At 41.3% G+C, this 144,179-nt stretch overlaps 2 protein-coding genes across 9 annotated transcripts; both read right to left on the bottom strand.

Annotated features, from left to right (window-relative positions):
* Nucleotides 1-32,164: 32,164 nt before the first annotated feature.
* On the bottom strand, nucleotides 32,165-81,025 carry CMYA5 (cardiomyopathy associated 5). Of its 2 annotated transcripts, XM_030005076.2 has the most exons (14): nucleotides 80,748-81,025; nucleotides 69,963-72,849; nucleotides 61,095-69,896; nucleotides 58,713-58,808; nucleotides 57,801-58,034; nucleotides 56,035-56,057; nucleotides 53,942-54,063; nucleotides 48,250-48,399; nucleotides 47,056-47,202; nucleotides 43,455-43,599; nucleotides 35,886-36,019; nucleotides 35,005-35,104; nucleotides 33,770-33,946; nucleotides 32,165-32,811 (listed from the first exon to the last, which is right to left on the bottom strand). In XM_030005076.2, the coding sequence occupies exons 1-14, from the start codon at nucleotides 80,936-80,938 to the stop codon at nucleotides 32,559-32,561; spliced, it is 13,461 nt and encodes a 4,486-aa protein (XP_029860936.1). In that variant the 5' UTR covers nucleotides 80,939-81,025; the 3' UTR covers nucleotides 32,165-32,558. The 2 variants fall into 2 exon arrangements, with proteins under 2 accessions (XP_029860936.1, XP_029860935.1); XM_030005075.2 differs by having other exon boundaries at nucleotides 61,095-72,849.
* A 3,981-nt stretch (nucleotides 81,026-85,006) lies between these two features.
* Nucleotides 85,007-130,141, bottom strand: TENT2 (terminal nucleotidyltransferase 2). 7 transcript variants are annotated; one of them, XM_030004811.2, is made up of 15 exons: nucleotides 129,964-130,141; nucleotides 128,660-128,863; nucleotides 127,906-128,022; nucleotides 125,411-125,660; nucleotides 124,187-124,301; nucleotides 123,975-124,066; nucleotides 123,121-123,187; nucleotides 116,853-116,922; nucleotides 113,026-113,102; nucleotides 110,725-110,853; nucleotides 106,629-106,672; nucleotides 100,238-100,374; nucleotides 92,488-92,579; nucleotides 87,925-88,004; nucleotides 85,007-86,154 (listed from the first exon to the last, which is right to left on the bottom strand). In XM_030004811.2, the coding sequence occupies exons 2-15, from the start codon at nucleotides 128,821-128,823 to the stop codon at nucleotides 86,080-86,082; spliced, it is 1,509 nt and encodes a 502-aa protein (XP_029860671.1). In that variant the 5' UTR covers nucleotides 128,824-128,863; nucleotides 129,964-130,141; the 3' UTR covers nucleotides 85,007-86,079. The 7 variants fall into 7 exon arrangements, with proteins under 7 accessions (XP_029860671.1, XP_029860673.1, XP_029860675.1 ...); XM_030004813.2 differs by having other exon boundaries at nucleotides 128,660-128,860; XM_030004815.2 differs by having other exon boundaries at nucleotides 130,012-130,141.
* Nucleotides 130,142-144,179: the final 14,038 nt, after the last annotated feature.

Genomic DNA, 144,179 nt, shown 5'->3' with positions numbered 1-144,179 from the left:
ATAGTAGTATGCATGTGAAAGCATGAGAAAAAACAACAGAGCAACGGTTAGACGAATTACCTCTGCTCATAGCCAAGGACATAACTGTAAGCAAGAAAGCTGGTAAACACCAAGGAATGTGTTGTTTACACAAAGGTAAGAGAGCTTGTGCTCTGATAAGGTCACGCTCTGGTGCCAGGAGGATGGCAACAGAAGTACAGTCTGGTGCACATGCCATTCTTCTTCCAGATCTCCCAACGGGGCAACATACCACAGAAGCACAGATACTGGGAAAGAAAACAGTCAGGAAACTTGCTTATATGTCTTGCTGCTTTGCAATATGTGTGTGTGAAAGTATCAGTGGGCACAAGCAACTTACAGAGAGATTTGTAAAATGAAATCCCACTTTCCTATCACAGGGTCTTGTGCTCACTCTTCTTTCACTAATTTCCTATACAGACAGTAAATAACACTTTAATTTATAATTGGGAACTTCACCTAAAGGAGGCCACCCATGAAGCTTTGTTAACAGGTACTTGCCTTTCTCAGTGTTAGATCTCAAAAAATAGTAATTGACAACCTATTGTACCCAGAGGCCATGGGAGCTAGCTCCCACCTGCAAGACATTTTGGTTGTCTGTTGCTTGAGAAGGATGACAGAAGGTAGGTTAAAAAAAAAAAAAGCATATTTGTACTTTCAAAATGTCATTAGTCAAATGGCTGTCTAGACCTGTAACTCCAAACATGTAAATCAATGCTGATTTGGGAGCTCAGAGCACACACTTCTCTTTTCACCTTGTAGGAGATTATGAGAAGCAGTCAGAAAGAAAACTCCCTGCTGTTCCTGACCTGGAAAAAATGCTGGGGCTGAAATGCTATTGCCTGAGGTGCCAACACAAATAGCTAGGGGGAAAAGTCAACCCCACAGCATGGAGAGGTAGAAGAGGGGACAGGATGGGATAGGTTACTGCGGTAGCAGAGAAAAGATTCAACATCGCAGAGTTCTGTTCCAGTAGTTAATGGAAATGGCTTCTGAATAAAGTGAGAATAAATAAACTGCCAGAAATCAAGCTTTGTGCTTGATATGCCTCGTTACTAGCTGGAAGGTAAAAAGACACAGAGAAAGTGCTTATAAAGAAATGGGAAGAGTGCCCATACTTCAGAAAAATAAACAGAAAGGTCTCTGCTAACTGTGAGGCAGGCAGTCTGAAGTAAGCAAGCAACAGTAAGGGGGGGAGCTCACCCTGGGATTTGACTCTCTTAGCACTGAGATGTATGCAGAGCAAGTGCTCTGAATCTAGGAGCAGGACATAGCAGCTATGATGAAAAGCCCATGGAAGATGAGGTCTGTCAGATTACCAGAAAAACAGGAGTAACCTCACTGAAAGATGGAGTAGATCAAAGCAGAGGAAATAGATCCCAAGCAAAGGTGATCAGTGTGTCATTCCTGAGATCACTGCTGAGTTGCAGAACTCCTCAGGAGAGGTGGCATCTATAGGTTGGTATCTGCAATATTCTTTTTATATTCAAAGCAAAGCTTATGCCAGTTGAATTATAACAGGAAACCTGGAAACTTTCCCAAAGATGAGCCTCAGCCTATGACTGGATGGCTCATGGTCACCTTCCTGTGTAGCTGGAGGGGCAGATAATTCACCTAAGATGATTCAAAACCCTTGACAAGCTGCAAAGGCAAGATGCCTGCTAGGTCTGTATAAAGTCTGTACAGTTTTAACCAGGACCAGTGAAACAGAAGAGAAGTTTTGTATTGCCCATTTGGCATAAATCTCACTTGTGTACAAGTTTATGGTTTATTTGCTGCCAGACTGCCACAGTGAAATTTCAGCTATATAAAGGCAATAAAATCTAGCCTTCTCATACATCCATTACCAGTAAGAAGGCAGAACCTGACCTCCTGAGGAATTCCTGCATCTTCTTGTCATAGCGTCTCTTGAACACTCTGGCCCTTTCTCAAGAGAGCTGCTTATAGAATATATTAAGTGCAAAAAAAGTTCCTTCTCCCTTATCTTTCTAATATCTCCGGCAGGTCAAACAAATCTGAATTGCTGAAAAATTTCCTCTTTCTCAGTCCTTCCATTTCTCCTGAACAATCAGTTCAAACTACCTCAATGAAAATTGAGATGAGTTCCTATTGAAGACAAAACCCGTTTACCTTTTAGGCCCAAAATAACTCCCTCCTTCTCTACTTGCCCAGACATATCTTTTCCTAATACTTTTTCATCTTCTTTCTCTGACTGCTTATAAATCCAGGTCATTGATTTCTCTTATGTTTATATCTTATGTGTGGTATAAAGATAGCTAGCACACTAGCACATTACATTTTTAAGGTGTATGACCAGATGGGATTCAATATTGTAAGAAGCAAATGGCAAAGGCAGGAAACGCAGCCAGCAACTTGTTGGTGGCTGAGGGAACATTCCTGCACGGAGCAAAGTAAGAGATCACACAGAGCTTTGCTGTAGCATTCCGAAAGAGAAAGGCTTGGTCAAAATGCCTTCAAAAAGTGGAATAAAAAAGGTTGAAATCTGGACACCAAATACATTTATGTCTGTCCTAAATGGACAACAAATACAAGATGCTGATCTTAACACTTTTAGGCATGGACAGCTCTAATGCAAATTCTAGATAATGTGAGTCTAGGCTGGTGCCCTTTCCATGGTACAAAGATTGGCAGGAACTTTTAGTTTTCAGGCTCAAGTTTTCCCTGCTTGTGCTCAGAGAACAGCTTCCCAGCAGACCACCCTACCTGCTGGCCATCACACAGAGAAGGAGATCAGCTGAAGAGCAGGTCATAGTTTTGAACATTTTGGCTCCATTAAGCCGGTGTCAGAAGCAACGGGTGATCCACATAGATGCTTGTTGCTGGTTGGTTGAAAAGGGGAACTGATATTCTTCTTTCCTCTTAACTGCAAATTATGTCTAGAATATTTTCCTGTCACGGATAGTGAAATGGAGTTTAAAACCCCACAACAACCCCTTAGATCAAGCGATGAGTAACAGCTAAAATCTGACTCATCAGAGAAAGTCTGCATGATCCCATTCCTCTGTTCCCGCTCTTGCTTGGCTTAGGCGGATGCGACAGAGTAAGGGCAAACCACAGCAGGATCCAAGGTAGAAGGGGGTTTGCAGCAGGAGAGCATCTTTCTTGGCACAAATCAGAGCCAAGAAAGACAGAAAAAATAACTAGAGCTCACAAAGGGGATGCATATTTGCAGCAGTAGAAAAGAGAAGTGAGGAAGCTCCCCCTCACTCCATGTGTGCAAGGAGACGGTCATTCTCAGGGGAGCCCTGTTGCTTGGAAACTTTTGTCAGACCACAGGGGCAAAAAGATAGGCAGTTCCAGTTTTTGGCAAGGACCCTGGGGCAGCCTAATCCAATACAACAGCAATACAAGGAATTAGGTATAACAGAGTATTCACAAGCTAATCAGACTAACCACTTTGGGCTAAGCATGCTTGCTATGACACTCTCCCACTTCCTCACCAACCCTTCATCAAGGCAGTTTCTCCTTGCTTGTTCCCTGCAGGGCCCTCCACTGTGTCTTTCTGGGTGACTACACTGGGAACTAGTAGTGTTCAAGCACATCTACCCCTCCATCCTTGCTCCTGTTCTGGGCTCAGCTGTTCACTGCTTGGTATGTGATACAGAAGCATTGATAATTGAAATTGCTTTCCAAAAGCAAGAGCTATCCACACATTGTGCTGCCATGCACATGCAAATGATTATCCAGTCATTTCAAGTATAGTTAGCCATCCAGGTTATTTATGTCTAGATTTCAAAGACTGCTCTACTGGGCAGGAGATATTCAGTGGTCTCTAGAACTAGTCATTTAAGCATTTTCCTTTGAATGCTCTCATTTGACTACTACAAACCCATGAATTATAATGAGGCTGCTATATCCCCATGCTGCTAGAGAGCATCTGCCTTTACTTCCCAGCATGAATTCCTAGCTCTCAGCAACCTGAACTATGTGTTATGAAGGTCAGTCATTTGGGAATACATGCAAAGAAAAAACACTTTGTAGCTTTCTGCAAACCCAGGAGTACTACCAGACTATGAACATCAGATTTCTTCACTGATGTACAGACCTCCAGACTGATGGCTCATAGGAAGTCTCAGGTGTTACTTTGGCAAGTAGTGGCTTCCAAGAAAAAAAAAATCAGAGCTCTTTTCTGCAATGGCTCAGTAATGAAGAGCACAAGAAAACACTTGGTAAACACATTATTCTTGTGAAGGACACAGCTCTTTTGCAGTTCTGGGAAAAGAAATTATTTAGTCTAATTCTGATGTTGTAGTCTGCAGACAATCACTCTAGCATAGTTCCTTTTACCATCATAATAATATGTTTTCCTTTCCTACTGCTTATTTTTCTCCCTGGTAGATATGACATGTTATGCTCTTGGGTTTCCTTAAGAGCTCCTTTTTGTCTCTCAGTGCTGGTTTCTAAAACCATTCATTTTTATCCTGTCCTCACTTTACTGCTTAAGCATTTGTAATGTTTTAACACTCCATCTATTTTAATTGAAAGCTTAGCCAATCCAATAAAGGCTGTTTTCTCCCTCTTTAGGCTGATGATGTGGCAGGATTAGAATCTGATCCAGGCTGCTATGGGGTAGCTGGCTTATCTTGGCAGGAGAGCTGGAACTCAATGTTAAATCACTGCAAGAAGAAACTGTTCCAAAGCCACACAGATTCCTCACAGCGCTTCCTACTCCAAACATCCTCCGTCCCACTGGAAAGAAAAAGGGCGCAGAAAGGTGGCAGTGCTCGCAAGCTGTGTGACTAGAGCAGGATCTTCTCAGAGTAACAGCCTCTGGCTCCACCGACTGGCGTATGATATCCTTAATAAAAGTGAAGCTATGAGTGGGCCCTGGCTGATATGGGATGAGGACTTATCCCCTTGATCATATGTAATTGGCATAAAATGTCTCGTTTAGTGGCCCAGCACTCATAGCTGGTGCTGAATGCACAAGTGAGAAGCTTTTCTGCCTCTCTTGCAGATGAGACAAGCTGGAGAGCTGGCATCTGAGAAGCAGAGAGCAGGAGCCTCCAAGAACCTGTGGCACTGTCAGGAATGGGAGACTAACAAAACCCGAAAGCAGCTGGTGTTCCCATTTAGCACTGCCCCATTAAGCACTATTCTTTGCTAGAAATAGCACCAACTTCAAGTATCTGCCATTGGGACGTATTCTAGTTCGAAACTTTTCTAAACAATTAAGTGAGGAAAGCAGGGTGTTAAAAAGTGCCAAGTCTGGCCAACACTCAAGTAAAAAAAGTGATGTTGGTGTGATTTAAGCTGGAGAACAACAAATAAATAAATAAGTACAACAGAGAGTGTTTACTTTTTTTTTTTTTTAAAACTGTTTCTCCAGAGTAGCAGCTTTGTGAAAGAGATTTTTTGTAGAAGGCCTGTTGTATACTGTACCAGTTCAAAGGGAGGAGCAGTTTGCTCCTTCACTGTGTTACCTCTTGAGTCAGTGTCTGGTTGGAACATGGTTACATCAGCAATTTAATTGATCTGCTGTGATTCATTAAGCAAAACTGTTTGGAGAGAGCTCAGAGTTTGGAAAAGGAAGGTTGTTCAAATGCTGATGCACTCTAGCTCCAGATGCAATCCCTGTCTAAGGGTGTTGTCTGAAGGTATCCAGACGAGGAGCTGTACTGAGGTTTTTCAAATGCCATGATGCTCCAGTCAGGATCTGATCCCCAGAGCACCCACTGTTCTTACTTGGAGGCTTATCTCAGCTCTCTTATTTTTTGGTTTGCTCTTCTGAGCTGCCCAATATCCTAAGACTTTAACCCAGTGAATAAAGTGAAGGAAAATATTTCTTCTTCAAGTATTCCCATAAAACTCTAGCTGACTTCTTAACTCTAGTGTGGCATTGTGTAACTGAAGTACCTAGCCTCAGGTATCCAGCGTACTGATGTAGTACGTTGTAGTAGGAATATCTCTCTTTTCTCCAATTGAGTTTCCAGACGATCAAACATCCTGCGCATAGCAGATTCAAATTCCTAGAAGTCAATCTTCTATTTTCCACAGGGATAGGAAGCATTACCTTAGGTCATAAGACACACTTCTTGCATAAGCAACTTCATCCCACAAAACAGAGTTAAAACATATCCCAAGCCAGATACTCATGGACAACAGGTTTGAACTTGGCCTCTTCCAAATGAAGACTGCTAATAGACAGTGGGTTATCTCAATACATTACTTTGTTAACTTGATTGTGCCTTAATTTCCTATGTCACTCTTTCATTTTTTTCCCCTGAGGAGTGCTTTTTTTCCTCTCAGTCTTTTTGGGATCTCCGCTTGTCTTCATGTTAAGGTGCACATTTCTTAAATTACTCATGGTACCTGCACTCCCCCAACTCTTAAGATGTCCCATTTTGAACAGAAAATTAATGCTTTAAGCAAACAAAATCTTTTTGCCTTCTGGGCAGAATATATATATATATATATATAAAATCTGCTTAATGTTATTCCTTAATATTTTTTCAAAAGAAAACTCCAGTAAAATTCTGCGTCCACATCTGTCAAGCATATACACAGATCAGGACCATGCCACCAAAGAGTGAGCTGTTGAGAAAGCTTGCTTTCAAAATTTTCTTAATGTGTTAAGGCATTAGCTGATATAAAAAACTTTCCACCTAACCTGGACACAATTAATTACACCATCAGTAAAAACAAACATCATTTTTCCAGTGAAACATAATGAGTTAGGGCAAGTCCACTCATTTAAGCTTAATAAGGATCCCAAATTGTTTTGCAAGTATACTGTTTTTGTCTTAAATCCTATCAGTGCAAATAGGCAGAAACCAATTAGCAGTTTATTAGTGTGTTAAGGTGTTAGTAATTCTTATTATATAATGAATCAATGTTTCTGCATTAGCCTTCAGTCAGTGATTAAGCAACACACTTAAACACAGACTTAACTCCAATTATGGGAACAGTCCTCTGAAGTTAGGCATGTATTCAAGCGTGTAAATTATAAAATGCATGTCATTTAGCTATAAAACCAAGGGCACTCTGAAGCAAGGAAAAATTCAAGCTGACGTGTCTCCTACTGTTGTAGCTTTTCAAAAGCTTCCATTTCTGTTCCTGTCCCCACCACCGTGTTGTTAGTTAATGGTTGGTCAATCCAGAATAGCCCTGTGGGGAGAGCAGCAAAGAAAATTGCTGCAGGTCCTAGAGCAGGGTGTTAGGTAGCAGTGCAAAGCATACACTGTAGCGGTGAGAGAGGAGAAGTGCCCAGGCCTCACATCTGCTTGGAGCCCCTTGCACTACCATTGTGGCTCTGAGCTATATGTTTATGAAAGTAAGCTGAGGAAGGAGTGCCCTAAGCCTGTAGCATGGTAAGGCATGAAAAGGGTACTCTACAATGAGCTCTGTCTGAATTTGGATATAAGCAGTACGTATTTCTCACTGAGGTTTCAGGCCTCTAGCCCAGAAGAAGACAAACAGAGCTGAGCAGTGCCTACAGAGCAGACGAGACTCTGGTCAATGCCGGGCTGAGCCAGGTGCTTTCAAGCTGACCCAGCAGAGTTCACCACCGACGGCAGGGTCTGCAGTCTGGCCAGTCCTGACACAGGCAGCATGATTGCCTATAGGGTTTCTGTGTTACCACACTGGCAGCCTGCCCATATCCATCCCCCCGAGGGGGCGATGCAGACAGCGACTCAAGAGTTGAGAACAACAGTATCACCTTGCATATGTCTTTTACTTGTAAAAAATGACTGAAGCAGGCAAATGTTCCTTTTTTTTTTTTCCTCCCCCAAAAAAGAAGAGCCAAAAGATTTCATCTTCTGCCTGAAGTGATTCATTCTGGCAAGTTTCATCCTAAATGCAATAGCAAACATTTAAAGATAGGTAATGTTTTCTGTATCAGAGAGTTTTATTGCCTGCCTTTATAGCACTGCCATTTCTTGGGGCTGTTCTTTATTGTACCAATCAGTGACCTCCTAAATCATACCAGATTAATGAAGTACAGTAAGTTCACTGCTTTAAAAGCCCTGAACTTGGCAGAAATCCTCATGTGAGCAGAATAACACATTTTGAACCAAATAACTCATTTTAAACATGCTTTTCTTATGTCAGTGAAAGGCAGTACCTATTAGAGAAAAAAAAAAAAAAAAAAAGGTACAACTCTTACCCACTACTTTCTTTTTGCCATGTCTGTGTTGGAGCTATTCCCTCACTCTGGTATTTTTGGGGTGGGAGAAGTTGACTCCACTACTGTATCCACTGGAGAATTTGTGACCTAGCTGATGTTCTTACCAAGAAGTAAAAATGGGATGACTAAGATCAAAACTGATTTCCTGTGTGTTACTGCTGAAGGCAGTCTTTATTGTCTCACTCATTTTCAGAAGAAGGAGAGAAAGAAAGTTTCCTTGTCCCCTTAAATCTGTGGACAGCAAAACATGATATAGAGCACCACTGAATTCATCATGTGTTACCCCCTCACTGGGCTGTGAAGCCCCTGAAGTTACTCAAGCACAATGCAGCTCCCCATGGAGACTAAGTGGTTGAAGCACGCAGATGCCTGTGTCCCTCAGACCCTCTGAGACTGGCCCCTTGCCCATGCTTCTGACATTTCTACACCTCTTCCACCATGAGTCCTGATTCTGCTGAAATGAGAGAAGGACATTTAACATACTCACTGCCTCCATCAGTTGGGTTATCAGTCTGTCTCTTAGTAACTCACAGGTGGATAAGCTTCATGGTAGCATAGTGCATCTCTGGCACCTTCAACCCCAGAAATGTCCTTCCAACCTCAAAGTGGTGGGAGGTGGTGTTGGATGGGGGAATCTCTTCACACAGTTCTTGGGAGCCTGCACAGCGTAGGAGTGGTTGAACTGTTGATGGTCACACCGGCTCTGGCAAGCAATGCAATTTCATCACTTTGCACCAATGCTTGCCCTCCAGAAATGCCACTGACAATGGCAATGTTTCAGTGGAAACACATCTCATCTCAGCCACATCAGTCTGGCTTTTATTCCTCTACCACCAGCCCCCTCTGGTTTTGCAGGACAACCAAACCCAAAAATTCTTGTCAAAGGCCCTTTTGTTTTCAGACTGTCCCATGATACGAGTACTCAAGTTGTAATCATAAGGGTCTCCTCACCAGATCCGTGGTTCTTTCTTGCTGCTACTAGCTCCCTGTGCTGAGCAGCATGCTGCAGAAACACAAGCGTATGCGAGAGCAAGTGCAGTGCCCACTGCCTGTATTGGTGGCACAGGAAAACTTGCCGCTTTCCTTTCTCATTACCAGATCAAGACTATCATAGGTATCTTGTATGTGCGGTTTTTTTTCCAGAAAATCGTTTGTCTTTCATAGGCTTAAATCAATTGCTTCTTTGACAATAAAATAAAAAATCAGTAAGGTGCTTATTAAATCTACAGGTGGTAAGAAGCTTTGCGAGGTTGATAGGCATTGACATTTTGGGGTCCTGCAACATAGTAATTTATTCTGTGGCTGTAGCCACCTCATGACAATCTTTCTAAGTCAGCAGTCAGAATATCCTCTCTGGAGGCCTACTTCAGTCCCTCAGAGATATAATAACTACCTCCATTTCACAAGATACAACTTTCTCAGGAGTAGGTCTGAGACCCTGGAAGTTGCTGTTCAGCCATGCCAGGAGCTAGGGAGCATCTCAAGGCTTAATGGTATTTAATCAAAGTATGAAGAGTGTTTTTTAGTTTGCCTTCTCTGATGTGAATACACAGCAAAACCAAAGCAAAACAACCTCCTCTAAACAAGCCTCAAGAGCTCACCAGACCATAAACCACGATCATACAAGTCTCTTCCTTTGGCAGAGGGGATGATATTATGAACAATATACCAGAACTGTTAATTTTATTTTTCATCAGTTCTGGAAAGTGTTTGGGTGTCAGAGCAGTACACAGCAGACTCAGATACAATGCTAAGTCTATCTCAGCTCCCTAGAGGAATGAGGTGGGATTAATTTTTATGCAAACATTCACATCACAGTTACTTGTTACTTGTTTTCACATACAAGTAACTAATGTACTCTTGGAGGAACTTGCACAGCTTCACTTGAACACCTGTCTTAGTGCCTAAATTGGGGTGTTTACTTGGGTTTATGTCCTCCTATCTTTAATCATCTGGCTGAGGTGATAAGGCTGGGAATACAAGTGCTCTTTGACTCACTGAAGGGACTGGAGGGAACCTGCAGAGGACAAGCTGGCCCAACTGAAAGCTGAATCGTCTTCTCAACTGCCACCTCTTTCCACTCACCCCACACACATCTTTGGGTAAACACATTTCTAACTTAGGGATCTCGGTCAAGTGGGCTTTGCATCATCCATATAGCTCTGTACGGACAGTAGTGATGTATCCAGGGATATGCCTTTAAGTGCTTGTCCTCAATACCACTAACTTGTGCCTAAATCTTAACCATTACTGTGCATTAAATCTGCCAAATGCAAGTCAATATATACTCTTGCTAACAATCTCCTTCTGTCTTATTGACAAGCCTTCCTTATGGCTTCCTTAAACTAGCACAGGTTAAATATATACAAGCTATTTTAAAAGCTTTAAGAATAAGGAAATTGGAGCCTATATTATGTGGCAAAACGTACATTCAGCAGTGCTGAATGCAAGCAGAGAGCTCATTGCTGTGGGACACATAGCAATGTAGCAGCTACTTGCCTTTAATATGAACAAAGTACAGGGAGGGAAGGCTTCTGCACCAGACATGACACAAGACACACTCTGGTGTGTCAGGTCTCTGTCCTGAGCCCAAGTATGCCCAGAGGCTGCAGCACTGAACTTGAGATTTAAAAGAACTGTAGTATGAGGACTGAGGTGGCTTAGGGCAATTTTTTAAGTGGTAGAGCAACCAAAGGTTGCAGAAATGTTCCACAGGTTGATTCAGAGCATCCAGGAACATCACCCTCTTCACTGAATTGACAGGCAACTCAAAGAGAGAAGCCTGGCTTTGATTTTGGTGAATGTGCTTCCTGATATGTTCACATATCTGTGGAGTGCACATTTCTCATATGAACCATTCTTTTTTTCTATCTCATGCCCTTTGATCTGCAAAGGATGGAAAGTCCTTGACTCGAGGGCCCCACTTTAGCTATTTCCTCCCCATGTATATGTATAGTATGACATTTATAGATCCAAACTTTTATGTGCATGCTTACATGGATGACAAATCAGTGGCTAGGCTGAGACACAAGTGGAAGTGTGTCCCTATGCTGAGCCCTTTTTCTGCCTATACTCCTTTTCATTTTTGGCTCTCCCGTCATGATTTCACTCCGATACTATTTTTGGTTTTTAATGTCTTTTCTCCTCTTCCAGCCACTGCTTTCCTTTCATTCACCTGTGTTTCTTCTCTAAGTTCCTTGAACACCTTTTTTTCCCACACAGAGGTGGCAGCATAGGGGTTGCTTGCCTATTTTTATTTCCCTTCTGATTTTTTTTCTTTTACCCTCCCTCATGTGTTTTTCTTCTTTTAGTTCCCCTTCCTGAATCACTTGTCTGTTTTGGTCTTTGCAGAACCATAATCCTCTGAATCGTCTTTGCTCTTGACTATACAACACCCTCTGGGCTGACTCAGCCCAGGCTGTGTGGGAACTGATTGGGAGTGAATCAGCAGCTCAGTGCTCAGAAGGGAATTAACAATCTATTTACTCTCAGAGATTCCTGTCTCTCCACCTCCATCTCCAGTGACCATTTTCCAAATAAAACTATTTATAATCCTCAGATATATGAACAGCCAGAGTGCTAGAGAAGGGCTGGAAAAGTTGCGTTACGGCAGTAGGTGGCTGAAACCATTAAAAGTTTCAAGTGGCAATAGCTAAAATTAGTCCAAGTGGAGAGAAGATTATTAGCTAGGAGACTTAAGGGTCCTACACAGCAGGTGGTCTGTTTCCAGAAATCAAAATGTTCTAAAACACAGCAAATATCTTTCACATTTCATTGTTACTCTTATTCAATTCTAATTACAAAAATGGTCTTTCCTCATGCAGAAGTATCACAAAGCAGTAACAGCAACAAGTATGTATACAGAGCGGGAATTTTATAGTATACAGAAACTTTTTGTGATAATGTTTTGAAGTACAGTTTCTCAATACTTCATTTCCAGCACAAAGGCCTGTTTCAGACATGTACTTGGAGCAGCCAAAGGATGAAAACCACAGAACATGCAGAAGCTATTCTTCAGCAGAGCCAGATTCCTCTACCTGTGCCCCTGGGGAAACGCTGTTGTTAATAGGATGCTTCCGAATTCTTTTTCATAGTTAAATATTATTGCACTGCCTGCTGTTCCCTCTACATTGCATGAGTATGAGGGAATATACTGTCAGCTGTTGACAAGGGGATAAACCAGGAGCTAGTCTATTAAACTCAAGGTCCTACAGTGGCAGAAAGGGAATATAAGCAATCAGAGGACTGATTCTGCAAAGGAGAGGGAACAGTTTGTGAATGGCTATTTCTGTAATGGCTGCAGTCTGAATTTGACAGATGCACCTCTAGATGAAACTGTGAGGTCTTTCACTTGTTTTTATTGTGATTGGAATGAACTTGTTCTCTTTTTGTTGTTTGTCACTTTAAAGTGACTGTGATCAGCCCAAGTGGCTCAGAAGCAATCAGAAAAAACAAAGCCTTGTCATTTCCCTGAGTTTTTAGGCTTAGAGAATAGGATTATCATCCATGAAAAATGCTTCTAAAAAATTCAACACGACTGCTGTGCTTCACTCTCTGTGCTTTGCCTGTTAAACACATGTCCATGGCTGGCCAGAAACTAAGTACAGCCAAATGAAACAAATTGAAAGGAGAGTACAAAACATAATACCAAAGCTGGAATAGAAAGCATTTGCTTTGAGGAAACATCCTTTGATTTGCGAGATGGAGGGTCCAAACCTTTATTTAGGAGGAAATGCCTCAAAATTTTTTCCCTGTGGCATCTGGCAAGCATTAAGTTTTTAACTGGTCCAGTCTCAAATGGGCTTGGGATGTTAGTTCTAGAAGCAACCCTTCTTGTAAATACACTGTCACAGGCCTACCACAGAAGAATGGCTAGAGAGCAAACCAGCATAAATTCCTAATAACCAAGTTATTTGAATTAAAATTGTACCACAGGAGAACCACTTGACTTCCACTTTCAAAATTATTCCCAGGAGATTAGAAAGCATTTTAAGAGAGCTATGAATGCAGAAGAGAAAGAAGACAAGATGGTTTGGGTTTTTGACAAATTTTGTGGTGCCCACCAAGGCAGGTAACACACTGACTTCAAGAAAAGTTTAGCAGAGAATTGAAATAACTACTGGTCCTTCAGTGACCACTTGTGCACCATTAGAGGGGAGGAAAGAGAGAAATATTAGTTTTTTGAAGCAAATAAGTTCTTATGGGTCAAACCCATTTCAACGGATTTTACATTTTGGAGGCTAAGGTTTTAGTTAACAACGACTGAGCTTTACAGAGCAATCTCTGGAGAAGAACAATTCAGCTGTTTAGAAGCACACTGACCTGCTAAGCAAATGTCTGGAGGGCTGGAAATAGACTGTATTTTAGGGTCAAGAAAATAAGACACCTTACTATTTGCCTTTTCTTCTTCACTACTTTACTTGAGAAACAATCCCATTACAAACATCATTACAGAGAAATTGTCTAGCTCTTGCACAAATACATTATTAATGAAAATGTGTCCTAAGAAGGTTTCCAAATGACAGTGTGTTTCAATGTCACATAACGTGATTTTGTTGCACACTGGCTACTGAGAAAAAATGAAAAGAAGGAACTTAGAATTAAAAAACAGAGCTGTTTTCTCTGCAGACAGAACCACTAAGGGATGGACATTTCCATTTAACAGAATAATTAATTGCATTAGCCTTTCAGCCCCTCATGGTCCCAGTGTAGTGGGAGCAGGATACAGACTGATTCTAGGCTCCTTTCTTCTGCCTGAACTTTTTCTTTGGAGGACCATATGTTCTGCATATCAAATTCATAACAGGAAAATCTCAGTTTTAGAATTTTAAATCATTTTACCTCCCTCTTCCCTTTTCTTAGTCTTTGTGTTAGTTCTAATTTTAAAGATATATTTGATAGAGAATATAGAATCATAGAACCATAGAATCATTTAGGTTGGAAAAGACCTTTAAGATCATTGAGTCCAACCATCAACAATGCCCACTAAACCATGTCCTGAAGTGCCTTGCCTATGCACTTTTTGAATACCTCCAGGGATGGTGACTCCACCACTTCCCTGGGCAGCCTGTTCCAATGCCTGACAACCCTTTCAGTAAAGAAATTTTTCCTAATATCCAATCTAAACCTCCCCTGCCACAGCTTGAGGCCATTTCCTCTAGTCCTATCTCCAGCCACCTGACAGAAGAGACCAGCACCACCTCACTACAGCCTCCATTCAGGCAGTTGTAGAGAGCGATAAGGTCTCCCCTCAGCCTCCTCTTCTCCAGGCTAAACAACCCCAGTTCCCTCAGCCGCTCCTCATAGGACTTGTGCTCCAGGCCCCTCACCAGCTTGGTTGCCCTTCTCTGGACATGCTCGAGCACCTCAATGTCTTTCCTGTAGTGAGGGGCCCAAAACTGAACACAGTCCTGGAGGTGCGGCCTCACCAGTGCCCAGTACAGGGGGACGATCACTTCCCTGCTCCTGCTGGCCACACTATTTCTGATACAGGCCAGGATTGATCCAGCCTGTCCAGATCCCTCTGTAGAGCCTTTCTGCCCTCAAGCAGATCAACCCTCCCTCCCAACTTGGTGTCATCTGCAAACTTACTGAGGGTGCACTCGATCCCCTCATCCAGATCACTGATAAAGATATTAAAGAGAACTTGCCCCAAAACTGAGCCCTGGGGAACACCACTTGTGACCCGCCGCCAGCTGGATTTATCTCCATTCACCACAACCCTTTGGGCTCGGCCATCCAGCCAGTCTTTCGCCCAGCCAAGAGTACACTTGTCCAAGCCACGAGCTGCCAGCTTCTCAAGGAGTGTGCCATGAGAGACAGTGTCAAAGGCCTTGCTGAAGTCCAGGTAGACAACATCCACAGCCTTCCCCTCATCCACTAGGCAGGTCACCTGGTCATAGGAGATCAGGTTGGTCAGGCAGGACCTGTCTTTCATGGACCCATCCTGGCTGGGCCTGATCCCCTGGTTGTCCTGCACACACCACGTGAGCGCACTCAAGATGAAATATGTTGAAGTGAGGAGTTGTGTGGCCAGTTAGGGACAGTGTATGCACTTAGAGTTTAATGATACACCTTTGGACCTGAGTCCTTTAGAGCTCATTCTGCCTTGGCTTGCTGCAGCCGTAGCAGAGGCAGTCTGATGGGGGTGGTTCACAAAACCCCACACAGACATCTCCTGAGGCCCACTGTCTCAGATGTCGGTGGCAGGCAGGGATATGTGTGTAGCCAAATGTGAAGCCAGCTAAGAAGCAGCAACTACCTGCATAATGTTTTTGTGGGGCTAAAGGTCCAGGCTAGTCAGTACAAATATGAATCTACCATTTGTTCCCAAGGGCTCAACTTCAGTCAGTACAGAGCCTGGCCTGGATTTTCTGAGGCATTTAACTACAACTGGCATCAGAGAAAAGTCAAATGGAGAAATAAATCAGAGCTCCACTGGTGGTGGCTGCTGCTGCCTAGAAAGGAAGAGGGCCACAAAAGAAAAAGAGGTTTAGGCTGTGCAGAAGGGAAAGGACAGCATCATGGAGACTAAAATATCTTTTTAAGCACCTGCAGCATTGGGGCATAAAGGAGTTGACTGCCAGATGGCCCATCCCAAGCTTCGCGAAGATGTGCTGTGCTCCACACCAAGATCCCCAATCCTGTGGAATGGCAGAGTTATTGTGAGATCACTCCTCTCATGCTATTTTTCAGCAAAGGAGTGAATTTTTTTTCCCAAAGAGATGATCAAGGCTGACTCAGACGGCCTGGTATTTGAATGATATTGGGAAGCTGGCCTCTGTAGAAGCTAACAACTTTAGTCATTAACATAGTGAAGGTATTTTTTGGTACTGTTCCTGGCATGCATTCAGAAACATTGCCATACCTTCAAAATACTTTGCAAATATGCAAATTTGCTCAGAGTGGACTTTCAGATGACAGCAGCTGGAACCAACCAAAACCTATTAGTCACTTGCTTAACAGGTGCAATTCCTGGCCTCCAGTTCACAGTCAGTGTCCTCAGCTAAGTGGATCTGGATACTCACTTATTCCTCAGATCTTTCAGTCTGTGTCTAACAGAAAAGGGGGTGAGACTGCCTGCATCTCCTCTGCATGATTTTCCTTCTGGAACTGTCATGCAAGGTCTTTTCTTGCATATCACATACTACATGCTTTTCAGGACAGGGTATGACCACTGCTCTCATCTGACAGAGAACAATGTAAAGTAATTGTACAAGTGCACATCACTGTGACACACACAGGACCACACTACCTCTTTTGCACCACAAAAAAAAAGACAATCCATGTCCTGCACAGGCAGATGCCTTGGGCGCTGTATATAGAACAGTGCTATTGGCAGTGCGCTGCTGTGTCCCACACCAAGACTGCAGCACAGGTAAAGGAAATAGGATATGGCTGGAACATCATCTTCTGGCTCATCCCAGCTGTTGGGTGTTGATGGCACCTGGCCACAAGGCTTCTTTATTTTATGTGAAGGATCAGGCTGGTCCAAGAATGGCAAAAAGTCACATATGAGCTGGAAAATCATCTTTCCTAGTTCTATACAGAGCACTGCTATGAGAGCATAAAGGTGGATGAACTGTCAGTAAGCTGATCTAGATTTCCCTTTCAATACCACTGAGAGGATGTTCCTACTGTAATCTCCTTCATTTCTGATAAAGTTTTTTTCCCAGAATTGTATAGCTCCATCTGAACAATATTTTTGTACTAGTTCGTCATATCGCATACAAGAAAGGAAAAAAATATTGCCCTGTTTTCTTACAAATAATGTTTTATCACACTCTGTAGGAAAGCAAAAGATAAATACAGCACAACTGTCCTAATTGAAGGCCATATTTGTGTGAAATTAAATGAGGTTCTCAACAGCTACCAGACATAATATCTGTATGGAAACATCAACATCGTAGATTTGGGAACCTTCAAATTCCTTCTCAGATGAAAAAAACAGAGACAGTCCCACGGGAAAAGCAAAGATAAACCTAATCTTTGGTCCTGACACTTTCTGTGCAGATCAACAGTTCTGTTCTTGCCACACATTGCCCCCGTACGGACTACAGGTGACCAGAAACATAAATAAAACAGACTCTTGAAAAAAACGTATTATTTATAAATTACGTATTGGAAAACACGTGTTTCTTATCTCCAGAATACACAGATAGAAGAAGGTTTACTCTGAGGAACTGGCATCCAGGATAGTTATAAGTCCACTGCTATTCCAGAGCAACTTCAGTGATCTGGGTGGTGGAACAGGAGCCTACACAGGACCCTGATGAGAGTTACAGTGACACAAGGAAGACAGATGCAGAGCTCCAAATTACCCTAACAACAGGAAGACAGTGGAATTCCTGAAGGACAAGGACGAATACCCCAAACTTAGGTAAGAATATATAATTACATTTACAGAGGGTGGGAAAAATTTGTTTTGCAGCAGTATTTCAGGAATGGCTCTGTAGGTTTCACTGGATCATAAGCTGAACAGCATTGTGCTATTGAACAAAAGGCAAACCTTTTATGGGAGTATGTAAACATAAGTAATACTTAAGGAAAAAAACTCTTCTTGACTCAGTACTAGATGGTCTCCTTCTCTTGTATTAGGCAGTAGATGTCAGGGAAAAAAAAAAAAAAAAAAAAGAGCAGACCAGTTGGAGAGTTTCCAGAGAAGGAAAAGTTGCTGTTCAGAGGTGTGGAAAATACAACTTCTGAGAAAATAGAATAAAAATTGGATGTAAGCAAAGTAAAGATTGAGCAGAGATACAATAATGTAAAAAAAGTTTCTGCAAACTGGAAGGAAATAGATCTCTCTGCATGTTGCTTGTGAGAAAGGCTACTGCTTATTTCATAGCAAGTAACATTTACATTTGGCACAAGGAGAAAATCTGGAGCCACAAGGAACATCAAGTACCAGATTGTTTGTGAGAGAGGTTACAGAACTTAAAATCTTATGGGACAAGAGAACCTCCCAGAGCAAAGTGACGATGAATACTGCACACCAGTCTTCAAGACTGTGGGTCTAAAAATAGCTCTGAAATGTTGCCAACCTTGTATAAGATGCTGGTTAAGACTGCCTTAATATTTATAGAAGGAATTCCAAGGCAACTTCTTAATATTTACAGAAAGGACACTAAGAAGTGGCAGAACAATGTAAATCACACATCAGAATAGACCTATTAAAGGATAATGAAAATAACAGAAAAACTGAGAAGTGTGAGATAAGTTAGCTAGGATGCTATCAGAGATTTAGAGTCAGTTTTTAACACAGAGAACATTTGAAACACAGCTGAGAAGCACATTTTTTCCTTTTGTCTCCTCTTCGTATACAGTGTCTTGTTTTCATGGCAGGGAAAGATGCAATAAAAGGGAAAGAGAAAGAGCACATATTCTTCCGCACCTTTTCTTAGGTGCAAAGTATCAATGAGAGTGAGTCCAACTTCAGGTACTATTGATAACCCAGGACAAGCATGTCTTTGCCAGTGATCCTGTAGCTGGAGCCTACTCTGAATGGACTGTGTCAGACATCTCTGGACATGCTTATTACTCACTGGAAAATAATCATTTCTCCCAGTCTGGCTCAGCAATTACTATTTTCCTTCATCTGTCTCTCTGCAAGGCCAGCTCTAGAGCTCTGGAAGAAGACCAATAGACACTGCACCTTATGGAGCAGGTCTCTTGTGGTAATTTTACAGGTGAGGGGACAAATCCCTGTTACACCAAACAAGTACTGACCCTCAGCTGGCCCCAGCTCCCCACTAGGTACATGGCCAGAGTTTCTCAAGGCTGGGCTAATGCTACGTGGGCATTATGAACACTGAAGTGTATGAAAGAGGACAGACTTTCAGAACAGCCTGGGTTCTGACAGAAGGACTCCTGCTGTAGACCTATAAGCAATAATCTTATTGAGGAAAGAAATGAGCCTTTTTCATGTCCCCAGAGCATCAGGGAAGTCTGCAAGGCAGTGGCTGGCCCTGAGCTGTGCTTCATTCAGATAGTGACACAGATCGTGATGTGAGGAACAAAGCCATTGGTATCTTCTTGGAGATGAATGTGCTGAAAGCCACTCCCTTCACAGTTTCAGCTCTCCTCTTCCTTACTGGATGGAAGTCACAGCAACCAAGTCCCAGGCTGCAAAGGATTTGCTTTCTTCTGAAGATGCTCTTGGTTGCTAAGCAGTAACTATGTGGGCATTAGACCTCCACAAAATCTTGGGGATCTGCCTCACCAGAATGTCATGTTGAAGCTCAAACATCCCACTGAGATGTGATTACATGCAAAGTTTCCATTATATAGTGCTAATTTTACTGAAGCACCTTAAAATAGTTTTTTTGAAGGGGTTAGACAGGAGACTTTTTTTGAGAGCTTAGGCAACTGGATTCAGCACGATAATCAATAGTATGAAGTCCAGTTGGAAGCTGGTAACTAGCAGTGTATCTCAGGGCTCAATTCTGGGTGCAATATTGTTCAAAATATTTATTAAAGAATTGGATGATGAGGCAGAGCGTAGTCTCAGCAAGTTTGCTGATAACACGAAACTGGGAGGAGTGGCTGATATGCTAGAGGTCAGGCTGACAGCCAGAGGGTCCTTGACAAGCTGGAGAGATGGGCTGAAAGGAACATCATCATGTTCAACAAGGGGAACTGCAAAGTCTTGCGTCAGGGGAGGAACAAGCACCAGTGTATGCTGGGCACTGACTGACTGGAAAGCAGCTATACAGAAAAGGACCTGGGGAGGCTGCCTTTGTGCTGAGCCTTGGCTGGCAGGGGTGCTGTGGGTCCTGCATGGCAGCTGTGCTGTGGCTGTGGGCACCACTGAAGACTGCCAGCCAGTTCCTCTGCCTTCCCTGACTGCATCCTTTATGTACCCTGTGCTACCTCAAGTCGTGCTGGCTGTCTGGGGGGGAGCAGAGAGGTGGGGGGTCTTGGACTGGGGGCAGTGTCCCATGGGGGGGAGCCGAGGGGGACAGGCAGGTGGGGAGGGCAGCCCTTGGTGCTGGCTGTCCCACAGGGCTGCTTCTGCTGCTGCTTTTCAGCCTGCAAGCAGACCCTTCAGCAAGTCCTTACCTCCCCTCTCCCACCATTTTCTGGGGCTTTCTTTGTTTTTCCGTTCCTAGTGCCAGGAATACTCAGGCAATTTGAACATCTCTCTTGGCAGGACATGGCATCGGGTGCTGAGGACGCCCTGGAGCAGAGCAGGTCTCCCACGAGGGCCACCACCAGGCAGCTGCCACGGGCAGGGTGGCAGGAGGCAGCAGCAGATCACTCATGCATCATCTGCCTGGGGGAGATCAACAACACCGCCTATGTAGATGGATGCTTCCACGCCTTCTGCTTCGACTGCATCCAGCAGTGGGCTGCCAGAAGACCTGCATGCCCACTCTGCAGGAGGCGCTTTGGCCGCATCCTGCACATGGTGAGGGGGGATGACAACTACCAGGAGTACGTGGTCGGCTCACGCCACAGGCAGGTGACCGCAGCCAGGGAGCAGGTGCGCAGCAGATCGCCGGAGCAGCACTACCACCTGCGCCCAAGGCCCAACAACAACGAGCGTGGCGCTGGGAGAAGGGGGCCTGCAGGGCGGGGCCAAGAGGAGCAGCGTAACGCAGCTCCAGGGCGCTCCAACGCCTCTGCCCGTCAGGCTGCAGCGGAGCGCCCGGCCAACCCGCCGGATAGACCCGTCCACCACTATGACCTGCGGGCGCTGAGAGCGCGGCTGTTAAGTTTCATGGATATTCAATAAAAATGCAGAAGCATTTCAGGTGTGTTTTTTTCAAAACCGAAAACACCAGCTACTGCGGGGAATGATTTCCAGCCTCCCCACCTCCCTCTTCCAACCCCCGGGGCAGAGCTGTCCAAGCCCCTTGACCATCAGCCGGGCCACCTGTCCTGAAGGCCTGCAAAGCTGGGTGCCATGGACAGAGGCCATGCTGACAGCCCTGTCCCTGGTGGGTCCTCCTGCCAGCACCTCCGCACCCAAACGGTCCCTGTCATCCTCCAGTCACAGCCCTCTCAGCCTTTCTCTAACACTTCTCTGTAACAGCAGCCCAACTCCACCAGCTGCAAACACTGTGGCTGTGAGGCAGGAATCATCAGGAAACACTTTTTTACCCTGAGGGTAATGGAGCAATGGTACAGGTTGCCCAGAGAACTGGTGGAGCCTCCATTCTCCAAGATCTTCACCTGGACATGGTCCTGGGCAGCTTGCTGTAGGCAGCCCTGCTTGAGCAGGGGGTTTGGACAAGGTGACCTCCAGAGGTCCCCTCTAATGTCAACCATTCTGTGATTTAGGCGATGGAGCTTTTAGATTGATAGACCTTTGGCATTCAAGAGGAAATAGCAATGTTTTCCAAAGCAGCATATATAACGAAAGATACAGAACCATCTCATTCGAGTTACTGAGTAACTTGGAATTATGTGGCTCAGAAACATTACCTTATATTCTGCTGTTCTTCCTGGAAGTTCCACACAGCCCATTTTTCTGAAAATGACATACTCTTCCTCTCCCCTCAATCTCAGTTACAAGAACTTGTGTGCTGCATAACTGCCCAAATACTCATCAGGGGCACCGCGGTCATTCCAGAGTGAAATCAGAGAAAAGAGTGTTTTAAAAATTTGTCAGTCCCTCTTGTGAAGCCATACTTGGATGATGTACTCCCACACATGCATACTTTGACGCTGTAGACTAAAGTAGGAGAAAGTGAGAGTGCTTCTCACACTGCTGCAGTCACTTTTCAATTTGTTTTGGGTTTGTGTAGTGGGGTTTTGGTAGTGGAGGAGGGGCTACAGGGATGGCTCTTGTGCGAAGCTGCTAGAAGCTTCCCAAGCTCCGTGTCAGACCTGCCTCTGGCCAAGGCCGAGCCCATCAGTGACAGCGGTAGCACGTCTGGGATAATAGATTTAAGAAGGGAAACCTGCAGTGGAGAGGGGAGTGGGCTGTGAGAGGAACCCCTCTGCAGACAGCGAGGTCAGTGAGGAAGGAGGGGAGGAGGAGCGGGGGAGGAGGGGATGCCCCTGCAGCCCGTGCTGAGACGGCAGGCTGTCCCCCCCACAGCCCATGGAGGGGAGCGGGGGAGCAGATGCCCACCTGCAGCCCAGGGAGGACCCCACGCCGGAGCTGGGGGATGCCCCCCAAGATGGCCATGGCTCCGTGGGAAAGCCCGCGCTGGAGTGGTCTGTGCCTGAAGGACTGCAGCCCGTGGAAAGGACCCACAATGGAGCAGTTTGTGGAGGACTGTCTCCCGTGGGAGGGACCCCACGCTGGAGCAGGGGAAGAGTGAGGAGTCCTCCCTCTGAGGAGGAAGGAGCAGCAGAGACAAGGTGTGATGAACTGACCATAACACCCATTCCCTGTCCCCTTGTGCTGCTGGGGGGAGGAAGTAGACAAAAATGGGAGTGCAGTTGAGCCTGGGAAGGAGGGCAGGGTGGGGGAAGGTGTTTTAAGATTTGGTTTTACTTCTCATTATCCTTGTTTTGCTTTCATTGGTAGTAAATTAAATTGATTTTGTTTTTTCCACCAAGTTGAGCCTGTCTTTTGCCTGTGACCATAATTGGTGTGTGATCCCTCCCTGTCCTTGCCTTGGCCCATGACCTTTTCTTTCTATTTTCTTCTGCCCATCCCAAGGGGTGGGGGAAGAGTGAGCAAGCAGCTTCATGGTGCTTTGTTGATGGCTGGGCTTAAACTACGACAGAATTAGACACTTGCAAAAACAGAAATCAGTGCTGTCACTACAGGCTGCAGGAGAAATGAGAGAGAAAATGTGATACTTGCTATGGCTTCTAGTTTGCTTACTTGTAGATGTTACTGGTTATATATGTTACTTTTGGTGGGTGCAAGGACACTGCAAGCAGAATATGAACATTTTAAAAGTAAAAAGCAATCATGTACTGGCTAATCCGTGAAAGGTATACAGGATTGAGGACAAACTTTTTAGTAGGGCCTGTTGCAATAGGAAGAGGGGTAATGGTTTTAAACAAAAAGAGGGTAGATTCAGCCTAGATATAAGGAAGAAATTTTTTACAGTGAGGGTGGTGAAACACTGGAACAGGTTGCCTGGAGAGGTGGTAGATGCCCCATCCCTGGAAACTTTCAAGGTCAGGTTAGACGGGTCTCTGAGCAAACTGATCTAGTTGAAGATGTCCCTGATCATTGCAGGGGGGTTGGACTAGACGACCTTTAAAGGTCCCTTCCAACCCAAACTATTCTATGATTCTATGATTGGACAAGCTATTGGGTGACTGTTAGTATGCTTATCACACTGGTGAGCCAACCAAATACTCTTTGCTAACCAAGCAGGCATCATTCAGGAGGGATGATATACTGCATCATAGAATCATTTAGGTTGGAAAAGACCTTTAAGATCATTGAGTCCAACCATCAACAATGCCCACTAAACCATGTCCTGAAGTGCCTTGCCTATGCATTTTTTGAATACCTCCAGGGATGGTGACTCCACCACTTCCCTGGGCAGCCTGTTCCAATGCCTGACAACCCTTTCAGTAAAGAAATTTTTCCTAATACCCAATCTAAACCTCCCCTGCCACAGCTTGAGGCCATTTCCTCTAGTCCTATCTCCAGCCACCTGACAGAAGAGACCAGCACCACCTCACTACAGCCTCCATTCAGGCAGTTGTAGAGAGCGATAAGGTCTCCCCTCAGCCTCCTCTTCTCCAGGCTAAACAACCCCAGTTCCCTCAGCCGCTCCTCATAGGACTTGTGCTCCAGGCCCCTCACCAGCTTGGTTGCCCTTCTCTGGACACGCTCCAGCACCTCAGTGTCTTTCCTGTAGTGAGGGGCCCAAAACTGAACACAGTCCTGGAGGTGCGGCCTCACCAGTGCCCAGTACAGGGTGACGATCACTTCCCTGCTCCTGCTGGCCACACTATTTCTGATAGTGGCCTTCTTGGCCGCCTGGGCACACTGCTGGCTCATATTCAGCCGGCTGTCAACCAGCACCCCCAGGTCTTTTTCTGCCAGGCAGCTTTCCAGCCATTCTTCCCGAAGCCTGTAGCGTTGCATGGGTTGTCAATTTGTTGTGACCAAAGTGCAGGACCTGGCACTTGGCCTTGTTGAACCTCATACGATTGGCCTCAGCCCATCGGTCCAGCCTGTCCAGATCCCTCTGTAGAGCCTTTCTGCCCTCAAGCAGATCAACCCTCCCTCCCAACTTGGTGTCATCTGCAAACTTACTGAGGGTGCACTCGATCCCCTCATCCAGATCACTGATAAAGATATTAAAGAGAACTTGCCCCAAAACTGAGCCCTGGGGAACACCACTTGTGACCCGCCGCCAGCTGGATTTATCTCCATTCACCACAACCCTCTGGGCTCGGCCATCCAGCCAGTCTTTCGCCCAGCCAAGAGTACACTTGTCCAAGCCACGAGCTGCCAGCTTCTCAAGGAGTGTGCCATGAGAGACAGTGTCAAAGGCCTTGCTGAAGTCCAGGTAGACAACATCCACAGCCTTCCCCTCATCCACTAGGCAGGTCACCTGGTCATAGGAGATCAGGTTGGTCAGGCAGGACCTGTCTTTCATGGACCCATCCTGGCTGGGCCTGATCCCCTGGTTGTCCTGCACACACCACGTGAGTGCACTCAAGATGAACTGCTCCATAGTCTTCCCCGGTACCGAGGTCAGGCTGACAGGCCTGTAGTTCCCTGGATCCTCCCTCCGACCTTCCTTGTAAATGGGCATCACACTGGCAAGCCTCCAGTCATCTGGGACCTGCCCTGTTGACCAGGACTGCTGACAAATGATGGAGGGTCGCTTGGCAAGCTCCTCTGCCAGCTCCCTCAGTATTCTTGGATGGATCCCATCTGGTCCCATAGAGTTGTGAGTGTCCAGGTGGCATAGCAGGTCATTAACTGCTTCCCCCTGGATTATGGGGGGTATATTCTGCTCTCTGTCCCTGTCTTCCAGCTCAGGGGGCTGAGTACCCTGAGGATAACTGGTCTCAATGTATACCCTGGTGCCATACCAGAGCTGGCCTGGATTCATGGTACAAGCACCTTCCCCTTCCTTGGAGAGAACACGGAAGCTCATGGAGGGGATTACAGAGTGCTAGTTGCACACGGCAAGACAAGAATTTCCTTGTGAAGCAGTTTTTCATTTAAAAAAATACCTGTTTGTCAAAACTGGAAGGTGCAAATTTCAGTGAGGCTTGCAGAACAATAATTGCACTCTTCCAGAATTACAGCAAGAGATGCATAGCTATGAAATTGCTGTAAGCCGAGTGCACATCACACTTAGCTATCACTTTCAGCTGTGATTAGGAGTTGTCGCTTTGTGGATACCAGCTGTTTCACGTGCCAGCACATTCTGTACTATTTCTGCCACCTGGTTTGAAACTTGCCATTCTGTCATTCCTAGTTTTTTTGTTCCCATAAATGTAGAAGCCAGGGGCTGAGAGGAGTGATTTAACGGTTTACTCCGCTGCATGTCTGCTAAGAAAGTACAACTACACTCCAGCATCATGGTCCTCTTCAGCATCTCCATTCGTGGCAGTCCTGAGAAAGCTGGCCCTGCTGGCAGCACCTGTCTTTCTTCTCACTGCTAACCTTGTTTCTGCAGTTTTATTCTCTTTTGTCTACAAAACAGACCAGAATTCTCAGCTGAAGCAGGCAGTGAATTAAGGACAGCTGTTCCACACCTCTGCTGTGCGGGGGTATCCAAGGAATTGGATTACATCTAGCCATACTGTGGGAACTGTCGCTCTGAAGCCATTTCAGTGCCACAACTCTGACATAACGTTTGCTTTTCCAATGTGTATGTATGTGTTCCATTGGGTTTATATACAGTATAATTAACTATACATTAAAAAGAGAAGTTAGACTTGCTGTTACATGTCTGTTACAGGTTTACAAAAATAAGCCCCTGGTCCTAACATCCAGCATATCTCTCTTGACTATTCACTCCTTTCTTTGTGCAGTAAAAGTCAGCATTCATATCTTCCTTGGGTTACAACTCTAACATCTCCAAGCTTTCACTTTCCGATGCTAACATCCTGCTGTCTACACATGGGTGGTGTCAGTCATGGATTTGCTGCTTTGTTAGCATCCTCTTGAGGGTTACAGCCACAATGCCTTTTCCTTTAACCCATTACTTTGTAATCGTTAAAGTCCTCCATAACCATTGCACTGCAGATAATAGAGCTGCCTTGCAGTTTCGAGACGGTATATGAGCAGAGCATGTGTACCACCTTAAAACACAGATACTTATCTATAAAGGGCAGATAATTATTTTAAGCTTGGAAAGTTAAAGCCAACCTGTTTAACTCAAGATCAAAACTATATTAATTAAGGGAAGAGTTTTACGACCTTAAATTATTTCTAGTACTGTTTGAAAAACAACAGCGTAAAAGTGTACACTCTCTATAATTGCTTAGGATTTCTTGTAACTCTTTTTGCTCTTAGCAGAGATACTGCTCTTTTAAAGATGAGGAATACACTACAAAGAGGTTGGAAAGTGAGCATTCAGTAGCAGAACAACAAATGCTTCCTTACAGTGGGCCACAACCCCATGGTACTTGGTGCAGTAACTGGGGAAGACGACTTTTTTTTTTTTTTTTTTCCTGGTAAATTGAAAGTGACCTACCTACCTTTGTCCTGTTAACTCAAGCAGAAGATGTGCCTCAGGCATGATTAAGGCCCAAAGTAAGCACTTCCAGCATGAACATTTCTTGCAGCAGAAATACTGTTCAGATGAACTCTAACTGCTGTGCTCCTTCTGCGAGGATTTCCAGGATCCAGCAGCTGTGGAAGAATAACTGGAACAAAAGCTGATGGCATTTTTCCACCATGGATATGCAGGTGTCCTGGGAATCCCACACTTCAAGGAATTGCCTGATTTATTGCTCTTTAATTGACCAAATGAGCGACATGAGATGAGCAAGCTCAACCCATTCAGGGTCCACTGAACATGTGCAAAAGTAACTGCAAAGGCATGCAGCAAAGCTGAGTCTTGCTGCATTGCAATGGCAGAACATAGCATCAGTTTCTGCTGGAGAAGCATGTAATAGAAGTATATGGTCCTGAGCTAAAAAATGCAGTTTTTAACTTGGGCTCAATGACACAATAGACTTTTTTTTTAAACCTCCAAGAAATGCCCCAGTTTAACTTCCAAAATCTGCTTTTATACTCTAGAGAGTAATGCCCTTCCTGTACCTGGGCACGCTATTAATATGTGTACCTGTGTAAATCTGCTGTGACTGAACCCCAGAAAACTCTTTACTTAACACATGTTTTTTGCTTTGAAAGGAAAGCCCTCACTTGGTACATTAAATACTGATACAGATTACTTCCTGAGCACTAGCATTCTTTTAATAGTTATTTACACTGCTAGTTGCACATCTTGCACATAATATTTCTATTAATATGTGTTCCAGAAAAAAACATTTGTGGGTAAAGAGCAGATGCTGTTGGAGTACCCTGCAAAGCTCCCTCCCTTGTTGCAAAGTATTCAGAGTTTATTTGTATTTGATACTTTTTTTTTTTCCTGAAGGCTGTGCTTCATTCTAGAAGTATCATTTTTCAGTAATTTTTTTTTAGATAGCAGGAAGCAGACAGGCAGGTATGTAACACACAATTACAGAACTAGGTAAAGTAATCTCTGTTAATTTTACTTCAAAATATGGTTCTCTTCTTCATGGTGAATGTGAAAATAAGAGTTGTGGCACTATGCATGCACCATGCCTTCTGAGCTGGGCTCATGAAGTGATGGGAGATAGATTTTACAGCCACAGAAGGCTGGGCTATCTAAAGTGATGCTCAGATAAAGGTCTCCTTTTGCCAGCCCAGCATTAAAAGCCACACTGGCTTCTTGCTTGCTCAGCAGAAGCCAATTCTTTCCTGTACCTATTGTGGCCAGGGTCCAGCTCTCCATTACTCACTACTCAGTAGTGTGGTAATGGTCTGGCAGGTTGAAATTCAGTTGACTACTGCATTAACAGTGCAATGGGTGAATTCCATCTCTGGTTGCAGCACTGTTTCTTCAGAGATGAGAAAAGCATGTATTAGAAATATGGTGTATTTGTAATGCAAGTCCTGAAAAGGAAGGAATATATGCACAGATATTTTCCAGAGTGGAAAGTGGAACTGCACTTGAAATTACGCATTTTTTAACTGTTGACAAAATCATTGCAGGGTCTGGGATGGACACCTGTTCCATTTCCTTCCAGGCTGTACTCCTGTAGGATCTGTGCTGTGGAGTGGTCTCTGGTCAGCAAATGCTACTTTCTACTATGGCAAAAAATTGGACAAACTCAACATGAAAAATGAAGGCACTGTTCTAGTTCAATCTCTCTTCCACAGCACGTGGCTGGAAGAGATGCTGTCACTTGCTTGCTGGTTGTGTGTCTATCTGAGCATACTGAGCTTCTTGATAGCTAGTAATGCATCAGCGAAATGACAGTAATGTTATCGTGATTCCACCACAGGATGTGATTTTTCAAATTCAGTTTAAACCTCAATATGGCAGAGGTCCTATTTATTATTCTGAAATGAGGATGATTCACAAGGACCATAATTTCTTATTATTCTTAAGTCCATCTTTACATACCTATTCAAAACCCTGCAGTGCTAGTAGAAATCATATTTCACAGGTACATCACCGACAATGTCACAGTACTGTGGATTTAGCAACAATTTATTGGTACTGTGCCTTATTGGGTCTATGTCTTACAACAGGCTTACTGATAACCTGTAATTAAGTCCCACAATGGGGGAGTGTGTGTGTTAATCTACCTATTTCTAAAATAAGGTGTCACTAGACCATCTTCAGCACAAACAGTTATATTTCAGTGACATTTCCCTTTTTAAAAAGAGCTAGTGCAAGGGCAAGGTTGTGCCTGCATGCACACACACCGCATGCATGCTGCAGTTTGCAGACATATTGCCAAGCTCCTCCACCTGACGTTGCATGGAAACATTAAACTCTCTCTGGAGCAGAAAGACCTAAGTGAGGCTTGTGGGTCAACACTACTGATATTAGCAATATTCCAGTTCAGCACTACTTTGACAGTAGAAATCATTGTTTTTCTTCTTACAGTCAGGCCTATAATCTCACGTGAGTGCATAAGGGTTTGCAAGACTAATCTAAAACCTGCTGAAGGGAAAAGAAATTGTTCCTTTTAATGCAATGTGTTTCAGATCAGTCCAAATATTTATTAACAATACTTACAGTGTTAGGCATCAGCTTTTGTACTTTCAGGATGAAAATAAATGCCTAATTACTGGTGAACTCTTTTACAGTTCTTTGTGTAACTGTTAAAATGTATTTCTATGTAATTCTAAGCATGGAATGATGACCAGAACGTGTATACATACCATACAACCTTGCCAGCATTTGCATGAAGTCTTAGTTACTGTCAGCTAAGCTAACTAACATCCTTTGCTGAAAAATAAGTCCTGCTGGTTTTGAGGTATTTCTAAATGCTAAATTCATCAAGCACAAGAAAAATAGCGACTGGAAGGTTTTTTGTCTTTCTTTTCTAGTATATGGTTACAAACTACGATGGTGAGAAGAAAATGGATGCAACAAGCCTCAAAATCTCAGTTCATCTGAATGTAAAGTCATATGGACTGCACTGTACATTCAAGTGTCTGTGGACAGTTACCTTCTGGAAAGTGAATTCCTGAACTTGGTGTCACTTCATAGCCATCAGGCAAGTAAAAGGTCACAGCAGAGGTACCTCTAGGCTTTCCAAGGGCAGGAGATTTTACACCATGTATTATAAGTCCTAGCAGCTTAATTGTGGCTTTTAGGACCTGCTTTCCTCACTAATATAAATCTTTTCCCTATACTGAATCTTAACTCTTGTATATTGTTTTTTTGTTTAGTGTGCATTTTGTTCCACCTCTCTGAACAGGATATTGTCTCTAGGCATTTTTTCGTCCAGCATAGCTTAATGCAGACCAGGTTTAGACATTCAAATTAGTGACCCTTTCAATTTAAAATAATTTATCCAGCTTTCATATAAACAGTAAATACACTTTTTGATACTGCCCAATCTAAAAGCTGAACCTTATACGAAAATTAGCAAGAAAACAGAGTCAGGCAGTTTTTCAAAATGAACGAAATATTTCTAAGAATGAGGTGCCTCCAAGAAAAACATTTTGCCAAGCTCAAATGTTGCGGTAGTATCTGACTAATAATGCATGGCAATAGACGAAGCTTTCACTTTTCATGTTAAAGCCACTATTTACTAATATTCAGTTGTCTTTGACAAGGCAATTGCCTCTTGACTTCATTGAAAAAGCCACCGAAATGATTTCATGCCATTTTGCTCTCCTCCTCACTGCCTGTCCCCTTGGCAATACATCATGTTGGTGTCCATGAAGCAATCCCACATTTGGGACAGCAGCCACCAGGGTGAGGAGAATGCAGGTAAAATCACCCCAGTGCTGGGATTTTTCAGGTTTAGTTCAAAGCACCACATTAAGCTCTGGAGATAGCCAAACCTCCGGTGACTTCACTGGCTGCGGGAGCATGAGGAACGCACCCTGCCGACACCACTGCCCTGCCTCTTAGTTTATCACCATCTGCTCTGTTGAGTTTTCAGCCTGCCTTCTGCCTCCTCCTCCTCAGCCTTCACGATAACGCTACCCTCAATACCCTTTCTGTCTGTCTTTCCCAGTTAGCCCTGGACCTTTTTCTCACCATCCTCCATATCTCTACAGAACACTCGCTTGAGCCAACGGGGCACTACCTTGCTTTTTCATTCCCCTTTCTCCCCGGCAGGCACTCAGGACTGGCACTTTTTAACTGAAATGCCAAAAAGAGCTCCACCTTAAAATAAATGGTCACAGGATCTTGTTTATCTTGCCTTAACCACCCCGAGCTATGACAGTGTGGAGCATGGGTCCTCTGGGACACCAAGCATACAGCAGGCTAAAGCAGCAAGCACATGCCTTGGTGGTATTAAATCATAAATAAAACAGCAGCAGCAGGCACGTCCTCTGAGCATAAAAAGCAGAAGCCTCCCTGTAACTCATTTAAGTCCTCTCTTCAGAAGCAAACCCTCTCCATTAGACTTCTGAAATCTGCTTTACTTCGGGGAGTATAGCTCTTCAGCTGAGCTCAGAAATGAGTCTGGCAGTGTAGTCCCCTGTGGCAGAAATCTCCAGAGCAGGCACAGCATGAAAAGCAATGCCCGCCTTCCTTAAGATTAATTTCCCCCCAACATTCACTGGAATTCAGCACCGCTGGCACCCATGCGTTCAGCCCTTGGGGCAGGCAGGAAGGCAGCCATACCACCAATGTGTGAAGTGCTTAGAAAAATGGTTTGAAAAAGCCAAGGGGGAAAATCTGCATCCTATTCCTTTGCTGGCACCAGCCATTTTTAGCCTGCCTGTTTCAATGCTCTTGAAACACCATGCCTCGCTGGTGTCATGCTGGTACTAGTGTAGATAACAGGAGGGAGCAGGGTGGATGCAGGAAAATGTCTGCAAGCCTGAAATTCAGAGTATCAAATCGGTAAGTGCAAAGGTAAAAAGCAGTGATGGAAAAGGGGTGATACACAAGAAGGTTGCTAGCAATTTAACTCTTCTCTGAGGTCCCAGGTGGTAACATTCCCTTCACCATTGAAACCACCTAGCCAACAAATTGAGGATGAAAAACATAGGGAAGACTTTTACCACTACTATCTAGTTTCCTCATACATGTGTTTCATGAGTACCTATTTACAGGCACAGATAGTTACTGACAACAGTCAGGTAGCTGTCTGTTAGTCTGCTGTGAGCAGGGTAGGTAAGTGTTGCATACTCAAACTTTACATGACTGATATGAAGACTAGTCCGGGACTCACTCATTTTGGAAACATGCAGATTTCTAAGTTTCCAAGTTTTCTTAATTTGTGCATTTAAATAAAAGAGTTGGCAAACAATAACACAAGATATATTAACCTGCAGAATGGTTCAGCTGTTGAAATTTTTTCACATTTTTCAAACATATCATCTTGGATTCGGGCTCCGACTGTCCTGGCAAATGATGAAATCATAGCTTTCATGTATTGCAGTGAGAGATGCATTTATTTTATACACAGGCTCACCATCAACTTTAAAAAGGCAGCTAGCACTGTCATTATTTTCACAGGGAAAGTACCTTTTCCCCCCCACTCTTAATGTTCTTAACTAACAAAACATTTTTTTTTCCCCTGAAAAGCACTTCTGTGTATATCACTAGGTGCACACTCTACCTGAAGGAGTAGATTTTCTCTCCAGGCTCAGGGTGATGACGTGGCTGAGCTACATTACAGTAGTACTACAGTTACTGATGATGTGGGGAAGAGCTGTGTGTGTGGCATTCATCGGTGAAAACTAGACATCCCTCCCTGACACCCCCCTTCCCCTCCCTGTCCCCTGACGTTGTAATTGTCAGTTTTCCTGAGGGTGTGAAGCAGGAGATTAGCTGCGCTTCACGAACTCCGGCAGCTCCATGCCTGTGCGCAGGGTAAGCACTCCAGCCTTCTCCAGGGCAAAGGCCGGGTGAGCAGCATCAGTGAATTTGTGCCTGATGGCGAACAGCACCAGTCCTCTCTCTGCATTGAAGAACAACAGTCTGCCGCCACTGTAATCCAAGAGGATGCCAATCCTGGCTGGATGTTCTGTCACACAGACATCGCTCATCACACCAGTGTGAAGAAATCTGTAAAGCAAGCTGTGGGAAAACGGAAACCAGAATACAGTGAGCCTCCTCATGGCAATTTACCAGAAATAACCTGCAGCTTAATTCCCACCTATTAACAGGTGGCCACATACAGCAGCATATCACGTGCCAACAGCATTTTGCTCGGTACATAAACAAAGTGATTGTGGCATCGCTTCAAAGCCCTGCCTGGCATGCTGATTAGCCCTTTCGTTTGGCACCTGTGGACTCTCAGGGTAAAAGCAGACTTGCTGTAAGCATATTCGTCTATATCTTTCTTATTACATGTCTTTGTGGGGATTTAAGCATGAGCTCTGCTTTGGCAAAAACCCTTTGCATCTCAGATGTTTCATTTAGCTAGTTATGTTCATGCATCTATATGATTTCACACTAAAAAAAGCACACTTATTTAGATCAAGAGCACCTTTACACCACCAACAGGGTTATGCCTTACAAACCTCCAAGCACCCTGGCACTGGCCTGCTGAAGACTACCCCAGCACCCTGCAGTCCTGCCACAGTGGCATGTGGGTGCCTATCACTGTGAAGGACAAGGCAGGAGAAGGCATTCCCTATGGAGGCTTGATATCTCCTGCGGATCGAAACAGATTCTAAAAAGACTGCATTTATGTAAATAAATACACTTGCTGAGATTTTGTGAAGCAGTTCAGGATATGAGCCTGGAATGACAAAGCAGTGGGAAATTAGTTTTTTAAGTTTTATTCACTGGCTGTGTGAAGGGCAGTAAACTGGTCTGTTTGAGATTAATTTTAGTTTTTAAGGTGCTTGATAAGATTTTTTTAATTAAGAGGAGGTCTAAAACTCCTTTGTAGTTGTCCCTTTCTTATTACTCAAATTTGCAGAAAGCAAGCAGGTGAACTCTTTCTGATCTCTTGATTCTTGAAGCTGGCCAGCTTTATTTACATGAAGGACAAGTGACTTCCCAAGCAACCAGACTGCCACAGCTTTACCTGGTTTGTGTAGGACAGCACCGCATGCACCAGGAAGTATCACTCAGCCCCAGAACACTGCTCTGTGATATTGCCTCATAGCAAACCCCAATCCTGTAGCTTCTGCAGGCAGAGACAATGATTTCCCAGTAATGACATCCCCGAGCAGGCAGCAGTTCACCCAGGACTGAAGGAAACCTGTTTGTGGGAGAGATATACAGTAAAGTGAGTGTAGTAGTAGATCAACCATATTGTGATATTTCTTACAGCCATGTCATGCAGCAGCACCTAAAATTACTAACGGATTGCACTTTGTTCTTCTAACTGCAGGGTTTTATCAAAGATTTGAATGTTGTCACTGAGAGTAATTTCGTCTTTGCACTAAGGTGGACTCATCTTAAGGAGTGAAAAACATGCAACTTTACCCAAAAATATATGAAGCTAGCAAAAGGTGGAAAAGGTGACTTTGGAGGCAAAAATGGACCTCAAATTTAGAAGGCTTGTTCAAACCTGAAAGTATGGCTGTTTTAAGTAGGCACAGTAACAAACATCTTGTGTGTTTTCAGCTGTAAGAGTAAAAAAAGCGCTTAAACCAGTAATACCACGTTACCTCTGAAGAAGCCATATCAGTGTGGCACAACTTATACAAGTGGACCTATGTTTATGATGGGACTGATATCAGTATGCCAAAAAAAAAATAATCACATTTGCAATGGATGGAGCTAGCCTGATAAAACTGTTTTAAACATATCCCAGGAGCATTTCCTAGTTCTCCAAAGCCACAGATGCTTTGGAAAACATTATCAATAATGCCATCAGTAGAGGAGCAAAGTATGGAAGATGGATTACTTCTAGCCACAATATATTAAAAAATAAGCCCACAAATCTAGCCTTCTTGGGGCAGCAACAAATTGCTTTGAGACTGAAGTGCTATGAAGGATTAAGCAGTGACCATGGACTGAGGCAAACCCACCAGTCCCACTAGGTACCGCTGCCTTCAACTTTCTGGTAGTTCCTCAGTGACACTGAAATTTTCCCAGCACCTGCATCAATGCTGCTACTGGCTTTATTGAGATATTGCAGTGCTTGAAAGGAGGGTCAATCACATGAAGTCCAGAGGCTGCATGGCTGAAACGACTCAGTTCTTCCACAAAAATTAGTTACCACCGTGTGAAAGCTACCTATAGGCAAAAATAAGAGTGAGGGACCCATCCTGAACCCCATAGGGTGGTCGTGCTCGTCATGCTGCTACTCACCCACTGAATTTGGTTTTCTCAGGAAGGTGAATCACTGTTGCATTGGAGGAGATATGCAAAGCGGGATGGGCTGTGTCACTCAGCAGTCGAAATCGAGTTCCTGGTACAATTCATGACAAAGAAACACCAGTTCTGAGAGGCTGGCAATGTTAACACAACATGCATCATAAAATGTTAAGCAACAATTACTGCCATCTTAGCTGAACAGAGTTGTGTCTGCTGGCAGGTAGGAATGACAAAAAACTGGGTGTGAATGCAAGGAGTCTTCCAAGCTGCCGATTGGGACGGCAGTCTAATATTCAGAAATGTAGCTAGGTGATAAAGAAGTCTTCCATATTTAAAAAGGTTGAATAATTTTCAATCAATTGCTTTTTCAAAATAGCAAATTTGAATTTTGAGGCTGGTTTGAAAGAACCATACATGATTTAACACTATTTATCTAGAAACCTTGAAGTTTAAATCATCCATTACATTTTAAAACCGCTCTGCGTGCTTCCTCATCCCTGAAACCAAAAGTCCATAAGGTTTTAATTGTGTGTGGGTTTTTTAAGGTCATGGCATCTTTTATCAGAACGTGCTCTGCCAAACTCAAACAAACTGGGATCCCTGAAGAATATTTAATCATTTCATATCTCTGACAGAATTCAACTTTTTTGCTTCTGAGGTTGCATCAGTTTTACGTTGATATAAATATACAAACTTCAAGTGAAGTAGTCCCCGATTGTGTTAATTTTAAGCAGATAAAGTATGGTCCCTTTTATCTCAATAACTTGCTTATTCTCATATTGGAAAGTTCAGGTATGATTTCCAGAGGAATATGCCATCTTTGGCTGCTTTGCCCCTCCATCCCATTGTTTTGATGTCAGAAAACAGTGATCTACCTTTTGTTGAGATGAGAGCTGCTTCACTTTGTTCACTTGTCCCAAATGTGTTGACAGCCCTCAAGTAGAAGAAATAGTTCACATTGGGCTCCAGGGATACTTTCAGTTCAGGTCTCCTTATACCAGCAAAAGATCTGCAAATTTTGAAGATGTTCATACATGAAAATGTATGCAGATATCCAAACCAGGAAAGCTGATTTATGTAAACAGCCAAGCCACCTAACAGTATTGTTGATTACTGAAACAACAGGCACCACAGAGAAACTCCAAATTGGGAACGTGAACACTGTTTTCACAAAAAAAAGTGGGTTATGTAGGAGCTTTGGCATTTTACTTGAGGGACCGACCCTCCTTAACTTTGACAAATTTTCAGGTTTTTGTTCCTGTACCACCTTCTCACTCAGTGCAGCCATTTGTTGTAATGCTCACTTTATGTTCATTTTGCAGCATAAGTCATCACAAAGAATGCAAGCAGCACAGAATCAAATTCTCATCTGCCTCCTGTGAAAAGTCTGCTTTACAAAACGAACAAGCTTCTGAAGAAGAAAAGCACTTTTAATTAATTCAGTTGCATGACAGTGAATGCACTTGCGTTTGTACTATCTGGGCACAGGCTCCAGATTCAAAACAATCGATACCCTTATCTGAGACTGCACAGAAACCAGACACTTCTTATTATGAACTCACAAACAGTTCCTCAACAAAGTCTTTGCTTTGTCTCCCTCATGGTGCCGTGCACTCTAACAGGCTGGTTTTGCAAGAGACAGCAGCAGATGAACTGCCTTTGGACCGTGCCCTGTTTTGACTAAGTCTCCCCTTTGTGGTGCCTCAAAAGGTCCAGCTCCCACATCCTCAACCACTGATGTCTTGACACCTACTGGAAAGCAAGAATCAGCACCCGCTCAATCTGCTTCACAGGCGCTTTGAAGTGCCAAAGTACTTTGGATGGCTAGAAAGATGCCAATGTTATTTTCTATATTGTCACGAGTATGAAAGATTGGCTTAACAAATTCTCATACACTGGATCCTGATTTTCCCCATTTTTGCCTTGTATGATAATGGTTAAGCCAGACAGTATATACCCACTGCATTGCATGCCTGCAGGTAAAGGCTGTTTATCTGTATAAAGTCAATAATTTCCTCCCAGAAATGCTTACAGGAATCTTCAAGGCAAGTATCTAAATTCATGAACAGAAGACGTGCCTTCTGAGAGCATGCAAGGCACTTTCTCTTCCACCTCAGGTTTGAGAGTGGAGCCCAGGATGGCCTCCCTCCTTCAGGTAATGTCTCTATGGGAAGCTAAATTAAACAAATTACCTATTCCAGCACTAATTACTGTGACCACAGAGGAGGTAAGGCAGGCAAGTCAGAAGTCAGATCAGATCGTTGCTATTCATTTGTAGTGACTGTTTTTCTGCATATCTCCCACCAGAGAGCAGTATAATCTGAAGAATAATCAGTGCTCATCCACCACGATTTTTGACGTGCCTGCCTCTGCTGCATTTATGACATAAAGGTAAAATTCCACAGTCCTACACACACCAAATTCCTGCTAACACCACATAGAGCTCTGTGTCTAGGTGGATGGCATCCTGGGGAAAGACTGATGCATCATCTTGAGTAGTCTGTAACAGGCATTTTGTACGGACAGTTGTCATTTAAAGTGATTGAAAGCATTGAGAAAAAGCACTGGGTGCTCCTGTGATCTGTTTTTTCAATTTGAGAGAATTTCAGAGAGTTTGGGGCTCTTGCGTGATCAGCGCAGGGCCATGCCGCCTTTGGGGAATGTGTTACATTAATGCTGGCACTGATGCAGTAAACAGAAGTGGGTTGCCCAAACACGGTAGCAATTGGACGGTTTGCTTCACCCCCATGAGTAACCAAAGCCTTGACCATGAGAGCACTTCAGCCAGGCCCAGGGAGTTTGGCGTGCTGGTCGGTTCTTACTGAAGGGTTCCAGGAAAAGGTGCAACCTGATGACTTTCCTGATGACAACCTGAGCTCTTTAGACTTGAAAGAGGAAAAAGGATCATCTGAGTATAGAGGACAAGAGAAAAAGGGAAGATAAGTCAAATAAACATACAAGATAGGAACTGGGCAAGGAAGCAAATATACAACAAGTGAGAGAAAGGAAAACCAGGATGGAAGAAGAGGCAGGGGAAAAGAAGTGGGCACTTAACTTTGAAGAAATTTGTCCATGCTTCCTAGAAAAGTCATACCCACTATGTTCCTTAAAAGCACCACCCTGACATCTTTGATGTGAATCTGAAGCACAGAACACCAGAAAGTTTTGAGCAAATAGTTCTAAGTGAGATGAAGGGAGGATATGCTAAGCTATTTATCAGAAGCAATTTGTGGCATCACGTAGGTCAACATGTCTTAAGCATAGTGATGCCCTCTATATGAGTCCTTCTTCTGTCTTCTGGAAAATGCCATGTAAGTCAGTACCCTTCCAAAGAAATTAGGAGATCTTCTTTTTCACTATGTGCTATTTAACTGATGATTAGTTGATAAAATGCAAAATTGTTACTAAATGCAAGTAGACAAGTACATTCTGGTGTAATGAGTAGACCTGGGGTATTCACATTCTGGAGTCTGGATCCCAGAGCATGGGTATTCAGAGAAGATTTGGGGTCCAGCTAACTGCAGAATAGGTCAGCCATCAGAGTTCAGACTTGCGTCTCTTTCAAATGTGAAATTCTCCAAATCAGAATTTGGTTGTATGTTTAAATCTGAGAGCAATAGCATGCCTCTTTTCAGTTGTAATTATGAGAGAGAAAAGTCTGGACTTTAAGCAGATCTGGTCAGTAAAACAGTGATCAGATTTTTGAACAGCATTCTCTGCTTGGTAATCTATTTTAGCCAGATTTAACCTGCCTAAGAATAAGAGCTCGTCAATTTTATCTACAATTAAGGCTTAAAAAACAGTCTTGCTGCTGCCAACTAATGAAACAGAATATGCCAACAAGAAGGAATTTCATTTGCACCACTCTGAGCCAGGTCTAAGCTCACAAGAGGCTGCGTGCAAAGAAGAAATAGGTCTTGTATTACCTCTCCTTCTGTCTAGAGGATAGGGTGAAGAGGGAAAGTGAATTCTGAGGGCTCCCTAGCAATCACTGTAGTTTGTCATGCTTCAGGCTGACCCTGCAAGGAGTGATAAAAAAGCAAGGATGAGGAGAAGGTATGATTACTGCTTGGCTTACAGCATACAGGTCAGGCATAGGAGAAGGGAAGGGAAAATGCATCCTGACTGTGTTGGGGGAAGCCTGTTTCATTTCCGAGTTCTTGTAACAAGCATTGCAGCTAGATCTTCCTCAAGATCACCTTAAGTATTGAACTGTGTAATTTTGGTCATGAAAGAGAGAGAAATCCACCTACAACATTCTGATGTCAGCTATTTTCTACTTCAAATACACCTGCCCACTTCATAGATGATTGGAAATGTAACAATGTTGTTATTAAAGCGTGAGGCATCCTCATCTTTAGCCTAAATGTTATCACGTTTGCACTGTCCCCACAATGTCTTGGTATCATGATACAAAATTCAGTGCATAGACGTTCAAGAAACATCTGAAGTTAAATATTTTAAGTATCTCCTCTTAATCCCTCTCTTTATAAGAGGAATCTTTAAGTCTCAAAATACAGTCTCCAAATTTCAGATATGCACTATTCAAAGCAGAACTGAAAGGAGTTATGTTTCCTCACCTTTAAATTGCCAAAGAATATTATAGTAGCATTTGTCTGTTAAATTTGTGATTTCCTTGGTTTTAGAGAAGTCTGATGCTGTGTTTTGATGCATGTTTCTCTCATCAGCATCCTCATTTATTTGAAGGAAGCAATGTCTGTATGGTATTTTTTAATATTGCATGAACCCAGCAAATGAAACGCCTTGCAGTGCTTCAGAACACCCTCTCTGCTGTATGTAATAGTAATTTCCACCCCCAATATCCCACTGAAACAGCACCTGTGCTGGTACCACCGATGTGAAGTTAGAGCTGAAAGTATGCAAGCTTTTCAAGATACATGTGGAAGCACACAAAAGGGGTGCACCATGAGCAGAAAAAAGTTCTTGAAGCTAAAAATAAAGAACAAATAGCTCTGAATTTGCTCCCAGCTGTGCATGTTTCCTTTCCTCTCCTCTGTCCCAGGTCTGGCTGTTTTGGGGTTAGATCACCAAAGCACCACCTGCAATGGTCCTCGCTGCTCTCTGAGACAGGAAGCCCAGCGCAGCCAGAGGGGAGGAAGAATTCCCTGTTTTCCACACCTTATATCCTGAGCTGGCAGGACAGTCATGCAGGCAACACAACAGGAGGGAGGCTTCCTCTCTTTTTTCCAGCATTAGACCTGCTCTATAAGTAGACAGAAAATTTTGGTCACTAGCAAGGCCAGTCCCGCATTGGTGGAGATGATGACACTCAGTCACTTCCACTTTTACAAACTCACTGCATACTGTACTAATTTCTGCCTCCCTGAGTCTTACAGATTTCTCATGACGTGATACATGGTTTCCATCTGAACAGCCCACACACCTAATCCCTGGACTACATTTCTCGCAGTTTTCCATCTTCCACCCACAGCTCCATTGACTTCTCAACACAGAGGCTGAACAGCAAGAAAATAGCAGAGCTCTGGAAACTGAAGGAAACATTTCAAAGCCTCATAAAGATTCTGAAAAAAGAATCAACCCAGGAAGGAGCTTTAAAACCACAGCAGCAGGTCAGGGACTCATTGTTGCAGAAGACTTAAGATGGTTTTGTATGAAACCATGTCCCTCAGGTGGCAAGCTGGCAAGGGGAGAGAACCCAGAGGGAAAACCAGATTTGGTTTATGGTATTTAGAAGGAAACTTTTAATGAGGATTTATTTCCAGATGTGCTTCAAATTCTCTCCTTGGGGAGCTGGGACTGCTCCAGACATGCTCCAAGGACCTCCTTGGAGATATTCAAAAGCCACCTGGGCAACTGGCTCTAGGTGGCCCTGCTTGAGCAGGGATGCTGGACCAGATGACCTCCAAAGGTCCCTTCCAACCTCAACCATCCTGTAGTTCTGTGACATGCCGAAGGCTACAGGGGGCCGGCCCAGACCAGGGGCTCCACACTCATCTCCGGTTGTTCTACGGGGGCATTTCTCCCTGCCTGCTCCCTTGGTGGTGTCCCTTGCTTTGGGTGGGTTCCCAGAATGACATCCGTGAAAGCAGCCTTGTGGGATGGGACAATGCTGCTTTCTCCAGGACTTCCCTGGGATGTCCTTCTCCAACCTCTGCTTTCACACTGTGACCCCAGCAGCAGCTGTATGAACTTTCCAGGGCTGCTGATAAATGTGTTTGAACTCCCACCCAGGGACTGGGAAATCGCTGAGCTACAGGGATGCCGCAAGCATGAGAGGCACAGGCTCTCTGTCAATGGGCTCTACATTTGGCTGGTCCCCAAGCTGAGTGTTGCTCAGGAAACTTGTGTAGGGCAAACTCCAAGCTTTCAAGGAAAGCAACCAGAAGAAACTACAGCATTTCCAGACCCAAATGCTAGGTGTGCACGAAGACACAGTTTTATTCCACCTGATACAGGTACTTGGCATAGAAAGTCAAAGCTCGCTACAGGTACTTCCAGCAGGCAGCTTCTCACTACATCAGCTACATAAGGAATTGATTTCTAGTCCTAACTTGCACCTTGGGGGCCTTGGATGGGAGCAATATAGGCAGCATGCTCCATCTACCAGCAGGCTCTTTCTTCCTTGGCTTTATGCAAAAAATTGTATAGAAATCTTAAAAAAAAAAAATAAAATTCTCTATCACTGAAACATCTTGTGCCATTACAGAAGCTTTCGAGGTTAATCTCAAGGGGTTGCTTTTGGAAAAGGAAAGAGGGACGTTGCTTTGAGGGAACATAAGTGGTAAAAGATGGCCTTTGACACTGTAAAAAGAGGTCAGAGCCCTTCTACAAATACAGAAATTTAAACTACAGCAATTCTGAGAAAATTCATGATTTTGTCCTATGGGAATTTTTCACAGTTGTCACAGTAAAAGGCCAGCTTCTGCCCAAAGGGAGGCCAAAAAGTCAAATGTGACTCAGTATAACTATAAACATGTTAGATTTTGCACAGGGTCACTTGAGAAAGGGAATAGGTCGGTTCTGGCAGCTTTTTGCCACAGTTACCACCACACAAGAAAACTGCTTAGTGCTATCGACACCTCACTCATGGATTACAGAAACTGGCACACTTTCTGGTTCAGTTTTGAGAAAAAGAAGCAATTCCAGTTAACAGGAAGGAGTTTTGGGAGCAGCTACATTATCCCTGACCAACAGTGACTTTGGCAGGTTGACAGGGACCTGATGGCCTCATGAAATATGTATGAAACAGAGCAGGTCATGGCTGCCCTCCAAGAGGCAGGAGAGCTGGACAAGACCTCTCCTTGATCGCATTAATGCAGCACATTGGTTTTATGTCAAGTTTTAGCCTACTTCTGTAAGGAGCAAAGCACGCACAATTTCACTGTCATACTTGCCTACTAGAAACCTGTGAACCCTTTAGTCCACTTAACTAATTTTGACTGCAGGGGGTGGATCTCTTCCCTCTCTGCCACATCTCCATGAAGTCCCTGTGAACTAGCCCCAGGGGTGAAGACCATAATCAGGGTCCTGGGGAGGTGAAGACGACAAACTCAGCTGGGCTGAGGCTCTTCTGCAGGGTCCCATATGGCAAGTTAACCATGCCCCCCCCCTCCCCCCCCGGCTTCTCAGACCTTTGCAACTGTATTTTGCTGGAATTTTGTTGTCATTGTTTTTAAAAAACAAATAAACAAAAAAACCCCAAGCCCCAAAGACATACAGAGCACCACATAATTTTCTCTGCATTTCAATGCAGTGCATGGTTTCATGACTCAGTGGTGCCTACATCCCTCCTTGCCCTCTCATCTACACAGCACAGACTTAGTGTAGGGGAAACCAGAGGGCCTGGCATAAGCAGACACCACCCCCAATTTCAAAGCTGCTCTTTGACCCCTGTGGCATGCCTGCACAGCTGGGCAGTGCTGAGCTCAGCTGTGCTTTGGGGAGCACCTGCCCACACATCCAGACAGCGCAGATGGGTCACCAGTATTCCTGGGTGTACACCTGCATCACCCTTGCTATGCCCCAAGCCAGCTCCTATCTTGTTCAACCCCAAGCAGAGAGCAAACTGGGCCAGGCTCCTCCATCCCACTCCTTCCCATGGAGCTCAGCTGCCCAGCCCTACCCTGCCTGGGGCCGTGGCAGCTGCAGGGCAGCAATTGCTTCCCCGGCCAGCACAGCCCTGAAACTTCTGGTTGATTGCAGGCAGTGCAGTGTCGCTGGGGTTTTGGCCCCAGATGAAAGGGATTGCCTGGTTAAGCAGAATAAAAAGGAAGTATTTTTATGTCTCAGACTAATCTCATAGATTAGTGTCCGTCCTGTAAGTTCCTCGGCACGCAGAAGCAGATTTCTTCCTTGAGCAGTTGAAGGCAGAATAATCTCTTGCTTAACGACCCGTGGTCTGGTGGACGCTTATTAGTGGCTGCCTAATCCGACTGAGTGGCACTTGCGACCGCGGCACTGACCTGAGACCCTCTCCTTCCAGCGAGTGCTGTCGGCAGTACTCCAGGGTGAAGGACTCCGCCGACGCCGAGCCGGCACACCAGCGGACAGTGGCTGTGTCCCAACACACCATGCAGTCCTCGGCCTTGATGGTGGGGACGGCGGGTGCTGGGGACACGGGGACAGAGGAACACGTTAGCTGTACTGCGAAGAGGGCGCCTGTGGCTGGAGGGGGATGCTCGGGAGGGAAAGGAAGAGTCACGTCCCTAAAACCCCATGGGATAGTTTTGCCCGTCCAGCAGTGATCTTTTGCTTGTTTGTGTTTCAATGGCGGAGGGCGACATTATAGGGAACCCCCCCACTCACGCTAGGACAGTCGCTGTGAGTATTTGTGCATTTCTGCACATCCTTAAAATGCCCGTGTAGATTTTTATGCCTTTCCTCTAGCACATTTTCCTCTTTCCTGCCAATCTTCAAGGAGCAGGGCACCAAGGCGTACTGCCTACAGCTCTCCCTACATCACTTCGATCCTGTCCTCAGCAGTCTCTGCATGAACTGCATCAGAAACAAATGTGCTGCTGCAGAACTGACAGGGAGATGCTGACTTTCTGCTTAATTATATCCTGTTTATTTTTGCAATGCTAAAATTTGGTACTGTAATTTCTCTTTTTTAGAGCCTCAGTTTAAGAACTGCAGACCCAACTGCAAGACATAAAATGGAATGTAGAATAGTGCACTGAATGCAAGTAATCAAAAGCTATTGTGCGAAATTGCACATCCAACTTCGTAGGCTGAAAATGGATTAGTTGTATTCACTTGCTCTTTCCCTTTCCAGGGAATAACAACATAAACGAACCTTACAACCTGTTGTTGAAACTCATATAAACAGTCTTAATACCAATCCTGAAAAGAAAGGTTATTAATTAAAAAAAGGTCATAGAAAGTTATTTTGCTTTTGAAGAGATTGGGTTCGGTTCCAAATAGGAGGCCTAAGACAAAAGTAGAAATTAGACAATTTTATGACAAGTTAATCTTATAGAGTTGCAACAAGCATTCCAGATACATTCTGTTTTTTAAAAAAATAATTTGTTATTAGTAGAAAAGGAACAAAAAACACCCACAAATACATATCGATTTCCTGGTTTAGTGAAAATCAGGAGGTTAGCAATTCAGGTTAAGATTGATGTTTTACTACAGGAACAGCTAATCTAGGTATTCAGCAGAACAATGAACCTGTGGGATAGATTCTTATCTGGTAATAGATCTGTGTAGCTCCCTTAGCAATAATCCCTTAATTCTCTTCTGACATATTTGATTATTGTCTGTTTTTAAATGCATCTGTTCCTAAAGAATGAAAAATTAATAGCTAAATCCCCTAATACCTGCATTCAAATACTGACACACATACCCACATTTATGTATGTGCAAACAGTATGTCACAAGACATCAAGCTTCTTTTTTTTATTGGAAATTATCTGTCTAAAGAGTAGATGGAGTGAGCATACCAGAAAAAGTTGTTACTGTGCTTCTGAGATTTTTTTAACAAATTAACTGCAGTTAGAATATATATCTGATGTTCTTGTAATATTCCAGCACTCGTATAAGTGATCTTATAAGAGGCAAAGAGCCAAAAAGCCAAAACCAGTAAGTTCTTACTCTGTCCCTCAGATACAGGGTGAGAATCACATAGGTTTTGAACAACAGAAGAAGGTGCATTCACTCCTATATCTTTAGGATTGCAAAAAGCCTTCATGTGGACATCAGTTTGAGATGGACAGGGAAGAGGCGGGATAGAGGGATACTTGCTGCCTTCAGCATCCGTCCCCCACAGAAAATACTGCTTGGAAATAGCATGGTCCCCAGGGGAGGGCAGGGTAGGACAAGCTGTAGTCTGGGAGGTGGAGGAGCAGGAGACAGGAGGTGCTGGAGGGATGCTGCAGCAGCACCCGCCTGCACTCCCCGCAGTTCCCCGGGCCCGCTGCCACCTCCATGGGTGCAATTCCAACAGAGAAACCTTGTGGGGGTTCCCAACACCTGGAAGAGGCACAGCTTTGATCTGCTATTAATGTGTATGTTCCCATAACTGCATATACCAGCAAATTATTTTTTTGTATGTGCCAATTTTTAATCTGAATTACTAAAAATAAACTCTAAATTCTTGCTTCTGAGTTCATTGGGCTACTTGAAGAATCAAAGTATTCTAGCTTTATATCAAAGTAGCTGGGCTCACACTGAAGAACTGGTTTCCATCACCAGTGCTCATCTTTCCACCTTTGGTGTTAATGGGATGCAGCGGTTTTGCACTAGTCAATGCTCAGCATTGTCCCCACAAGTCCACCTGGGGCTCAGTGCACTCCAGAGAAGGTTCACTTCAGCTTGAGGGAAGGTGTTTAATGGGCCCTGATTTGATCTAGTTTATTTGTTTTCTTAAAGAAACAGGCTAAAGGAAGGTATCAAAGACTCCAGGAAATCAATCTCTTTAGAATGTTTTGGTTTTGGGAAAAAGAATGGTGAGCCTGATGCCAAAAGGCAAAGACAGTTCTTAAAATAATGGCTTCAGAGAGCTGAGAACCCCTTTTTAAATTATGATTTATTAGCTAGTAATAACTCATTATTATTTGACCATTTTGCAGGAATTCTGCACCATGCTCATAATTACACTGTTGAAAAATCTGAATTTCTACTTTGAATTCTCTGGAAGGTAATCTTTGCTAAAAATATGAATAGCAAATTGAATATCAAGGAACTTACTAACAAATTTGAAGTCTAGTGGATTAAGCAAAAGGCTTGAAGCTGTGGTTGCTGCCAAGTGATTTCAACAAGATACTCAGTGTTGTACGGAGTTATTTCATTACAAAATTTTTAAATACTCTTTCTTGTCTGTATTTTGTGACTGCAAGAATAGAATGATTGTTTTTATCTTGTAGCACTAAAAAAATTGTCTGGCAAGAGGGCCTCAGACACAAGATGCTTCACCTTGCTCATAATTCAAGAAGCAATAGTTTTGTCAATACAAATTATTAAAGAAATTAAAGCTCAGAAAAATTAATCAGTCAAATGAAGCTCATAAACAATACTCATCTATTTATTCAATTTATACCACTTAAACAGCAGCAGAGCATCTCAGCCACACCTGAGATTTGTGTCCCACTGAGCTAGATGCAGCGTGTAACCTCGGTGAAGCAGGCCTTCCCTTGAAAAGTTAATAATTTAAATCAATGCAGCATAGATGTATTTGGGAGGATGGCAGAGGCAAAAAATGCAGCTGTTGCCTTCATTTTTCCACAGGAGAAGCAGCAGCAGCAAGGAGCAGCCGAGTGGCTTTCCCAGAGCTTACCCAGAGCATTGCAGTGCACTCACAAGAAAAATTCATAATGTGCTACCCCAATGCCTCAGTCGTGAGGCCCAAGACTGGAAACGTCTTCAAACCTGAATGCCTTCCAAGTTTCCTCCCAGAGCAATTATGCTGCTATATCTTAGCAAAAAGGGAAACAACTGTGAGTTGCGTGTTATCTGCTAGATGGGCTAAATGAAGCAGTTTCTTCTGTTTCAGTAACGCTATGGACTAGAATTGGTCTAAGGACCTGAAGCTTATATTAATCAAATGCCAAAATATGTACATACCGGTTTTAAAAATGGCTTTTTCACTGGGTAAGCTACAGCCTGTGCCATTCACAGCCATGACCCATACACTGTAGCAGTGATCTGGCTCCAGATCTTCCAAAATGCAGTGGCTCTCCTTCACCGTCACTCTGTACTCTTCCACCAAAGCTAGGAGGAACACACACATGCATTGGATGTCACACTCACATGTTGCACTGGTAGGGCCTACAATTGCACCTCTCAACTAACATGTAAAACCAGTCAATTAAAGAAATCCAGAAAGCGTTACTAGCCAAGATCTCCATATTTCACTCTGACTCAGTTTTAACAAAGTTTCTGATGTGCCCTTGAGTTGAGTGCACTCAAACCCCATTGATGGCAAGGGGAGATTATGGCTCTCAGTCCTGCTGAGAACTAGACTGTAAATTTGAGACATACAATCAGCAGTTATCAACCTTGGTTTCACTGCTCTATAACATAACAATTTCTCATAATGGACTTTATAGTCCTTAGTTATAAATTAGCTATTATAAAAAGCCCTTAGCATCCTTTAGCATGCACACACCTACACGCTTGTGCCTGCATACACACATGCACACATGTATTTGTGCAGAGCCCAGGAGCTTAAAGTGACTTTATGATCAGCCTGAGCTTTTTAATGAATAAGCATTTCAATCCTCTTTTCTCAATTTCATATTTAACATTTGAAATATTTTAATGTCATTTTGAAAAAAAAATCTTTGTCTACATGTGGAGAAACTGATTATCTTTTTCTGTCATTATTTTTATTAGAACACATTTCCAAAGTACATAGAGGGCCCTAAAAACCTGATGCAGCCCATCCCTTTGGGAGCTCTATCTGCAGTCCCCACGAGTACCCACGGGGCAGCATGGACATATCCTCTCTGAAGGTCAGGCCACTTAATAAAAGGGTAGCTCAACAGGGATGGTGCTGCTTCTCTGCAAACAACTGCCCTGCATTTTACAGACCATAATATTTATCTTGTTATTTGGGGGATGAAGGGGAGGAGAAGGAATGGTATCTACCTCACGCTGTCCTCCACCGTTACCCATCCTTAATCCTATGCATGATGTCTTAACAGCCTCTCTTCTCTCTGCATTATGTGCCCTCCCCTGTAGCTTGGCCTCCCCTCTACTGACCCCAGACCAGAGCAGAAAGGACTACTGCCATGATGAAGGCAAGACCTTACACACCCTCTGCATCTTTGCTGGCTTGCAGCTCCTCCATACAGTAGACCTGGAAGCAGTCGATGGCGTCCCCGTCATTCACAGCCCAGTAGATGGCAATGGAGGTGCTGGTGGCTGAGTTTGGTTCCTGAGGTACGACAGTCGGTGTCTGTGGGACTGAGAGGAAAGTCTCCCATTGTTATTCACACTCCTTTATTTTCAGCCAAATTACCTACACGCTCATGAGGCAACCCAGTTGCTTATTTTCACTCAGGTTGCTTATTTCCACAGAACAAGTACAGCAAGTACATGAAACATGGAATACTGGTGCAGTTTTAGAGCAATAAGTCCTCCTAAACTAGGAACAGACTAATGTAATTGCTCAGTGTTTGAATCTGCCCATTTCCCTCACAGTCTGGACAAAATAAGATCCAGTCCTAGCACTGGGACCACCTGAACCCAGCGCAAAGTGTGTGCCCACACCCTGCCCAGCTCTTGGGGTCCTTCCCCATGGGGCAGGACCACCATGCAGATGAGTCACGGCATGGCTGGTCATTTTCCGTCTCCAGCAGGGAGGCTCCCAGGGCTATGGCAATCCTGGACACATAGAGCTGTCATACAGCTCCAGCAACCCCTCTCCCTTCCCCAAGTGAACTGCTCCCTTCAGTCACAGGGAGAGCTCTCCAGCTCTGCATTCCACTTTGAGGCACACGTGCTGCTGAAACCCCAAGAGACTCCTCATAACTTCAGGCCACCTCCTCAGAAAGGCCAGAAGACCCTGGAGCCTAACACAGGCTCCTTTGGGTGACTGTCTTCTCCATTACCTGACCTTGCCTTGCAGCACAGGCACCAGAGGAGAGGACACCCTATGAAGAGGATGCCCGTGAAAGCAGAGACTGAAAGCACTTGTTTGTAGCAAACAGCATGGGATAGCTCACTGACGGGGAGTGGGAGCTTGCAGAGGAAGAAGGCCTTCTCCAGAGACAGACATATATGGCCGATCCCAGAAAGGCAGGCAGGGGAAAGGACCTGCCACACTAGGAAGGGATTCATGCAGTGTGTGAAATCCACTGACATTGACAGCAGCAGGGATGTGCTTTAGGCAAAGGAAGGCTCTAACAACACTGGGGCGCAGGAGGCTACCTGCAGCCTTGGGTCCACCCTTCCCCAGAGGTGGACTCCTGCTGCAGCTGCACAGCTAGATGCTCCTGCCTCGCATGGTCATTTTCCCCGCACACCCAGTGGCCAGTGAATCCTTGGTGCACAGGTGAATCCAAGCTCTGCCAAAGCACCTGAACCCCATGGGACAACCAGGAGCATCCCTCACAATGAGTGCTTCAAAGACCTCCAAGGCTCCCCACATTTCATATAAACTTTGTCTCCTGATTGGCACAGATCCATCCCTGATGAGATATTGTTCCCCTCTACGATTATGGCTTAAAAAAGAGGGAGGAGAGAGAAAGAAGCAAAAAGCCCCCAAAGATGTTCATTGTTAAAGTGATTGCAGGGAATGAAAAGACATGGTTCTATTTCTTCACCCAGTAAATTTCCATATTGCATGAATTCTCCTAGAATCTCAGCAAAAAGCTTTTGCTTTTTTTCATTTATCTTCACAGTAATGATGATGATCCCCTGTGGCATGAACAAGGCAAATGCAGATGCTGGCTCTTTCCTTATGATTTATACAGAGAGCTACCAGTACAGTTGGATTACATCTGCTTCCCATCAAAAAAAATTATCCTTCTCATTGCTAAAAACAATCCACATTTTGTTTTTTGACTGCTTCTAGAGTTGGTCGATTTAAAAATTGATCGTCTTTAGGAAAAGACTTCCTTTCAGTGGACTCAGTGGGGAAACCAGCTTTTTTTTTTTTTTTTTTCCCCTGTGAAGTTGCCTAGAAACCGCTATTTATGATCACAGAAATCCCACAACTGCAAGATTTATTATTATGCCAAATTTGAACAGAAGCTAGCTTAATGAATGAAACTTCTGAAAAAAAAAGATATATCAAAATTCAGTTCAGTAACATTGCAAAACATTTGATTTCTAATTTCCTTTTGCATAATATGAAACAAACTTTTGAAAGGAAGTAATTTCAAAGCAAGAGGTTGAACTATTCTCTTCAGAAAGAGAACATTTATATGTTATCAAAGTGATGATCCCTTTTTAAATGAATTTTAGTCAAAGAAATGAGATATTTGCACCACAAGTTTGACTAAATCATATTTTGCAACAGGAAAGTGTGACATTTTCTCATCAGTTCAGTTTTTCACTGAAGTGCTGTAGTGTAAGGAATTTTTTCCTTCACGCTACCTAATCTCCACAGCCCCCAGGAGAAAAAATAATAATCCCAAATGTTTTATGGACATTTACCCCTTTCCAATGTAATGAGAAATGACATTTCCTTGGCTTTGTGGACTTGAAAGAGAGTAGTTACACACCTCTGTGACTCTAATGGAAGATTGTTACAATAAGCAAAGGTCCTCACCTTCTGGTATAAAAGGGCAGGATGCATGGCAGGCTTTGGAAATAATAATTTTTCCATTTTTAAATTATTCCCACTCTTGTGGCGGAGCCTGGGTTCCAATATGCTCAGTGGCATGCTGCAAGTGTTTTTTATGCTTATGAATTTGTTAACGAGGGTGGCTGACATGAAAGGAGGAAGAATTTGAGGGAAAAGCACTTTTCACTAGTGGATATGGAAAATTTGGAAATGGGGGGCATTTTGAAGGAAAGACGTTTCTGAAGTGGTGAAAATAAAGTTCTATGAAATTGTTCTGTAAAAGACTATACTTTCTGAAGGGAAAATAAGTGGATTGGAGAAACATGGCAAATTCACATGTATTTCGTCAAATGGCTTCAGTCAAAAAAAATTCTGACAGTGTCTGACATTTGCCTCCAGTATGTGACAAATGATGTACTCAAGGCATTCAATTCCAAATAAAGTTTCGTGTAGGCATTTACCTCTATTTTCCTTCAGGAAGGGCGTACTCTTGAAAAAAAAATTATATATATTTTGTCTACTGCTCACCAAAGTAAAAAACACAATAGCAATTGAAATACTTGGTAGTGGAAGTGAAGAAAGAAAACCACGTATTTTAGAAAGAGAAAGAGAAGAAAGTATAAAGGATGAGGAGCTTTGAAGGTCACTTGCTAGTGGACAGTCATTCATTTCCAGTTAGTCAAAGCAAACTGGTCTGGAGCCATTTGGTGTTCAGCAAACACAGTAGTTAATGTAATTGAAACTGAAAAGCGGATCTCAGCAGTTTAGGGAAAAACGTGTTGGAGTGTGTTTTGGGTTTGTGTGGTGTGGGGTTTTTTTGGTAGCGGGGGAGGGGGCCACAGGGGTGGCTCCTGTGAGAAGCTGCTAGAAGCTTCCCCAGCTCCAAGTCGGACCTGCCTCTGGCCCAGGCCGAGCCCATCAGCGATGGCGGTAGCGCCTCTGGGAGAACCTATTTAGGAAGGGGAACCTGCAGTGAGTAGTGGGATTGGAATGTGACAGAAACCCCTCTGCAGACAGCGAGGTCAGTGAGGAAGGAGGGGAGGAGAAGCGGGGCAGGAGGGGATGCCCCTGCAAGCCCGTGGTGAGATGGCAGGCTGTCCCCCCCCAGCCCATGGAGGGGAGCAGGGGAGCAGATGCCCACCTGCAGCCCGGGGAGGACCCCACGCTGGAGCAGCATCTTCAGATGCCCCCGAAGATGGCCGTGACTCCATGGGAAAGCCCGGGCTGGAGCAGTCTATGACTGAAGGACTGCAGCCCGTGGAAAGGACCCACGCTAGAGAAGTTCATGAAGAACTGCAGCCTGTGGGAAGGACCCATGCCAGAGAAGTTTGTGGAGGACTGTCTCCCGTGGGAGGGACCCCACGGTGGAGCAGGGGAAGAGTGAGGACTCCTCCTCCCGAGGAGGAAGGAGCAGCAGAGACAAGGTGTGGGGAGCTGACTCCAACCCCCATCCCCTGTTCCCCTGCGCTGCTGGGGGAGGAGGGAGAGAGAACCAGGAGTTGAGCTGGGAAGGAGGGAGGGGTGGGGGGAAGGTGTTCTAAGGTTTGGTTTTACTTCCTGATATCCTTGTTTTGATTTGATTTGTAGTAAATTAAATTGGTTTTGTTTCTTCCCCAAGTTGAACCTGTCTTTTGCCCATGACCATAAGTGGTGGGTGATCCCTCCCTGTCCTTATCTCGACCTACAAGCTTTTCTTTATATTTTCTCCTCATCACACTGTGGCTGGGGGGGTCGGGGGGGGGGCAGGGGGAGTAAGCGAGCGGCTGGGTAGTGCTTTGTTACTGGCTGGGCTGAAACCACAACAGAGTGACTTGTGAGAAAGGAAATACAGCATGACAAAATGGGTCTGTCCTCCTGGATGACCTTGCCACTAGTTAGCAGCCCAGGAGGAAAGAATGGTTGCACCCATGGGACTGCAAGAGGAATTTTAGGAACTAAAGCAAGACACATAGCACATTTGCATCACAGTTAACTCTGACTGAGAGCGGGTTACAAAAAGATCTTTTTATCTGACTTGCTAAATAGTGACACTGAGATAACACTGCATGCACAAGTACCTGTCCAAATTCACCTGAGAACCTTTGAATGCCCCAGGCAAATTCATAGAAATCTGACAGGGAGGTAAGGTCTCAGAGATAATTCAGTTCCTCTAGGTCTAATAAAAGTAGTGGTGTGGAGGAGAGAGATGATCTCCCCATAGTGACACTGCTGAGTGCACTCAGCTCTTTTTAGACACTGGACAGTCTGCACAAGATGGCACTTCTCCAATGTCCCTTAGGCACCTGAAAATCCAGCCAGGAAACAAATCACCTTAGGGAAACTGATGTTCTAGTTCCAGTGCTCTGGGACCAAACATGTGAGAAAGAGGCTTTGCTTGAAAAGCCAGAGAGTGACTATGGCGGTGGTGGTGCATGGGATGGTGAATGGGAGGTCACAAAGTATGACAGTGAGATGCAAGATCCCTAAACAAACCTTCTCTCGAGAAAGAAACACTGAAGTGAGACCCCATTATGAGGAAAATTAATCCACAAATTGGTACTGACAATTTCTTCATTGACAGCTGTCCAAATCCAGATAATTTCTATAGGTCTATGTACAGGCAGAGCAGAAAGCCTACACAGGCAGGATTTTTACAGGACATGAAATATCAGATAGAGATTAATAAACACCATTATTACCCCATTTTCACTGCTGCCCTCCGAAGCAGAGGCTATTTCCAGCTACAGTTAACCACTTTTCCTTCACGTCCCATGGATGTTTCAGGTGCCTCTGTTCACTTGGCACAATCCCAGGGACCCCAGCCATCAGCCAGCCCCCTACCCTCCTCCCCACACCAGAGATGCTGGGGTTGTCCCCCTCAGGGGAAGACAGCTCAGGAGACCCTTCGATTGCCTCTTCTGTCCCTGTCTGCAAGGGAACAGCAACTTTAGCCTAGAGAGGTTTACAGAAAGAGACCTTCTGCTAGTCTGAGGTACAGATATCTGAAACAATGCAAGAATCCTCCACTTTAGCACTCTTCTCTCTGTTGCTCATCTTAGTGCCCTACTATAAGCCAAACACTTGTGCACAATTAGACTTCATTTTACATTCAACTCTGATTACTAATTACATGGTTTGCAAATTTATACTTCTCAGATTCTGTTTTTAGCTTCCTAAAATTTCCAAAGCATTGCCAAAACATTAGCTTTTGTAAAGACAATATTCTGAGATTCTTACCAGCCACATGTTTTAAGGAGTCCTGGTTGCTTTGTCCTGGACTGTCCGCGTAGTGCTCAAACAGTGAAAAAGCACTGGGCACCTTTTCTAAAGAGAGGGTAGTATCCATTGCAGAAAGTAACCTATTTGGAAGAAAACACATAGCTGTCTGTATAAATCCCTTGTGGTGTCACATAGTTTTCCAAAGGGCAGAAGCAAAGACCACGCGATGTATGCTCCTCTAAATATTGCCCATGAACTTGAGGACAACATGCAAGGAGAAGCTGTTTCCCTGATTTTGAACATTTAGAGCATACTGCAATTTCAGATCAGGAGCACAGGGAGAGTGCACACTGTCTGTATACACTTAACCCATGAGAAGGTGAGGATTTGAAGTTCACAGCAAGAACTTCACAGCAAGCACTCCCAAGAGCACAAGGGTTCAGACTTACTAACGCAGTGCCTTTAAAGGTTACAAACCTTAGAGCTAAACTACAGCAGCTGACTCCAGAGACGTAATGTAAAGCAGCTGCTTGTGGCAAGCAAAAAAAACCAGGAGAAGGAACATAGATTCCACTTAATTAGCCATACTTGCTGAGTTCATTATAGGAAAAAACCCAACATATTTTTAACTCTGAGGCAGGAGCAGCTTCAAGGAACTGAAAGATTATTTTTTTCAAGGCAACAGAGTTTTACCTTTCTCGCCTTCTTTTTTTTCAGGCACAAAAGTAGTTAATTATGCATAATCTTAACAAAACACAATAAATATAAAACATACTTTCTTTAGAAAAACATGCATTGTTATATAGACTTGTTCTTAACCTTTTTTAGCAAGTTGGGTATTACCAAAGTAAGGTAATAACCAAACCCATGCACAAAACAGAATAAACTTTAAGTTTAGTGTGTGTAAGTAAACAAGTAAAGACCAAGTATACAGAAAGCCTTGGAAAATTGTTTTGTCCCATTATACTTGCTCTATTACACAATAAACTAGACGCAGATATGTGGCCAGATTCTCACATCTTGACTTACAACAGGTGAGTCCAAATTTATAGTCCTAATTCTGCAGATTAAGAGGAACCATGAAGGAGTGTTTGGCACATTCTCTTCGGACCACTCTTCTGGGGTTGTAATTTGACTGCAAACTGGAACTCTCATGTCATTGTTATACCCCAGACCATGTCAGCATATGTAATGCTGTGATGGCTGAGGCAGCGCTGACGAGGGTATGTTTGATATGCACTGCGCAACGCCCAGGCCCTTTGGGCAAAGTCAGTGGTGGTGGTGTAGGCAAAGCACGTTTGGGGGCTTGCATAGGAGGAGCCTGCAGCCAGCCTGTCTGAGAGTTTGTAGTTCACCTTGTAAAATCTATTGGGGGAATACAGGCTTATGATCGAACGCTTCTCTCATAAAGAATGGGTCTCACCAAAATGACTCCCTTGAGGAAATCACACATGGCAAAGAACTGTTTGTGATTGTATGTATTTACTGGTATGTGCAGGCAGGCCAGGATGCAGCTGTTATGAGGCACCAGCCCTCTGACACATGCTGAATCAGGCAGTGCCGATAAAGAGGCATGGGAAAACATCAGCCCATAGTCTCCTGGTAAGCTTTTTAAAGCTACTTAATCTCATTTTTTTCTGCAATTGTGTTCAGAAATACAGTCCAACAACCCCAGCCATGTGAGTGACACATTGCATTATAACCTTCCAGAGACCAGGTAATACAGAACCAGACTAGTGAAAAAAGAACATACCACTGATCTCTAAGAGATGGAAGCATGGTCAAAATGGTTTTTAGTATATGTGTGTATAATAATAACTACAAGGAACATCTGTTTAAAAATGTCTGTATAGAGATTTAAAATTGAGCTGACATTTTAAAATGCTACTTGTTTAATTGATGTATTACAGAACATGTGCAAATCACTTCAAAACCAGTCAGTTACAGCAACAAGTATAAAACCTCTTCACTTAATTTCATTATTTGCAAGGTTTATAAAAGTAGCTATGAATATTAGCAGTGTGTTTTCAAAGCTTGCAAATACTAAATGAAGCATCCAGCATGCTAGGCCCAGTACTCACTACAGTGCACTTAACCCATACTTCATATACCTTTTATTCAATTCTTTAGATGACTAGAGGAGGAAAAAAAGAAATGTATTAACTGTTTTTGAAACCCTGAAAATGTTGAAGTGCCACTCATCTAACAGTCTTGCTACTCTTCACAGACATAAAATACACACAGCTTTATTGACTTGATGTTGTCTGGGATGCTGCTTATTCACACCAGCACAGAATTTGGTTCCTTAAGAATATTCCACTTCAAAGCTCTGGCTCAGCAGGCTGTTAGAGTCTAAATCTGATTTTAAGCTCCTGAGGGGTCAGTATTCAGTATCCAGGTTTAAAGACCAGAGAACAGTCAAATACTTTTGTAAACAAAGGCTTTTGCAGAAAGAAATCACCTGCACATAAAGAACACTTAAATCCAAATTTCAGCTGAAATCTCCTTCATAACTTTTTATTACTAGAAGATGGGTGAGATCTGTAGTCATGGTGTGAGAGTTTCTCCCATGCTCCATGAATCTTCACCTAATGTTTCCTGGCTCATGGACAGAAAAGTTCCTGCCCTTTATCACTGACAGAAAGGGGCAGGGAATCTAATAATTTTCACCAAATTTCACCACAAAATAATTTCAGATTACAAAGTTATCTTTCTGCCAAAGCACTGATCCAGTACCTCACAAGGTTCAGGAAAATAAGCTATATTTTTCATCCATCCCAAAATCTACCACAGCATTCACTTGGTTACAGGATACTAAGACATTGCGTAGCTTGGAGCAGGGGAGAAAGCCAAATATTGCTCCACCATTTCTATAACTGCTGGTATATGGGCTGCAGGCTTGTATTTAGAAAGCTGTTTTATTTTGCATGAATGATCAGTCTTTAGACAGTAATTTGAACTTTTCATTTCTTGCATCCCAGGATAGTTTCTCTGGAGTTTCCAGACTATGTGCTAATTCCGTAACGGGAGAAGATTATTGTCCCAGAAATCCCATCCCCTTCAAGACTGCTGATACACTTCTACAGAGGAGAAAGTGCCATGGCTCAATTATAGACAAGTCTTGCAGCACAAGAACAATCTTGGTGGACCCAGGCCATTAATGATTAACCTGCAAGACCCTCTGAAACGACTTTACAGCTGATAACTGTATGAGCTAAGTAACTCCAGTCATGCAGATTCACAGGGGATGATTTTTACATCCAGAAAGGACCTTTACAGACATGTACCTCACATGCACATTCATAAACCTAGCCCATCGTCGTGGTTTAACTCCAGCTGGCAGCTAAGCACCACACAGCTACTCACTGTTTTTCAGCAGTAAACATTTATCACAGCCTCAATAATTTGAGTTGATAACTATTGTCTGTGTCTGCTCATTTAAAAAAAAAAACACAGAAACCCCACAACCCAACAACTCCGCTTCAGATAATTTTCAGTTACACTTTCTTATTTCACCTATATTTTTCATACAGTAAAGTACCTTTTACTCTAACATTTCTTACTCCTCAGTGGATAATTAATTCTGGATGAATTATCAGACTGTCTCTTAGCCTGTTCTTCACAAAACAAAACAGAACCATTTTAATGGCATAAGTCACATTTTCATCCTGTGCATCATCTTTGCAATTCTCTCTGAGCATTCACATGACAAAAGCAAATGATCTAGCAGTTTCGGAGTGGAATAGCTGAGCTTGCAGGATTTAGCTATCTAGAAAAAAAAGGTAAGGTAAATAACTCATTCTCAGCCTAGGTACAGTATAAGTGCTTTCCTAACTAGTATCATAAAAACTACAGTATGAAAGCCACTTTTACTTACATTTAGGAAAACAAATCCATCAAGTTCTTCCATTTCTTTTACTGTTGTCTCCAAAGCTTCCTTTGCTGAATCAACAGTTTGCTGGAAGTTAACCATCTGCTCATACAGGTACTCCATTTTCATCTTCTTTACTTCCTCAAAGTTCTCTGATTTCTCATCATATTGTGCTACCACTTTCTTAAGCATCTCTTCATTCTGCTTTTCCAATAACTCTGCATTTTTCTTACAGTTTTCCTGCAAAATAAAAACAAATGTAAATTGATCTGCAGAATAAAATCACAACATTTAATGAATATACAGAAATTCTCAATTACCCATACATGAGCCATCCCCCAGACTCCTTCTGGCATCCTGACAAGCTTTAAGACAACTTTATTTCTGTAAGCAAGCTCATCTGGGAGAAGTAATGCTAGAGAAATACATTAAAAACAATGGCAGATTTTTTTTTTTTACTGTTAGTGGTTAAAATTAAACTTCTATATTTAAGCATTGAGACAGGAAATCTGACTACAAAATAGCTAAAAATCCATACTTCCAACTGAAATTAAGACAGTCCTCAAGTCTTAAGAACTTGCGCATTAAGAACTTAAGACATTGGGCAACTCATTTAGATGTTTCATACAGGATTCTAAATAAAGACACAGTGTGAGCTTTTTATAAGCATAAACAAAATTAGGGGAACTTTTTCCTCCAATGCTTGCCAGTCACATATTCCACTTTGCAATAATGTGCAAAAAAAGCAATCTTTTTCTTCCCCTAAAGTTAACACCTTCCAGTGGGAGAAGTCAATTTGAGGACTGGAGAAACAGCCTCTTTTAGTGGAAGCTATGACACTACAAAACAAGGCAAGCATACCTTAGAAGTAATTTTGTAGTGGGAAAGAAAACTAGTGTGATAAAACACTGGACTTACCTCAACAGAGTTAAATAGCGATTCAATATCACTCACAAACTGTTCAATCTTCATTGACTTTTCTTCCAGTGCTATTAGCAATTCACTTAACTGATCCTGAAATTTAAAATGTTTCAGTAACATAAGCATGTTATTTTATAAAGCTTTTACATGGAACTTCTTTTAGGTGAATGTTTTTGTTTTGCCATGAGCCACCATTGGAACAATTGCTAAATGAAGTTCAAGTATCGCCCTGGCTACAAAGACAAGCACAGATATAGCAACTGGAACGGTCACAAAACTGTTTCCAAACCAAAAAAAGTGAGCTCAGTTTGACAAGGTGCTGAGTGTCTATACAAGTTGTTGAACGTTATGAATTCCAATACAGCTTTGCTAGAGACTGAGGGTACTCTGAGCCTCATGAGGGTCTTCGAGAGATCACAGGAACAAGTCCATAAAAAGGAAGACAATGCAGGTAATTATGAAGCTAATAGATTATGCAGTGTCATGATTTTTTAATCAGAATTTTAAAGATATTTCCTATAGACCAGAATTCATCAAAACCATTGGTTGGATTAGGTGTGGAAACAAAAGCAGTCCAAGGGACAACAGGCATCAGAGATGACTCAGAACTTTTTCTTAGTCCTTCTTGACCTTTTGTGAAAACAAGCTGGCTATCTGCTTAGGTGCCATTTATAATTTATAAAAATACTTAGTTTTAATTAGCTGGCATAAATCTAAAAGGAAGATTAACTTCCTTTGGTAACAGCTTCCTATTATGGCAAACTTCTACAGCTAGATCTGTTGAAAACTAGCATATGATTTTCCATGAATTATAAATGTCACATTGGACTGTACAATTGAAAGCTCACTTTATAAATATTTAGGGCCAATCACCAAAATTCAGAGGCAAACTTCTGTTTGTCAAGATAACCTATAAAATCTGACAGATGCCATCCATAGCTCATTTCATTTACTGTGAAGCTATGTTCCTACAGTTAAAATTCAGGCAAGAAGCATTTTGCTATCTTAATGTTTTCTCAGTAATTATACAGAAGTAACAAGAAACATACAAATGCCATCCCAGAGTAACCTGAGCCCTAAGTGCTAGAGATCACATGAAGCCAAGCTGGTGTCGTGGCCAGATTTAATATTGGCTTCATGTCTGTGCCCTGCAGCCAGGGAGTGATATAATGGAATGTTTATTTGCGGCTTAACTTGACTCGCTGCAATGTGGGTACATTCAAGGGATGGCTGGGGTGTGTGACTTTATTACTTGACTTACTTCTAAGTCAAGCATGAATGGCCATATATAAAAAGCAGCTCTGCTGTCATACATCTGCACACCATGGAGATAGTTTGTAAATACTGATCTTTGAAACTGCCACATTGACTTCTCCTACTTTTAATTTCTCTTTTTTGCATATAAGTTAACATAAAGATAACATAAATACCATTGATAAAAGCTCTTCTGGAATTTCAGTGAAACTACACAAAATCTCTGTTACCATCAACCAAACAAGTGCCAGGAAAGAGACCTCGCCTTTCAGATACTGGAGTGAGATTAAATAGCTGGTAACCAAGAAAGGAACATCTGTATACTTGTACATGAACAAATCCAATATGGGAAATGTGAGACATCATATGCATGCTGTTTTCACAAGCAGAACTGCAATTTAATGAAGAATAGCTTCCACAGAAGTGAAAGCATTTTCACTAGTATTGATAGCAAAGGACTAAGCTACTGAAATGGAGGGCATTTTTATCTATCTTTTAGAGTGGTACAGCTTAGAGATAGTGGGAAGAAATTGAACTTGCTAAACTCTTACCTGCGCTACAGCTAAAACACTATTGGCACAGATGAACATGAACTGAACAGAAGATGAGGATGGCATTTCAACAAAACTGTGTAGTGTAAACTGTGTAACTCGTCTAACGTCTCTGAGCAACCAACACATGTAACTGGAACAGAGAACACTTTATGGTGATACTGGTCCCTACATATGGAGGTTTCTGTACCTTCTCAAGTGAAATGAGCTGATGTTACTAAAACTTTCTTTTCATAGAAACAACACTCTTCCCATTTCTCCCCCTGCACATACAAACCAGAACACACTTACACAGGTGAGAATGCTAAAAGATGAAGTCTGGTAACAGCTACATATAAACAAGGTCATTCAAACTTCTGAACAAATAAAAACATCAGCTTAGCAAGCCTAGGACTCCAGAGAATACCTTAATAAGACAGTGTCCCTTCAAGATCTCTAACAGGTGTTTAGGAATAGTTTTTATTTTATAGATATTGTGACTTAGCCTCTGAACTACTCTCTGGAGTCTGACAACACAGGAGGTCTGGAGAAATTAGCCTCAGTAGCTCCATCCCTTACCCAAATTAATTCTTACCTTCATCTTGGTTGCAGCATCATCTAGTGTTGTGACTTCATGGTCTTTATGTTCTCCAAAAAGCTTGTCAATAGCAGATATTGGGCGTTTGCAGTGGTAACAATATGTGTCTGCTTGTGCTTTCTTTAGTTCTCTTTGTGGGCTCTCAACTTGAGGAATGTTTGTTGCTGATTTTTCAGGATACATCACCACAAAGCCTGAATCTTCAAGCTCAACAGGTGTTCTTTGCTCTGGCTCATTAACAAATTCATAACTATCACCAGCTTGCTCAAAGGAGTCCCTGTCTTCAAATAATAGCTCCTCATGTGTTAATTCTGATGATATTTCATCTTGCAAAAGTTCTTCTTGTGTAATCACGTCATAGTCCATTGACTCAGCGAGATCTTCATCAACATCAGGGTGCTGCTTCTCCCTTTGCAAGTCTGGTTTCTCTGTTTGCTGAATGGTAGGGACACAGGAAAGATTTTCCTGAGTATACTGATCATCTTCACTATCTTCAACAGGAGTCCTGACATATGGGACATATTTTTCCATTTGAGGAACTACTGTTATATCATGCTGTTCTTCCTGCTTATTACCAGCTTCTTGATATGCAGCTCGCTGATAATCCACTAGTTGACTATACGCTTGATGACTTGATTGCTCTGGCAACTCCTCACTTGTTTCTACAGGTACATTTTCTTCTTCTCTTTGTTCAGTGGTATCAGTTCTTGCGCCTGAAAGAATTACTTTGCTTCCAAAAGGAATGGCATGCATTGGTTTACAAATTGTTGCTTGAATGTCACTGTCAACCTGGACTTTCTCTCTCTCCACAACACCCCTTTCTGGCAGAACCTCAGTTGTGACATGTTGAACATCACCAGACCCCTGCTTGTGTTTGTCCTCTGAACTCTGAAATGAAATTCCTCCACTAAAGGACTCATCCTCTGGTATCTGATCCTTTTGAGGCCCTATGGCCTTACTTGGAATTTCATCTTTAAGAATGTATTTTTCAAAATATATTCCCGTTCCATCATCTGTGTCTGAATTTCTACTAGGGAAAGACGCATTAGAATTAGCACTTTCCTCATCAGAGGGAGTCTCATCCTTTTTCTTTTCTCCTACTGCTTCTGCATAGAGGTCCTTGTATAAAAATGACAGAGCAGGTGGCTCCTCTAGAAGCTCTGGATTAACTGCAGCAACAGTGGTAGGGAACAACAAAGATCGTTCTAGCACTCCTTCTTCTGAATCAAAGAGTGGGGTCCCTGGTGACTTGGGTTCATCTTCTACATTTGTAACCTTTTTACTGCTAATATCAGTTGATTTCTGCAGAGGTAAAGGGTTTGGAGCATCTGCATAGGACTGCATTTTGCTTTCTCCTTTCACAGTACCATAAAAGACTTCATCCAGATCCTCAAGTAAGGAAAACTCCTCTTCCAAAGTACCTACCTCAGCACTTTCTTTAAAAGACGTGGCTTCTTCCACAGGTTCACTGGGATCTTCTGTCACAGGAAACAATGAACTCGGTTTTTCAAAATGTGGTTTAATGGGGGATTTGTCATCAATCAATGTATACTTTTCAAAATAATCCATATCGGACATACCATTATTACGATCCAACACTGCATTATTGTTGTTTTCTGGCAACACGGGATTTTCTCGTTGGGTTTCTCCAGTTTCCTCAACATCATCATTTTTGACCAAATCTTTTAGTTCTTGGCTTTCAGGCCTTCCCAACACTGAGCTTTCTGAAATTTCTGTGGTTCCAGAAGCTAGGGCTCTGTGGTCATCATCAGCTAATTTTCTTTTAAATGAAGGATTTGTTTCTAAGTATTCTAGTTTATCTGGCATGTGTTTACTTTCTTCTTGATCAACTGAAGAAATATGCGTAGGAGCATGAATATTGAGTATTTCATAACCTTCTGAAATTATATTAAATAGATCTTTTTGTTCAGCAGTCTCTGGAGGACGCTGACTCTCTTCTACAATGCTCGCATGTTCCATTTCTTCGTCTTGTCCTCTCAGGTAATGTTCAGGCACTTCAGACACTTTGTCTACCTCCGGATGTTGCATTGCTTTCATTTTTGTAGGGTTTCCAATGCCAGTTTCATGCTCTGGAACTTTGTCTGGACCTGGATTATCTCCTACCAGAGATGGTAAATCATACCTTTGCATTCTCTGACTAGTGTCTGGGGACAGTCTGTGGGAAATTTCACTTGACACTGAATCAAAAACTCTAAACGTATGTCCTTTATTCTTTGTAGCACCATGAACTGTAAGTTCTCTGCAACTTCCAGCTAGGAATTGTTTTGATCCAAAACCAGAAGCTTCATTTGGAGAAAGCTGAATTCCTTGCCTGTCTACTTCTGCAGCTCTTACTGGACTAATTGAGCAAGCCTTCATCTCTTCTGCCAGCCAGCTAGCTAGCCCAAAAGATGGAATATCTGGATTCTGCTTTTCATCAGAACTAGAGCTAATGGACTTCATTTCTCCTGAAGAAAGTCTACCCTGTTCACCAGAATAATGCTGAGTTTTGTGTGTTGCGGTTTCATAAACAATATCTGATGAAACAGCTCCCAGATGCTGTAAGGTTGTATGCCTTTGGTCTGCAAAATACTGTTGCATTTCATGTCTATCCTCTCCTTCAGTACATATGCCTGAAACTATGTTAGACTGCTTTCCAAGCAGGCCTACTACATCAGATAAAGATGATGGAATGTTTTGTTTCTCTTCATCATCAGTGAAAGCCACCAATACTGACTTTTCAGGTAATGTATGAAAAGGTACAAATGAATCTGATGACATCGCTTGCTGGTCTGCTACAGCAGTCACCTTTGACTCTGTAGTCAACGACCTTGGCACTGTCTGCCCATCAGGTTGCATTTCTTGCTTTTCCTGCTCAGTAGTGAATTTGGGGGGACTTCTTAGCTGCTCTGATGACAAATATTTAGTGTCCAATGAACGATTTTGAGATTCTTGCTTGTCTTTGTCTTGTGTGTGTGCTAGAGACATATTCTCCAACTGCACTGTGTTCAACCTTGCTGCTTTAGGTGAACAGAGCTGAATTTTTTGCAATTCTTTTTCATCATGTGGTGGAATTAGATGTTTACACTCTGATTGTGCAGACTGGGGAATAAGTGGCTGCATGCTTTGCTTTTGTTGTTCAGCAAGGGACCATGAGGGAATCAAATACTCAGAGGCTGGTTTTGAATAAGGTGGAATTTCTTGCTGACGTGTTTCATCAGCTGAATAAAATGGAACTGAAGGTTCAGACTCTAGTTTTGAAGGTGCAGTTAAATACTCTTGACTTTCTAGAGTTTCTGCTTTATGTGTAGAATATGATAAATTTAATTGTTCAGAATCTAATTGTGTAGCTGTGTGGAAATAATGTGGAGTCTGTTCTCTTACATGTTCAGCCTCTGACTGTGCAGCTACAGGCACACGTAGAGGATTTTTTGTATTCTCTGCTTCTTTGCTTGCAAAGAAGAAGCCTGACTCAGGCTGGGCAGTTTCTGACTGCTCTGTTTGACAGTGGGTGTAAGATAAATCTAAGTGCTTGGGGGACAGGCCTTCAGTTACAGGTGAAGACTTTGGACTTCCAGATGCTGTTAGTTCAGTAAGAGATGAATACTGTTGAATTTTTTGGCACTCTGCTTCCTCAGTGGAAAAGGATAAATCTTGTTCAGTTTTCAACTGAGCAGTTAGAGATGAGGTAGCCCCAGTGTCTCGCTTCTCTGAATGTCCTGCTCTCAGTGGGGCCATTTCATGCTTTTCTGCTTTGTCAGTAGGTCTTAATAAATCTGATTGTTCAAAGTCCGTTTGTGCAGTTCCCTGCTCCTCAGTCCTGCCAAAGATGTATGATACAGAAAGTGTTTCTGGTTGCTCTGTTTCAACAACAGAGTACTGCAAGTTAATGCACTGAGGTTCAGGTTGGGCATCATCCCTCCTCTCCATTTCACCCATGAAATATAATGTCTCTGGATGCTCCAGCTGGGCAGTCTGTGGTTGTTCTGCTTTGCCATAGGAGTACAATAAATCTGGTGGTTTCATTCCATGAGTCTCTGCTTTGCTAAGAGAGTATGACAAATCTGGACATTTTGATTTTTGTTGTTCTGGTTGCAACTGTTCTGCTTTTCCTGTGGAATATGAAAAATCAGAAGACACGAACCCTGCTTGTGCAGTTTCCTGTTTTTCTGTTTTGCCAAGTGAATGTGATAAACCTGGTTGGACTAAGCCTAACTGTGAAGCTGCTTTCTGCTTTTCTTCACCAAGGGAGTGAAAAAAGCCAGGCTGGGACATTCCTTTTTCATCTAGTTTGCCAAAGGACTCCAAAAGCTCTGACTGTTGCAGTACTTCTTGGGCAGGTTGTGAGTGCTCTGATTTGCCAGCTGGATACGATAAATCCATTTCTTCCACTGGTTGTTCAATTTCATGGTGCTCTTGATGACCAATAGAATATAACACATCTGGATAGTTTGATTTCTGATGTGTATCTTCTTCTTCTATTTCTCTAACAGGATAAGATAACTGTGGGTGTCGCAACTCTGGCAATACCATTTCTTGTTCTCTTTTGCCAGAAGAATACAATGAACCTGTATGTTCCAGTTCACCTTGCGCAGTTTGCATTTCATCTGTTTTACCAAGGGCATATGTTAAATCTTGTTGCCCTAAGTCCATTTGTGTTGCTTCTTGTGACAGTGTTTTGCAAATGGAATACAATATACTGGGAAGTTCCTGCTCTGGATGTGCCATTTCTTGTTGCTTTGTTTTTCCAATGGGATGGGGTGTTACAGGCAGCTCTGATTTCCGTTGTGTAGCTGGTGGCTGCTCTACTGTGTCACTGGAATACGACAAATCTCGATGCTCAACTTCTAGTTGTGCTGTTCCCTGCTGTTCTGTTTTGCCGGTGAAATGCAGCAAGTCCTGATGCTTTGCTTCCACTTGAAGAGTTTGTGGTTGCTCTGTTTTCCCAGGGCAAGATGATAAATCTGGTTGTTCTAACCCAGGTTGTGTGGTTTCTTGTTGCTGTGTTTTATCAGTGGAATGTGATAAATCTGAATGCTCCAACTCTTGTTTTGCCATTTCTTGTTGCTCTTTTTCACCAGAGGAATACAAGAAGTGCAGGAATTCCCCTTCCAGTGGGGCCCTATTTGGTTGCTCTGCTGTGTCATGGGAACTTGAAAACATCGGCTGTTCCAATTTCAGTTGTACTGTTTCTCCTGGGTGTAATGTATAGCTTCCCCTCTCCTGTTTGACCTCCAGTTGTGCACTTCTTTTTTCTTCACTAACAGAAGTGGACAAATTGGGGTGCAGTACTTTGTCTGTGGCATCTGAGACATCTGGATGTTCAGACTCCAGTGGGGCAGCCCATGATGGCTTTGTTTTGACAAAAGAATGTAACAAATCATGTTCTTTCAATTCTGGCTCTGTTACTTTATGAGGGTCTGCTGTGCCAACAGAGAATGACCAATCTGCATATTCTGATTTTGCTTGGGAATTTTGCAGTCCTTCTGTTTTCTCCATAGAGCACTGCAGCTCAGGATGTTCTGCCTGCATTCCTGCACCTTCCCATTGCCCTGCCTTGCTGAGAGATGATGAAAAATCACCTGGCTGTTCCTGCTTTGGTTGAATCTTTTCTTGTTGCCGTACTGTGCCAGTGGAATGCAATAAATCTGGATACTCCAAATCCACTTCAGCAAATTGTGGTTGCTGTGTTTCACCAATTGAACATGATAAATCCATAATTTCTGCCTCTGGTTGTATGATTTCATGGTGTTCTAATCTGCCAGCAGATAAATCTGAATGGTTTGATTTCGTATGTGTAGTTTCTTGTTCTGCTTCAGTAACAGAATAAGGTAATTGTGAATGCCCCAATTGTGGCTGTGCTTTCTCACCTTGTGCAGCTTTTTTGAAAGAAGGCAAGAAGCCTGGCTGCTCCTCTTGAGCCGTTTGTGCTTGCTCTGTTTTGCCAGGCCAAGATGATAGATTTGGATTTCCTAACATCAGTTGTGTAGTTTCTTGTGTTTGTGTTTTATCAATGAAATATGATAAACTAGGATGCTTTGGCTCTGGTTTTGCCATTTCTCTTTGCTCCGCTTTTCCACTCTGAGGTGATGCATCTGGAACTCCTAGTTTCTCTTCTGCAGCTTGTGGATGGTCTGCTCTGCTGACAGACTGTCCCTCATAAGGGCATCCCAAGGCTGTGTGCTCCATCCCTCGCTGCCCCACTTTCTCAGTGGGGGATGCCAAGTCTGCGTGGCCTAGCTCCAGCTGGACAGGTGGGATTTGCTCTGTTTTGTCATGAACATACAACACATCTGGCTGTTCCAACCCCAGCTGGGTTGTTTCCTTCACTTTGTGGAGGGAACATGCTAGACCAGGGTGTTCAGGTTTCAGCTCTGCAGTTTGCAGTCCTCCTGCTTTGAAAACAGAATAAGGCAAGTTAGGATGTCCCTGCCCTGGTTCTGCCATTTCTTCTTCTTCTGCCATACACACAGAATGGGCCAAATGTGGAATTTCCACTTCTGGCTGAACCATTTTCTGTTCTGCTTTTCCAAAGGAGTAAGTTTGCTCTGTTTCTTGTTGTACTCTGGGTCGCACCTCTGTGTTGTCCAGAGGATATATCGCATCAGTGTGCTCTGCCTCTGGTGGGGCCACTTCATCATCCGGCCTGTCAATGGAAAATGGTAAACCTGGTTGTTTCAAGTCCTCCTGGGCATTTAATTGCTCTGTTTTACCAGGAGAATGTGATAACGTTTCTTGCTCTAACTGCTGTTTTGTGGCTTGCTGCTGCTTTTCTCTGCCAACAGAAATTTTTCTGTGTTTCTGATCCAGCAGTACTACTTCTTGTTGGTTTGTCTCATCAGCGGAATGTGACAAATCAGGATGCTTCACTTCCCATGTTGCAATTTCTGGCTCATTTGCTTTGCCAGGGGAGTATGTCAAACCTGGGTGTTTCAACTCTATTTGTGCAGTTGTTGGAGAAGCTCTTTTTCTGGCTTCTTTAGGCAATCCTTGATGTTTAGACTCAAACTCTTGAGTTGCTTGTTCTTTGGTTTTATCAAAGGAAAATGACAAATCTGGATATTTTGAATCCAATTGTGAAGTTTCTTGCTGGTTTCTTTGGCCATCAGAACATGACAAATTTGGGTATTTAGATTCCACTTCCATACTTTCATCTTGTGTTGCTTCACCCAGGGTTCCTATTGAATCCAAATGATCTGATTGTCGCTGTGTTTCTCCCATGGAGTATGAGAGCTGTGGATGTCCTGGCTCCTGCTCTACGATGTCACCTGGTTTTGCTTCACCACTGTCGCATGAAAAATCTGGATGTTCCATCACCAGTGGTGCAGTTTCTTGTAGTTTCAAACGAGATGGTAAGGTTGGATGTTTCAATTTTTTTTGTTGTTCAGGTTCATGAAAGAAATATGACAAGTCTGGATATTCTGAACTCATTTCCATTTCCAGTGGAGCTTCTTTTCCGCTGGATGATGGCAAAAATATGTGCTCCAGCTCTGGACGTACTATTTCTTGTTGCTCTGTTTTGCCAGTATAACGTGAAAGAAATGGTTGCTCTGATTTGTGTTCTGTCGTATCCTCCTGCATTTCCGTACTTATATAAAATGTCTGTTCTGAATATGCTGGCTCTGTTTGCATTTCTTCTTGCATTTGTTCACTGAAAGTATATGGCAAAGATGGATGCACTAACTCTGGCTGAGCTATTTCTTGCTGTGCCAAATTAATTTGGTCTATGACCTGTGGCTCTTCTTTCCTCCAGGTTTCTGACAAATCTGAATACTCCATTTCCATTTGCACAGCTTTTTGTTGGGCTGTTCTCTGCTGTTCCAGCTCTCTTTGTACTACATCTTGTTGTTCCATCCTGCCAAAGGAATATGATATATCTGGCTGGGCCACATTCAGCGATGGTGGTTCCTGTTGCTGACTACCAGCAGTGGAACAGGAGGGAAGTGACTGCTCCTGCTCCATTTGTGCCATTTCCCAGGGCTTTGCTCTGTCAGTCGAATATGAGGACCCCAAAGATCCTGACTCCACTCCTTCTTGCATTACTTCTCCAGTAGTAAATGAGAAATCCCTATTTCCTGAAGCTAGTTGTACATTTTCATGTTGTACTGTTTCACTAATGAAACATGAAGGCTCTGGACCTTTTAAGTCTCTTTGTACAGCTTCCTGTGCTATTTCTCCCTGGGAATATGGTGAATCTGCTTGTTCCAACTTTGGTTGCCATATTTCCTGTTGTTCTGTTTTGCCAGTGGAATATGATGTCTCTAGCTGTTCTGCCCTCAGCTGTGAGGTTTTATGTTGCTGTTGTTTTCTGGCAGAATATGACAAAACTGGATGCTCTGACTGCAGTTGAGTAGTTTCTGCTTGCAGTCCCTTGGCACAGGAATACTGCTTACCTGCAGGCTGTGAATCCTGCTGTACAGGCTGTGGCTGTTCTCCTTCATCACCAAAATATGACGTAAGAGAATCGTCCAAATCGGCTTGTGTCAATTCTTGCTGCTTTGTTTTATTCGCGGAATATGGTAAATGTGAACATGCTGTTTCCAGATACCCAGTTTGCTGTGTTTCAGCCCTTCTGGTGGTATCAAATATATCTGGATGTACCAACTGGAGTTCTGTAGTGTTTTCTTTCTCTGCTTCTTGCATCAAACATGATAAATCTGAAGGTACCAGCACAAGCTGTGCTGTTTCTTCTTGCTCTGCTTCTTCAGGGGAATAAGACTCTAGCTGTTCCAGTTTAAAAGGAACAGATTTTTGTTTTTCTGTTTCTTCCCTGGAGAATAAAAACTCCTGATGTTCCATTTCCAGCTGTGCACTTTCTGATTCTACCATTTCTTCTCTGGAATATGAGAAATCTGGGTGCTCCATCTTCAGTTGTACACTTTCTGATTCTCCAATTTCTTTGCTGGAACATGAGAAATCTGGATGTTCTGTCTCCAGCTGTGCACTTTCTGATTCCTCCATTTCTTCCCTGGAAAAAGAAAAGTCTGGACGCTCCATCTCCAGCTGTGCACTCTCTGATTCCTCTGCTTCTTCCTTGGAAAAAAATTCTGGATGCTCTTTCTCCAGTTGTGAACTCTCTGATTCCTTTGTTTCATTCTTGCAATATGAGAAATCTGGCTGCTCTCTCTCCAGCTGTGCACTTTCTGATTCCTCCATTTCTTCCCTGGAAAAAGAAAAGTCTGGACGCTCCATCTCCAGCTGTGCACTCTCTGATTCCTCTGCTTCTTCCTTGGAAAAAAATTCTGGATGCTCTTTCTCCAGGTGTGAACTCTCCAATTCCTTTGTTTCTTCCATGGAATATGAGAAATCTGGCTGCTCTGTCTCCAGTCGAGCACTCTCCAATTCCTCTGTTTCTTCCTTGCAATATGAGAAATCTAGATACTCTGTCTCCAGTTGGGCACTTTCTGATTCCTCCACTTCTTCCCTGGAAAAAGAAAAGTCTGGATGCTCCATCTCCAGCTGTGCACTCTCTGATTCCTCTGTTTCTTTCATGGAAAAAAGCAATTCTGGATATTCTGTTTCCAGTTTTGCACACTCTGATTCTTCTGTTTCTTCCCTGGAGTATGAGAAATCTGGATGCTTGGTCTCTGGTTGTGCACTCTCCAATTCCTCCATTTCTTTCCTGGCATATGAGAAATCTGGATGTTCTGTCTCAAGTTGTGCACTTTCTGGTTCCTCTACTTCTTCCCTGGAAAAAGAAAAGTCTGGACGCTCCATCTCCAGCTGTGCACTTTCTGATTCCTCTGTTTCTTCCTTGGAAAAAGGGAAGTCCAGATGCTCTGTCTCCATCTGTGTTCTCTCTGATTCTCCAATTTCTTTGCTGGAATATGAGAAATCTGGATGCTCCATCTCCATTTGTGCACTCTCTGCTTCTTTGCTTTTTTCAATGGAAAAATCAGGGTGATCCAAATCTACTGCTTTATTTATAGCTGAAGTTTTCTGAGTTTCTTCTGTTTCTGTGAGAATAGGATATGAAATGCCAAAATATTTAGAATCTATCTTTCCAGGAATAGGTGAACTTTGTTTAATTCCTTGCTCCTCTGTTTCCTGAAAGGAGGAAGAAAAGTCTTGGTCAGACTTTGTTTGCCTCTCTAAATGAACATTTTGGGTTTCTGGTAATGGGGTCTTTTGACCCTCTTTTTTTTTACCAGAATACAATAGACCCGAAGGCTCACTTTCTGACAGTGCAGTTGCTGATGAATGACACTCCGTTTCTCGCTTCTCTGTTTCATCTACAGAATATGGTAAAAGCACATGTTCAGGCTCAGATTGTGCAGTTTCTGATGACTGAGGAATAATATCCTCCTGTCTTGTTTCAGACAGACTGGAATATTTGGATTTAGCTGATGGAGCACTAGGTAAGTAGGACTGAACTGCTGACTTCTGTGCTTCCCTCTCAGGATGTTCTGACACAGATGCTGTAGGCAAAATAGGTTGGGTACTTTGTCTATCCAATTCATTAACAAAATCTGCTGAAACAGACTGTGGTGCAGAATCAGGCTGAATTTCCTGCTGCTTCGGTTCGTCGAGATGATCTGATGCTGTCAGCAGAGATTGGTCTGGTTTCTTGTTTGCATTTTGAGCTGAGGAAAGTGGCACTTGTTTCTCTGATTTATTATCAGACTCTAAGGAAACAGAGGTTGTTTGCTCGGTTATTGATGTTTTGGCTGCAGGTGAATAACTTTGCTGGTTCCTGGCTTCTTCAGGAGGGCAGGACTTCAGTGAATGTCCTGATACCTGATTTGGAGTCTCTGAAAGAGATTGTCTGTCTTTTCTTTCTTCATGTTGAAGAGTTGTTTCTGCACCAAAGCTTGAAAATCTGCTTGGTTTATCTTTCATTTTAATGGGTTTAATATTTTCAGATGAAACATCATCTTTATTAGTAAGCTCTTTTTCAAGAGGCATTGTTGGTGAAGAATAGCTTTGATTCGCATGTGCTGTGGGTTGTTGTCTTTGCTTCCTTCTTCTCTCTGATGGTGTTTCAAGATTTCTACTTCTTGCTCTCTGGAAAGGTTTTGGATGTGTTGCTTCTGAAAATGAACTGAACTTCTGCAGTCTTTCTTTTACTGATGTTTCAAGGAACTGTTCAGAATCTCCTGAAACTGAGCTGCTTCTCTGGATTCTGGTTTTCTCCAGTGTTTCAGGGGCTGGCTCAGTCCCTCCAAAAATTGAGTTAAACAGCTGGATTCTAGCTTGTACTGGTCCTCCAAGAATCGGCCCTACTTTTCTCAGTCTGCTCTCTCTAAATATTGATCTTATCGGAGCACGTTTTACTGGCTCTTCTGTGATGTTCTCTAGATCTTCTTTGTCGTCCAACATTTCCTCATCTATGTCTTGTGCTTCCACCTCTTCAACATTCAACACGGAGGCCTGCAGATCTCCTAGAACAGTTCTTGGTTCTTGCCTCTGCATTTCAGAAGAGTCACGTTTTTTATTGCCCTGGCCTCCCTTCAGGCTTGTAGCCATCAGCACCCTATTTGAAGATTTGCGTTTCCTTTTCCGAACAATCTTACCTTCATCCATAATAAAGATAACTTTTCCTGGAGGAGAACCTACTGGTGAACTTTCCATACTGTAAAGATCAGAAGTTGTACTAGTTTCTGAGGCCCAGGGAGTAGAACATCTACTCGAGCCGGTTTCCCAGGTTATCCCACTATCTTCACTTTGAACTGTTACCATAGAAAAGGAAGGGTTAGTCATGATGTACTGCAGCTTGGGTTTCACATCTTCGCCTTGGATAAGATCTTTTAAACTAAAAGCAAAAACAACAACAGAAAAAAAAAGCTGTAAAAACACATAACAAATTAAATTATTGCAGTAAAATCTAGATTTTTGCATTAAAGCAAAAATACTTTTAAAAGTTGTAAAAATAATGCATGCGCATAAATTTTGAAACACAAGCATAAGCAAAGTCATATTTCATCTGACAAATGTATTTTAGATAAATTTTCGTAAGGTGCATGTTGCAAGATTAGTTCAATGAAGGGGAGGTCTTTAAGTGCTCTTGACAATGCAGGAAAATCAGTCTTTGATCTGACTTTGTTTTGCCAGTGTGAGATTGAGCTGATTCTGGGGCTATTCTCCAGTGCATGGTTATCTCACAGTATAATGTAAACCTTGCATTAAACACTTATAAGATACTGTCAGTGTTTTAATAGCACTCACACTTGCTTTGCCCAAGTATAAATGATTATACAACGCTCAAAGAAGGAGAGAATCTATCCACTAGTTTGTTACTGTCTTCTCATATGTTTCATCCTCTAAGCACTCTACATACTTAACAAAGTAATTTAGAATACATTCAACAATAAAAATATACTGAGCCCTCCCCATATGAAATAACAATGTTTTATAAAGCTAACTTTAAACCTTATGATATGTAATCAGTACACTATCATATGCTGCAATCAAATCTCTCTCAGTTAAAAAAAAAGGCTGGAGAAATATTTTCTGGGAAGCTTTACAAAAAAAAAGGCTTAGAAATAAGAGTGTAAAGAATAGCAAAACCAGTTAGAAGACATTATTTTTTTTAAAAAAAAAAGTATTTTTAGGGCTGCAAAAGTTATTGGAAAAAAGCATAGAAAAGGTAATCAAAACAGTCAACCCCAATATTTCTTCAGTAGACAGTAGTTCATTTAGGGAAATTGTATTAGTAGCTGATGGAAAGAAAGGCAGAGTATCTGCTGACAAAGGCAGAGGCTTAAGTAGAGCAGAAGAAGTGGTGAAGTCTCTGTCACTCCCATGATAGAATGCAAACCTGTGGCCACACAACGTCCTATTTCTACTTAAACAGAGGCAAGGGTCACTTTCTAGGTGATTAGGATAAAGCACTTCGTCAACAAGAGTGAAGAAATCTAGCTCCTTGCCATGGGATTGGAGAAGCAGGACCCATCTGATCAACTGGCACAGGCTGCGACCCAGCACCACGTGGGTGCCAGAGACGCCTGAGGTCTGCAGAGGTGGGGGGACAGCCCTGAGGAGCAGTCAGCATCGCCCCGGAGGGCACTGAGCGCCTGGCAGAAGGCAGAGGTCTTTGAAGGAGAAGATGAAATCCTGGGAAGAGCCATAATTGCTCCATCAAGCTAATCCTCTGAACCATATGGTTTTTGTAAAGGACACTCAGCAAAACTGCTCAGTAGCTATCAGAAACAAAAAGGTAATCCTGATACTAGCCATGCTGGTCCTACCTTTCCATGAATTTGCTCTCTAGAGCACCGAACAAGAAGAGCTGCCCTGGGCTGGCCCATACTGAGGTCTATGCAGACTGATGCACAGACCATCTCATCTCTGATGTCCTTGGTGCTACATGAAGACTGAAGTCACCCTGTGGGACAACAGCCTGACCAGGCAGTGGTGGGACAACATGGTATCAAATTCCACTGATGGGGCTTAAAGCCAGTTGTGGTGACTGGGCTGGCCTGGAGACCGTGACTAGCAGGACAGCTTGGACTAAAGCCCACAATTCACAGCAAGTCTGACAGTGCAATACTAAGCGATCACATCTTAGCCAAAAAAAGCCCCCAAAACAGCCCTCAAACAGATACAAACCCCAGGATGTACAGCTGATTATCTGCCTTGGTGCAGTACTCTCTAGCAACGCTAGCTCCATAAGGTAAAATTCACAGGAAGAGGCAAAGCAAACAATTCTATACCAACTTTGCTTCTAGCTTTTCCTTTGCCAGTTTCATGGCTTGGCATTAGGTTGGCTTGGGCATAGCAAAATAAAATAAAATAAAATAAAATAAAGTAAAATAAAATAAAATAAAATAAATAGCAGTAGTACTAAGGAATATTTCAAGTCTTATTTTAGTCCACAATAACAGACTAATCTTTTTTTACATTTTTCAACTTCTAAATCACCCTATATATTTTTAAACCAATTTTTCTGCACTACCTGGTGTTATTAAATAAAACCCCATGCAGAACAGAGCAGCACTCCCACTTCAGCTGATACTAGTGAATAAGAATGGGCTGCTCTGGCTCTGCCTATGCAAAAAGCTTGAATTATTCACATCATTGTCTCATTTCCAAGGTTGCGGTCACAGTCCATATTCCTCTACAGTGCGATGAGATGCTGCTTTACATTTTTAAGACTGGAATGAAAGACACCTAAGTCAAGCATTTCCTTCCAATATAATTCCAAATGCTGCCCTAGTTTTGTATACAATTTGCATGCTGCAGAGTAGTAGCTGAAAGACCCCTCTCTAGTCAGAGGAAGCATCTATCATTGCAAAAAGACATTTGCAATGTTTCAGGTCCATAAATGCAGATATGAAGCCACCAACATCCCAGGACAAAAGCCAGTGCTGCCTTTTTTCCACGTAGACCTTCCACATGCAATCCTGTCGGCACGTGTGCTGTCAGTTTGTTATTTCACTGCTAGGACATTGACTCAAGCCTTTTCTAGTTCCTGAAGACACTGACAACTGGTTTTGTGCTTCCTGTCATAATAGCTCAAAACCAGGTTTTCCTTATCACCTCCTTCTGCTTCTCACAGCCCTCTGCTTCTCACTATGACTTCCGTGCTGTGTCCACTGGGATTTTGGGTGTCTAGTCCAGCCTGGCAGGCTGGGCACACATTGCTTTACGCATCATACCAGGGAAGAAGTTTTCACCTCCCCAGCTGCCAGAGCAGTCGTGTTCAGATATGCTGAGTGAGGTCTGTCCACCTGTGCTACACAACCACCGTCACGGAGAAGCGCAGCCAGCCCATCAGCTTTCTAAAATCCTCCAGTCCTGGCAGCATCAAAATTTGTTGCTGTTTGCTGCATAATACCTCGCAAGCTGAAAACAACCCAGATAAAATGACCAAGATGTGAAGCTGTGGCAGTGGCCTGCACTGACAAGATCTCTCATTCCCTGAAGGCTCCTACTTCAGCCCTGCAGGCACAGTGCAGGGGAGTTGGAAATTGGTATTTGCCAGCTTGCCTTCGCAGTTGAAGGAAATACTTTATTCTTCTGTGTTTGTGTTTTTGTTCTGTACGTTCCTGTAGTTTCTGCCTTTACCACACTGCCCCTTTCCCCCTACAGCAATCAGTATGCTCAGCGAGGTCTCTGCCTATTGCTCTGCATTTCCTAGGGCTGTAGCTCATCCATCATCTTCTTCAGGGTAAGAGAATTAGGAGCTACAGAAAGTCACTATTTTAAACCTAGCCTTTCACTTGTTAACCTACTGCTAACTTCCTTCAGTGTTAATGATGCCCCTTCTGGCAACACAGTGGCTCATGCATGTGTCCAAATTCAAATGAGTAATTATCTGAAAGCAGTAAGACGGCTGCCCCCTCTGCTACAAAGCTGATTTTTATTAAGAGTAGCTGGGAGCCAGGAGCTGGTCCCATCTCACACTTTCTATTCCACCCTGATGCTTGCAAATGTCTGAGAAGGGACACGACCTGCTGCAGCACTAGTCTCTTTTGCAGACATCAGGTCATGGCAAGGCCCGGTGGCATCGCCAGTCACACCTTCAGATGCTGCTTGAGAAACCACAGCATCTTCGTGCCCCAGAGGTCTGCCTCGCTCCCATGTTCTGGATTCTCCACCACACAGGTCGCGGAGGGAGCGCAGGTATGGAACAAACGCTTTGGTCTGGGTGGGAGACTTCCTTTACACAGTGATTTAACCACTTTGTTGAGACCTAATGGGGACCTTCTCGAAGTCTGTGTGTTATTTTAGATCCAAACTGCAATACAGACCTTTATCAAGGACTCAGGGTTACCTAAAAGGCTGAAAAGAAGCAAAACACAGGATGCCTGGTTGCAGCCAGCGGCAGGGGCCGAGACGGGCCGTGGGCTCGCCGGCCGCACCGCTCCCCGCGGCAGTGCCCCCACTCCCCGCAGCAGTGCCCCCACCTCGACGACGTTTCACCCCGTTCAGCTGCTCCCAGTGCCCTTCTGCCCGAGCCTCTGCCCTGCCATGCCCAAAGTGGCTCCGCACGCAGGGCAAGGGAAAGGCTCCGCTTGCCGCCACCACCGCCTGCCCTGCGCGCCCACCTGCAGCCGGCGGCGGACAAACGGCCCTGCCAGCCCCTTCCAGCCCGGCTCAAGGCAGGCGCTGCCTCATCTAGGAAACTAAGATCACACACCCTTTCCCCACATCCTTCTCTGCTCTGAGGAGGGTACGGCAAACTTTCCCTTGGGAAGACAAATCCCCAGCACTCCCCTTCCCACCCCTTCTTCCCCACCATCCCACTTGGTATCATTCCACTCCTTTGCTCTCCTGGATGCCGCAGCATCCCCCACGTAGCAGGCAGTCCCCTTCTCCACTCTGCTTCCCCTTTCACCTGTTTCACTCATCATTCTAAGCTAGACTTGGCTCTAAAGCTTTCACACCTCAGATCTTCTTGTGGAAGGACTGCTTCATTTAAAAAAAAAAAATAAAAATCTCCAGAACTCCAGGACTTTCTCCGCATTTACTGGTCTTAGGTCACCACTAAATGAATAGATAAAATGAGCTCCATGCTTATCCCAAGCAAACCAGCTACCTGGAAACATGTATAAATTGGCTGCAGAGCCATTTTTATGTAAGCCCTGCACACAGATGCATCCAGAGACCTTTCCACTGCACACAGCAATTAGCCGGGACCGGTCCAAGAGACAGAACTGTGTCAGAGCAGCTTGCCCATCACATAGTTGTTAGAGACACGGATATGCCAGTGAGTATGTAAACCAGTTAACCAGTAAACTGTTTTCCTATAGCTAGGCTTAATTCTCACCGTTATGAACACAAAAATTAAAATGTATTAACTTCATCCTCATGTTTGCCTTAAAACACAGAATACATGCTTTCAAAATATTTTCCCTGTTTAGATGATTAATTCTACATGGAGCTAGAAGGAAAAGACTTCTACCACGATCCATCTCAGATAGTAGAATGCCCAAAGGGCAGAAAATATTGCATGAAACTTCTGAAGATCAGTGGGTTATTTATGCTGAAAGGATATGATGCCATATCCCATCTTTATAATACGTTCTGATGCTGCATCTTAGTCTCATTATTTGCATAAAACCCTGTGTTAGGAAACCAAATTATTCGAAGATTACATTAAAAAGGGTAATAAAGATGTGAAACTGGAACTTTTCTGCTTTTCATGTGAGTGCATCATAATTTGGGGGCACGTCATAAGCTCTGCTGCAGTTTGTGGGATTTTATTCCCCACGGCTGCTGCAGAGCGACTGGTGTGGAAGAAGAGTGGGTTGGTCAGGGCTCAGGGGTTGGTGTCCTGGAGGAACACCAGGGCTCCTCCTCTTCTTCCACAGGTAGTTGCTGACCTTGGGCCAACCATCTTACTGCATAACTCTCTTATAAAATAGGTATGAGGATATTCAGCGTGCTTGAAAGGTGGAAATAAGAGCCAATGGGCAATTTCCCTCTGGCTGGAATGTTGCATAACCAGGTGCTGTTCAAGTGCATGCAGAAGACGAAGACAAAAGCAGCAGAGAGCTTGGGGTTGTTAAAAATAAATCAGTGACAGCAGGGTCCAGGACAGGCTGTCTTCAGCCAAGTTTGCATATTGGTTACACCTCCCCTAAGCTATGTTTTCAAAGCATACACACACACACACACACACAAATCTGTTCTGCAACAGGGGCTTGAAAACCTGTTTGTCAACAAATAATTAGCTTACAGCCTGAGTATGTCGCAGGACTGGGCTGGCTGTTCTTGCTTAGCCACCACCTCCCAGGAGCTCTGCCCGGGCACTCAGCACGGGAAAAGGCCTTAAGCTCAACAACCGTGCAGACATTTGCAACAACAAAATTTAAGCAGTTAAAGAGTCAGTTTTATATAATTTTACTAAGGTATAGCTGAGCGCTTGGTGCAGTTACCATATCTGTGCCAAACTCAAAATTTTACGTCTCCTTTAACCTAATTAAACTAATCAAATGGATTTAAACGTACTCAGTTTCTACTGAGCACAGCTGTTAAAAACTTCTCTGGTAGACTCTGACCTTTCTTATTAGTAAGACAGTTAAGGATAGAGACGAACTCTGCAGTGCTTAATATAACTGAGAGCTAAAGGGAATGGTTGCTGTGATTTAATTAAGCAGTGAGATGCAATGCCCGAGTTTGCATTGCGGAGGCTGCCAGCCAGAAGCAAGACCCAGCTGTGGGGAGCTGCTAACAGACAGCCTTGAAGAAACTGTCCTCCCAGCACAGGCAGTAAGTAACTGTGAGGCAACACAGATTTCCCTCCCTTTAAGCGAAAAGTTAGCCATTCCCACTTATGTTTTATAATTTGAGTTTTATTATTAGCCATTTAATTGCAGATTCCATTAAAAAATATCCAGTCAGTTGTGTTTTAGCTGTCTGCAGTGACTAGCTCCACTCCACCGACTTCAGCTGGTTTTATTGGCATGCACCTCTCTCTCTGCCAGTGTGGGACTGAAGAGTCAACATCTCCCTTGGAAGAAAAGCAGCATTACACACCAGGGGCGTCCCCCCACTTCTTTGACAAACTAGCTCTCTATTCCCTCTACAAGGAGGTTTTCCTACAGTCCTGGGCTATGTTTCCCTCTTTGGCTTTCAGCAGCACTCAGGGTGGGTTAGGCTGCACAGAGACCCCCCCGCCTCTCTTCTGCTGTCTTTTTTCTCCCAGTGACTATCATCCGCAATGTCAGAAAGCGCTTTGAGCTGTGATACACCCAGAATGGCTTGTAAATGCAGGATGGCTCTATAGCACTGAGGTTTTAGGAACTCTATGACCCAAATTTCTTAAAAAAGTTGTTCCTGGAAATACCTTAAACCATCATCATTAATGTCTTTGGTTATTCCTACAGTATTCACCCAAACCTGATAGGCTTTACTCAAGACAAGGAAGAAATCTTGCGACCTGATATGCGCTGGGGGACTCTCAGGCCTCACAGTCCCTTTTTGAAAGAGACTGGCTTTTTGAAAGCGCTGGCACGGCCAGAGGAGTCCGGCTGCACAGATCAGGTTGCAGACGCCTCCGCATCCTGCGCAAGACCAAGGCCATGTGCTGGGCACCAGGCCACTGTCTTGCTTGTTATTCTCCCGGCAGTAGGAGAGCAGCGTTAGGACAACAGTTTCTGTACGGGAGTTATTAAGAAAAAAAAAATAGTAAAAAAAAAAAAAATCAAAGTGATAAAGTATTCCTCATTCCGCCCCAAAAATCAGCCACACAAATCGTGACTGGTGGTGGCGAGCATGTACAACAAGTTTTTCCTTTTTGGGGGAAGAAGAGACTGAAGAGGGAGGGACAAATGGAAAGGAAGAAAGGCCCATAAAAAGGAACAAATTTCAATGCGCCATTATAATTTTTGACTATTTTCTCCCTGACAAGCAAATCTGCAGAGCATTTAAGATCCATATGTGACAAAGAGTCAGACAGAGAGGGAGGAGCAGAGGGAGATGCCACTTGAGCTGGCACACCAGATCTTTAAATAGAAAAGCTTTCAGGGAACTCGGGGCAGGCGCTTACTGCACAAAACTTAATTACAGCCATACCCATCCCCCCATCCCCCTCCCCCCCTTTAGCAGCCCCCACACACTTTTTAGCTGCAGCAGTTGGGGAAGGGAAGGGGGAAAGGCACTAAAACCAGCATGGGCCCCCAATCCTGGTATCCCCCTGAGCTGGTGTTTTGGGATGGAGCTGTCAGCTCCCCCCAGGGCTGCAAGTCCCTGGGGCGGCAGTACCTGTTAGTCAGCTCCTCTGCTTCCTCTGGGTCCACAGCCTCCTCCTCCTCCTCTTCTTCCTCCTCCTCCTCCTCTTCTTCCTCCTCCTCCTCTTCTTCCTCCTCCTCCTCTTCTTCCTCTTCTTCTTCATCCTCTATGAAGGACGAGGTCTCAGACACCCTGTCACACTCGGCGCCGCGGTACCCCTCCATGCCCTTCCCAGCTCAGGCCCTCGCCGGTGATTTTTACCTCCGACCCTGTCCTCCCCAGGGTTGCCTGAAGCAACTGTCATCCCCAGCAGCTCTCGCTTCTCCTGACTCAGGGCAGTCTTTAAATAGAAGGCAGTGAAGTTACAGCGCCGAGTTGCTGCTGGTCCTACCCTGGGTCCTAGCACCAACCCAATCGGGTGCCAGGACACGTGGCAAAACCTAACAGCCATCCATCCACCCATCCAGCTGCTCGCCCCCCTCACCCGCCCACCGATGCTGACAAGGTGTTTCTGCAGTGGAGACGGGGCAGCCAGGCGGCAGCGGGGAGGAAGGGGCTGGGGCCCCAGCACACCTTCCCAAGCCACCTCTAGCGAATTTGGGGTGGATGGCACAGATGAAGCGGAAGGAGAGTTTTCTTGTGGCCCCAAGAAAAAGTGCATTTAGTACGTTCAAAAGCAACCTGAGCACACCCAGCATGCCTCAAATTTGAGCTAGAGAGGTCAAGTACAGTTTCTAGTGGATGAGCCTAGGACACACATCTTTAATAGCTAATACTGTACCGTAAGAGTTATCAGATGCACTGTAGTTTTTAACAACACATAGGCAATAGATGTAAACCCCCAAATTTGTAAATGTCTTAAATCACAGGTCATTTCAAATTTCTTCAAGTGGACTTTAACCGATTTTAATTTAAAGCAAAGACAAACTACAATACCATGTAGGGTTTAGGTTAAGCCACATTTACCCTTTATTATTCTGCATTTCACACAAAATGCAGTGCTTTTCACAGACAAAATGGAAATATTTCCAACCTGTACTAGCCAAAGTAATGACTTTTTAAAAAATAATTTTTTAGAATAGGGGGGCAGAAGCACCAAAACTCTGATTCTAAATAAAGAACTTCCAAGTTATTTCAGGTATAAAACACTATATGCACAGTATAACTCCAATCCCATTTTTTCTCCCCCCCCCCCCCCCCCCTTCAAATAAATAGCTGGTTATAAATCAGTCAGTGAACTCTTCCTTGTGTTACAAGTACAGAAACACCCAAGCAGGTATTTCTGAGTACAAGCTCTCTCTGCAATGCTAACTTAAAATTCTACCGACAGATTCACTTGAAGTAAAATATTTCCCAAACGTTACATACAGATAAAACCTGTCTGCTCTCTTGACTGAGGTACACAATTTACAAGGCCAGAACATAATTTCTCAAAAAATTGTTCTTGAAGCAGATACTAACTTAAACTCCAGATTTTATCATGAGCACAGAGACAGTGTACACAGCACAACTAAATTTAAGGTAGAGGACTTAAACATTCTTTACACATTGAAGACAAGAGCATTACAATCTTCTAGAAATGCTTATATACGAAGCATACATATATTGCACAAGTTTTGATTCAGTCTTCAGCACGGCAAGAGGAAGGTGAGTACCCTTTTACCAGAACCCCTTCAAATTATTTCCAGACTTAGTGCTCTCCCTTCTGTACTTCTCACAACTTAATTTGACCTGTAAGTTGACCAAAATAGCATATTCTTTCACGCTTTTCCTACAAGTGTCATACTCTGTAAAACCAATGAGGGAAAGATTTCTAATAAAACACACAAGTATTAGAGAAAACAAGGCAAACTTAACAAAAACAAACACTACAAAATACATGTGAGAGAACCCAGAGCAAGTAGAGTCCATTAAATTAAGAGTGACATTCTCTGATGGACTTAAATTTAACACCAAGTATACTGTGAATTGAGTCCAGTGACCCAAGTTCAAGTAAAGCATTGGTTCCAAATAAGCATTTGGGACGGTATTCACAAACACTAACTTCAGGTTACCTACAAATTGTCTTACATCCGTTTCTCGTGGCTGGCCATTTCTCCCAAATAACCATGTCACCTTTCAATTTGAGTTTTAAAATTGGTTTATATCAAATTCTTTGTAAAGGATTTCTTAAAAATAACCTCTCATACTGTCAGAACACCTTAAGGTACAGGGAGTACACTTACACATTTTAGAAGTGAGAGCAAGAGAGCTAGAAGAGAAACTTCCAAGTTTCACAGTATACAGCCTATGCCAGTTCTGGCACTACTATTACTGAATGGGAAGCTCTTGCAATAGTTTGGTCCACCAGTACACCTCTGAGCCTGCTAATTAAAAGCACTGCTAGAGGACTAAAGAGAGTTCCTAAAATCCCAAATGAGACACACCAGTAGTTTCTGACATTATAGGTGAGAAATGACAGGCAAACCCAGTGCCAAGATGAGTAGTCAAAACTAGTCCTAAAATAACAGAGCTGAACTAGAGCATTTTTATTTCAAGGCAGTAAGAAGCCTCAGAGAAGTTAGCATCTTGCACACATGCTGAAAGGCAATGGCCTTTCAAATGGCCCTCGGTCAGCCATGAAAAAACACATTTTACCAAAGGTCTCCCAGAAAAACTATTCCTGCTGGGGTGTACACCAAGGGATAGGTGTGTGAAGGTTATTTTGAAGTTGAGGAGAAGCGAAAACTTCATGCTAACACTAAGATTTATGATAGCCATTGGTGGATTTCTTGCTCTGGATACCTGCTCAGGGTAGATGAAAATCCAGGTCATTAAACCTCTGAACAACTTCAGACTATGCAGAACTGCATCCAAAGTTAGATAAAGTTCAGCTCCTACTCACTGTCCCCAAACCATTTATTTTGTGGTATTTTATCTGGAGTTTTCTGATGAAAGCTACAGCCCACCATTTAACCAGTATCATTATGCTCGCTCGCAGAAAGTGGTTCTGCTCATTTGCCTTGACAGGAGAATAATATAATGTGACATCTGCTGAAATTTGTTAACATGCGAGAGCACTGCCACTTTCCACGCTCTTGCCAGATCACCCACTAGCTTCTTTCACTGTAAGCTAAACCAAGTTACACCACCTTGCACCTTGCTTAGCTAACACAGTAAATTACTGGGGAGTTTTCTGTTGTTAGAGAGGCTGTGACAAACAGGCCTGTCCCCAAACTGGGGAAAACTACCATCTAGACTTCATATTTCTGATGATAAATGTAGCTTGTCAGAAGTACATAAGAAACGCAAAAGGAATCTTTTGAAAGACACAGGCCAGTGTGGTTACAGATGTTGATTTGTATTTAAAAAGATCACTCACCTGGTGAGTCACTTTTTACGGAGTTGCATGGAGGTACCACAATTTTTTAACTGTCTATTTTAAAACAGCTAGGAAGAAGTGGTTTCAAACATAAAGCAGTAATCTAAGGTGTGAGAGATGTTGATGCATTAGGTAATGTAATGCAAACTTGGAAGAGACAGACACACAGAAAGTTTTGTGCCTCACATCCAGCTCACTTGAAATACATTTTGCCAAGTTTGAACATGTATGTCCCTTCTTAGTTAGGCTACATTGTGAAAGTTTTAAATGCTCTAGATGAAGAGATAGCCAGCACCTTTTCAAAAAAGAGCAGCCCTCCCCTCTCCCCTAAATCCACCTAGGGCTTGTAAAGCATCTTTGAATCCAGACATCACCCTGTACAAAAAACTTGCGCTTCCATTTTACATAAAGCAGGTCAGAGTGAATGTTTCACTGAGGCCAAGTCTACCATCTTGTGAAGAGGAAGGGTGGTGAGAGGGAACACACGCATGGAGGGAGAACATTTTAGTGGATTGTGAGTCGGATTAAAACTGAAAGGCTGTTTAAATTGCAGAAGGAAGCTGCTTTAAGCAGCAAGCCAAAATCTTATGTAGACTAGATGATGAATTGTGTAGTAAGTAACCTCACAGCAGGCAAATAATTTACAGTTTCTAGAACTTCTAAATTGTAAAACTTGAAATAAAGTAGAGCTTAAAAGTTTGCAAGAGATAGTGCTTGTTATTTCACACAGTTATAATGGTTTTCACAATCTTGTTAGAGACAGCAACAGATGAAACTTTTACCTGTACACAGACGCAGCACAGAATAGCCATATAGAAGTTTATGATTTGCAACAGGCGTCTTACCTTTACAGGGCATTTCATTTTCTACTTAATTACAGAAAATATTTTAAATATGCAGTACAAAATAAAGTGGAAAAATAAGCTGTATCTTCCATATACAAACTTTATTCCACTAAGCACCATACAAAATATTAGACTTAAAATGAAAATGTGAACTTGACATCAATGGTAAGTACAATCTTAACAATGTTATTGGTATTCAATAACAAATATATGAGAGGCACGAAGTGTTCTACAATAGGTCTAGAAGAGGGTACACAACTTTTGTGGAAAAGCTAAATTTTCAAGATTACTTATTAAAATTCAATTTACAGTAGGTGACCAATTTACAAACATTTACACAAAATCACAACAGAAGCCCACCTTATTGTGGCAGTGGTAGTGTTGTGGGGTGTTTTGGTGTGGGTTTTTTTTGTTTGGTTGGTTGGTTTTTTTCCCCCAAAGCAGGTATCACTACTACTTCAAATATGTAAAAGGAAGCACTGAAAAGTATCTTGCCTACTCTGTGTGACTATGAACTATTTATGTATATTGATTTGTACTTTTTTATTTCAACTTCTTTGTAGTAGAACTGTTACTTGGAAATTCCAGTTTAGATTACAGTTCTTGATATCCAGAACACCACCAACCATAAACTAGCTTAATTTTCATAAATTGTTGCTTGTTATTCCATGTAAGAGAAATAAAACTGGAAAGTTGAACAAAAGTGCTTATTGCAATTAAGCAGATGTAAAGCATGGGCTGTCTGTTCATCAAGAAGTGGGTACTGTGCACAATGCCTTAAGGATATAGTCAGGCTTGCATATTGTTTAGCTCTGAATGCCTTCATTCCATGTGTGCCTGAATTAATCATTACACAGATTATGGAACCAACAAGTTGGTATATTCCCATACTTTCCTTCAAATGGATTTATTCTTGTGGTTTGCCGTTTGAGTTTCTTCTAGAAGTCAACAATGCAAACATTTTCAGAAAACATATCTTTGAATGAACAGCTGTATTAACAAATGTTGATAACAAAATATGCAATCTTTCTTATAAACATTTCCTTAACAAAAGTTTACAGAGAAAAACATGTAATAAAATCCCATGGGGTAACTGCCTCTTGATTTTGATACTCTTTATTTCAGCAAGATCCAGTAAGAAGAAAGTGAAAGAAGCTGGTTATCTTTTCTGTACAGTCATTCTTAAAGGTAGTATGCAATTCAGGTCCTTCTTGTCTCGTAATACCTGCCAAGACTGGGGAAAAAAATACAAGGTTTTAAAAGGCTAAATAATCTTTGCCATTAATACTTAAATACCACTGTAAGCAGTAAGCCTCATAGATCCACAAAAATAAGGTTGGTATTTTTACCCTTCTTGAAAAGAGAGGGGGGTGGGTTTGGGTGTTAAGGGAAGAAAAAATCCAAAAGGTATACAAAATGCAAGGAACTACTGAGGAAGGAACAGGCTTTGAAGGGAGTGTATTTGTGGAGACTGAGATGTTAACATTATTTAAGCATTACATTTGATATTCTGACTGCAAAATAATTGTCTCAAATTCACACATGTCAAAATTCCTAATAGAAAATGTTATACTCTGACATTTCCAGAACTTAATTGTGTCTTTAAAATAGGTTATTTCAATTTTCTTCTGTATTCTAGTGTGAATTCCAAGACACATCTGTCAGGTCATGAACCTACAAATAACCGCAGAGACCCTCCTGTCTTTACGCAGAATTCATGTAAACCACAACATGTAATAAAAACCACAGGAAGAATAATGTCTCAAGGGCAATGAGACAAACAGATTTGTTAGACTTCTTAAAAAAAGTGCAAGATACATAATATAGGCTTCCAGACAGCTAGGACGAAACAACTGCTTTTGCATTTTTCTGACCACCACACAGGTTTGAAGCCAATTTTTTAACTGAAAACTCTTTTCAGAGAATTTCACTCTGATTTCACAGAACAGTGACAGAGCCCAAGCTCCTCTGTAAACCACTGCTTTAGCAGATTCACAAAATCAAGTATTTTATGTAAAAGTATGTGAACAGTTCAGTATTTTGTATGCTAACATGGTTAAATACAAGGAAACTTACGTTTCTGTACAGAATTACAAAGCAAAAACATAATTCTTTTCTGACTAAGGCAACACCTTATAGCATTTGTTCTATTACAAGTATCTGGTACTGATTTCCTTTTTGCTGGAGAAGCCCTCAAGGTATTTAAGGACTTGATTAACTGGAGTAAACAGGAGCCTCCAGTGACAGTGTAACAGGGGAGTCGGTCTGGTTAAAGCTGGAAGTGAGTTCTGTGCACTAATTCCTAGGCATAACTACATTATGAATAGTCAGAGATCTCAGAAAACTAGAATTTGAGCTGTGATTCCAAATGCAGTGCCTATGATAGGAGACAAATGTAAAAAAGCATTGGTAGCAAGGATTTTTAGAAGAAAGATATTTAACCAAGGCCTAAATCTTTGCTTGCTTCAAAGTGTCCTTGCTTCCTCCACTGACTGGAACAGTGAAAGCTCCAGTTTGAACTACTTATGTTCTAAAATCATGTGTGGTCTCCCTAAAGTATGCATCAATTTAATTCAGTTGTCAAAAACCAGTAGAAAACCATTGGTGGTGATGTTTATAAAAAAGGGATAGTAAGAAGTATAAAACATTGTTTATGACCAGTCAAATTCAGGTAGGAAGAAATAATGAAGATAAAGTTGTAATTCAAAGCTATTAACCATCATTAGAATTTTATACGCACAAGAAAATCTAAGACAAAGGGTTTACTATTTCAAGTACCCATTTCAACATAAGCCTGATGCTTAATGGCAGACATTAATAAATACTCTTACTAAATAATTTTCCATAAAATTTTTTGACAACACATTTCTATTATTCCTATAGTACAAAGCATAAAAATATTCATAACACAAACATCAGAAACAGGCAGGTCAATGACTAGCATTTGTATGACTATCTTGAAAGCCAAAGTGACCGGAAAAATTAAATGAGATGCACTTTTTACCTTCAGAATTTCACCTTTGATAATATCAAACTTGTGTTTCTCATGTACAGCTCTAGCAGTGTTTGTCCTATCAAAGGGCTCTGCAAGATCAAACACAAACATTAAAAGTGTTAAAAAAACCCTAGAGCTAGGCTGTCTTCACTGAGCAAGTAATCAGACAAAACCCAGAAGGGTCAACGTATCATTGCTTCCCAAGAGCGTTTTGAGTGGCTGATTCCACTTTGCTTCTCAATCTTTATTTCTACGTAACATTCATCAAAAAAAAAAAAAAAAAAAAAAAAAGCCCCAAACCCTGAATGCTCTAATGGTATGTAATCCATAATAAAGTCAGGTTATTATATCTTTTGAAGCACACTATGATTGTGCTGAATTTATGCATCAGTAATTGTTACTGCTTAATAGTCTGTGATATCAGAACATGATTTTGCATATTAAAATGTTTTGAAACTTACTACACATGTGCCTCTTGGAACTATTCACTTTAGATTCATTCTACAGCTTCTCAGTGAAATACAAGGAGTACAGTAAAGTATTTACTATCACTTTTTATAGAAGATGCATCAACTAAAAGTAAAAATATACTTTATCAGTTCATACCTATTAAACAATATCTACTCATAAGTTAATTTTGGGCTTCCACCGTCTAACAGACTACAAATTCATGTGATGTCTTCCCTGGTTCTTTTTTTTTTTTTTGCTAACATAATTAATACTTCGGAACCTTTTTTTAAAAAAAAAAAAAAATTGAAGGATTAAAAAAAGTACTCCTTGCTACTGATAGGGTTGCCAACATTAAAGAGATAGATACTAAAAAATCATGATGCAGAGACTATGCATTACAATGCACTACAAAACAGATTTTAACGTCTTTTTTGCCTTAACTGCTTAAGTAACATGGTATATTCACACTGGCAGAATGTATGAAAGTCCTTAAGGGCCACAGAACCACAGAAGTTTTTGCTAGATCAGGTAGCTTTTTTGTTAAGTTGATTATGAATTGCTTTTATTCAGATAGGTACATATAGTAAAATAAAGTATTAGACATCAGAAGGGCTTATGCCATTATGGAGACTGGTACTTCAAATGTCGAACATGCTCCATGGCACTGGGTTTTTATTTCTGCAAGCTATTTAAATTCATAAAGAAATTGTTTCATGCAATCAATGTTGTATGTGGCAGGTTTCTAATAGGTTTCTCTTCAAACTACCTATGAAGTTTTCAGTGGATGTTTACAGCCAAATGTATTTTACTTTAGAATGTATCATACATTTAGATTGGAACAAAAAACTATCAGATAAAAAAGGTACATAATCCTCTAAAGTCAGTCACATAATTTGACACAGTGACCTACTGCCACCAAGAATTCCATGTCCCTTACAATGTGAAGCAGTACAGCATTTCTTTTGCGTGTCTTAAATGTGACGTTAACTGTTTCTTTAATGCTAGGACCTTCATGTACTTTATGTTGAATCAAGAGATACATATTTTTTTAAAGCAACAAGAGCAAAGCTGTGCAATCTTCTGAAACTGACAGCGAGAAAAAAGGTACTCTAGTCACAAAAGCTGACTCACATCTTCCTTTTATTCTTCCTGCATATTTACTGACTGACAAAAGACAAACTCATTCCCTAGAATGCAGCAAGAATAATTTTGCAATCAGGCACTATTTACACCACTACATTTTCTAACCATCAAGACAGTGAGAGTCCATCATAAGTTATTTTGTTCACACACAGAGAGATGAGAATATTAAAAGAAAAAAAAAAATACAACTTCAACATGGATGCTTGAGGGAAAGGCTAAAGGGGATCGTCTTTCCAAATGAAAATACAAGAAATCATGAAACTTCAGAACTGCTGCAAACCAAGCCCTGAGGAATTATTTTTAGAATTATTTTTAACATGTGGATCTGAGAGATTTAAAAGTACAAGCATGAATTAGCTGCAGCTTAGACAGCTTCTGATCCAGTTTCCCTAAATGACTATCAATTTAATTGTCTCACAAAATTGCCATGTTTCTAGCTTTTCCAAACTGTGTCTTTTTCAATAGGAGAGTGTATGATATTATTTGATATAGACAAGATTTAAACTGAAACCAGAACAGTCACTAGCAGTTTAGAGATTCTGCCAAGGAATGTTCACAAACATCAGCTAAAACCAGTGTTCTCTGTATCCTTGTAATGGTAATAGCCTGACTGTCTGAAAATAGCATCTCTAATATATTTGTTTCTCTAACAGCAGAAATACAAATGAGAATCAGTCTTAAGGCCAATAAAAATTAAAACAGAACACAATATTTTCTTAGAGTGAGCGAGCCTAAATACAGTGCTACATGCAGAATATGGCAACTTGCAGGCATAGACTTGTGTAATCTATCAAATATATTTAAAATATTTAAAAATATATGCAGTAATACCAATTACTGAAATTTTAGTCTGCTAACTGGAAAATCTGATAAAGACTTGGAAACCACAATATGTTGACATGTTTAGCTACCTTTTAAAAGCTCAAAGAACACTGAAGTTTATCTACATACTTTGTTAAAATAGTCCAGCTTAACAGCTGTTATAAACATGAAGCCTACTTTGAGTTGAAATAAGAAATTTAATTTTTCCCTTCCATTTTAGAACTAAAAACTTGGTCTGTGAGGCTAAAACCCACTCTTAATAAAGGCTTGAAGCATATTGTAACGGGAAGGGATCAGATGTGCCACCTACAGATAATTTTGCTTTTTTAATAGTTCAAATGCAAAATGCACTATTAAGGAAAAAGTTGTATGTAATCATGTCCATTTAATACAAATTCTGAAGTGCTTATTCTGTCTGCTGCAACTCTATTTTCCAACCTGACAGAAAGAAAACCTAATTATTCAACCACTTTGTAACATCATAAAAAAACTGAGAGCTTGAAACACACAGCCCCCCTGCAACACAGCAGATCAGCATCATGTGACAGCAGCAGACACAGCTGCCCAGCATTCCCACCTCCCACTTTCAGACCAGAGCCTTGGCAATGCCTGCAGACACTATCCAGAATCATTTCAGCTGTGCAGATACTCTTAATTCTCACATTTCTCAACTCTGAGACTGTAGAGTCAAGCATGCAGTCGTCTTTCAGTGTACTTTTTCCCCTATGACTGGTAGTTGATTTCTCCCCCCAAAAGTCAAATAAAGAACAGGAATCCCATCATGTGGCTTCACATTGCAATCCATATGATTATAGTCAAGCTGGTATGCTCTGGGCAACAAAATAACTAACTTCACCAGTAGGTAATTATTCTCTGCACAGAGCAGCACAAATGCAGGAAATCACGTGCATACACACATGGGTGTGCTCCCATCCCCAACAACGTTGAGGAATGTCTGTCCAGCCACAGGACTTCTGCCTTATTCCCCTCCTCCCCCAGCAAAATTTTCCCAGTCTGACAACTCTTTCCATACCATTTGGGCTCCCATCCAAGTTCTATTCCTCTTTTATCCTAAAACTTCAACCCTGGATATCCTTATCCTAATAGCCACCATTTATTTACGGCCTGGGCCCAGGCCACCTCTCCCGTTTCAAACCTTCCCTCTTCACCCCAGTGTCCTAAACCACATACTTCTAATTCTGTCCCCATTCCACTTTGGTTCTTTATCCACGGTGCCTTGTCCAACCAATTCCCCTTCAGCTACTGCATTCTGATTCTGACTCCCCTTTCTCATCTCTCTGTGTTAACTGTTCCCAGTTACACAGCACCTCTCAGTCCCTTCCCTGCTTCTCTTTTCATTCTCCTAACATCTCAATACTTCTCTTGGTCTATTTCTTCTCTTTCCCTCGTCCAAGCTTCATCTCCTACACATGCTAACTGTTCTTCTCCATGTAGATCCCCCACAGCAGCCGAAAAGCATCAAGAGCACGTGAAGCAGGTTCCCTGTATAGCACTACTGTCCAGTTCAGCCTGCACTAAGAAGGCTCAGAACTGCAACTCCAAAAGTTAGCCTGGGTTTACCCTCTGGTTCTGGAGGCCATCAGACAGTCTCTGCAGAAACTGTACATTCACAAGCCAGCCAAAAATAGTAGCCACAAGGGGATCATAGCAGCCACAAAGGGATGAACATATGCATGATCTAGTCATTGCTAGGACTTGGGACATCAGAGCATTTCTAGAACAAAGAATATTCTTAAGAGAGTAATCTCACTATGTGCCTGCTGTGTTTTTTCAGAAGCTCAATCTTGGCAAAACTGACGACTGTATTTACAGAGCAGGAAAACACACACTACTGGTCATAAAGGCCATTCCTCGTCAAAGTCCTAATCTCTGTTCCAACAGTTACAGGGCAATGAGTGCTCTTGAAGAAAAGGTCAGGAGAACTATTTTTAAACACTATAGAACTTAAAGCTTCCTTCTCAAATGTTTTTGGTGGGACTGTTTCCAAAACTAATTTACATTGGTTAAATTTAATTTTCTACATAAATGTATTACACATGTGAACTATTAAAACACTACCAAGGTAAAGTCTAATTGACAGATTTATGTATTTAGTCTCTTAACAGTTAAAAATGGTAATGCAGCGTTACATTTTACCTTCTACACAAATAAATTTGTTTCTCCATTCAATACCATCAGGTCTTGGAATAGCTTTGGCCTCACGAATGGAAATCATCTGATGGCTCCAACTAGGGAAAAAGAAAACAATGTGCAGAACTTTTTACTTTTGATTCCAAATTAATAATGTCAGTTTACAGTAAAAGATTGTCAAATTGCTATGTCGTAAGCCTGGATAACACAGTACTTTATAATAATGAATAATTTAGTGTAAAAGTCTAATCTTCATAATTCACTATATAAGAGTAAGGAATGATGGGTAGGAAACAAGAGAATTGTCCACAAACAGAAGTTTATTTACGAAAACATCTGCAAAAACATCACATCTATCAGTAACATATATTCATGACAAATTTTTTTCAAAAACCAATGTCAACTTGAATAGGGACACCTACATTTATTTCTAAGTTCAAAAGAAATTATAGTCTCAGATCTATCCTTCAGTTTTCTGTGGGGAGAAAAGGAACATAAGGAGTGTAACTGCAGATGAAGTCACATACTGCATTCCATTAAAAAAATATTAAACAGTATAAAGATATATAAAGATAGCTTGCTTATAGGCCTGCAATTCTGGTGCAAGAAACCTATTATTAGAAAGCACTAACACTCTGTGTATGCTGAATTTTAGATCTCCTATAAGTGCAAAAGCAGCACAACTCCTCAAATATGCGTTTGAAGATATTCTACCACTTTCTGCACATATTTTTACAACAAAACTATAGGAAATGATGACACTGAATAGGAACAGCAGGCAGTTTACAGGGCAATCTTTATGATGTGCCAAGCATCTTTATGATCCTTATGATGCTTGGCACAACAATGTGCCAAACATGACAGAAGCCAAAGTAACCACTTGAAGTTTTATGTTCATATCTACCCAGCCAGTTTTCAGGTGCTCTTAAGTAAACAAGGGAACTACGATCTCAGCAAAACACCTGGACCACCAATGTGTCACCATACGCCTTGACTAAATGGGGTGTAGAAATAGCTAGGTAGTGTGCTGCTAGCTGTACTGGTGTTATATACACCTGACATGATCTCCTGACTGAATCAATCTTTTGATATAATGCAAAGAGAGAGGAGCTTGGCTGGGTGATCAACCACCTGCAGTAAATCTGTAAATACCAACTGTAAATCAAAATACAGTCTACAATTCATCAGTTAAATCTGGAAGAACTCTGCTCCCTAGGCCACAGATCAGTTGTCATAACTCCATTAAGTCAGTGGTGATAAGACAGTTTATACCACCTAGAAATCCATGCCTGTAATTCTACAAATTATCTTGGTATGCTGGTATACAACTCATGATTAAAACCACTCATGAAAGTCAGCTGTTTGAATAACCATTAGAACACGTACATTATTCTTCTATTTAAGAATATGAATAGGGCCTATTTCAAAAAGGTGCAGGACACAGTATATGAAGCATAGTTTAGGATACCTCAGACTACTTATACACCCACTACTGTGTATATTTAGATTTCTCTTGATATATTCTTTAGAAAATTAGTACAGGTCCTGATAATTTCTAGCATTCAATGCAAACTAAAGCTTTCATTCTAACCCATCACTCTCCCTCTCCTTAATTCCCATAGCAGACTACTTTTGCAAGTATTAGAGATATTGTGAAGTACCAAATACTTTTGTATCATGTCTTTTTAATAAACTACCATCAACACAAGCTTAACAAGAAATTAAGATAAATTGCTCAAAAAAACCCACCCCAAACCATAAAAAAGACAAAAGAGTAAAAGCATGTGACTAGAGCATCAAAGAAGCTTAAACTGCAGCTCCAGAACATTGGTCAAGAGCAGAAGCTGACAGTTCAACTCTTCTGCTTTTCCTAAAAGCTTATTTAAAAATCAGAGAGTGCCAGGCCAGTGGGGAGAAAAAACCAGTCATGCAACAAAGTATTTGATCTGTGTTTGGTTAAACCAGGCAGTATTGTTCCACTTCAAACATGTAATTCTTCTCTTGACTTCTTTTTCTCTAGGTTATACTTGGCTTGATTCCTCAGCAAAAAATAAATGTGTTTATAATACACTGGTTTAGCAAAAAGCAACAAAAACCTGACATTTCTAGCTATTTAAACAGCTTTTTATTTAAACTTGAAAACAACTACTTTATCTAATAGTCTCATTAAACCTTCACTAACCCCGCTTTGGTACCAAAATCAGCCTGAATTAGAAATGAATTACCAATAGCAAATGATTTGTCTATCAATTTTAACCATTTTAGCTTGCACACAATAACTTCATTACTGCCAACACAAAGGAAATACTCTCCACATACACACTTTCAATCCGTAAGTTAGTAATAACCATTTAAACAGCTATTTCAATTGTCAGTTATTTCTGGTGTCACTACCCATATTAGGTATGTGCTCCTCATGGAGAAGGCAAGAATCTGAAAGAGCAGGCATTTCCAGGTGTGTATATGAATATACTACAGATGCATTAAAAAGCTTATCTTTTCCAGAGCGTTCTTATAAGCCAAAGCCACTTGCATAAACACACTAAGATGGGTACAAATTGTAAGCATATTTAATTCAATATACTAATAAAAAATCATCCCTTTATTACCTGACCAATTCTACCCTGAAGAGAGCTGTAAGCAACTGTATTTTGCCACAGTATGTACCCAATCTTTTATCATGTCCACCAAATACAACTTAATCAGTGAATGATCTTAAACAACTGCTACATATCTTGGAACGATAAATGTAAGTACAGTCCCGAAGGACAATCTCTAGGTTCCCTAGCAGTAACTTCAGGGGGGCAAGGCCTTGCTTCAAGGTCTCACTTTGCAAAGAGACAGCCAAGTGAAAACCTGATGCCTTCACTCACAGCTGCAGAAATGAAATCAGACACTCTCTTCAGAGGGCCTGGTAAACAGGGACCAGTTTCCAAATACTTTCTTTTGAGAACACCTCCATACATTTTTACTTGGTCACATTCACTGCATGATCAGCAGATCTTTGATAGTTTGAAATACTTAAAGTTAAAATGGAGTTCTAAGCATACTTTTAGCCAGCTGTATCATGAGAAACATTATGCAGGCTTGAACTTTTATGGCATGTCGGCAAATCAAGCTTTGCCATATGTCCTGTGTAAATCCAATATATGCAGCAATTTCCAAATCACATTTCTGGTAAGTTATGAATGGGGATAAAAATTACTTCTTATTGAGACACCGAAAATCCCAGACTAGCACTGTGGAATGGGCACTGTATAAATACATGGTAATCAGCAATTCTTTGAAACACCTTATAGTCTAAATAAGCAAAACAGATTAAAAGCGTAAGGGAAAAAAACACAGCACAAGGAGATGAGCTTATTCACGGCTACACAGCATGCAAGGCTCCTGTTTCCTCCTTTGTGCTCTACTCTTTGGGCCCATCCTACCCTTAAATATTATTCACTACAAATAAAATACAACATAGATTTTTAACTGAAATACCTAGTGGCCTTTGCTATACCGAGGGGGAAGTTTAACACAATGTATCTCCATCTTCCCTTCATCTTCCTGACCAATACATGTAAAATAGTTGATCAGTTAAGCATTCCAGGCAGGTGGCGTCAATGACTCATTGTGTCCAAAATTATGATCTTCGCACATGATCTGATCATTCTTGACTGCATGCTGTTCTTTCAGCAAAACAGATCCTGTGTATCAAACCTGGTAGTGTTGTGTCCTATACCATAGATCGGAATCTACAAAAGTCACTTCTATGAAAATTGAAGTAGTATTCTCCTTAGTAATCTTTTCAAACACGTTACAGTTCAACAGTGAAATTTCACAGGCACAACACAGATCATTTAAATGTAACCTAACTTAATAGTCACAGTATCTGAAATATAACCTCAAAATTTCTGTGCATAAAAACACTAGTAAATGTTTTACAGGGAAAGCAAACACTGAAAAAAAAAAGTACTGATTACAGCAAAGAAAATATTCAACACATTCAGGAGTAAAATACTAGTTCTTCCATGAAAGGCAGAACTAACAGTGTCTTGTGTTGTGTGTATTCAATTCTTAGCGTCATTCCTACCTATAACGTTGTTTCCATCAGCAACCTCAAAGCAAAGATAACAGGTGCTGTGGATAGTGTGACACTGTACCTGTTCTCAGTGGCTGGCTATCACACACACACAAATGTTTAAACACAATGTTCTGCCCACCTTTTCCCCTACATGGGCATTAACTGAGTTCCCCTTCTCCAGCCAGTTACTAGGTTTTATGACACTATACTGAATTTTAGTATCTTCGAGACACACACCCTACTCCTTTCAAAGAGGATTTATATTTGTCAGGGATACAGAGATGGTCAAGTAAACAGTAAACCTAAGTTTTATTTCTGTCGCAGAAAGAGTTAAAAATGACATGCCTAATGCAGCAACCTATGTTATTTCCTGATATGACTTCTCAGCTATGTAACATTTTCATGGAATTCTAATAGCTATTTTTTAGTGGTTTCAGGCTTGGGTTTTTTTGGTGGTGGGTTTTTTTTTTCCCCCTCTTTTTTTTTAACAGATTATCACCAGTCAAATGTTTACTTAACAGGCATTTAACACTGGAAAAACAAGCCAGATATTTTTTTTTTGGTTGGTTGGTTGTTTTTTAAAAATCTTTTCTTCCCTTGACATCAGCAACTACCTTTGCCTCAGTCTTTAATAGCAAGACCAGTTATCCTTAGGGTACTCAGCCCCCTGAGCTGGAAGACAGGGACAAAGAGCAGAATATACCCCCCATAATCCAGGGGGAAGCAGTTAATGACCTGCTATGCCACCTGGACACTCACAACTCTATGGGACCAGATGGGATCCATCCAAGAATACTGAGGGAGCTGGCAGAGGAGCTTGCCAAGCGACCCTCCATCATTTGTCAGCAGTCCTGGTCAACAGGGCAGGTCCCAGATGACTGGAGGCTTGCCAGTGTGATGCCCATTTACAAGGAAGGTCGGAGGGAGGATCCAGGGAACTACAGGCCTGTCAGCCTGACCTCGGTACCGGGGAAGACTATGGAGCAGTTCATCTTGAGTGCACTCACGTGGTGTGTGCAGGACAACCAGGGGATCAGGCCCAGCCAGGATGGGTCCATGAAAGACAGGTCCTGCCTGACCAACCTGATCTCTTATGACCAGGTGACCTGCCTAGTGGATGAGGGGAAGGCTGTGGATGTTGTCTACCTGGACTTCAGCAAGGCCTTTGACACTGTCTCTCATGGCACACTCCTTGAGAAGCTGGCAGCTCATGGCTTGGACAAGTGTACTCTTGGCTGGGCGAAAAACTGGCTGGATGGCCGAGCCCAAAGGGTTGTGGTGAATGGAGATAAATCCAGCTGGCGGCGGGTCACAAGTGGTGTTCCCCAGGGCTCAGTTTTGGGGCAAGTTCTCTTTAATATCTTTAGCAGTGATCTGGATGAGGGGATCGAGTGCACCCTCAGTAAGTTTGCAGATGACACCAAGTTGGGAGGGAGGGTTGATCTGCTTGAGGGCAGAAAGGCTCTACGGAGGGATCTGGACAGGCTGGACCGACGGGCTGAGGCCAATCGTATGAGGTTCAACAAGGCCAAGTGCCAGGTCCTGCACTTTGGTCACAACAAATTGACAACCCATGCAACGCTACAGGCTTCGGGAAGAATGGCTGGAAAGCTGCCTGGCAGAAAAAGACCTGGGGGTGCTGGTTGACAGCCGGCTGAATATGAGCCAGCAGTGTGCCCAGGCGGCCAAGAAGGCCACTATCAGAAATAGTGTGGCCAGCAGGAGCAGGGAAGTGATCGTCACCCTGTACTGGGCACTGGTGATGCCGCACCTCCAGTACTGTGTTCAGTTTTGGGCCCCTCGCTACAGGAAAGACATTGAGGTGCTGGAGCGTGTCCAGAGAAGGGCAACCAAGCTGGTGAGGGGCCTGGAGCACAAGTCTTATGAGGAGCGGCTGAGGGAACTGGGGTTGTTTAGCCTGGAGAAGAAGAGGCTGAGGGGAGACCTTATCGCTCTCTACAACTGCCTGAATGGAGGCTGTAGTGAGGTGGTGCTGGTCTCTTCTGTCAGGTGGCTGGAGATAGGACTAGAGGAAATGGCCTCAAGCTGTGGCAGGGGAGGTTTAGATTGGGTATTAGGAAAAATTTCTTTACTGAAAGGGTTGTCAGGCATTCACAGGCTCTGTGAATAAATTTAGGTAACAATTTTTCCTCATTTATGATTGTCATGAAAAATAATATGCAGGGATTACCATCAATTCAAGTACTGATAATACAGCATTTTCAGTCTTCATACTCCCTAGTATATCCTGCACATCTAAGAGCAAACAGAAAAGTCTTCCTGGACCAGCTACTGACTTATGTAGAAATCTGCTCTTGACCATGTTGACAAGCACCCAAACCAGAAAAGTCAGATTAGGTATTTTTCCTACATTTGGATTAGATCTTCACTGCTAATTTGCACAGGCAAACCTGAAATTTTTTCCTTAGCGGAGAAGGTATTTACTTTCATATATTAGAAGATTAACAGCTTGTTATACAGACAAGTACTAAAGCATGTATCTAGTGTCCCACAAATTAGGAACCTGAGGATATCCTTCAGCAGTGTCTTCTAATTCACCTCTTTAGCAAACAGCACCTTGCCAGCTGAAAGGACAGATACTCAGGAGAAACTTTTAGGACAAAAGACTATTCCCTTATCTGCAGAGATCATTGAAGGAAAATCCTTTATGTGAAAATCTCTCAGAATTAGGCTTAAGCATGCACAAAGGACAATTAGTTCATGAATTGCCACAGGCCATATGGATTTAGCTTACATATTCCACATGTGGTGCACACACCAGCAATGTTTTCTTTTATGGATTTCATGATTGTTCACTTCTTACACTGAAGTAAAATATGAACACTTCAAAAATTATAATGAGTATCCAGCAGTTATACATTTTGTTCTCCTTCCAGGAAATGGATATGACACACACACACACACACAGGACAGCAACACGTATGAACCAACTGCCTCAGAAACGAGTCTTTTAGAAGATCTTTAAGCTTTCTGAAATACAACCATTTGTATTTCATATGGACAAGCACTTTTCCTAAGAAATTCTCAAGTGACAATTTGGCAAAATGTTCGTAATCTACAGTTTTCTCAGATGTCCTCACAACTTTAGCTTCTCCTTCTCTTCTACAAGCAAGTCCAGATGCCAGAATTAAACTCAGATTCTAGGAAACCGACAAGGTTAGTGACCCAACTATATATGGGAGAATTCTTCACTAGGTGTGGACTATATTGGTGTATATTATAGTCAAAGTAAGGAGCCACCCGGTCAGTTACCTCCATTGACTCGGGGTGACGGTGAAGGCAAGTGCACCCATTAAGGTCCAAATAATTCACATCACAATCAATACCTTAAAGTACAGCTAAGAAGAACAGATCTTTCTCACTCATGGCTAAGCAGTTATAGAATAGTGTAATATAACAAAACCCAGCTATTTTTAAAGGACACAGCTCTCTAACTTCCAGCAGCTATTTTACAGGATAGGATGCTTGGCTAAGCAAAAGATGTCAGACACTCTTTATGAGCATACCTGTTGTCCTTTAGTCTTTTCACCCATTTCCTCTCTGTCAGTTACCACTCCTGCATTAATGCTATTCTTTCTCTTCAAGTGTTATAAAGCGTTGATATATTGAATAGAAGGAATCAAAGTTTTGCATACTCTAAAACACTAAGATGAGCTTATTACTTACTCAAATTCTGTGGCATAATACTTGAAGAAGCCTATTAGCAAATCCCCAAGGCTTGATCCGTTTTTTGAGAGGTAAGGAGGAATGGTACATGGAGCTTGATGAACAAGATGCAACTGCATAGTAGGATCAAAAGATTCCTGTCAAAATAAAATCAGAGCGTATGTATATATACACACAGACCCTTAACCTAGGTGAATGTATTTTTCACAATAAAAAAAAAGTTGCCTATCATTTGCTTATTATAAGTTCAAGGACAACTTACAAGCAAAGGACTCTATTTCTCTTGTGCTCCTCTGTTTAATACTAGTTGCTCCCCCTGAACTCAGGTAGAATGATCTTGCACAGGAGCATCCAAGACCATCCCTTGCCTTCTGTTTGCTAAAGAATTTTAACATGGGAGAATCTTTGAACTGGACTTCTGTTTACATGCTAGTGAAACCACAAGAACAGAAGCTGAGTAATGTAGCCTGCACTGAGCTGGCTGCAGCTGAACTGAGATAGGGTAGGTGAAGCTAATGGACTTATCACCAAGTTCCCGTAACTGTGGTACAGAAACTATCCAAAAGGAAGGCCTGACTTATTTTTCCCACAGCATAGAGTTAAAATTGCATATGCAACCCACTAGCTCTAATATGAACCTGCATCCTCCCACATCATGAGTTCAAAGACTGCAGCAGCACCTCCTCTAGCCAACCTATCTGAAAGAATAAAAAAAAAAAGTTATACAAAAAGACTGAATACAGAATGCACCATTTAAGCTGAAGTATGCTCTTCTTCAGTGGGGGGGAGAAAAAGTCAGGTTTGCTATAAACAGAAGTTACTATTGCCAGCTTAAAAAGGAATCTACACAAGACTAAATTAACATGGGTTTAGATCTGCTATACTGTTTGGGTGTCCTTTAGGTTCTTCTGAGAGACTGGGGTACATGGAGAAGAACATATCTTCTCTTGCTAGAGAAACAATTTTTAAAACCTGGTAATACCAGGATACTACATTTTACAGTAATGTTGTTTATTTTAAGGAATATGAACCCAAGATACACAAGACCAAGCTTTACACTCAAAGAAATACATCTATGTAAATTTAAGGACCTATTCAGTCATTACTGCATCTCCCCTTCCACCCCACTCCTTTGTTATTTTAAAGAGTCCTATCAGGCATCACTCAACCTTTATAGTACTACAGAAGCATTATACACTGTAATACTATTTCCATGTTCACAGCCAGCAGCACTTCCTTTGAAAAAGCATGGTTAGCAATCAAACCAGTAGGACTGAAAAGTTTGGGATGCCCGTCCTCTTTTGCCAATTCTAGCAAAACTTCCCAGAACCTTGTGCAACACCTTCTGGGGAAAAAGGCCATTCTTCCAGCTATGAAAAATTTCAAGTCTTGTTCTCACATGATATACCTTTGCATATAAAATACTATCATAGTTAGCAGAGCTCAGAATTTAACAGCTTACAATCCAACAGAACACACCAAAAACATGGAGACAGACAGACATAAAAAGCAAATATGCATCAGATAAAGATCTGAAAGGGGAACAGCTGTTCCTGTGTTATACAGTATATACAGTTTTAATCCTGAAGTTAATCAGACAGGTACTAGAGTGAAAGTCACTCCTTGCCCATGCCCACAAAGTTGTAGAAGAGTCACAACAAATGAATTTAGTATTAGCAGTACAACAGCTCATGAGGAAACAGACATAGGGTGGAGTGGGGGTGGGAAAGGAACAAGAACAAGGGCTGCTGACCTCCAAACAATACAAAACAGAAACACAATGAAATTACCACAACAGATGTCCACTAAGACTAGTAAGTACATGTTTGGAAGCAGCAGACATTTTTGAAAAGGAGAACAAAATTTTTTTGTTGTTTTGAAAGTTCAAATGCCTGAACTCAACTGAAAGAAAAATCTGCCACTACAGTGAGGTTGGCACCCTGAGCAGCTAAAAAGTTAGACTTTGGGATATTATATTTCAGAATAATAAGTAAGCTATTACCTTTAGCACTATTACCAGCTTAGAGAGGATGTTGCTTTTTCTTATCAATCTTGACCTTAAGTACATTTTATTTACATTTTTTATATTGATCACAATTAATTAATTAGTGTTCGTACATCATTTGAATAAGAAAAAATAAATCAAGTTATACTAGTAGCAAAAGACAATTTATCAAATACAGTTGTAGTAAAACTTACAGCAAAAGAGGAGAAAAAAACCGCATATTATTCTATATGAGTGCTCTAGTAAAAATGCAAGTTACAGTCTATAGCAGCTAATCATTAAAAAACCCAACCACCTAGTTTAAGAGACACACGTATAAATAACTCCCAACTCCACTTGCTTTAGGGGTTATACCACTATGAAAATGACTCTTAAAAAGACAGCAAAGTATTACAAAATAGGAAGCATGACTGTAACTACTTTTCTGGTAGAAAAGAAGATTTTTTTTTTTTTTTTTTTACACTAACTAAAGCAAACTGTTAATCACATGTTTCTGATACTGTCAGTCAACTTTTTTTTTTTAAACACTGTGAGTTGCTGATCACCACATGTAGAATTAAAAAAAAAAAAGGGGGGGGGTGTCATCTTTCTGAAATACAGAAAATTTGTTATGGAAGAAATTGCTAAGAAATTAGAAGGTTTTACATGTAAAACCAAATCAATTATTACTTAAAATTGGGTATGGGGATGATTTAATGAAAATGTCTGACAAGATATACCAATATTCAATATTATCAATAACCAACAATGTCTTTTGTTTAAGGTCATTTCTTAACAAAGTAATCACTCAGTGTCCAGTGAACAAGACATCAGATCAGCCACAGGATACCTACGCTCATTTTTCTGCTTTGCCACAGACAGCCCATGAAAAACCATTAGCCTCAACCTGCCTCCATTCACCTATTGTAAAACAGGGATAACAATACTTTTCTTCCTGCCAGAGGGACTTGGGGAATAACTAGATAAACAGAACAAGGTACAGCGCACAGATTCAGCACATAAGAGAGGTTGGTAATAAAACAGAATTACAAAGCATCCTTCAAACTAGCTTAGTTTCAAGTAGGCCTTCCCTAGAAGGCAAAAAATTCAGCTTGTTTTAAAACTAGTCCCTAATTTGCTTGCTGTGGCTTTGCCTCATGCCATCTTAAGAAATGGAAAAGAAATTCAGGATCTGATTGAGCAACAAATGTAAATGAACTATCCATTATTTCAAAATACCCGAGAAAAAGGGACCCCAAAGTCTTTTTTCTGTTTTGCTAGATCTCTAATCTTTACCTTGGCTGGCTGATTTCTCAAGAAAACATTAGCATTCAATAACATGCTTCATGTTCAAGTTACATAATGCTTACACATATTCTCATTCCCCCTTACACACTGGAAAGGAACACAAGCGTACGTCAAAAAAATCTTTACATTTGAATATCTTGATGTATGAGTTTAACTCTCTACAACATTCTCCCTTCAAAAGAGTTTATAGTGGTAACATCAGCATAGTACCTTGCCATTTTTTATAGGTATCTATATTTGCACACACATAAAATACCCTTGCCCAGTCTTACAAACGAACATTTAACTCATGTTTATACTTTCAAAAAGTGCAACTCTGAGTGAAGCAAATATGTCCATCCAGGGACTGACTCCTGTGCATGAAGGAGCTACAGTAAGCACCATCCCATCTTCTGCCCCACCTTTTGCAAGATATGACTGCTCATGAAGCTGAGGCAGCCGAAAAATTGCTCATGCTAGAGTCCATGAAGTTCACAAGCCAGAGCACTAGCGGAGATACACCTCCATCTGGATTTAAGCTAATATGCCAGGCTGCTCTGGAACACTGGAGACTCAGGCACATGTTCCTTTGACTCCCAGTTGCAGCAATGTTCACCTCTGGCAAACACACAGGCAAAACAACCAGAAGCCATAATGGCCTAAGCCACCACAGGTTCTCCAGAGCTCATCTGTAAAAGTCCTCACTTGGAGGCAAGTTCTAAACAGACTTCAGAACCAATCAGCAAATTTTGTGGGCTACTCTCATCTACCCCATCTGGCTGGGGGGGGCAGGAAGTCCCAGAATCCAACCCCACATCTGATATGGTCCAACACTCCCTCTGAACTAGTGCATGCAAAACACAACAGCTCGGTGCCAGCTGGAGACTCCCCCATGACAACAGAACGCACAGGTGGGCAGATCTGGTGGCTTTCCAGGAATTCTCACCCTTCGCATCTGCAGTAAGGGATATACTGAGTCACAGAATCTGCCTTTTGTTTCTTGGTCAAAGTAAGCACGTCTCTCTTACATGGCACCTACAATTTAAAACAGGCAGTTTCCTTCAAGTGCAGAAGTATTTTCAAGCTGCAGAAAGAGCTGCAGATTTGATTTTGAAAAACTGTAGGTAGAGTGGTTTGTTTCAGAAGGGGAGAAGCAGTATTTATGTGTAGTATTAGGATGGAGACACAGCTTTGACCAGCATGACAACCACAAGAAAAATATATGGTTCCTTTGGATACTGACATTTGCCCATGCTTTGTAATTACTACTGCAAACTACAAGACCAGAATTGTTTTGGTGTTTCTTCTCATTTTCATTTTAAATTTCTTTGCAATATCAGTATTCAGAAGCTGTAATTTCACAATTTTTAAGCACTTAATTATATTCCTAATGGAGACAGTAGACCAAAAATATATTTGCCAACATCTAGCATAATTTTTTTTTTATCTTAACCCATAGTTTTGATTTAGTTTTATAGTAAGCATGTCTAAAATGCTCTTTTTATTTCATTAGCACTCCTAGAATATTTAGTCCATCCTCCAAAGGCAAGATAACAAACAAGAACAACAAAAAAAAATCTATGTTGAAACAGGGCAAGAAATGCTGTTCTTACAGCAGCGTTCTAGGAACACAGGAACCTGCAAGTGATTTGCCAGTTTCACAGGACACAAGATAAAACCCTGCATTTGGTAAAAATCCATTGGATTTTTCAGCTTACGGTATTGTATACTTTTGCTTTAATCATTTAAGCCATTAATATCTGCAGTGCTCTGAAGGCCTTTACACAGTTCAAACACTACAAATATAAATGTTTGCATTATTATTACAAAGGAGTCAGAAGTTACCAGTTCTTACAGTTGTTTTCTTTAAATTACATGCTACACAAAACTTAAAACACTACAGCATATGAGCTTTAAGCAAACATAATTAGCAAATTTAGCAATTCAAAAAACCCATTGGATAAAGCTAAGTGTACAAGAAATGAAAAACAGCTTTAAATGCTTTTGAGCACTAACAGTGAAGAAATTAGAAGGTATACAGTACAGTAAAAAAAAAAAAATCAGAGGAAAAAAATAAAGACCATAAAAATTTAGCACAGGTATGCCTAAGCAGGTTTACAAAATAGAAATAAAACTGCAGTGTACTATAGCTAAAAGCTTTCTTCTGCATCTCAGTTATCCTAATTACCCAAAATGGCTGACATCACAGTATCTTCTCCCTGATGTACAGTGTCATCAAATATTCCCATTTCAGCATTATAGAAAATATATGCAAAAGAAAGAATGGCTTTCTAATACTAACTCAGCACAATTATCAGCAACAGTAAAAAAACCCATACATAGACAGGGACACTGAACTACAGCAACTATGAATACAGAAAAATTTAAGAAAGTGACATGTGAGAAAAAGAAAAAAATTGAAGTATTTCTGTAAATAAGTGATAGCATAGAACTATTAAGCAATAGCTTTTTTTGTCCCCAGACAACTATTTAGGAGTGTAGCTGTTATTTCTAGGTAATATTCCTTAGATTAAGTCTCACTAATTACAGTCCTAATTCTGCAGAGGATCATAGCACACCGATTCTCAGAATTCTCTGGAAATCAATAGAGTATGATCTGTACATAACAAAGTACCCCAAAGGTGTTTGTTTGTTGGACTGAAGCCCAGTTCTGTGAGGTCTCTCAAAAGTCTCCTTAGTAAACATCATTCACTCTCTGCACCCAGAAATATCAGGCAACTCAACAGGTGTGGGAAGGTATGGAATTCTGAAACACCACAGGTGGATGGAAAAAACACTACTTAACATATTAAGAAACAAGAATCAGAAAGTTACAGATGACACGGGGATATTTTCAGGCCAGCATAAAGAGAATCAGGTCAGCAGCTCTAATCAGCACTCATTTCCAACTGTGTGTGAAATTTTATTACAGACTGTTTCGACTAAAGAAATTATCAAAAGCAGCAAATAATGTTTTTAACACTTATGTTTAGCGTATCAATGACCAGGCTTACAGACTGTGTTTAACTTAATGCATTAGAGATATTTAAGAACTCATATATTTTAGATAAGCAGCTTAATATACACATATGATGTAGTAAATTTGTAAGAAACACTTACTGGGTAATTTTTTTGGAGGGATGGAAGGATGGGTTCAGGTAGGGCTATAAAAAAAAAGTTTAAAGTTGCTGTGATTCATGTAATTCACAGGAAACAATTATCATATCAGCTACACCAAAGGGTTGGACTGATATTCCACCTTAAAACCATCTATCAAGAACTTCACTTTCATGCATTTTGTAAAATAAAAGTCATTCACAAATACTTCTATTAGTATATTTTGTATATAGTAGTATAAGGAGTTAATTCAGCTAAGGGAAGCTGTTACTAAGATACTACTATTTGTAGAAGACATGAAAAATTCTACAGCAGCTGGGTACAACTTCACCTTTAAAATTCATGTTAATTCATGGCTACAAGAAATTAATCTAAAATCTCCTAAAGGAAAAGTCAGCGCTTCACTCTTTTTCTTCCTACATCTAATACCATATGATTCTATCACAGCAGAGGAAGTCTCCAGATACTGCAAAAGTACATATTCTTCAGCTGCAAAGTATTACATACTGAGTCTCCAAAAGTAACCTAAAGGTAAAATGCCCAACACACTTAGTAGGCATAGCTAGAAAAATCTCCATAAAATACATAAATACAGCCTAATGCTGTTAGCTGGTCTACTAAATGGCAAAGAGATTATCAAGATCATGTAGACATTAACGGTAACTAACAAACACAAAATTAACTAAACAATTGCAACTTTTATGAAAGTCATGGATGGGGAGAGCATCCATTGCATAATAAAAATAACAGGGGAAAAAACTTATCTCCAAGGTTAGATGGTCCTACAGATAGACAGAAAAAAATCCCAAAGTATTCACATTCCGCTCAAGCCTTAAAGCGGCTACATAACTGTTAGAGCACTCCACATCTTTAACATCACATAGAGCACACCTTTAACATCAGGTCTTCAGCATATTTTTTTAAACTATTGGTCTACATCATTCACTAGGGAGAATGATAACTAAGTTCAGCACACAGGACTTTGACTTGGGACTGAATTCACCCTTCAGACAAGGTGTGACAGGGGAAGAGATGTTACAGAATCCTTTTTCCTTAGGGACTAAGAATCAGAACTGCAGAATTCTCAGAACACGCTTGGGATATCTTCAAAGAGTATACTATATCAACTAGCAGGCCTGCTAAGAATATGATCATAGCTGTTTTAACAATATTCTTTTGTTTGTGGGTGTTTGGAAATATGCAAGAGCATCTTATTTCTGCAGCATCTTGGATAATTTCCAGCTCTCTGCCACACTAAAGTAAAAGGCAACAAAGTCTGAGCAATACAAGCAATCAAGATATTTTATCTGGGTCTGTATGCTATACTAAGAGGATGGAGTTAAGGGGAAAAGTTACCACTTACCACTAGCATTTGCCACATGAGTTTTCCTTTTCTTACAGTACAAGATAGATTGACCTCTTACCTGGAGGAAAGTTCATGTACAAGACACTGATGTATCTACAAAATAAACTCAAGCCACCCTAACCTTAGGTCCAGAGACATCCACACGAATCTAAGAATATGGAAATGGATTAAGTAGTGAAGGAAATAAATTTGCCTAGTGAAGACAGAGACACTATATACTGCAAAAGAAAGCTTTGGGTTTTTTTTTTTCCCCTCCTCTGTAACACCAACAAAAAGCTCTATTAGAAATTCTATGACTAGGACACAAGCTACTTTCAGCAGCATCACATGCATGTAGCAGAAATGGGAAAAAAAGGTTAAAATCTGCACAAAGAAAACATCAGAATCCAAACAGCTGGTGCAAGATCTTTGTCCAGAGCCACACTTCAGCCTTTTTTAGCAGAAAAGGCTGATGAAGCAAGGTAAAAGGCTCCTCTTTGGTTTGTAGACTGCTGATCATTCCTAGGCAGTCAACTGATCAGTTCTGCATGAAAAGGATTATTTGAACTTTTTTACCCCTTCCCTAGACAGCTGTGGCAGCTGCCACAAATGACTACAGCAAATGCACTCATGCTTACAGGGTTGTTAACATTCTGGCAAGCCTACGCATTTATACTTCCTTGTAAGTCCTACTCTCTTTCCTTTTGTGCATTACTTTTATGCACAGCTCAGTAATTGGCTATCCATGACTGCACATAGCACCCAATACAAGTCTCTGGAGTAACTGTAATACAATGAGAATGATTTTGAGAATAAATTTCCAAGTGAAAAGGCCTTTTTCCATTAAAAGTGTAACACTATCAAGTGCTTATCAAGTCACTGGTAAGATGGTCACTAATTTCTGGACCACGTTAAGATACATTTTCTCCTCTCCTGCTTGCACTTCACCTTTGCATAGCAATCTTCACATCCAGTAGCTCCCAGCATTTTCAATCTTGTATCTAATAATCACTTCGGCATTTTTAAGTTGTCATTTCATCTCCGCCAAATCAACGTCTGTTTAACAGTTACAGTTTTTTTTCCTGATGTATATTAAAGATCTACATTGAAGTACTCTGTCACCTACAGTATGGTTTCAGAGCTGTGACAACAGACTTGGCTGTCTTTTCTTCTCTTTCCACAGAAACAAAGAAATCTGTGGAATGCCACCACAGTAGATGTAGAGGAAAAAACCACAGTCACTAGATAGACTACCTTATGTCCTACTGTCCTCACGACTGGTACATTAACAACAAGCACACAGTATGGGCATCAAAGAATTCAAGTAACCCAGCCAGCTGGATCCCAAACACACAAAACACCCTCCTAGGTCCTCTACTACACATACTGTTCAGCTGAAAGCAAGCCACCAGCTTGAGTCAACTATCATAAAAAGCTTTCCACCCTAGTATGGAGTCCATGTAGCGTGATCTTGAAACTAATAAATAGTTGGCTATCCACACAACAGCAAGTATCTACATTCCAGGCCAAACAAGCTGTCAGAGGAGCTAAACATTGTTTCTACCTGATTTAAAAAAAAACATTAAAACCTACACAGACTGACAAAGAAGAAAAGTCTAAAATGAGAGCCTATGCAATTTGTCCACAGATATGATCATAAAATGTTAAAACCCAGTTGTCATTAAACTAACGTGAACAAGAATAATCAGCACATTACAAAAAAATTAAAGATGTAGAATGAATACAAGCAGCAAAATACACAGTCTATACATGAATTGACAGGAACTAAGAAAATACTTCTACAGAGATGTTACTCCACAACATGTACACTTCAGGGGTTCCTTGTGTTCCTTTCTGAAGCCACGTGGCTCCCAATAACCAACCAAGAAACTCATACTGAGCTAAATGATTTCTTAAATGATTCCTTAAATCTTAAGCAAGAATTGCAAACTACAGAAATCACAAACATGGACTTCCTCTAACGAAAGAAAGAAACAGGAGATAAGCTCGTTTCAATCTATTTCTCAAAACCATTTCTGGACTGCATGGGTTTATTGAATTCTCAACAGGGATCCTTAGTTTCTCAGGTAAAGCTCTCTAGCTCCATAGAGTTCAATGTTTCAATATACTGAAGTCACAAGAAAAGCTACTGCCACTGGCAGTCAAATATTCTAACTTCTAATGGTGTTAAACATCTGCCACCTTACAGGAAATGGTAATCAGTGGAAAAGTCTAACCACGTGGTAGTACATTCTTGCATATACACATGCCTCATGTTCAGTCCTTTGCAGAAAATGACCCTACAGCACTTCTTGCCCCTCTGAATTTTCTTGGCAGTTCCCAAGTTTAAAAACAAAACAAAACAAAAAAAAACCCAAACCAACCAACCTGCCCCCCCCCCCCCCCCCCCGAAATTGTTATGTTTAGGTTATTCCCTTTGTGAAAAGGCAGATTTTTGTTAACTTGCGCTTGAGTTTATTTTATAGTTATGCTGTGTCCTGCAGGTACATTGGGGTTTTTTTATTTTTTTTTTTACACCTTTTTAAAGCTGGTAACTCTGCCTCCAGAGAAGAGGTCCACTAGTTAAAGAGAAATGCAGCACTAAGGCACTAAGGAAAGGGAGTAAACCCACTTTATTTTCAGATTTTTCTGTGTGGAAGATGACTCCTGCTGGCGTTTAATTTTATTAAAGAGGAAAACTACACAAATCTGAACTTAAAAGGGACAGTTTCAACACATAAAGAAAGTACTTACTCTGTAAATAGTGCAAAACCATCAACACAAGTGTATAGCTGCTTAAAGTACCACGACTGGCATCATTTAGTTCATGAAAACTTGCCCACTTCTTAACAACAAGTACTAATGGACGAACTCGATTCTCAACTGCAAGTAAAATAAATACATCTGGGAAAAAAGCACATTTAACTGGACAGCAATCAATCAACATTTGCTCCTACTTGATCAACATGATACTCTTGTATTCTAAGGTTACCTTTTGCAACCATTTATAGAGTCTACTCAGTTATTCTACAACTACTCTCCATCTTATAAAAATCAGAAAAAATACTTGCATTTGAAACCAGTTTTTTGAGTAGTTAAGATCCACAGACACATTACAAGGGGTATGCCAGGTAACTTGCAGATAAGACAAGACTGGATTCATCAGTCAATGTAGCAGTGTCACATTCTACTTTTAAGTTCTCTCCAGTTCATTGTACTAATTTTCCCTGAATTAACTTGCTGCCACGACAGACCACTTTTTGTTTGTTTGTTTTTCAGTTTAAGTTATATAAACTTTGAGGGCAGGGAAGAGAATTCTCCTGGTTGGAGGACACAGAGCTTATTCGTAAGTTTTCCTCAAGATCCATGAAAGCAGCAACCCCTGCATACAAACATTAATTTTAAATCTGCCTTGTCCTCATTGGCTTTTTATGTAGATGAGATGTTAGATACAATATCTCATTAAACCAAGACACATGCTTTTCATGAGGAAAGACATAAATAGTCATATTCTAGGTACGATCTTCTGAATTTCTAGGGAATACAGATAGCCTTCTAATTAAGGTAGTAATCTGTTGTAGGGAGATATCACTCATCACCACCACAGGACCTTGCAGCGTACTAAATTTATTATTTGCAGATACGTGGAAGCAGAACTTCAGCTCAGTCCAGTGCCTTATGATGGCCTTACAATCCCTTATATGTTCTTCTGTATCTTTTCTAACCTGACATCATTGTGCAAAGTTTTGTATTCTGTAAATCAGGACAGGAATATATCAATAGGTAATCACTTCATCCAGGACAACAGACATGCTACAACAGCACCAGTAGGGGTGCTCTCTTATTCTGAAAATCCTATCAATCATGTGATTTTCTCACTACCTCTCCACAGTGGTTCAGCACACATGCCTCCGTCAGTGGCACTCTTCTTCTCAGAATGAATGTCCTAGATCTGGAAGACCTTTTAGAAACAGCAAAACTCCTTACCACCAGTCACCTCATTCCTGACATTATTCACCAGTGGTTGAACTAAAAAAATATGACTATTAGTAAACTAACTGTGAGATGCAGAAGAATTACTGTACTGACATCATATGAGCATGCATTAACTGAAATAGGATTTTTCCATGAGAGAAAAATGCAGATAGGCTCAAATTCCAAACAGGACTCTTTTGTATGTGTGTGTCACAGTAGAAAATATCTCTTTAATTGACCTTATTCTGAGATAAGATCTTCTGTCTGCTAGTGCTAGTAATTAGTATATAAAAAAATTAGCATGCACCATGGCCAGTAAAGGGGAAATCCATGGCAAAAGCTAGGAACAACTGTATCAACATTAGACTTGGTGAAGTGACCCCTCACCTGTATGCAAGAACTGAAGAAGGTGGTAAAGGAAGAACTGCCAGTGGCCTAGAAGAATTAGCACGAAGTCCACGCCTTTTGTATTTATCTGCCAAATGACATTGTGATGCTAAGTAAGAAAACCCTAGTTTAGCACTGAGTGCTGTTCTTATTACTTCCCCTTCAGAAGTCTGTTTCGCAATCTTTCCCCAAAAGGCAAACTCCTGAGGAGACAAACACCAGTTTTGTTTTGGGGTTGGTATAAAAACTGAAACAGTATTTTGGATTTTCCAAGGAAAGAGTCTGTAACAGCATACAGACACAGCTAGCTATCAGCTACACGTCCTATCAGTGGCTGTAAGGAAATAAAAGAAACTGGAGGTTATACCACTAGATAATCATTAGTATAATGATCTCGTTATCTGCAGAATACTGAAGCAGCCCTTGTAGTAAACATGTGGACCTTAATACAAAGAATCTTTATCTTCTGAATATTATAATATTCAATTAAAAACATACTTAGTTGATATATCAGTTTTCTGCATATATTTAGAGTGAGCAACAAGAACTTATCTTAAAGCTATCTAATGCAGCTCATTAGGTAGACATGTAGTAACCTGATATATTCAACTGAATTTTAATAGTCTGTCAATACCAAAATACAAATTCAAAAAGCAAAGTTTATAGAAATAAGAAAATACATTAAAAACTTACTGTATGCATAGGTTCTCAGAAGGAATGTATTCCTTATTCCTACAACATTGTTTACATTCAAGTCAAACTCCACACAGCTATTGGGGAGGAGAAAAGAAAAAGAATCAAGCATCATGGTATTCAATTTCAGAATATTTATTGCCTACTTGGTAACAGGGGTGGAGAAAGGTAACTTTAAGATAATACTTTAGAAACTTTCTTCAAAAAGAATTTTGATGCTGTGATTTCTGCTCTGGTTTTGTTTATAGTACCTGAATTGCTTATAGATTTGAATTCAACTGTTACAAAAAAGTAATTGTTGTTTTACATAAAGAATACATGTACATCCAGATTTAGACCTTATGACAATTTAATACACAATTTTTTTATTTTTATTTTTAACAAATCTTTCTCCCAACTAGACTCACACTACATGATTTACTATGGACAACTTTTGATGCCAAGGATTCTCTGAGGTATTAGTTTTGGAAATCATGCCAATGAACTGAGAAGGAGAATTGGAACAGATCAAAAAGTTAAGAATCTCTTTTCTGCAACAATGGTCAGAGATAATCAGCAAGCACTTTGAAATGAAAACTGCTTATTAATAAACATTACATGTTTTGTGATAAAAGTTTTAATAACTGTTTCATGCTGTTAACAGCAAATAACAACACAGCAAACAAGCACTACCTGCTTTATTTATATCACACCCCACCCCAAAGTCTGAATTTCATATTGCATATAGAACTTAACTACTCACAGTACTCAAGAAACGATATTAAATTCATAGCCAATAAACTATAGCAACACCATAACTTGCAACAGAAGAGCCTCTTACTGACAAAGAAGTAGGTATCTGCAATGTACAGCTACTTCCATTTTATATATCCAAGTCTAATTCACATAGCATTTGTTTCCCTGAATATTCCTTTGGATTTTCTTGAATTGTTGTAAGGGGAGCATGGACCTGGAATTTATTAAACTGGATAAAACACATTAATTTGATGCCTACAAAAGGTTTTTGACAACATTAACTACATTAAAACATTCTTTACATCAGAAATGTTACATAATTTCAAACCGGAATTAATATCAAGCCTATGTTTTAAGAGCATAGTACATAATAGTACAGGAAATAAACAAGCTTGGGCTACTGCTTGACAGTTGTAAAAATAAGCGTAAACACCAGTAAGAATATTAGTTGTGTGTGCAAATATAATAAATAAATATGTCAGGCTGCATGTGCAATTCCAATTAACCCCAACTGACAAGATTACTCTTTACCGGATGCTGATTAAGCAAGTTCTGTTGCCGTTATTTTGTACTTTAATATGCACATTTAATAGATGTAGCAATTATGGCAAGTGAAAAAGGTTTTGTACTGTTGGGACTCAAGTCCTACTGAAAGCACTAAAGATGAGGAAAAGAGTCAACTGCACATCAAGTGTAGTAGAAGAGGAAGCTTTTGCATCCTCTGTAGTACGGAAATCTTGTTAATTAATCAAAGGCTTGTCTGGTAGCAGAGCCAGCACGGAATTATTTCCTGGGAAAGACTACAAAAACAAATAGATAGTAAGCCTTTAAGTGCAATGGATCTTCCCTTACTGTTATAGCACTAAAAACCCCTTTAAGATGAAAAAGGAGAACAAACACAAACTGAATGCTTTCTCATTCATCAAATCAAAGTAAGTGGGAAATGGCAATTTTCAGGTATATATGGACCATTGGCAACACATTAGAATGCAGATGCAGAGATACCACACACTGAATTCTACCATCTTCTCCCAGCAGCTGGGCATCAAGAAAACTAGCTTTCACAGGAAGCTTGTCATGTTTAGTTTCTGGTTTTAGCTAAAATAAGCTTAGTGACCTGGGTACAGAATATTCAATCCATTTTTCAAGACCTCTGAAAAAATGAATGAATGTGCATTTATGTATATTTATAAGCCTATGAAAGACAGAGGCTGATAAGAGATTGGAAGAAGACAGATGCTTAAACAAAGAGACAAAATATGAGTGGAGGTGACAGGTTATGTAAGAGAAAGATAACTGGAAAGACAAAAACAAAACAAAACAAAAAAACCAACCCACAGTCATGTCATTCCCCGCCATTCCCTTCTTCCAGAAAAAGAACACAGGAAACCAGATGATGAACAGAATTGTTTTTTCCTCTGAAAAATGTAATGGACAGCTTCTAGTCTAAAAGATTATACTTTTATTTAGTAGGAAATAAAGAATTCTTTAAATCCTGTCTGTGAGGTATATAAATATCATGATGGTTACTTTTTTTTGCAAGTGACCATGGTATGGACTATAAATGCCTACAAAAAGACTTCAATCTTCTGACATAATCACTTCCATACTTAAATGTTCTTTTTAAAGTTTTTTTTCTGATTTTTAAATTGGAAAAAAATTTTTTCCTATAACCCCATAATTTATTCAATATTTGTACCAGGAATTTAACATTTTGTGTATCTATGAAAAGACTACCATTGTTATATGTAGCTAAGTCAAATAACTCCAATCTTAGCTTGACAAGTTTAATGGTTTCAGAAAGCACGGGAGAAAAAAACCTTCTGTACTGTTAGCGGAGAAAGTTAATAGATAAAAATTATTCAAATTTTTAAAAGGCAGGGAAGTGTGCAGAAGTAAATATGGGATTAGGTGTAAATGAAAAAAGTATGAAGCAAAAACCCTAACAAGTGTTATATAATCTCAGATGCAAGAAAAGCTCAAATGGATGACATTTATTAGTTCAAATTGTAAATATGACAGATTCAGTTTTATCACAGCGGGGTTTCTGCCTGATAAAGGTATATTGTGATAAAAGCATATTGTGATATGCCTTTATAAAGAGAGGCCACAGAAGTAGGCTTATTTGTTTTTAAAAGACAGAGACAGGGCTGCAAAATTTTACAAGGATATAGGCAGGATAAGATACTTAGATACAAGACAGTTGTTCAAAGTCCTATTTACAAAGAATAGGCAAACTATGTTATTACATGAATGTGTGTCCTGGCTTTGGCTGGGATAGAGTTAATTTTCTTCCTAGTAGCTGGTATCATGTTATGTTTTGGATTTAGTATGAGAATACTGTTGATAACAAACTGATGTTTTCAGTTGTTCCTAAGTAGTACTAAGTCAAGGATTTTTCAGCTTCTTGCGCCCAGCCAGCAAGAAGGCTGGAGGGGCACAAGAAGATGGAGGGGACACAGCCAGGGCAGCTGACCCAAAGTGGCCAACGGGGTATTCCATACCACATGATGTTATGCCCAGTATATAAACTCAGGGGAGTTGGCCTGATCCTGGGGCGGATCGCTGCTTGGGAACTAACTGGGCATCAGTCAGCGACTGGTGAACAATTGCATTGTGCATCACTTGTTTTGTATATTCCAATTCTTTTATTATTATTGTAATTTATTATTGTTATTATTACCATTATTATTTTCTTCCTTTCTGTCCTATTAAACTGTTCTTATCTTCAACCCACGAGTTTTACTTTTTTTATTCCCCTGATTCTCTCCCCCATCCCACCGGGTCGGGGGGAAGTGAGCAAGTGGCTGTGTGGTGCTTAGTTGCTGCCTGGGGTTAAACCATGGCAGTGATGTACTGCTACTAATTCACACCACAGAAACTGAACAGCATCTCAACCACAAGAGGTCTTTCAGGCCATCAAGGAAGTAAGCTGACTGCCACTGCACACTAGCTGTACAAATTTGCAATACAACTATAGTAGGACACAAATATACAAAGCATGACTTCAGTGGGACTACTCATATGGACAGTACATATATAGAGTACTTTCCTGTGTCAGTCTAAAAAATTATATTGAACGGAATACTTGCCTGACTTTATCCCTGAACTTCACTATTGGCACTTTTGCTCGAATCAGCTGAGGTCGCTCAATGTAGCTTGCTGAAAGGGAGAAAAATATCCAATTCAGTTTCATATAAGATGCTGATCTTAAAAAACCACAAAAAAAACCACCAAAAAACCCACCAAAAAAACTAAAGTGGAGTCCTATTGACTGATTTATAGCAAACAGTAGCTTATAAAATTTAGCAAAAATATTTGCAGAAGGGTTGTGCTAAACTAAGTAACCTTTAGCAACTGCAGCAAAAATACAATCTAGGAAAGTGTGTGGGGAAAAAACGCACTAAACATTAGAGATAAACATTAGTGGAAGATTTTTCTGTGGGAAGTATATTCAAGAAATTTGAGCATAAGGAATGCAGTTCTATAATGCTTTCACTGAGCAGTACTTGTAAGAGAAATCCTGAATAGTTATAATTAAGGGTCAAAAAGAGGAGACCAAGAACATATCCATCCAGGATGGCCAGACACTTAAGCCCAGCACTACATTGTAGCAATGGACACATGATTAGCCATGTACTTTTAAATCATGTCTAGTTTGCGTACAGTTGAAATTAATATTTTCTGATCAGTAAAATAAATAACATAACTGTGTCTTCACTATGCACTGATTATGCTTAAAACTTCCCTTAAAAACTGTTTATTTGACTAAGGTACATACCAAGAAACACATTTCCTGTTGAATTGTTAGAGAAAACAGGACAACGCTTTCCATCAAAGTCTGGGTAAGCTTTACCTGCCTTTTGTTTTAATGGTGATAGGACATGCAATAAATATACAGTCACAGGACTGCACCTCAGATGACTACCCACAAGGTACAGACACACATGCTCAATGCCAGACCATCCGACCCCAAACATACTAAGCTCTGCCAGACTCACACAGTGCCAGCAAATGCACCTTTGCACTCAGCTCCCCCAAACTGCTGCATGAGTCATATTATCTGCGATTTCCCTACTCTTGATGATATCCCAGGCTATACTTAGTAGTTGCCCATAATCCTGAATGAGAAATGCACCCAAGAAAGTAATGGAAAAGACAAAGAAAAGCAGAACCTGTAGGTTACATGATATGAGTTTGGGCAAAAGGCACGATTTTAGTAATTTCTTCTCTTGCAAAATCTAGGACCACTTGAATTTGCCCATATCTAACATCATACATTTTCCCCTTGCTTCTATAAATTAACCTCAAATTAGCATAAATAAGTATGACATAGCTAGAAGTAATGCAAACTAACCTAAATAAAAGCTGATCTTCACTTTACAGGGGGGGCGGGATGGGAAGTGCGGGGAAGCTATTTCTGTAGTTTGGATAGTAACCTTCATTAAACAGTGTCATCTCCATTGCATTTGGATGACGATTTCAGGTTTGATAAAACCCTACTGTGCAATATTCAATTAAAACAAATTTTACTTTTTTTTTTAATTTTGAAACTTTCTGAAAGTGTTCTATGGATACGCATGTTTAGACAGATTCGACCTGAGGTAATCCTTTATCTGGATTTAAAGGCATTGTATGATCCTAAGTAACACACGGAGTGGCACTCAAAAAGATATAATCTTATTAACTTACTAATGTTAAAGGAAGCATCTTACAGAACTCCAATCCATGTTCACTGAACATACAATCTAGTACAACTTACACAGGAGTCCCCTCTTTCCAGCTGCACCTGCAGACACATCCAAGCATCCCTCCTCCAACATCCCAGAATGTTCTTAGAGTGAAGCTATAAAGCATGTAGAGCTCTCGGCCTCCTTTCCTTTCACTACCAAATTTAAGACAAAGATGCCCAACGCATTAGCACATGGCAGACAACGGTGGGTATCTATCTGCATGCCATAGCAATTCAACTTTTCTCACTATGACCTTTCTCAAGTGCCCTTCAGAAGTTAACTGAACTCATCCTAGGGGCAATCCATTTCCAAACACATCCTTGTGTCCAAATGCTTCCCAACACTTCATGGATGCTTGTGCCAAATTAGTTGGTACGAAAAAGAAAAAAAAATCCCCAAACATAATCCCAATCTGCTTCCCAGGGTGAAACAAAGCAAAGAGGATGTTAGAAGGCAGTAACTTGCTGCTGGTACCCTCTTTCTTGGCTCACACCAATGACACTGTTAGCAGAATCCCTATTATACATTAGATTGTTTCTTCCCTTGTATGTGTAACAGTCACAAACACAGGATGTAGAATACTGAAATACATACAGGTTGAGTAAGTGCCTTAGTAACCTGACTATCTGACCTTGAAGCTATGACTAGAGGGGCTATACCAAAATACATGTGAAGAATTCCACATAGCTGCTCCACAGTTTTGGGCATGTCTATGAAAAAGTCACAAATGCCACTTCAGCTGTTGTGAAAAAGAATATAACCACTTCAAAGACGACTAAGCACTGTTTCATAAATAACTTATTCATGCAGAATTTCACATTAAACAGCATTAGGTCCCTCTTTCCTTTTACAGAATAAAAGATTAAGCGACTGTACAAAACATTAATCCCAAACATAATATATTCCAAAAAGATCTTTGGCATCCTGCACACGCAGCCTGCTTTCATTGATAGGCTTACACTACAGAAATCTGAATCCAGAGTCATAAAGAATCTAGGAGGGCACAACACAGCAGGGGATGAATTAATTGTTGATCTCCATAGTCCTTCATGGTCATTCAAGTTCAAGTTCCCTTGCTTGTCCTAGCTGTTGCACATTCCCCTCCAGAAAACTGTTAGGCAGATTCCACTCTGATAGCCTAGTCTCAACACTACTGCACCTCTTTGTGTAAGTAAGAGAAAATGAGCTCTTCGTTATTTATTCAGATAGTAAACACCAGCCAACCCAGTACTGCTAAGTTGTTTTTCAAATGAGTCCTGCCGAGACAAATCCAAAGAGAGTAATCAGTTTGATATTTACTCTCAGTGGTTTGGATTATAGTCTCTTCAATACGTTGTAACAGTTTTCACCCCAAATTAATGTTTCACATTTCTAAAAGACATTGACAGTTCTGGGAATGTTAGCCAATATTGTAAGAAATAGATATGTGCAGGTGTCTGAACAAATAAGTCAAAGTTACACGTAATTTGTTAGTCTTTGAAACAGAAGATGTATTACTGCTATCCTTACATCTCTCTGCTCTAGAAGAAAGACAATACATACCTTTAAGACCTACTTTACTCTGTGACTATTCAAAACAAGAACACGTCTTCATTTCAGGCAGTATTCTAGATGCAGAATGACAACACAGAAAAGCCTATTCTCTAAGACTTTAAATCTGATGGGCTCAAATTCCTTGCTCACACTTGTTACCTTTTGCAAGCCTGAAACTGAAGTAAGCTGTAGCTTAGCTAAATTTTGAATCTACTTCCCAAACCTCCTAGAATGAAACACTAATCTACCAACCACAGTTATCTGTATACAACGGATAGAAGAGATAGCACTTACAAGTTCTGAAGGTGATTTACCTTAAAGAAAGACAAATTTGTGAAAGACACTGAACTAATCCGTACTTGCAATACTTCCTAATTTACCAATCATGGAATTAAGGTGAAACAAACACAGAATCACACTTTTCCTGTAGCCCTTATTTTGAAATGTACAGGAACATCACAGAGTGCGAGAACAAATAGGAAGGTGTTAGGAGAGGCACAGCTACAAAAAACCTCTCCCAAGTTTCTGAAGTGATCTGTAAAAAGGTTAAAAAAAGCTCTAGAACATTACCTATGCCACAATCTCCTCCTTATTTCTTGTTGTTCTTCAACTCTTCCACAAAACCAGCCCAAGAACTTTGTTTTAAATAACATCTTTCCTCCCCCTTCTTGCTTCTCTTACATCTTAGAACATACTTTGCTAGCTTTCATGTTTGGCCCAAACTATTTTTATTTCCTTCTCTTGCATGAAGCAAGGAATAAGTTTAATGACAGCTCATACACTTGAGAACATGCTGCAGTCTTTCTTCTACAAAAGAAAGAAAGAAATACTTAACTAGTACTGCCAAAGAAGGATTACCTTAAGATTACAGGAATGCCTATTTACTGGACAGCACAAAACTTTAAAATAATGATCAGAAGAAGCTTCATACCTTTTAGGCTGTTAAAAAGCACATGCAATAAAATACAGAATACTGTTGGAATGAAATTGCAATTCTTAAAGAAGCTCGGTAAGACAAATCTTACACTTGCCTGTACACAGCAGCAACATACATGCACTGCTAGCCCTTTCGAAGTTGCAATCTAGAATTCTGGTTCAAGTTGAAGTAACATCTCAAAAGAATTACAATTTCTGTAGGCTTTTTCTTTAAATGTATGTACATCCTTGATATTTAAGCAGCAGCTGACTTCTGAAGAGAGCAGAAGGTAGGAAATCACTTAAAACTGAAGTTCTATTAAAAAAAGAACTTAGCAGCTCATCTGGAGCTATCAATGAACAGCCATTTCTAAGCACGTAAACCTGACTCCACAAACCCAGAGTGCCAACAGACACCACTGAAGTGCATACTGCTAAGATTGTTTCCCCACAGGCGAAGAAAAAGCACATGAATCTATTAGCTTCTGAAGTCTAGCCTGGGGGGAACACCCTCCCTGCCCCCAACCAAAACCAACCCACAAGCTGTTCTGAAATTATGGCTGACAATTATATTTGCCTAAATAAGCTTTAACCAAAATAACTGGGCAACCCCCTTGTTTCAGAAGTACTGAACCTTACCATAGTTGAGCTACAGTTTGTAAATGAACTAAATCCAAAGGGGAAGACCCATATGGCAAAGCCTTTTCATTTTTAATCAGGTGAACATTTTCAAACAACTTTTATCTACCAGTTCTATCCACAGAGCACCCATACACAGACAGAAGGACAGATGGCTAGGTATAGGGATTCATGCCCACAGTGATGTTAAGATTATGAAGAGATGATCTAAGAGGTCTACATAGCACAATTAAGAGTCTGACAGGAGTGGTAATATCGGTAGTGTTTTGTCCTGCCTCACATTCCAAAGAACATTTTGATTAAATGAAGCTGACCAAGGGCACTTGCAAGATAATGGAGAATTAGGAAACCATAAAAAATGAGCAATGGCACAAACAAAAACCTTCAGGGATTGCTCGCACTTGAACATCATGTCTTTCTGATACTCACATTCCCTGGCAAACAAACTTGATTTTGTCTAAAGCTCTGTCACAGAACACAAACTCTTGAAAAAAGAAGAGGGTGATAGTTTATTTAGATGCTCCCTTTCTAATCCCTGAAAACACAACTATATTATCATGGTGCTTCTCAGAAAGCACCGGAATGACTCGCATTCTAGGCAAACCCAGACTAAGTTCTGGACTCCTTATGCAAACTTCAATATACAATAGTAATAAGCCATTAAATATCAGATGCCTATTCTGCAATGGATCTATCAAGTCTCTCTTCAAGTGAGCTGTTGAAATCTGGGTATGCATACTTGCCAATGAAGAAATTTTGAAGTCTGCATGGTTTGTTCCTTTTACCATTGCAGGATTGTTCAGAAAAGCAACATAAGGAGTGGCATCAAAGAATATATCACAAGTCTGATAAGGAGGGGGACACAGTCATTGGTATCAATAAATGACAGGGTCTTTTATAATTCAAAGGATGCTACCAAAGCCTCTTTGAAATAGGATGCTTTCACGTTTAAGTCAAGAACTGCCCATGTGAATTCTTTATCTGAAGGGAGTCCAAACAACAACTTACAAACTATGAATTTACCTGTTTCTCCTATATGTGCTGGTACTATCAACAGTTAATATTTTCTTCACTAGGCACCTAAGTTAATTATTTCACTGGTATCAAGCCCCTCCCTCGCCCCCCAATAATCAATTCTACACAGTCTACTGTGAGTGACATCTTATTTTACAAATTCTTAGACCATTGTCCCCAGGAAGGCACTGCAATCTAAAAGAGTAGTCAGAGTTCACCAACAGAGGTTTCCCAAACAGAAATCTACTCCCCACCCCTCCAATTGTGTTTTATAATTCAAAAGTCATTATAGATGCTACCTGTTTTTCAAGTCCACAAGTTTGCAAGGCAACCATTATGTTTTTCTAATTACTATCCACCAGCACCAAGATAAGTAACATTACTAAATACTTATAGCTTTTCTCCAAACAATACTACGATTAGAAGCTAGACAAAATGCAATTACATAAATTAGTTACAATTGTGCATCAATACTTTTTCCATAATTGTCAATAATCTTACCACCTCACTATAACTGGAAACTTACAAAGTTTAGTACTGAAGAGTTTTTGGACTAAGCTGAGTATATGCCTTGCTTCAGTCTTCTGGTTCACCTGAAATATGACATCAAAATTAAAGAAAAAAGTTGGTATCTCTCTTTTAGAGGTTACAAGTAAGCATGCCTTACTTTTCAAATAGAATTAATTCTCAGAATAATGAACATGTGTACCAACACATTCCACAGCCTACATACACATTTAGTGTGGCAAAAGCCAGACAGACCAATTCATATTCAGTATGCAAAGTAACTATCAGACATTCACAAATCAGAACTTGATGAAAACCTAGCCCCACTTACACAAAAATGTCCTTTCCTTCCTTTTCAATGATGCTTCAATTCTTTCAAAGTTATGCTCTACTTAGGTTGAGAGAAAAGATGTAACAAAAAAGAAATCTAAATTCTACTTAAACATTTTCTCTCACCAAAAACACTTAAGATACTTTGCATATCAAATTCCTTCTTATGCCTGCTCACTAAAATTAGTGACTATGAATCTAAACAATGAAATGAAAAAATTGTAGTTATTAAGAGTTGTTCCTGCATCTAAAATGAGTTAAAAGTTCTCTAAACAATTTTCTTCATGATTCTAGGCAATTTACTTCTCTGTTATGCTGCGCTTTTTTCACTTATGAAGTGAAGGTAATGCTTATTTTTTATAGGGTTAAATTCATATTTGCAACATTATTGGGCCCACAGTTCATAGCTATTATGAGTACAAAAATATGTTATTAAATCAAAAGGATTTGACCATTTGTTTCTCATTTTAGAATCCAATCTTATAAAAGCACATACATTCTAAAAGCAGACTTTGTTTTAACTGTATGTTTTAAATTACTTACTGGCTCTTCTTTAACCACCAGGCACAAGTCACCATCGCTGCTACGAGTGCCAAACCCATTCAGCGAGGACCCAACCAAAAAGAGTCTGCTCTCTGTAACAGAAGAAGAACAGAATAAAAACTGATGTAACATATCATAGTTTAAGAGGAAGGAAGAACTGCGAACCTGAAGAACATTCAGACTGATATTAAGTAATCAAATTCAAAACATACGTGGAAAAATTTGCTGAATTTCTCTCTGGAGTTCTGTTCTGCAGAGCTCTTTTCTGTTCAAATCACAGGTCTGTTGCTGACATGCTTGAAATAACTCCAAAACCTGCTGACTTAACTTGACACACATATTCAAAAAGTAAGGATACAGAAAAGTGAACATTCTTTCCTGCCAGAGATGCAATTACACGAAACAGAGGACTGCATTTAAAAAAAAAAAAAAATCCAGCATTGTTTTGCATGACCTATTCCATTGTCTAGAGTTTTATCCACCCTGACTTCATATTGAACAACTCCCTGGAAGAAACTTCTGCAAAGTTTTTAAATTTAAATTTGTTCAATCTATAGAAAATAGTTTTTGCCTCATCAGTACCTGCAGCCTTTCAGGGAATAAGCAGTGAAATACCAGAGGAATCTTCTGCTGACTTCAATGTCAACAGTGTGCCTACCAGTAATAGGGAGAAAAATGAATATTAAGACTGATTTCAGTTAGCTTTCTTTTTTTATCCCACACAAACTACTAAAGAAGTAGTCAGCTCTTTGGTAGAAGGAGGTATTAACTGTTTCTCTTTCACAACAGTGCTATAGGTTACAATCAACAGGCATATTTATACTAAAAAAACCAAACCCAAACTTCTGTCATGCTGGTGCAGATAAAAGTACAAAGACTGATTAGCCACATGTTTGTGTTTTTTTTTTTTTTTTTTAAAAACCACACATTTCCAACTCCACTGTCCACCTAAAGAAGACATCCTCTTCTATATTCCAGAACAGCTAGGACAGTAACTTTTACCTCCTTCTGAAGAGATGTAGAGGACATCTTTACAGGCGAAATACTGTATTTATTCAGAATGGACTTCTCTCACATTACTAGGGTGGGGTTTTTTTTTTCATCAGGATTTTCCCTGTCCCCATCATGTGTCACATGGACCATCACTCCAATTTCTACTTCCTGGAGCGGACACGTAGGTTTCCTGATGTTAGTATGGAAACCAAACAACACAAGCGAAACACCCCTACCCCAAAAACGCTCCAAACTCCAACAAGGCTACACAAGACCATAGTGGCAGCTACATTTATTGATATTCCTTCTAATGACAGCTCAGTGATAGAGACCCCATGACACTGTCAAATAACCTTGCAGAAATTTTTATGGTCTCCCACAGCACCACTGGACCCTGCTTACTCAGAAGGCAGATGTAAAGCACAGGCATAGAAAGCTACTACCTTATCTTTGGCCACAGGGAGCGGGGTTTCTATAGGGTCTGGAAACAAAGTATATCGCAATGGAGGGACACATCCAGTTAAATCTGGTATGGAATGTGCATGGAACAGTGGTGATTGATTTGATCCTGGGAGGGAGTATCTATGTTCCACGGGTAAAGGCACTGCTTGGTTAAGAACGGTTGTTTCAGAACGATGGGAATGAAGCCGCTGCCGTTTGACATCATGTGGAATACTTTGATCACTGAGTCTCCTGAGGGAGAGAGAGAGAAAAACAGTAATTCCTCTAGTTTGCAAGCTTCAACCTATCATTAGAAGACAGTTGCTACAAAATACAAATACTAATGCTTAATTATGTGACTATTTCACTAAAAGCTAGTATTCTACAGAACAAAAGGTGTGCCCATTCTATATATTAGGTAAAATAAACCTGGAATGGGAAAAGAGAACACACGACTGCAAAAGTGCAGCTACCCTTGAAGTGAATTGATGGAACTGCTTTACAAGAATGTCTGTATCAACCAATTGAAACCTAAATGGCAAGCTCAGTTAAGCAGCACAGCTCAGGAAGCTGGTCATACCAGTTTGGTGACAACATAGGGGTTTGAGGGTTTGTTTTTTGTTTTTTTAAAAGATACATATAGACTGCATAAGGGTACTTTTCTTTTAAATCAACATAAGTACAGTGAGAAGTTTTGTCAGTTCTGAATACCCAGTGATGAATAAAATAAATTCAGTAGTGGGGAGGGGAAAAGAGAAGCTTATCACAATAGCCATTCAAAAATGTAGCATTTGTCTCTGTCTTAGACTGCACAGACAGTAAACTGTGTAATCTGGGCAGAAAAGAAACACTATTAATTTCACAAATCTAACTAATGATTGTATTAAGCTACACAGGTCATAAACCTAATGTTTCATGTTCAAACACTAGTCTATGTCCTCATTAAGTCATCTGTCACAGGAATTCAAATGTATTTGAAGAGGTGTAGTGATCTTACAGACAGCCCCTTGGCATCTAACTCTTCATTAAGAAAAAGTTGTACTGAAAGCTGACCAGTGCTTGAATGCTGTGGTCCATCCACAGTAAAGAATAACAGAGGACATTCATGTTTTGTTTATACATCAAGTATTGCATAAGGTTGACCAGTATGGTGATACTCATACATTATTTTTTTTAAATTAAAGAACATGAAATCATATGTTCATATATATCAAAGAATTAACTATTAATAAAACTACAGTCACTTCTTATAGTCAGAAAAGCTGGCATCATGGTAGTGTGGAGACCTGGACAGATAGTATTATTAATAATAAAAATTCAGCTGAAGAGACCTCAAGTCATCATTTCAATTTTCAAGTCTGAGAGAAGTTCTGATAACATTACCTAACCGGAATCTTAAAGGAACTCATAATGTAACATTAAATCAAAACATAATGCTGTTTCAGCCTATTTTGACTGAGAAGAACTTGCATGAACTCATGTTCAGCAAAATACCTTAAGAAGAGTCAAATCAAGATCTAAGGATTAACTAGTTGACTAAAAATCTCCTAAAACAGCATAGGTTTCCATAAACCAGACTGGTCAAGAGGAAAACATGCATGCAGCATGAAACCGGGAACTTCTTTAGTTAATGTGATAGTTATATACTCAATGATAACTTAATACCATATATTTAATCGCACTTATTTTCTCATCTGTTAAATCTGGAAAAGAAATAGCATATAGGAAAATTTTGAAGACAGATTACATGAATCTTCCTGCCTATCAGCTGACTCACAGAATTATTACAAACAGATATCAACTACTATTTCTGAACTGATAAGTGATTTTTTTTCTAGAATGTTAAAAGAAAACAAAAGCATATATTCATCTGAAATTCCTCTTTCTGCTGCACCGAAAGTAACAAAGGAAATTATGTATATTCAAGTAAGTTTAGTTTTTTGAAAAGTAGAAAACTATGTTTCAATGAAATTCCTCTTAAAAAAAAGAACTTAACTTACATATGCTTGAATTTAACACTTTGTATTTGGAAAATAAAGCGTCACATAATTAAGAAAATCAGGAGAAACATCTAGTGTGTCATCAGAAAACCATCACAATTCCCATAAAACACTGAGGGTGCAGTCTTACTCTTAACTTGACAGATTAACAGGAAGAGAACACTCAATTACCACAAACCCTCTTATAGTCAAGCACACACGGACTATGATCTATTACAGTATTAAAATAAAGCACATAAAATCATAGCTCTGTAAGGCTACAGCTGTTGGAAGCGGAAAAACTACACATACTGAGTCACTTATGAGTACTAAAATTCTCAAAAGCAGGTACATAAATGCTTTAAAGAGTCATGACATGGCCTCTTTCACCAAAAAAACATATTATTCAGTATTGCAATTTCTAACAAAATTTAAGTTGCACAAGAAGTTGATATTAGACAAGCTTCACCATGGGTACTTTACAAACAGGATTAATCACACACACACAAAGAACTTACTTTCTTCCTCGAAAGGCTATGGGGGCATCAGACACATGTGCTGGACTGCCATTTCCATTAGGCATTGGCTGCTGCGTAACAGCTGGAATAGTTGCAAGGTTCCCACTCGGAAGAGCCCTGGAAAGACCACAGTCAGTAACTGTTATTCATATCATAACTAAGATGCTTTTTATGGGTTGGTAGTTTTTCTTAGGCAAACACTAAACTCAGCAAGTCATGTCACTTTTTTCTTAGAAGCAATACATCTGTCGTTTCTACTCGAAAAGATATTTCAGTATATATTTTTCATTAAAAAAAAATAGAAGAGGGTCATTTTTCATAGCACGTGTGTAAGAATTGGTTAGCAAACAAACTAACTTAAGGTACTGTTAAATTTAAGAGCCTAAAGAACACTATGGTATCTTCAAATCTAGCCCCAAGAATAAATGTTCTTCCCCTTCTCATCTCCTCTCTGTTTTCTCCAGTAAACAAATACAAATGAAGATCTCTAAAACGGAACTGTGGATTATAAAATATAATCTGTGCAATGGCATCTCATGCATTATGCACAATGCAGGAGAGCATTAAAGCTTGCAGGTCACTAACAGAAATGATACAGCTGTTTTACAGGACACCTTCCTATTTTTTAAAGCTTAATGCAGTTTAATGTTAAAAACAGTGACAAACATTCTCCATAAACTGAAATACTTCTTTCAAAAGACTGTTAACTCTCTTTTTGAACCCAATCCCTGCTATCAAACCTTACTGTACTTACGCTTCATTCTGAAAGTTAAACTGAGTATCAGTAACTTGCTGATGAGGGAGAAGAGTAGGTGGTGTATTTAGAGGAAGCTTATTGAAGCAATCACTCTGCTGTTGTTGCTGCTTCTGCTTTGGAGGGAAGGGTGGACGACCCGAGTTGGAGGAATTTGGGAACATTCTCCTTTCTACTTGAAGTGAACATGTATCCTTCCACCTACTTTAAAAAAAAAAAAAAAAAAAAAAAAAAAAAATCAAAATTAGGCAACAAGAAATACTAGTTACCTTTTAAACTCTTGGTTTAAAAATTGAAATAATCTACAATTTATTTCCAGAAATTGCTTAAAAGAATTGATTGTGTGCTAGTTTTATCTCCTTTCAGAAGAAGATACTAACTAAACAAATATACTACATACTTTTAAGTTTCACAATTACTATTTACTTTAGTCATGTTTAAAAGTGAATTTTTATTTGCTCCCTTCCATTTTAAGTTTAATTTTAGAAAAATTACAAGACACAAGACATAACAGTGTTCATCTCAAGGAAAAGTAACATATTACAGTGGAATGTGGTTTTTATTTTAAGTATTATGTATTGATGAAAGTTATTTTTGATTCTGCTGAAGAAACAGACCCATATTGCATGACAAGAAAGCCACCTGACATTTACATTTAATTTGAGTGGTATTTATGCGCAGTCTAAGCTTTTCCATTTCTAGTACAGAGAAGCAATGTAACACCTGTTAACACACCTCATTAATCTCTACGCAGCCCAGGCACACTCAGCATCACATAGAGCATACATGAGGAGTTTATGGATGTAGTTCATCAGTAACAAACCCGTACGTCAGAATTCAAGACTGAGTTGCAAAAGTAACGTGTCTGTTTCAGTCTCTGAAGTTGTAAATACCAGAAAAAAAAAGCAACGGAGGCGTTACCTTCCCAAAACCAAAAAAACCCCAGCGTAGTAACACTGCTGTCCCACAGGGGCTATAACGGCATTTACCGTGACTTTCAGTAGAGATTACGCTGGCAGAAGTTGCCAGGCTCTCCAAAAAGAGTTTCATAATCTTTACAATTCCAGGACACTTGTCCCAGCGGGCACTTTTTCCAAATGAGCGTGTACTTTTGGGGGAAGCACACAAGTAAGTGCCGATACACCTCCCGTGTAGGTAAGCCCAAGCGCCCGGCCCGCTCCCGCAGCCACCGGAGCCCCACCAGCCCACAGCCTCAGCCCCTGGCAGCCCAGCGGGAGGCGACCAGGACCACCGACCTCGGGCCCCGACCGACACCACCACCCCACCAGCCCCCCCCCCAGTACCTTTCCCGACAGCAACAGGGGACCCCCGCAGAACGCCGGCAAACTCACGCCGGGCGTGGGCCGAGGCAGGCGGGGAGGGCCCGCAGGCGGCACCGAGGAGCCCCCCGCGCTCCGCAGGCTCCCGGTGGCGGCAGCCCGGGCCGGACGCGGGCAACTACCACTCCAGCTGAGCGCTGCCCCCTCACCCGGATACGAAGGCGCCAGCAGGAAGTGACGGCAGCGGCGGGCTCTCGCGCCGCTCTTCCCCCCGCTGCGACTTGGCCCTCCTGCCCCCTAGCGGCCCGGCCCGGCCCGCCATGGCGCCGGCACCAGCGCCGGCCCGGCCCGGCCCGGCCCGGCCCTGTGGCGAGGGCGCAGCGCGGTGATGCGGCCGGTGGCCACCTCACCGGCGGGCTGGCGGCGTGCACGGCCCCCCGGCGGCGGGCAGGCCTGGGGCCGGGGCAGCTGCCCGCCGAGGGTACTGGCGGTGCGGAGGGGCACGGGCGGCCCCGTTCGCTGCGGGGCTGGGAGGGGCGGCCCGTGGCTTGCGGCTGCCCCCTTGCCGCCCGGCTCTGTCAGGCTGCGGAGGTGCCGGCTCGGGCCGTATGCGGGGGCTGCAAAGAGCATCGTAAAGGCGGAAACCGAAAGCCCGGCCTCACGGCCTGCCTGTTCTCTGTCCCCAGCTGTCATCATTCGCAAGTGGCTTGTCTGACAAAGATCTGACGGCCTCTCTGTGCTGACGACGTACTAAAAGGCAGAGGTTACAGCTCACAGTGCTCCACTGGCAACCAGTTCTGGCTAAGGCGAAATGATAGACAGGACAGCGCAGCTATTTTGCTTTCCAAAGTTACTGACCGACTGTAATTGAACTACTGTTCAGAAGCGTGTAGAAAAGATAGCATTTGAATAAACAGGTTAGGATTTGGCCACCAGAGATTGTAGGTGTGCTAGGAAAAATGCAAAGTCAAGAATGGGCTAAAATGCTTGCACCCTGAAGATCCAGGAGTCCATAAGATAGGAGCCAAATCAAGATTTGATTCCTTCCTCTGGAGAAGGACAGTTATCGTAAGTGAACTCTCAGCATTGAGTAGGTACTGAAACTGTGAGTTTGTGCACACACAGACACACTCTTGAAGCCTCCATCTTTGAGACAGAAACAGTAAGCTGAGGGCTTGCTCAGCTGTGAGCTGCTTGCCTGGCGGCTTGCTCAGCTGAGAGGAGGACACAGCTGGAGTTGTCATGGCTTAACGCTCTGACTGCTCATAGATAGACTTAATTGATGAGAAGGAGACAAAGCGCTGTGGCCCAGGTGAAGTGGGACTGCAAATGGACTGGCAAGGGAAGGTTTGGGCTGCAAAAAAAATCCTTCCCTCAGGACCTCCTCATCTTGGCCATGGCTTGGTATCCTTGTATAAGGGTCAGCCCATGGCTATGGCTAGCATTACAATTATGAGAGACAAACCCTAGTGACGTATATGGAGTGAAGCTGCAAAGGTAGTGTCAAAGGAAAGCTTAACCACAAAGAAATTTCCCTTAACAATTTTTAAATTTTTATTATTCTTATTATGATTACTATTATTTATTTGAGGTCTTAGGGTAAGGCTCAGCACATGGCTTGGGTTAAGGCTGGGGCTAGATAGCGACAAAGCCTAGGGCTATGTGTGGAGTGGGACTGCAGAGAATCTGTCAAGGGAAGGTTTGGGCTACAGAATGGGTCCTGGGCAATTTTAGGGTTAGAAGAGAGACAGTTGCTAAGGGTCTATTTGTGGTGGGGCTGCAAAGGGGCTGCCTAGGGATGTTTTGGTCTGCAGAAGAATTGCCCTCAAAGACTTCAATCAGGGCCATGTTTGGGTTTACCTGGGTTTAAGGCCCTGGGCACATTGAGGGTGCGGAGAGGACAGTTCCTAGGGGTCTAGCTGGAGTGGGGCTGCTGAGGGAAGGTCTGGGCTGCAGAAGGAAATCTCTGGGGACTTTTTTATCTGGGCCACGTTTGGGGCTGTCTGCTGTTAAAGGTCTATGCGCTTCTAGCATTAAGGTTGGAAGAGAGACAAAGCCTAGGAATCTAGATGAAGCGGGGCTGCAGACAGGCTGGCAAGGGAAGGTGTGAGCTGCCAAACCAGTTTTTTCCTGAGAACTTTTTCATCTGTGCTAGGGTTTGGGTTTTCTGGGTTTAAGGGCTACCTGGCCACTTTAAGGGTTAGGATTAGAACAGAGACAAAGGTGAAGGTGGCGCTCCAGAAGAGATAGCAAGGGCAGGTTTGTGCATCACAAAGAATTGTCCCCTGAGAACTCTTCCATCTTGGCCATACCTTGGCGTGTTTGGCTAAGGTCAGCCCACAGTTAAGATGAGGGTTAGGGTAAGGGATATGGTTTATAAATGTTAAGTTCCCGGTGTGAGTTGTTTGGGGCACGTGTTGATGAGGATTTCATATGGGAGGTATTGCGATGAAGGAAGAGTTCTCCCCTGTGAAGGAATTCAGTCCCAAGAGAGCTTAAACAGCATCAGCAGCAGAATAGATCTTTAGTTTCATGAGAACCCTACCAGTGCCCAGTTATGTAGGACTTTTGCTTTTCATCTGGAACTCAGCCCTCTTTATATGCTATTTGTTTGGAATCAAAACTTAACTTTCCAGTTTCTGCTCAAGGCAGAAACTTCATGTTTTAACTGTTAAAAGTCAGGGATACGACTCCTGATAGCTGGAGTTCCCTGCTTGGCCCATTCAAACAGCATTCTCCAGACCATTTGACCACTCTTGTCACCATAATCTATCCATTAACCAATAACATGTCATTCTTTGAGGTTTCTCACATTTCCCATGGGCCCTACAATAAATATAACCTTACACAATCAATATACCTGGTAGTCCGCAGGCATCAACATTTTTTGTACAGTGAAAAGGAAAAAAAAAAAGATTTAGGAATGCATTTACCCAATTAAAGTAACTTGTGTTGCTGTGTTTTTCCTTGTCTCCTTTTCCTCCACTCCTTGGTACAAGGCACCCTGATATTTTGTGTTTGCCTTAATCTAGATACTAAATCTAACCATTTTTTTTGTCACAGACTGTTCACTCTGAAGGATTTTTCCCCCATGTCTTACCTGCATCCACTTGTCAAAATAGCTACACATTTCAGTGAGGCACATGAAATAACCTGATGTTTTACAAATTGCCAACAGTCTTCTGAGACAAATCTCTGTGCTTTGATGTGCTGAGAGCTGTTCTATTTTTTTCAATATGTACCTTCATACATTGTGACCCTGACTGTGATCTCAGAAAGTTAACAGGTTAGATTCTCTTCTGTCAGGAAAGACCTACAAAGCCTTACTTCTGGTTTTAGTCATTCAAGCAAAGAATCAGACCGCTGGTCAAGAGATAACAACTGTACAACAAGGAATTTGAGAACTAGCACTACAGATTCCACCAGATCCCCCAAAATAGGGTAGGATTAGGATCAGTCTTGTGTTTCTGCCTCCAAAGAGAAATATTGCTTTAGAATAAAAATGGGTGTATTTATTGTAACAGTACAGTTTGTAAAACTAATTTATTGGAACAACAACAAAGAAATTGAATGACCAATGAAAGAAATTTATGATCTAGAATAGAAGCAGAGGCTGAATTCAGCCTCTAAAAACTACAAATGGTATTTAGTTCTGATAGATAGAAAAGAAAGTGGTTTCCAGAAGTCATTAGCAAAGAGGTCTCTGATAAACTGGCTGCAATCTTTCTCATAGAATGGAAACAACTATGCAACTAGAGTTCCTGTTTGGTGCTATTTACAATTTTCTAATACTTCTAGAGCTGAAGGTAAATAGTGCTGGAAAGTTTGGTCAAAGGTGCTCAATGTTCAATAGTTCAAGGAGAAAAAATGAAGGAAAAAACCCTATTCCTCCAGGGAAACCTTTGTCTAATCTTAAAAAGTCTATAGGCTCTTTTCTCTGTCTCTTGGCTCCAGAGAAGACCTATGGGAACTGAGACAGGTGTATGTTTAGAATATGCTTTACTATAGAAAACAGCCTTACAAAAGAGCATTTGATACTACTGCTTTTAAAAGTGTTACCTGATTAAGAGCGATTAAAAACATGTACTCATGTACTCATCCTTTCCCTACTGGGAAATTACTTAACTTACTTGAAACATTTTTCAGTTTCAAAACCGGCTGTAATATATGGTCATTTATGATGTTATTAGTCTCCACAACCAGGTCTGAAACAATGAAACTTGTATCAGTACAGCGTTTCATTTTAAGTATGTCATTTTCATATTTTGTAGTGAGACCAAATGTGGCAAGTATATTAAAATAAGGAATGTAACTCCAATGAAATAAATGGAGCTATAACAGCAATTAATATGGTGCAGGATCCACACTGAAGTCTGCAGCTTTTTAATCATGAGACCCATATGATATGCTTTGCCATTTGTTTAGAAATCAGGATATTCTGGGATTGAAGCCAAACCAGAGACTTAGGTCTAAAATAAATTTTAGGTACCAGGCAAAAAGCAGCTTTCCTCAGGAAGACAATACAATATTTTAATAATAATACAAAGAACTTAAATTAGATGTACATTAAGAAACAATATTAAAAAGGCACAAATCAATTGCTGAAGGTTGGCAGGTGTCCATGTAAATATTCACTGCATTAAAAGCAAGATTCAAAAAATTAGCAAGTAAATACTGAAGGAAAAATTAATAATTTTCTTAATTAAACAAATGCAGTATTTTTTTTCCCACAGTGCAGCATCCTAGTTCTGATGTTCAACATTCAGCCAGGTTCAGTGATGTTCATGTGTGCCTTTATGTGCTTTCTTAGTGCTTTTTAAGTGAGAGATCAGTTGATATATTTATTAACTACAATATGCTAATTTTATATATGTATCACATAATACACAGTACAGTATTTATGAGATCTAATTAGTGTATCATAGCCATTGATATGGAAATGTTAAGTAACTTTGCAAACATGTATGTTGTATGTATGAATTCCAACTTAAAATTGTAAAATACAGATTTTATAAATCTGTTGTGCTGATTTATAGCAAAATATGTACTTACAGGTATCTTTCTTGGGATGATCTAAAACCATGTCTACATACGAATGATCCCTGTATCTTTTTCAGATGAGTTGTTTGTACTGCACCATTTTGTATTACTGTTGAAAATACACTATTTGTTCTTGATGAGAATTAAGGCTGTTGTGATGAATGGCGTAATGCAGTGCACTGGCTAGATTAATGAGTATATTTGCTAGTAATTTCATTACTTCAGTGCTTTGTTTTGTAAATTTTCTAATTAAACTCCTTTAAATACAACTTTTTTAAAGGAAGGCCTGAGTTCTGGGTTTTCCGAAATTTTAATATTTTCTCTTTTGTGTGAACAAAGACACGTTTTAAAATAAACAAACAGGGTCAAAAATTTTGATTGAAAACAGTGGATGATGCCAATTAACTCCTCACGACCCTACAAAACTGTTTTTTTTCACTTAGTTTTGTTTTAATCCATTGTACTCTTGGGAAGATATTCATGTTCCCCAAGTCCTAAACTAGTCAGTAAAGTTTTTGAAGGGTTTGCCTGATATGTCAGTTCATGAGGGTTAGGTATTTAAGAAGGAATTTGATGATTGTTACAAAGGTCTAGTAGATATTTCACTGTGGCCTAGTTTTTATTCGTGGCTGAGAAAAATTGATTTAGGGTTAATGGATCTGGAGGCAATACCTACTCATTAACTTAACTTTGTGCATATATTAACATTCCCAAACTGGGGGACAGACAGATACAAACTTTTTTTCTCTCTTGAACTCAGCATTATATAAAGACAGTAAGTATTACCTCTATTTTATACTTGACTTTACTAAATTAAGCATGCACTTGGAAGTTATGAGGTCTCAATGAGCACAGTGAGATTTGAACAAGCTGGGAAGGTCCTACTATGAGTTAATAAAATATAACTTGCTACCTGCTGTCTTTTTTCCTAGTATTTCCCATGTGCACGGCCAAAGGTTGAGTAGGGTATGAGAGCTAGCTGTTGGTGGTCAGCTTAAATTCTGTTGTATTAAATTTGTTCACTGTCTTCAGGTTTTTATGTCTGGTTTTGATTGCTTACGTGTTTGCGGAAAATGCATCTGAACACCCAGTTTATTTGATTCAGGAGTTTTCCCATGTTTAAGAACTAAAATTCATCAGCTCGATGTAAATGATGACAGTATTTTATGGAAAAAAACTATCTAGTGGCTTTGCTGGCAAAGATGTGTGCCTATCAACTAAGAAATTCCTTAATGTTATCCCCCTCCGGAGCAGATTATTAAAGATACTACTATTCTAGGTATCACAAGTCTCCTTACACAAAAGCTATTGTAAAGTTCGCCAAATTTCAAATACGTTTGGCAGAATGAGGAGCATTTTCATGTACCATAAAAACTTTGAATTAAAATTTACTAGTGTTTAGGAGTTTTTACTCAAGAAATCAGAACATGTTTGCTAACAAGTTTAAAGATTACCTTAAACTTTACAGTATGTGTAAATGTGTTTTCTTCAGGGCTTTTTAACAAAGCCTTACAATAGGAATAACTAAACACATAGTTTTTACTTAGCATTTAAGTAAAGCAGCCTATAAAGAGTTGGACCTATGTACTTTGGCTCTGAAAACCCACGTCCCCCTCTCTCAAGTTGCTAGCATTTATGTTACTAGTAAGCTGTAAAAGTGACTTTCATTTTAAAATGCAGGCAGCCAAGAGATGGACACATATCTGTGTCCATACACACTTGCTGAAGTCAGTTACAGAAGTCTAATCAAAAGTTGTATGTTCAAAATTGGAACAATTCTGTCTAATGCAGCAGTAATCCACAGTGTTTCTTTTATGCACAACCAGCATTTTTCCAGGTGCACTTGGTATATGTTCTTTAATGAGTTGTAATTCAAATAAACTAATTTTTCCCGTTTTACATTTGCAGACGTGTTCCTTCTCACCTTCAGTTTTAATCTGGCATTTTTCAGGCCAGATAGTTTTTCAGCCAATGTCATAGAGGAAATGAAACAGGGCTCCAAAGGGAAGCTGCCAGCACGTTATCTATGAAGAGGCTACCACATGTCCATAATACATTACACCATCTTGAGGCAAGTTCAGTCTTTGTTGTGAGCTATGTATTAGTACGGTTTCTTCTGAATAATTTATAATGTTGCTGTGCAAATTGGGTTAGTATTAGGAGCCCTAGAAATGTCAGGTTTCAAAATAATCCTCCTATTGGTAAAAGTATTCAGTGTGAAATACTATATTAAACACTGAAGCTGAGCTTTTGAAATCACAAAAGGCAGGAAATGCAGAGTTAGGGTTGCCATGGAAACCTTAACTCTACACCTTTAGGTAGGTAGTATGCTATGGTTTTAATTACTTCCTTTTATACAACTCTATATAGGTGTCCTCCCTTTATTATGTGAATTCTAATTATATTGAATGCTATTTATAATACATATTAATTGTACTGGCTACTGAGCAAACATCAGAAATTGGGCATTAGCTGTGGCTGACTGTATCTTGCACTGTTGAGGTGACTGTATGTGTATCTAGAAAATAATATTATGGCTAACTTACTGGCCAAGGTATTAAAAAAGTGCTTTTTCTGAGTTAGAATTGCACACTCTTGCCATCCCATTACAGTGTATCATCATAAGAAGAGCAAAATCTTAGAAAACACAGGCAATTTACAGGAGGTAAACTGAAAATGGTACTTCATGGAAGTTTAAGCAGGATGATGGTACACTTCTTCAGCAAAGCGTGAACGTACAGCGTTAGTGCTTTATGAATGTGCGTTGTTCCCTCCAGTACTTCATCTTGCACTTCACAGCACATAGCTTTTGCTCCTTCTCCTCCAGTTTCCTTCCAAACAGCTTGGTGAGCAGTATGAAGCCTCTGCGAAGTCTGCATTAGGCTGCAAACCTGAAAATTCTCCAGCCCAATTCAGACTTCCTGTATCTGCTTGCTAAAGGGGCCGATTTATATGAAGTTTTGTCTTCTTTTAATTAGCCATTGGCTCCATTGATATGCAAAGAATGCCCAGATGTTGAACATTAGGAATCTCACGTCGAGAGACCCAGCAGCAAGCTAACATCTTTAGTATGGTATCTGGAAAGGTGTAGCAAATGGTATGGTACATTGCTCAGAAAAAGTCCTCTGTCTATGACAGCAATTCATATGATGTCTGGGAGAATGTTTCAGGAGAGGGCACACTTGCAACTGAAATTTCCAGTACGTTCATTAAAGTTTGGAAGATTGTAATCAAAATACTATAAATAAAAGGATGCACTGTGAGAAAGATGTTAAAATGAGCATCATTAATTTTTGTTTCTCAAATTGCTGGTAGCACTTTTGGCAGCACTGTTTGGGTAACAGTAAATATGTTTCTAGAATGTATAAATATTAAATAGGTGAGCATGATGTTCAGGTAAAATAAAATCTTTGTATCCACAGTTTCCATTGGCAACTACTTCCTAGAAAGCCAAAGACCAGCCTTTAAATGTGAAAGAGAGAATGTCGCTGCCTCTTGACAGCTGGGGTGGCTGCTCCTCCAAGCCCTCTGCCAGCAGGCTCACCAGGAGGACCACACAGCTACGCTGAGGCAGGCCACGAGTTTGCCCGTGCCGTTGTCCCACTAGTCATCTGCTGACAGCAGCGACTCGGTGCTTGGCCTTGCTCCCACCCCTCTTTCAGACCGCTAAATTTTCTGGCTTGGTCCGTCGTGGTCGTTTTCAGCGAGCTGCAAGTGCGGCCGGCAGGGGCGCCCTCTGTGCGGAGAGGCTGGCGCTGCCCGGTGCGGGACACGGCCGGTTCCGGCCGGTTCCAGCCGGTTCCAAGGGACGCAGCCCGGGGAGCGGCCGGGCCAACCCGAGAAGCCGGTGGCGCCCGCGTGAGGCGGCATTTCAGGAAGGGTACGAGGCTGCCCTGCCTCCGAGGGTGTGTGCGGCTGTGAGTGGGGCAGGCTTTAGGAAAACAGTTTGTTCGGCTGTAGAACTGCAAGAGCCGGAACCGTGTAACCGCGAGGTCGCCGCACAGTATCACTGCAGGGTATGTATCAAAAGTTGTCGATTTCCTGCTGTGACAAGCGCAAGGATATATATTGTGTGGTCAATTAATATGCTGGTTCTGAAAATCAGATGTGGCCTTCCAGCTCGGCTTTTTTGAAAATTTCTGAACGTCTGAGTTGTGCTCTTTGTGGTGCTCCCTGTAAGGCACAGACATAGACTTACACAAGAAGGCTTCCTAAGGGTCATACGGTTCCTATGAAGTAAGTGAATCTGCTGTCCAAATGTAAAGGGCTAACTACAGCAGAAAGGAGGGTGGGAAGTGTAATGAACGGGTTAACTTTGTTCATGAAATCAAGGAGGGGGAAGAGACACATTGAGAGTTAACATATGCCTGGTGTAAATAACAAAGCTTGCTTAAGTGATGTGTAAAGGGAAGAGGGCAATGGCTATAACTTACTAGATAAGGAGGGGGGGAAAGAACAACAGCAATAACTTACTAGATGTTGTTATAGACGCTCGTGACAAATTGGAGGAGCCAATTTGTATTAAATAAAAGATCGAATTTATTAGCAAGCGATAAAAGAGCAAAACAGCGCTGGGCGGCCGGGGAGACAGTGCTCCGCCACAAGCTCGCACTCAAACAGGGGAAGAGCCTCTTTATTTATACAGTCTTTTTAGTCCCTGATACCTGACGGCTGGCTGGTATCTTCGGTATCTTGTGCCATCAGGTGTTAAGTGGTCGTAATTTGCCTTTAGGTGGTTGTTGGGATGAAGGCCGAAGTCTTCCTCAGCTGTTCTTTAGGTGACTCAAGTCCCATTCATGCTCTGTAAACGTCTCTCTACATATGCTAATCATCGGTACTCATGGTCTTAGATAAGTGAAGAATATTCCTTCCTCCATATGCGATTTCATGAACAAAGTTAACCCGTTCATTACAATCCCCCCTTTTCTATTTTATCCTGATTTTGTTCATTAAATCGATCTAATACTTCTTTTGCCCGCCCGAGGATAGGATTAATTCCTTCATCCTCTATTTGTTCATATTGTTTTCGCAACAGCATTAAGTGTGCAGCTTCTAAGCGCCCTTTAACAACAGCGATCAACTTATTAAAAATGCATGGCCCGAAAGTCAAAAATAAGATCAACAAGATAAGGGGTCCTGTAATAGTTGACAATAGGGTGGTTAACCAGGGTGAATAATTAAACATAGACTCATACCAGTGCTTCCCTGTCTTTCTTTCGTTTTTCTAACCCCTCCCGTAGCTTGGCCATTGTATCTCTAACTACTCCAGTATGGTCAACATATACACAACACTCCTCCCGTAGGGCTGCACATAACCCCCCCTGCTGCATGAACATTAGGTCTAAGCCCCGTCTGTTTTGTAATACTACTTCTGATAAAGACCTAACAGACTGTTCTAGGGCTGTCATGGCTTTTTCTATCCTAGCCAAATCCTCGTCGACTGCTATTCTTAAGGATTGAAATTTTTGATTTTGTTGTACGAGGGAGGTTATTCCTGTACCAGCTCCAGCAGCTCCGACTGCTATGAGGGTTGCTACCGTGAGGGCTGTCAAGGGCTCACGTTTTTGTATGTGATGGGCCTGAGTAGTTTGATAGTCATAAACAAAATCTTCGGGATGGTAAATAAGCCTAGGTATTACAGCTACTTGTATACAATATTCAGTTATCCAGTTAAAAACCTTTAGGGATATACAAGGTGTAACCCCAGTTTGGGAACAGATCCACTTAGTATTATCTGCAGGAATTAACCACTCAGCTGTTATTTCTCTTGATTTGTGAATTGTGTTACACAGGTGTCGTTTGTCTTTTGGGACATTCCCTATACATCTTCCTTTTCCTGATACTTGGGACATTGTTATCCCTTGCTTACGTCCAGATTCTTTATTCCATAAGCACTGAGCTGGGTTTGTTCCGTTGGCCTTTTTAAATCTAATGTCCACCCCAATAGCTTCATAAAAGGGTGGACGAATGCTGTAACATAACCAACAATGCTCAGTTATATTAGGGTAGGTGGCATTCAGTACCTGATAACTGGCTTGGAGCATATCCCACAATGGGCTGACTTCGGGTGTAAGAGTCGAGGGTTTGATTTTTGTTGATACGCCTGGGGTGTTATTTTCAGTGATGTTTATATTAGGAGAGATTGTAACATTATGTACAATACTGTTACTATCATCTTCCTTTGCTATGACTGGATTTGGTCCTACACCAGAGGGTTCATTGGGCACCGGCTCCTTTTTTATTAAAATTATTCCCCCTGTATCAGTGCCTGGTTCCCAAAACCTGATTCCCCAAGTTCTCCCTATAGTCCATCCTAGATCTTCAGGTTTCGAAACGTTAAGATAAATATGCCAACATGTGCCTCCTCGAACCGTACCCTGAGGTCCATAGGTGGGTTTTTGACATCCTGGCGGTCCCCATCCTACAGTTAAAAATTGGTCTTTCCCTCCCCCTGGTGTCCATTCTGATGCTATTGTTTCACAGTAATATTCAGTTGGGTGATTGCAATATCCTTTTCCTGGATTGTTAGCTGGACACATATAAAAGGCTTTACGCTGAACTGTATACTTGCGAGTATTCTCATCAATGGGAGCCCATCCATGGTATGACCTTACTAGGGAACTTAAGTGGGCCGTGAAAGAGGGAGCGCCTGGGGTAATTCTGTTTTGTATGATAACTGAGTGTTCTAGTTGTATTAGTGACCACTTGAAGGGTTGATGGCTGACATTACCAGATACCATAGGCCCAACAAGTAAATACCACAGTAACATCATCCAAACACGGATTGCTGGTGGGGTTTCCCAAGGAACACCAATGGGTGTTGATGTCAATTCCCGATTATCTCTTTGCCGGGGCATACCTGGTCGGGCTCCCAGAGTCCATTCCTCCTCTCGAAGTGTCTGTTTTTCGCCATTACCCGCCGATGATCTCATGGTGTACTCACACTCCCTTTTCCGTACGCCTCTGCCTACTTCGCCTACTCCGGTGCCTGGAGCAGCGAGGTTTCTCATCTTCTCGGCAGCAGTCGTACTTCTTAAGGGCGTGTTTTCCACTTGCAAAGCCCTTACGGGACTCAGCTCCTCCCCGGGAACTGTGTAGAATATTTTATATTACCTGGGAAATGACAAGACACTCGCAGGATTCAGGGTTATAGGAGCTTCGGGTTGGTTAGGGATTTCCTGTAGCTACCCCCTCCCCCGTAAGGCGGATGCGTTTAGTCCCCTTCTCCTTTGGGTACACTGTGTACAGCCGTCCCTAAATGGGTGGCTGTTCCTGCAGTGTGTCCACCAGCATTCCTTATACAAATTTTATTTAAGAGTAGACGCTATTCTAGTGATAACGTCTAGCTCGCTTCCACGTGAATCTGATAGTACACCGCCTTATAGTTTCAGGTACTAATAATTCCTACCCACAAATTAGTCTATTAATTTCCACTCTATTCAATTGGTCTCCACGGGAATTGGTACTCTCGACACTTCATACAGTAATAATGTCCCCTTCTAGAACTACAATACCATTTCTGACCGTACAGTTACAAAACACTCAACTCCAATGGTTATGGTTACGATGCTTTAAACACGGAATCCCACTAAATATTCCGGTGGTCTAGGGACCTTAGTCCCCTCTTCACAATAAAAAAGTAAGTACATAAAAAGGTGAGTCCTGCTAATTTATGTATATATACCAGCTCCGCTGGTTTGATGAGGTATCTGTTCTGTAAGCCAAGGAGTAAAGTTTACCATCTGTAAATTCTCTCCAGGTGACACCTGGAACCACTGGTATTAACTAGGTTTTACCGTTCTTCCAAAAGGATTTATTCATTCATGCAGTTCCTTTTTCTTCCTTATCACTAGTTTTAAGTCCTCTGAAGTCTTTGTTACTTCCCACTGATCTCTGGGTAAAGGTCCTTTAATTCGCGAGGCGTGCGTCCATCCTCGTTCTGTAGTCCGGACAGCAGTTTCTGTGGTAAGTAAAACAAGAAAGGGCCCCTCCCACCTAGGAGTGAGAGAGGATTCTTTCCAGGCTCTGATTAATACCATATCACCTGGCTTTACTGAATGTATGGATATATCCAGGGGCGGCCTCTGTACTACCATTCCTTTCTTTCGCAATTTCTCTCTCCTTTTCATCAGCTGAACAATATAAGGGTTAATACTATCTTCATCTAAAGTAGGGTAATTGGCTGGGCATTCCATATCATAGGGCATGCCATATAACATTTCAAATGGGGAAATTCCAGTATCTGTTCGGGGCTGAGTCCGAATATTTAATAAAGCAATTGGCAAACATTTTACCCATGACATTTTGGTTTCTATCATTAACTTAGTTAATTGTTTCTTTATTTCTCCATTCATCCGTTCTACTTTCCCGGAGCTTTGGGGGTGCCAAGGTGTATGGAACTCCCATTTAGTTCCAAAGGGGGCTAGAGCTTCTTTTATTACTTTGGAAATGAAATGTGGGCCTCTATCTGAATCAATAGTTTCAATATTTCCATATCGCGGTATGATATGTTCCAAAAGTACTTTTACCACTGTATTGGCAGTTGTCCTAGCAGTAGGGAACGCTTCAATATAGTGAGTGAGGTGGTCCACCAATACAAGTAAGTGTTTATATCGCCCTACTTTAGGGAGATCAGTAAAATCAATCTGTATTTTGGCGAATGGTCGGTGTGCCAATTCCCGTCCCCCTTGTACTTTTTCTCTAAGATGATGCTTATTGATCCTCTGACACGTTAGGCACCCCTGTACGATTCCCTTGGCTACATTATAAACCCCAATACACATGTATTTTATTGCGAATTGATCAACCAGCGCTTGGACACCCCAATGAGTCTTTGAGTGCATACCTCTCATTATTTTCCATGTTAGTGCTTTTGGTAATACTTGTCTCCCATCGGGTAGTTCCCAATTACCCTCTTTTTCCACTACTCCCATTTCCTTCAATTTATCCATTTCTGGTTTACTAAACTGTGGGCTAAGGATTTTTGCTGGCGTTTCACCTGCCAGCGGGGCGATGGTCACAGCAAGTAGTGCTGCCGCCTTGGCTTCCTGGTCAGCAAGATTATTCCCTCGAATTTCGGGGGTTGTTCCTCTTTGGTGTCCCTTAACATGTATTACAGCTATTCGCTTGGGCCCTCTTATTGCTTGTAGAATTTTGACAATGAGTTTCTCATGAACCAAACCCCTTCCTTGAGAATTAAT

This window comes from Aquila chrysaetos, chromosome Z (assembly GCF_900496995.4).
Source record: "Aquila chrysaetos chrysaetos chromosome Z, bAquChr1.4, whole genome shotgun sequence".
In the NCBI taxonomy this organism is placed as follows: Eukaryota; Metazoa; Chordata; class Aves; order Accipitriformes; family Accipitridae; genus Aquila; species Aquila chrysaetos.
Note: the sequence above shows the minus strand (reverse complement) of the source record. Positions and strands in the feature narration are given on the sequence as shown.

Excerpts from the sequence above, each read along its gene's own strand:
- CMYA5 (XM_030005075.2), bottom strand. The coding sequence starts at position 80,938 with ATGGAGGGGTACCGCGGCGCCGAGTGTGACAGGGTGTCTGAGACCTCG. Across the intron at positions 58,809-61,094 it reads ATGCTGCAACCAAGATGAAG|GATCAGTTAAGTGAATTGCT; the intron begins GTAAGAATTAAT and ends TTTAAATTTCAG. Across the intron at positions 48,400-53,941 it reads CTCCTTAAAACATGTGGCTG|TCCCACAGACACCGACTGTC; the intron begins GTAAGAATCTCA and ends CTTTCCTCTCAG.
- TENT2 (XM_030004809.2), bottom strand. Across the intron at positions 128,023-128,659 it reads TTTAACTTTCAGAATGAAGC|GGCTCTTCCGAGTGGGAACC; the intron begins GTAAGTACAGTA and ends TGGTCTTTCCAG. Across the intron at positions 125,661-127,905 it reads ATAGCCTTTCGAGGAAGAAA|GAGACTCAGTGATCAAAGTA; the intron begins GTAAGTTCTTTG and ends TCTCTCCCTCAG.